This window comes from Microplitis mediator, chromosome 3, assembly GCF_029852145.1.
Source record: "Microplitis mediator isolate UGA2020A chromosome 3, iyMicMedi2.1, whole genome shotgun sequence".
NCBI classification, from domain to species: Eukaryota; Metazoa; Arthropoda; class Insecta; order Hymenoptera; family Braconidae; genus Microplitis; species Microplitis mediator.
In genome coordinates, this window is record NC_079971.1 from 17746747 (window position 1) to 17868642 (window position 121896).

Consider the following 121896-nt stretch of genomic DNA (forward strand, 5'->3'; position numbering starts at 1 on the left):
TTACCATTTCCGTCTTATTATAAGTCTATTTCGAAATTTTAAAAGAATAAAATTCTGTTAGTTCGTAAATTTTGTCTAACAAATTTAAAAAAAAATTTTGACAGTAACAATTCTGATGCTTGCTGTAGCAAACTTGACAGTTTCAGAAGTCTTGGTTATTCTTGGACTGTCTTCTGTCATAACTCCCCACTTTCTTTTTTTGACATAAGTAACGCCTAAGTGTACTTAATTCGTAATTGCTATAATTCCTCACACTCGACCTCAAGAATTGAACTGACCGTGGTTAATAATCTACTAAAAGTATTTAGATAATAGCGGAATCCACATCAAAAGACCAAAGTATTACACGTAAAAAAATATCAAAGAATTAATTTTTTTTGCCTAGGTAATTATCTGTAATTAATTGATAATATTTCAGCAAAACGCTGTACCTTGAATATTCAATTGAAAAAAAAAAGAAATATTCAAAATTTAAGAGATCTAAAAATAAAAAATTATTCCACTTGAATTCAAATGTATAAATTGAAATAGTTGCCGAAGTGAGGCGAAAAAATTTTTTCGATCATAAAGCGCACTCTGATGCTTCGCATCATGACTCGTGCAAAATTAAAAGAGATTGGTCCCCTAGTGGTAATATTGATCAATTCTGGAGCAAATCTTGAACAAGTCAAGGAGAATACAGCAAAATATTATATCTATATATTCTGTGGTTTCAAGATCTTGACTAAGATAGCTACTAGAGTCGTTGCATACATAATAATACAAATGACAAAGTTAAAAAAAAAAATTAGAAATTAATTTACACATCGGTCGACTTATTAAATATTTTCCTCTCAACGTCCCAACTACATTATTCACTCTAGTTGTAAATTAATTTTATTTTTTAAACTAATTGAACAAAAACTTATTAAGTTAATTTAACGCATCACAAAAATAAAAAAAATTAAGAAAGAAAGCATCTTTTTGTTTCTGATTGATCTCATCGACGACGATAAATTTCGATTTCGATAAAAGACTGAATGTTTGGAAAATTTTTACGATAATAAGAAACTGTAAAAATACACAAATTATATGTAAACATGCCACTGAAAAATTTCTAACAGATACACTGAGAAATTATTCTTGTTTGAAATACTATGGCGTCATAGTACAGCCGGACCATGTTGACCACCTACAGAAATTGAAATAAACCCATGCAAAAATTACTATCACCATAGTAGAAGTAACAATGATTATATCACAAATTGCTGTAACCATTGTAAATTTTACTATGGCCGTAGTAATTTTTGCATGTGGTTATTTCAATTTCCGTCAGATGGATACCGTAGTCCAGATTTGTTATGACATCATAGCATTTTAAACAAGAATAAATTCTCCATGTATAAAAAAGTGAAACTACTATTTTTATCCACGTAGGATGCATAGAAAAATTTTTAAAATATCTTCGGATGCTAAATACCAAAATCATATTACAGTTATAATGATAAATTAGAGAGGATGAACGTCGTAAAAATTTCACGCCTTCGTAGTAACACCTACGTCCAGCTAAGCAAATTCTCATTGATATTCTCGTTAATTTTCGAGTTCATGGAGAAGTTATATTTGAAGCATAGCTGACCCAGTTATTTAACACTATTTTAAAATGAAATAAAATCATTTCTTATTCAAACGAAGTCGAAACAAAAATGTATTTTTTATATAAAAGTAAGCAACCTTATAATCGATTAGGACATTGTACATGATCAATTTCAATATATCGGTACCTAGATTTTGAAAAGACGTAATCTACACTCATAAAATTTCATGAAAGGCTCTAAAAACTCGGTGATAAGAACTTATTGAAAGAAATTTTAATAATGTATTGTGTGACAAGAGGTGAAATAAGACCATTTTAGACCATTTAGAGTAAAGTTGGCTGCCCAAGCCGTGCACGGAAAAAAAAATTTTGTAGTAAGCGCGATACGATTTCCTGACCGTCACGATACTCGTTTGATTTTTGGAGGTTAGTTAGGTTAGCGATACGCATAGTGGTGGTAACGATCATATCGTGAAAAAAACTAGAATTGATCGTGACGGTAGCTCGACAGATCGTTACTAGAACTGCACGGATTGCTCCCTTCACGAAATGCGCATCACGATTCATTAGACACTTCCAATCACAAGAACTTTTTTCCGTGTAGGCGAGGGCTGACATCACTCACAGCTTGAAATCATGTTTGATCCTGTGTCACATATATTGTTCATAATTATCTTCATTGGAACTTCAAGTTTCAGTCACAGCAGCCAGGCACAAACAAGTTAATTTAAGACCAAAGGTGTGATCAAATATAAGCATAAGCGTAAATTGTGGTTTGCAATTTATGATTAAGCAGAAACAATAAATACTATTCGAAAATTTATGAGTCGGAAATCATTAATAAACAATCGTTTTGTAAATAAGTTTTGACTTAGATTGGAACGTTTATATATAAAATATCTGAAAAGCGTATTAAAAAAGGTGTTTTTTTGAATTTTTTGTTGATAATATAATTTGAACTGAAGAAATTACATTTCTTTATAAGATGATCGAAAGAGACCAATATATGATGATTTATCCTGAAAAAGTGACATAAAATGTTATTTTTCAAATATTGTGACGTCCATATCTTTTGAACTAATCAACCGATTTTGACGTTCGATGTGCCAATTGACGCGTTTTATTTAGTTCTAGAGCTGTCTAGATGTAGGAATTGTTCAGAAGAGTCACTTCAAAGATAATTAAAATAAAACGTTTTTTACCATTTCTTCCTCGAACGATATCTCTCGAACGAATTAACCGATTGAGACGGTTGAGGCAATCGACGTGTTATATTGACTTTTAGAGCTGACTAGATTTTGAAATCGATCGATCGAGCCGTTTTTTGAAAATTTCCAAAAAACTAAAAAAAAAAATGTTTTTTCCGTATTTCTTCTATACACTGAAAAAAAGATTTATTTGAGCCAACTAAGATTTATTTGAGCCAAAGATATCGTATATTTGGATATGGCCAAATAAATATTTAATTGTGAGAAAGATATAATATATTTGAGTAGTTTAATTGCGTGAAATAAGTTATTTATTTGTGGTAAAGAAATGATCCAATTGCTACAAATAAATAAGGGCTTCAAATATATGTATAGTATCGCCAAATTTTAGGTTATTTATCACAAATTTAATATCTTTACCACAAATATATCAATTACTTACCACAAATAAATTATATATTTCCGTCAAATTATAAAATTATTTGAATCAACTGTCATATTTTGTTGTACCAAATATATTTATTTGTCATTAAGAAATATTAAAAAAAAAGCCACAAATAAATTGATTTATTTGGGACAAATATTTCTTTTTTTCAGTGTATCTTAGAGTCTATTGAATTGATTGATCTGAAATTTTCAAGAAAGTTGACGGCCAACAAACTCTTTCGATTGCCGCAAAAACTATCTCAATCGGTTAATTTATTAAAAAGATACGGAGAGTTTACACCTATACACACACACACACACACTAACACACACACACACACACACACACACACACACACACACACACACACACACACACACACACACACACACACACACACACACACACACACACACACTAACACACACACATACACACATGCACGCGGGCACACACACACCCATACATACAGACACTCGGATATCATTCTGAAAGTAGAATAGCTTTCTATATTCTCAAGACGTCGCCATCTGATGAAAACCCGGTTTTCGAAAATCGGGATGGAAACAATAACTTCCCGAATTTTCGAAAATTTGCCATTCTCTTAGCGGGAAGTTAAAAATATGAGAATTTCCAAAAATCATTATTTCAATTAGTTTTTTTTTTGTTTGAAAGTAAAATAAATAACTTTTTCTATCGAAATTGTCATGTTGTTGTATTTTAAAGTTTTCAAAACCTATTATTTTTTTTGAACAGCATACAAAATTAAGCAAATTAAAAAAAAAAAATTTTTTTTTTATAATAATTCAAAAAAATTTTATCAATTTTTTAACTTCCCGCTAAGAAAATCGACGATTTTCGAAAAATTGGGCAGTTATTGTTTTCACCCCGATTTGCGAAAATCGAAATTTCATAAGATGTCGACGTTTTGAGGTCCTAGGAAGCTATTCTGACTATTTTCAGAATGATGTCCGAGTGTTTGTATGTATGTATGTGTGTGTGTGTGTGTGTGTGTGTGTGTGTGTGACCGGTCTCTAACTTTTTAAATAATGAACCGATTTGGATGGTTAAGGCGGCAATCGAAAGAGCTTGTTGGCCATCAACTTTTTTGAAAATTTCAGATCATTTGATCAAGTAGACTCGAAAATATTGGCGAATTACGGAAAAAAAATTTTTTTTCTTTAGTTTTTTATTGACTTCTTAGAAACGAGTTGAACGATCGACTTCAAAATCTTATCAGCTCTAGAACTCAATAAAACACGTCGATTGCCGCCTCAACCATCAAAATCGGTTGATTCGTTCGTGAGATATCGCGGGAGAAAGAAATGCCAAAAAACGGTTTTTTGCGAATATCTTCGAAACGACTCAACCAAACAATTTAAAAATTTGATCAGCTCTAGAACCCAATAAAACACGTCGATTGCCGCCTCAACCATCAAAATCGGTCAATTCGTTCGTGAGATATTGTGGGAGAAAGAAATGCTAAAATCGGTTTTTTTCGAAAACAATGGGATACAAAAGTATTTTCGAGCTCGAAAATGTATTCACAACAATGTTTTCGAGCTCAAGGAGCTCAAGGAGCTCGAAAACAGCGGGAAGTTTTGGGGCTGGCCCGCAGGGTCAACCGATAGACAGATTTTTTTTAAAGTATACCGAATAGAAAAACAATATTACAAATTAAATTTGTAAAACAATTGAACCGTTTATCGCAAAATATAAAATTTAATCCATCATTTTAAATATCAATTAAAATACCGTTAAATTCTCGTATTATAGCAAAAAATGCATGAAGAAGACGATCACAATAATCTTGAATTACTGATCTAAATGCCATTTCAGCTATATAGCCGGACATATTATCTTCTGACCGTCCATAACGAGGAATATCTGCTCTAGCCGTTCACCACAAACGTTCTATGTTTTGAGTGTGAGCCCCATTATCGGGATTAACAAAATTGAGAGAGTGATTAACAGTCAAATGCTTGAATCCTTAAACAATTAATTATGATTAAAAAAAATTCTGATAAAACGTTTTGACAATATCTGATACTGAAATTAACAGACATCTGACAATTTTGCAACATGTTTTTAAACAACTAAGTTCTAAAAATAAAACAAAAAATGACATGTTCATAATATTTCAAAAAAAATTTTTTTTTTCAATTAAATTGTTTAACACAGAAATATGAAAATTAAATAAAATAAAATCACCTTCATCTTCTAAACAGTCATATGCCCTCCAGCAGTCCAATATAGTGGTTCCAGGACATATTTTCTTTCTGATTATTGACAGTAATGTTTCTTTTTTTCTATCAGGATCTGCCTCGACAAAAAATCACCCAAAATCTCTATCGGTTCCTCCAAATAACCACTGTCCATCGATGATTCGTCCCCGATTATATTTTTTTTCTCCGAATTTAACTTCGTTTATTTCGACGATTTTACTTTGTCCCTCTATCTTATCAGAAGAGTTTTTAAATGCCCAGTATTCAAGATCTTCTTGAGTAAAATAACTCTAATCACAATATGTGACGGAAGATATTTCTAATTCTTGAATCATGAATTCCTGATAAGGAGGATTCAGGAGTAAATAATTAGCAATAAATTGATAGCCGGTTTCAAGTGTCAAATGGGCATTTGCAAACCACGAATCATCTCTCAAGGAATTTTAAAAATTACATCTTTTCCTCACTTTTTTTTTATTTTCGGTATAATAAAATTGTTTTTGACACCGCCATATTAATTTTTTTATGGTTAATTTACAAAAATTATTACATGATGTACAATTTCATTTCTTGTATTATACCTGCATGGTCCATTATATATTAGATAGAACTATCTCTACAACCGAATTTAATAATTGCATCAAGTAAATTAATACGACAATTTAAACAACTCATTGCTTCTAACCACTTGAAAAAAAAACAAAAAAAAACCAAAAAAAGGTTTCGTAATAAAATATGCCACACACATGATGCTTGAAAAAATACAAAAAATACTATTTTATGAAAAATAGTATTTTGCTTTTTTTTGACATATCATATGTGTGTGTCAACCCAAAAAGAAGAGTACGTAATAAAATATTTAACACACTTATGATGCTTGAAAAAAATTGAGCTTTATCTTTCTCTTGGGCAGTATTTTTTTCTTTGTTTTCTTCTTGTTCTTGTTCTTCCACTGCTTCAGCATTTTCATTTTCAGATTTTTCATCGTCCTCATGTTCAATGATACGATGAACGGCGACTAAGTATGCCTAGCATTACGATACGACTATTATCAAATATCATCTCAAACTCACAATTCTTATTAGTACTTGTGTTATCTTCTTCTTCACTGTCTTCTTCATTTTCGCTAATTGTATCAATTAAATCGGACAGCATTCGAAAATTTTTTGCCTTGCACCCGTTACACGCTTTCGTACACTTCATGCCAACTTTTCTGCACCCACATAACTTGTTGCAGTTAAATAATTGAGCAATTTATTTATTTATTTAACGCCAATTGACTTTATACTACAATAACATAACGATGTAAATTACATAATTATATAGCATTAAAAATTCAGAATAATAATAACATTATTTGAGTGAAATTGATATGTGAGAAAATACATAAAGAAAAAAGAAAAAAATGAATCTCCAGTTGCCTCAGCGAGCTTTCGACCGAGTTCTGTGCGATCCTTAGGGTATCCCACAAACAATCAAGAGCCCACCTTTTCTGCAGTTCTTAGCAACTCAACCCCTACGTTTCAAGACTCCTGATGAGTTCTTATGAGAGTGGAATCATATTCTACGATACTTGAAATATGAAATTCAATAATAATAATAATAATAATAATAATAATAATAATAATTTTTAATTGCCCTGCGCATAGTCCTCAAAACCTCCGCGCAGGGCTTACCCTCACCTGGGTTAAGCAGAACTGCCTCCGGACGTTGCCTCCTCCTCGGTCATCGCTCCTCCTTGGAAGCTGCCGCCACCGTATTGGGTGCTTATCTTGTGTTTTTGGCTACTTGCTTGCTGACCTTGGACGAGTCCTTTTTTTTCTTCTCTTCAACAACAATAGAACCATCGCCTGACTCTATTGGGGGCTTCTAAGGTGTCTTCTTAATGATTAAGGCAGCCTCTAGCTGCCCTTTGGCCATCTCGGCCTTAGCTTTCTTTCTCTTCTTCTTCTTTTTTTTTCTCCTCATCGGAGCCAGACGACGTTAGTTGCCGCTTCTTTCTCCGGAGCATCGATTTTCTTCGAAGAGGCAGCTACCGTGGCAAAAGTTTGTTTGACAGTTTGCGTGCTAACTTCAACTTTTGTACTGCCTCCTACTACTTTCGTCGCAGGTTTTTATCGGAGCAGAGCTACCATACCTGAGCCATCGTCCGGCTTAGACCCTCGATATGTAGAGATCCTGATTCGTTTATAGACAAAAAATTACTTTTACAGTCTGAACAAGACTTGGAGTAGAGAGATTTCGAAATGTTACAGAATAATTTTTCAGGTATGGATATATCTTCTTCAGCCAGATCATTTTCTTCTTCTATTTGAATTCCGTCAAAAATCAAATTCAATTGGGCATTTAAATTTTCATCAGTATTTCCAAGGTGTAAAACTGGCGTTTCGTCTGTTTCTATGTCAACATAATTTGCATCTGACGAATTGTGAAAATTTTTTGATGAGGTTATTGAATCGGCTGCAGTAAGTAAATCTTGAAGTTGGATGATTGTTGGCGACGTTTGATTCTCACTATTTGTTCCTCTAAGATTGCAATCGGAGAATATTGTTAAAATTGACGTTTTAAACGCACTGACAAAGTGAGTTGTCGTTAACTTATGATTACATCCCTGTAAATTTTTAACTAAGCCAAAAAAGTTCTCTAGTCCGTCTTGAGTTAAATGTCTTAAATTTATCTTAGCGAATCGTTTTTTAAATAGGAAATTATTAATAAAGTAGCGGGAGTTGGTGTAGATATTTGTAATCCGTCCGGACGAAAGAATTTCAACGACTTAATCATTTGTCTTGCCCTCGGCCAAAACTGCCAATGATAAGATGTTGGAGTTACATAAGTTCTTGTTGTTGACTCTTTTCTATCACCGCCATTCAACTTACAACCATTCAATGAGTCAATAACTCTATCTTAATATTGGATGATGCTGTTCGTTATTTCTGCAGTTTTACGTGTAATTCGATCAGCACATGCCCAAGCCTTTAACCGTGCAGCCGTTGTTTGGCTTAAGATCTGTGAGGCAAATCGTACAGCCATTTTTACTTTACTTGTTGGAAAAATATTCTCATCTTTCAAGTGGCATTGCGAATCTTCGAAGAAATAATTCACTAAATCTCCAATAGCCTCGTTTGCCGTCCATCTCGATAATATGTCCAGGATAATCTCGCTTACTTTTACGAGGGTTTTTAGAAATCCAAGTTTCAAAGCTGCCAGAAAAATTATTCTTCAAGGTTTTGATTAGATGTGCGATGTCAAATATTATAAAAATCTTTTGAGCATAGTTTTTAATTCAAAAATAATTCCTTTCGTCATTATTAGAGGTTTCATCACGAAGCAAATTAAATGCAGCTCTGTTTGTAGATCCCTGATCAGATATCGTATAACAGGGTATATCTCAACCTTGCCAAGTTTGGCCCCTTTATTAATTGATGTTAATAAGGGCGCCACTGGAAGATAAGACTCGGCCTTCCAGAACCGGAGATGTTATAATTTATAAATCAGGGTCGTTGAAAATATATAAGAGTGAGGAGATTGAGGGATTAAATTAATTTTTACACAATTTTAATTAATATAATTTTAGATTTTATTCACCAAATCACAATTATGCCCACCGGGCTTTTCATTTACTTATAACTATTTTTAACACTATTGCCCACCGGACTTTTATTCTTATTCTAACTAAATAAAATTTTGTCCACCGGACTTTTATCAATTTCACGAACGAGTCCCCTGGACTTTTACACGAAATGGCCACCGGCCTGATCCCCTGGATCTTTTATTAATTACGACGAACAAATGAGTCCCCTGGACTTTTATACGATATTGGCCACCGGCCTGATCCCCTGGATCTTAATTAAAATAGTCCCCTGGACTTTATACGAAAATGGCGACCGGCCTGATCCCCTGGATCTTAATAAAATTAGTCCCCTGGACTTTATACGAAAATGGCCACCGGCCTGATCCCCTGGATCAAATTAAAATAAAACAAATTGGCAACTTGCCATGATCCCCTGGATCTATTATTTTAAAACGTTTCCACAGGAAACTTAAATTTTCTCTTCACACACACACACGTTTTACATTCTAGTCCCCAGGACTGTATTACACTCACACACACGTTTACAATTTATTCTTTTCCCGATTATTTTACACGCACAATTTTATTTAATCTCGATTTTACTTATGTGTCCACTGGACTAAATTTCTATCCGTAATTTTTAATGATTTTACAATTTTATAACGACACTTTATCAACATGATAATTTTATATACCTTCAGTTTTTCGAATATCAAGTTGTTGAGTAAGAATTTACTGACACCGAAAAACTGCCGCCAACGACTGACGCTATCTCTCTTTTATCCATTTACAACTAGTCTTCACGTTAATAACAAATTTATACAACAAGAACTGATTTCCATTACTAATAAATTTAATTACTTATATCCTTATTCTTTTATCACTAATTTCACTACACTTTTAATTTTCCTTTAATTTTCAGTTTTGTAAATTTTGTATTTTTATATTTTTCTTATTAAATAAAATTGATTTATTTATTATTTATAATTTCTTAATGACTAGATTTATTATTTATAATTTCTTAATGACTAGATTTATTATTTATAATTTCTGGCCCTCCTGCCGAGAAATTGACTTTCTAATTTAATTTTAATTGTTAAGAAATTCTGGCCTTCTTGCCGAGAATTTATCAGACGGACCGCGTGTAAATTTATTTTGGATTCTGTTCTTCTTGCCGACAATTTGTATTTTAATATAATCAAATCGGAAATGGCGACTGCTCACGAATTAATTCAATTATTAATTTTCAATTAGTTAATTAATAATTTGTGGCCACTTGCCGACGATTTATTTACCTCTGTATAATTTTTCTTCCCAAAATGAACGTGGCGTCCTTTATTCCTTTCCAGCCTTCCTGCCGATTTCCATTGACCCGTTACTCGTTCTCCAACAAATTGATTCTCCTCAATAATTCCTGTGCGGTCACCCGTCCAACTGTTCTGCCGGTCCGTCCGACTGTGTCTGTTTTTCCTTCGTGCACTCCCTTATCAAATCTAAGTTCGCGATCATTCGGCCCTTATCGGAAAATCCACCACTCCAACTTATTTCCTTATTGGGTCTTGGGGACGAGCCCCTTAAATTAGCGCGCCCGGCGACAAGTCGATAAAATAGTAACGCATATGGGGTACTATGGGTAATTAATCAACCGCGGGAAATCAGGCTGATTTAAAGTTGTAATTTTAAATATTTACCCCGTTACAATCGCAGCAACTGGTATCATCCCTACAGCCACTACTGCCATTAAAATTTGCACAAGCATAGATTTTAAAACGTATGTATTCATTGGCTTGTGCGTGAAATGAAACGATAATGGCTGTTTCCCTGATTCGTTTATTTGCTGGAGCATAAAAACAGTCGCATGATCTGCAAGCTCTGGTTTTGAACACCATTACCATCATCATGGTAACCACTTACAGAATCACTACCGACTGTATAGGACAATCGTGGCTTAATACTAGTTTCGTCGAACACAATTGTACAATATCGATCTAAGGGATCGGACATCTGTTGGATAGCTTTCCTTAAAGCTTCAATGATAACGTCATTAATGCCCACGTTTAAGTTTATAGATAATTAATTAATGTAACGGGGCCGTTAAGCCCACCTCCGTTTGACGGGAGGCCGATACCTCGCCCTTTTGGGCATACTCGCGTTGCGAAATCCCTATTGTGTATACTGAATCCACCATATATTATAAAAGCGAAATATGAGCATAAGCTCACACTAACTTACCCTTTAGGCATGCACACGCATGTGGGTGTCTCACCAACAACCACCACGAGACCGACCTCATTTGGACCCAAACACTCCTCCCATCTCAGGAAATAGAGATACTCTGGTCGAAGTGGGGCTTGGAATGGATCCCCCATGGTACCAGACTTCCAGCTCTGGTCGACTGCTTGCCTAGGTGTAGTGGTGGGGGGCAAGCTCTTCCCCAACCCATAAGGGCTACCTCCACTTAGGAATATAATCACCAAGATTTCAGACATGCCATTATACACACTTGCCCTCATCCATCACCTAGTGATCTCTAATCTACGAGTTTTTTTATGGCCGCCATGATGTTTTAAGTTTATAGATAAGAAAGCACGTTTTAACGTACTTTCGCTGGGAAGCAACATATAATTCATCATAAACCGATAATACTTTGGAGAACGTTTGTATATGCCAATGGCAAATAAAATTTCTTCACGTGTATAGCGATCTCCTCGTGCTTTCCGGTTTATGTTCCTCTTTTCTAGACCTGCCAGTAGTGAAAGCCCTGGACGTTGGTTACTGTCTTCTCTACACCGGCAATTTTGTAATCTGGTATTCGGCAAATCATAATCCTTTGCCATTTTTAATATCACATTGTCTAAATTTTTCGTTTTAGTACGTTCTTCCGCTAAAAGGTTCAAAACTGCTGAAGTCTGGGGAGTAACTTCAGCCCCAAGTATTCCAGCTTCTTGATGATGTCTAAAATATTTTATGAGGCCTATTGCATCAGTACTGTGGTAGGATCATGTTTTATGATACTTGAAATATGAAATTCAATAATAATAATATTAATTTATTTAAAACCGTAAGATGGACGGAGGAGATTGAAGGGTTCATCTATCATGGGAAATTGCCGCTCTGGTCAGGATTTGGCAATCTTCCATGATGTCGCTTCTTCTGCGAGTTTCTTCTTCGTAGTATATCTAACGGCAACTAAAAATAATTTCAACAAATTATTATTAATTACAAACGTCAATTACATACGGTTTTGATAAGAAAAGATTGGAAAAGTGAAGCATTTAGAGCGAAAATTTTAAAAAGAAAAGTATAAGGGTAAGGGTATAATATAATTCTGACGTACTTACGAAACGTTACCATCCGAAATACTGCAAAGTTTCTAATTTTAAATAATTTTTTATTCAAAAGTATTATCTTTTATCAAGTTATTCTACATGTTACTAATGTATTAATAATTGGAGTTAACTATAGTCAATTTTTTTTTTATTAACTTACGAATGAGACTTAATTTAATTACATTAACATCATTATGTTTTAAAACGATAAAGTATATTATATATAATTCCAATACACATATTTTAGCTAATAATATACATAATTACTAATTTCTTAAAGTATTTTTTAAGTTTTTCTGTTTTTTATAATTATTTAATACTAGCTCTACTTTTATAATTAATTCCTGAGCTGATAAATAATCCATGGCATTCAAATTTTGCCATAATATCTTTATTATTGAATTGGGCTGCTTATTCCTTAATTTCTTTACATTACGTAAAAATTCACCCGTTGTCATATTGTTATTTCCTTAAACACTCCATCGATTTTGACTGCAACATCGATAGAAGCAATTCATTTCATGAAAGAAACAAATTTATTCCCATCATTTAAAAATTTGTATTCATTATGTCCAGTTTTAATTCCATTTCTAAAAAAATTTAAGATGATAAATAAATATCGATATGTACCGGATTTTCGTATCCTTTTTGCTGGAGGTTCTTCCAGTCTTGAGTCCAGGCTTGTGTTGAGGCTCGTTTCCAGGCTTATATTCAAGCCCGTATCCAGACTTGTTGATCTTTTTCTCTTCTCTGTTTGCACTGCGATGCTTTTTAATTTTCGGACAGGTAAAACAACAGCTGAAAATTAACAATTTCAATGATATTCCTATCATCAAAGATTTTTTAATAATAAAAAAGAAATAGATTGCAACTACGAGAGTATACTTACAAGTTGTGGGGACAATGATTTGCGACGAAAAAAATTGAGACATTAAATAAACTCGTAACGATGAACTATAATCGTCAATTGTAAAATGACAGCTACACACTTATTTTTTTTCATGAAGTATATTGCTATCTAGGTGTAGAAAATCTTCAACTCCGACCGCCTGGACCCATGCAGCACAACTAAAAAATATTTTACTATTAAATATTGTTATTATATTGTTTTATATCATACATTGCATAAATTATTTTATACAATGAATGTTTACATTTGTATTGCCTGACTCAATCAAAAAGTTTATTAACTTACATTTCTTGTTCACTCGGAAAGCGATGAAAACGACACGAAGAATTTTTATGATTTTGACCACAAGATATAATGCAACACGAAGACATTGTTTTATGTTTTATTTATTTATGACACGAATCGATATTGCATAAAATTTTATTTTTATATTTGACAGATTTACGACCACACATATATGCATATAAATAGCAACAACAACAATATGGCGCTAGTAAGTCATAGAGCTGCCAACTACACGATATTAATTTTGTAAAGTTTCACTTTGTCAAGTTGACGAACTAAACCTAACCGACTCTGACAAAATTGGGTATGGTGGGGGGTCAGAAGTGCTCACCGCCTGCTCCTGGATAAGGCTCACGGCAGATGGACGCCCGTTTAGCTTGTCGGCTCGACCGACTCTCCCTGTTTTAGCTACTGTCCTCTGGTTATATATTTTTGGCTCGATTATTTTCGGCAATTATCGGAAAATGGCCTTCCCACTTAATTAATTTTAGGACAGAAGTCCGAGCTTCTTCAATTAGCGCACCCGGCGACAAGTCGAAAAACTCAAACGGGTACTCATTAGAGGTTACGCCTTGGGTAACTGACCAGCCGCGGAAAATCACGATTTTCCTTGATGGTAATTAGATTTTACCCCGTTACAATTTTTTTTTCAATTTCTTCAGCCAATTCGAAAACTGTAGAGATACTCAGTACACCGCATAGGCATGTTTCGGAGTAAGACAACAAATACCTCCCACAATATCAACAGTATTTGTTAAAATAATCCAACACAAAAATATACAATATTATTTTGTGATTTTATTTTAATAAACTACAAAAAATATACTTAAAATATTTATTATATTTGTCAATTTCTACTTAGACTTTTTAATTTTGACAACTCAGCTGTCGAGGCGAGTAACCCGTGCGCACATTTGACGACTTGCAGAACACTTCGAGGCTATAAACCATAATTTTGAATTAATGTAACGGGACCGAAGTCCTCCTCCGGTTGACAGGAGACCGATACCTCGCCTATATCAGGCATACTCGCGCTGCGTAGCATCTCCATTTCTGACCCAGACGACACTCTCACTCGAAAAATATAATCAAGTAACGACTAAGGTGGACATTAACCGGAGGTATAATCAAAAATCCTCATTGCGCGTGGTATCTAACCACAGCCACCACGAGTTCTACCTCTCTCGGACCAAAGACTACTCCCATCTCAGGAAATAAAGAGACTCTGGTCGCAGTGGGCTTGGAAAGTGGCCCCCCGTGGTACCAGACTTCCAACTCTGTTCAACATGGTTGCGTAGGATTAGTGGTGAGGTGCAACTTCTTCCCATACCCTATGTAAAGGGCTTCCTTCACTTGTTTCTTTCGGGTTCCCAATAAGCTGTTATCCGCTTGTTCATCCCATGATAGATTTTCTACTTTCCCGAGCTGAGACATACTCCAATTATTCAAGCCAAATCAAAGTTTTGAGTAACTCAGGGAAGCTATAAACCATAGGCACAGAAATATTTTGTCCAATGCATCTGTTGTTTTCCAAGTTGGAACATTCTGCTCTTGCCAACGGAAAAGTATTTGGGCATCACCGACTTTTTCTCTCAATTGCCGTCCTGAAGTCCAGGTCAATGAAGTCTGTTCATTCTGATCCGTCTTTCCTGAGAAGACGCCCAGTTTTGTACACATTCATTCATCCATTCTTTAACACATTCTCTCACACACCTAACTTAAGACTGACATTCCGAATATGCAGAGTCCCCACAAAATGAGAGCTTACACACTCATACCCAGATGCTCTGGCGACACCTGGGTGGATGCCAGATGAACCGCGATCTAGTAGTCTTTTCCTTCTTCTTGTTGTTGGAATTGGCTGCTTAGTTTTTGGTGGAGACAATTTTTTCTGAAATCATTAAGGACTCTAAGGGAATTCGGGGATGAAGCAAGAACCCAACCGATTTGTGGCAACTCCGGGACTCACTCTTCTGTGTTCTTGAGCACCTCACGCTGAGGCTCGAAATCGATGCATTCTAGCAGTAAGTGCTGAACAGTATTCCTCCCTTTGTTGCATTTGGAGCATTTGCGACCATTCATGTATGATTCCCCGGATGTCGCAAGATAATTTGGGCTCTCCTTTTTTACTTTTAGAACCTCTAATCCATAGTTGTCTATAAAGTCTTCTAGTGTTTTCCTCTTCTCGTTTGTCTCTGGACTCCATCTAATAGACCTAACGTTTGCGTCCATAGCAAATAAAACCCTTTGCCCCCTCAGTGCTTGAACCACTTTTTCTGGTTGAGTGATGTGAATTTCAATGTTGTCACGACACTGGAAGTATGACGAGACCACATAGAGAGAAGTACCAGGACCCACTCTTTGAGTGGGTACGCAGTGCGAAGTGCTCAGTTGAGAAATTTGAATCATTTCACAGTTTGAATTCGTTAAGCAAATAACTGCAAATGGCCTTTCCCTTGTTATGACAGCAATTTGCACACCACCGCCAGAACCGGGTATAATGAAACCTTTGTCACTTGCTGCTGCGTATGGCTCCTGTGCAAGAAAGACATCAATATATTCCTCCTCCCACAAGGCATCTATCTCCAGTGTTCCGGCCCTATCGTTTCCCAAGATCGCCTGCAAGACTCGAAGACCATCCGCCTGAATACCTTTTTCACCTTCTTTACTTGTTGTCGGATTTGGTGGTGGTGGATTTTCGTTTTGCGACACGAGCCATCTACTGTGTTTTCTTCTGTTTCGAGCCCACCATGGGCAATTCTGCTCGACCCCGGGTACGTGCCTCGGCTTGTGCCCCGCGAACAAAATCTCACGTCTCATTAAGTTAATTCTGCACTCTCGCATGAGTGTCATTGTTTCTCGTTACGCATTTTCTGAGTCAATGGGCCGCGTGATTCTACGCGTGCGCGTCCGCGTTTCCCGATTCTCGTGCCGACGATTTGCGGGGGTACAAGAAGGTTCAATGACCTAGGCAACACGGTTGGCTACTCTGATATACCTTCGAATGAGTGTGATGTTTTTCGTCGTTGATGAAGTCCTTGCGTCCTCGGCGTTGACTACACCATGGCATTCCTCTTGCACGGGGACCAATCCCGCACAATCCGAACGTTGATCCAGTTTAGATGCGGAATTATTAAGGTACGAAAGAATAGCTATGTTTGTTTACTTTGTTAAGTCGCTAAACTCCTGGTTTTGGCTGTAGGGAGAAAAAAAACCTCACAGGAAGATTTACATCAACCCGTGTTGTGCCCGTGTAATGTTTTCTGCCCGCTGAAAAACAGTTGCACTCTTGATTTTCCTCTGACACTTGTCATTTGTTTATTAGTAATTTTAAATCACTAATTTTACTTATTTTAGTGACAGTTATAACTTTGTGATGAAGTTATATAAAAATGAGTGTAAATAATAAATAGTATTTTCTGTTTCTGCTTAATCATGAATTAGAATCAAAATTTACGGTCACGCTAATAGTTGATCGCATCATTGGTCTTAAATTAAGTAGTTTCTGCCTGGTTGCTGACACTGTAACTTGCGATTCCAATGCAGATAATCATAAAAAATATAGTATGTGACACAGAATGAAATACTATTTTAGACTGCGTATGATATCAACCCTCGTCTACGGTTTGAGCAGCGAACTTCACTCTAGTCCGAAATCGTCTTATTTCATCATTTGTCACACAATGTACTATTCTATTAAGTAACTTATCAATAGTATATTACATACCAAAGAAGGAAAGTAGGGCATTCCAACCCGCGTGTACAATTGCCTACCCGAGCCGAAGGTGAGGGTGGCAAACACGCGGACTGGGACTTCCTCCGTGGGGTGTATACGATTTTTCACCAGACCTGCACCAGAAAGTCTAAATTTTTGCCTCTGTCTGCGGGAAAAATGGGTCATGTGCTAATTTTTATCATTTGTTTTCTCATAATGGAAAAGAACGATTTTCTTCCCTCTAAACAAGGCAGGAACTTAAACTTTCGGCGCAGGTATGGTTAAATAATATTTCCTTATGGTTTTTACTGCACAAATTTGTTATAGCTGTTCTTACACAAATTCAAATTTTTATAATAAGTTTACTCTTATATATCTATTTTATCTCCAAGTAATAGATCAAATTTATTTGTTTACAGTATTTCTGAACCTGATCAAGAAGTGGTTTTAACGCTAATTGACACAGCTTCGACGGAGCTTCATCATATAGCTGAACCTCATCTTTCATCGAACCATGAGCAAGCATCAACAAACAATCTCTCTCAATCTATAATATCTCCGGATTTTGAAGGCAATATAAAATCGTCCTTACCTGAAAGTTCAGCAAAATTGAAAATATCAGAAGTTTCAACTACTAATTTAACTGTAGATATAAATATTACTGGTTTTGATGAATCTTTATCCACAGAACAATCTGCAGGATTACAAAATGATGAAGCCCTGTTGATAGTCAGAGCGGAACAGAAGCCTAAAGATTTTTTACAAACTCATGAAAATTCCCAAGTCGATAATCTTGACAAAGAATCTTCTATGTCTGGAGAGTTTGAAGAAAGAACAACACAAACTACTCTTGTTCCAGGAAGCTCTGATGAAACAGCTGGAGTTATATTAGATAGTTTCGTTGGATCAGGTAATTCTGAAAATCACGAAGATATTCCGTCATTTAGTGAGTGGGCTCAAAAGAGACTAGAAGAAGCTGAAAAAAAAAAAACTCATCCAAATGTGTCAATACAAAATCTTGGGATACCAAATCGTAGTGCCGGAAGTATGAAAGTTAGGTCTAAAAACTACGCGTCACCTGATTGTGGTGCTAAAATAACTTCTGTGAATCCTGAAGCACGAAGTGCTCGAAGTGTTTTAGTATCTACAAGAGACGAATATATGCTTAATCCTTGCACTTCAAAAGTTTGGTTTATAGTAGAACTTTGTGAAGCAATTCAAGCAAAAAAAATTGAACTTGCAAACTTTGAACTTTTTAGTTCATCGCCAAAAGATTTTTCGGTGTTTGTAAGCGATAGATTTCCTACCAGAGATTGGAGTCCTGTAGGACAATTTACTGCAAAAGATGAACGAGACATTCAGTCATTCTCTCTTCAGCCTCATCTCTTTGGAAAATTTATTAAAGTAGAACTTCATTCTCATTATGGTAGTGAACATTTTTGTCCAATTTCGTTGTTTCGGGCTTATGGAACTAGTGAATTTGAAGTACTAGAAACAGAAACCGAAGTACAAGAATCCTTGAAGGATAATAATGATGATGATGAAGATGCTGATGATGATGATGATGAAGAAGATGATGATGATAGTGAAGATGATGATAATATTAATAATAGTGATGATAGTGAAAGTGATAGTTTTCTTAGTGAAAATAATCATGATGGTAATGAATCCAAAAATCTTTTTGGAAGTGCTAGAGATGCAGTTATTAGTATTGTAAAAAAAGCTGCTGGAGTTTTAGTAAAAACAGAAGATTTAAGTTTAAATAATATTACTAAAATTAAAACAAACATTGTAAATAATATCAACAACGTATTTTTAAATTGCATGACACCAAGATACACAATTTTGTGTAACAATTGTACTGATAATTATTTTGCAAAAGTTTATGAACTTATTAGTTGTCAATTGCAATACCTTAATTCTATTCTTAAAATAACTTTTATTAATCGAACTATAGCGGAAAGTGAATTATGTGGATTTAATGGAGTGAATTTAAATTTAAATATAAATAATTCAATTGTAAAAAAGAAAACTAAAAATGTTAATATTGTCAAAAATCGTTCTATTTCATTTTTAATGTCTATTTTTAAACCTGAATATGTTGTTGCTCTTTGTAATATTTTTATGATGAAAGAGCAAAAACTTTCTTTGAACTCTAGTTTTGTTTTCTCAAGTAACTTATCAATGAATGATGTAACACCGGAAATAATTTCTTTATCATCTGAATCTAATGCAAAAGTGCATCAAATGTCAATGACATGTTCATCTGATTCTGTAAACTGTAAATCGTCAGTAAGTTATCTTAAAGAGTCTCAATGCCATTCACAAGAAACTTTTATAAAAGACCATATATTGAGGACAGAGCTTAAAAATTCAAAAATACTCAATCCATCGGAGTCTAAAGATATTAATGATAAGGGAACTTTACATATTACACCTACTAAGACTTTAGTTAAAGAAAATATAGAAAAAAAATCTGCTGCTTCAATCCTAGAACCAAGTAAAAGTCCTGTAGAAGAAACCATACAAGCAGAAGTTATAATTCCTATTCCATTAACAAATTCTGAGATCGGTACATTTAAAGTTTCTGAAGAACTCTCGTTAACGGATACACCAATAGAATTATCAACTCCGACATTAATTTCTCAAAGTATAAAACATGAAGAGAATACTTATAAGTCAAATACATTAAATAGTGATAAAGAAATGACGAAACTTGATTCTAAAATTGTAACCAGAGTGTTAGAAGAAAAAGATGAAAAGTCAAAAGAAAAAGATCAAGATGATATTAAATTAACTCCTCAAGATCAACTAAGTCTAGATACTCTACTTCTAGATTTAAAAGCTTTAGAAAATGATGCATCAATCCAGGGATCAACTGCATCAACCGTGAACCAACCAGCGACTAGCTCAACTCATCAACAAAAGGAATCTGTTTTCTTAAGATTATCAAATAGGATTAAGACTTTAGAACGAAATATGTCATTATCAGGCCAGTATTTAGAAGAATTGAGTCGTCGTTATAAGAAACAAGTCGAAGAAATGCAACGTTCACTCGAACGGGCTACTGCTACTATAGGCGAAGAATTAAAAAAAAGTGAAGAAAGAGAATCGAAACGTTTAGAAGAAATTACGGCACTTCGAGAAGAAATATCGAGTTTGACTGAATCAGTAGAAACACTTTTATATGATAAAAATAGTTGGAAAAATAAATTAACAACATTCGGTCAACATATAGTTTTAATTTTTGTTGAAATCACGATTCTTATAATAATTATTTCATTTTGCCGGAAACCAAACGATTTAGAAAATGTTACGGCAAAAAAAAATGTTTCAGATAAAGGAATTACACGAAGAAAAAGTGCTGAGTTAATAACAACAGGTTCCATTAACAAAAGATATAGAAGACCTAGTGAAATAGTTTCACGAATTAAAGGAACCTATAAAGAATTGATGATTGATGAAAGGTTAGATTCAAGAAAAGAGAGGAAAAAAAAACGAAAAAGAGATTCTTTGATAAGATTATCGTCAAATATCGAAGTAAATAAAAGCATTATACCAAAAACAACTTTTTTAAAACAATCTTCATCGATAGATTGTTCTACTTTTGAAAATTTAGATATTAGTCAAATTAAAAAAACTGATTTAACGTCAGATATTACTAGCTCTCCATTAAAAAATCAGTCATTGACTCATAACGACGATAATGCTGTAAATAATATATCAAAAAATCGGATAGCCATAGATGAAATCGATACCGCATCATTAGATATAATAGTAAATAAATCTATCAGTAATCAAGATTCACCAGATATTTATGATGATTTTGATAATGAAATTTCAAAAAGCTCTCCAAGGGGTTTTAAAATTTTAAAAAATGCTAAACTTCATTCTCCATCTTTTATGAAAACTGCATTTCGTTCTCGAAGTAAAAGGGAAAAGTCAGAACATAATAATTCGCAGCCTACTCAATTAATTTCTGATAATTGGGAAAGTTATTCTCGTACTTCTGGAAGTTCGAGATCAGGCCAAGATAGTCCATCAAGTTTAAATGCATTTTCAGATTTAACTTCTGTAAATATAAATGGAAATTCTACTAGAAATAATGGACATAATATTGCCAGTGATTATTCTGCTAACGGTCACATAACATCTACGTCTGAGATAAAAATAAAAAAGGAAGGAAGTCTGAGAAAAATGGTTAAGAAATTATTTTGATTGATTAATCTTCATACGTCAAATAAAATCATCTGGATTCTAAGTACGCCTAAAAAAATTGGCAATAAATTTGCAAATTTTTTATGTGTACTGATGATACTATTGAATCAAGCAGCAACTTTAGTAAATACTATCAGTATCTTCATGTAAAAAGATTACGGAACCTGTAACTGGGTAAGTTTAAAAAAATATGCTTCCGCATTTCTACTCATAAAATTAAAATATTCAGTGACAAAATAAAAATTGAAGCTGTATAAATTTTTGATTTCTAGTAGATATTTTATTACGAAAAAATAAAAGTAAATAAAAGTTTTTCCAATTGAAAGAAAAATTTTCCTACATCGGCTAGATTCTTTGTTAAATGAAAAAATTAAAGTTTCATTTATAAATAACAGGTTCTATGAATATTTACTTTTAATTTAGATACTTTTGTGAAATAATTATCGAGTTAAAAAAAAATGTTTTAATGTTTTATAATATATACATGTATAGTTTTTTTTATTGAATTATCAATTGTCATAAAAATTTTTACTAGTTATGTTTACATATTTAAAATATAAACATTCAAGTTACTCTAAAATTTGAAAAAAATTATAGAACAGATATTTATTCTTTGAGCTAATGAATTTCAGATTTCAGTACCAAAATTTCATTTTATGGAAAAATTTATTCAAATATTGTATTTGTTAAACGTTTTCAAGAACGTTATATTTTATTATTTATTATTTAAAAAATTAAATTGTCAAAAAAAATCTTAAACGTAAAAAAGAATTCATTTTTGAACTTCACATATATTATTTGACAAAAAATATAAAGCTCAAAGAATGTAGAAATGAATATCTAATATAAAATTGGCAAATAATGATTAATGTTGTAAATATTAAATATTTCAATCATTTGTATATAAGATTTAAAGTGAAAATTGATTTTATTTAGATCCACTACTTTTATTCAAAAAATTAAAACGGATAAGTCAATTTGAAATTTTTTTAAATCTCAAATTTTCGTTTATATAGGGTAGAAGTACCATTTGTGGCTACTGCTTCATTTTTGTTCATTTAATACTTTATACTAATTAATGAAAAAGTATCAAATAAAATTTCCTGTTAAATATTGAGATACACGGAGAGAAAAATATCGCCAGAATGACTATCCAATGCATCCTCAAATGGCGTATCGTCAGAATAACGATTCGTATACCTAATTTAGGAATGCTCTCATATTAATTTAATAATCTATAGTATCGTTAAAATAAAGATACGTATTTGGGTTAGGTTAAGTATTCGTTTATTTAATTTAACAATACGACGAATAGCCTTTATAACGATATGTAGTTTCGTTGATATAGGTATCTGTATCGCCAGCGTGAGGATCCGTATAGCTAAATTGGCTATACGTATCATCGTTCTCGGTTGCCGGATGCCTAAATACAGAGTTTGCGCAATAGTCATGTCAGCGATTCATAAAATGTCTAAAATAAGGATACGGATCGTCATTTTGACGATCCACTGTGAGGATACTCTGTATAGCTGAATTGGCTATACGGCGTATCGTTAAGTAAGATGACTATACAACGTATAGCCAGAATAGCGATACGTATACTTAATCTGGCGATATTTTTCTCTCCGTGTAAAAAGATTTTTAAATACAGTTTATAAATTAATTATGTTATTGCGTCTTCTACAAATTATTTGATTTAAATTTTCTAAGTGTCCAAAATGGGCCCTAAAGTGGCCAAAAACGGTACCTCTACCCCAGTTCCGGCTTTTCGAAACGATCTAATTTTAATCAAATTTCAAGTACAGTCGAATTCCATTAATTCGGACAATTTGTCTACAGAAGAGTGGAAATTTCCTAGAAATTCTGACTTATCGAAGGCCACTTCTCTTTTAAAGAGTGAACTGTACTAGTAAATTTTTTTTGCTGTAGGTTTTATAGTTAGAAAATTATTAAATATTTATTTTTAAGCAATGCCTAATGCTTAATACATAACTAAAAGTACCTAATACGTAAATAATATTTAAAATTATTATAATTTTTTTTTTTTTGTAATTTTTTATATAAAATAGTTTTCAGTTTTTTACTTTAAAATCCCTATTAAAAATGATCCTGAAGTTAACAGACAATTAGCAACTTTCGGATTTTTTTTCAACAAGTAAATTAAAAAAAAAAAAATGTGCGCATGTAGGAAATTAAAAAAGCTATAACAGGGGTTGGTACATCTCTCTCCATTACACTCAAGTCCACGAACGGTACTATCTTTGTTGCACTTGTGCAGTAAATGGAAAATTTGGCCGAGTTTTTCTCTTAAACAAACGAATATTGTCAAACAATTTAAGCGCACTTCGCTAGATTAGACAGTAGTGCATCAATGTGCGGTCTGTATTTGTATTTAGAGATTTTGTTTCCGAAAAAAACTCAGCCTAAAATATCTGATAAACCTTGTTGAGTGCAATTATTTAAAATATTTTTTTCTTTTATGGTTTATCGTTTTTAAAAAACTCAAAAAATCTTAAACGTCGGGTAAATTCATTATCATATTGAAAAATTCGAACTTTGTAATTTAATATTTTCAAAAATTTTATTTATGGAGAAAAAAATAAACTTAATAAAAATTTGTCATGTACATAACATACACAAAACTTGCGCTACCAATTAACATATTAGTATTTCATGATGCTTCTTCTTGCCTAATTTTTTAACAGGAAGCTATTGAAATTTTATTATAATTTTATCTATTGTTATGTTACGAAGGTCAATTAACACACCAAACAATTTTATAATAATTAGGTTCGATTTTTAACTTTTGAATTTAAAAAATCTTAAACGAAATTTATTCTATACTAAAAATTTTGCAACCCTCAATAAAAAAGGCATTAAATTTGAATTATTTTTATTGAGCTATGTAACTGCGAATGCATGAGTTGAATAGAAATGATTCAATTTTTATATTTTTTATTTATCAACTACCTATGGTTTAATTTTTATTCATAATGTTATCATACCAAATAGTCGACATATGTTCTTACACTCAATGATTTTGAATCTCTCAAGATAGTACTGCACGGAATCAAATCTTACTTTGTATCACTCAGAAAGATAATTTTTTTTTTTAATTATTTTAATTTTATGCCAGTATTGGGTTGTCAAATCACACATTTCTTACTTCTGAAAGAGTTAGAACATCTAATTTATTAATACAGCCAATCAAGAAAATTTTTTTTCAGATTGTTTTCAAAATAATTAATACTCCGAGAGGTAATCATAAGACCCGTATGCAACTCTAGGTCACGGTAAAATATAACTTTCTTGTTGTATTTTGAGTTACTGAATCCTAGCGTGTCAGTTAGAAATTTGAAAAATTAGATTTAGTTGAAACCATCAATGCAAACAAGAACTTTACCATTATGTCTCATATATAATAAGGGATATTTTTACGTACTATTTTACATAATTTTTTGCATCGAAGCTTCAAATTTTAATATCTACAGCCAGTATGGGTCTTGTGAAAAACTCTTGAATGACAAAATAAAATTTCGTTTTAAAATCGTACTTAGGAAATGCGGAAGCAGCAAATTTATGTACTTACTTTTTTTTATAATTATTAAAATTACTCTTTATGCATAGTAAAAAATCAAAAAATTTTATTTTTAGTTAAAAATTTAAAAAATAATGCAACAAAAATTTTATAGTATTCATGTCTTTAAAGATTAAAATTTATAACTTGAAAAGTAATGAATTTCCAATAGGTATTATTTTAAAATCTGAATAATTAAATCATTAATTCTTTTGAAGATTGTATAAATTTGCGACTCAGTTATTTGTGACATATTTATTTTTATTAATAACAATATCTATATAATAAAGAATTTTTTTTATAATAACAACAATTTTTAATATTTAATATTTTATAGATTAGATAGGAATAAATCGACATAATCTATTATAAATTAAATAATTGTAAAAAAAAAACCGATTACCAAAGAGAAAATTTTAATTGATGGAAATGTTATTAATTTAATTTACCTCTACATATAAAAATATATATACTGCAACTTTTTTTTTAATTTATTGGTCAATGATGAAAGTTGTTTTTTATCTTTATAATGTTATATAGAAATTTTTACTTATTTTTTTTTAACCAGCTCCGAAATAAAAACAAATTATTATTGTTTATAGTATTTAGAAAAAAATATTTCCAAAATTTATAGTCATAACAAAATTAGAAAAATAATAGTATATTATACATCTAGAGAGCAAAGTAGGACATTCCTATCCACAGGTATAATTGGCTAACACACGGATTGGGACGTCCTACCTTCCTCCATGGTGTGTATACAATTTTTTACCAGACTTGCACCTAAAAGTTTAAATTTTTGTCTTTGCTTGAAGGAAGAAAACACATGCGCTAATTTTTATCATTCGTTTTCTCATTGAAGAAATGAACGACTTTCTTTCCTCTACACAGGGCAGGAATTTGAACTTTCGGTGCTGGTATGGTAAAATAGTTATTTTCGATACGTATGCGGAACGGTAGGGATTCTGACGGCTTGAAGTGACGTCACGAGTTTGAGGCTATGGGCACTTTCTTATTAAGACCGGATATAGTACGTGGTCTTGATGAGAATATATCCATAAGCCTCAAACGCGTGCCTGCACTTCAAGTCTGTCAGGGTTCCTACCTTTGAGCATAAAGTATCGAATAAAATTTTTTGTCATATCAACGGCGGAAGTTGCATTTGAGAGAGAAACAGTCAAAAATGTTTCAAGTCGTGTAGGAATGTAGAGACAGATAGAGAGAGGGAAGTTACTTTTCGATACAAGTTCGAGGAAAGTTAACCAAACTATAGATTGCCAGAAATCGTATAGTTTGCGCCCTCTGCATGTTGCTTGAAAATTCAACTTTCGCGGTTGATATGACAAAAAATGTATTGTCTGCTACGCGTTTAGTAATAAAAATTTATTCATCAAATATTCTAATTTTAGATTATCGTTCAAACTAAAATGGATTTGATCTATTTTTTTTTAATATTCATTAAAAATAAATTTTAATTGTTTTAATAAGATGTCAAATTTTTTTATAATTTTTCAATTCAGATAGAATTATTTTAGTTATGATCCACATATTTATGAAAAAAAAAATGATTTTCATACGATTCACAATATATTTTTTTCTTTTTTGCAAAAGTATGACTACTAAAAAAATTTTTTGATCTCAAACATACCTATAAATCTTTCGATTTTTTAAAAAGCGAGTACTTTATAATTTCAATACGGATATCTCTAATTTCTATTACAATGATGTTCTAAAACTACAAATTTTTACTCTTATGAGAACAGAATATTCGCTCCGTGAATCACATGCGTATAAGGAATAAAATTAAAAGAATGAACATAACCCCAAGTTTAAGCTCAATCAATTACATTAAACTTTTCTTGTAACACATACTTGTTATGTATGACATTTAGTGTCTATAGCCGGCAGCTTAAAATATTAAATATAACACAGTGGATAATAACCAAACCTAATCATTTGAGGTGTGACGTCAGCGTGCGTAAAAATCTAGAAGTAAGTTATTGAGTCCATTGTTGAAAAATTTATCATCATATTTGTATGCTCGCTCAATAACCTACCGTCTATAGGTACTCATTTGTGTACTTTTCGAAAATTTTTTACAAAAGCAAATACATAAATCTAGTAGAATTACGTATAAGACGTTCATGTGTCGACAATATTGCCTCCAGCTCGAGTGTTAATCGTCACATATGCGTCCCACATAGTCGTCCCATCGATATCTTGGGATTTTTCTCCCACCACCATAATATTAGAAATAGGCGCATGTGCCAAAGCCACCAAAACCAACATTTGAAGAGTGGGGGAAGAAACCGTAGTGAGAAAAAAATCCCAAGCTTTCGTCGGAACGACTATGTATGATGATACTAAATGTATAAGCTGTTATTATGCCAGTCGCGAAGATACTACCTGTGCATAAAATAAATTAATTGTCAGTTACCGACTTCTCTGACGAATCCTAATGACGGTAATTTACCAAATTTTGCCATAATTTACCGTAAAATACGGCATTGTTGCGGCAAATTTACCGTAATCTGCAGCATTTTACCGTAAACGCCATATGCCTTTTTTATTTTTACAGTTTTTATAGTAGAATACTTCACTTTACGGTAAAATACCGCAGGCTTGCCGCAATTTTACGGTAAATTTACGTTCTCTTACTCTAAATTCACGGTAAAACCACCGTACTATCGCCGTGAAATACCGTATTTTATCTCAATGCCGTATCTTACGGTAAATTACTGGAGTTCACCGTAAAATACCATAACTCTTCCAAATACCGTAAATTACGGCAAATTATGGTTATCACCTAATTTACCTTAATTCGGATCCGCCAGGGTAATTACCATCTTATTAAACTTTCTATTAAACTGCCAAAGTTAGAGTTTGCTGAGAAACTCATACATAAGTAAAAAATTGATTACTAATTGATTGTTCTAAAACATCTTAGATTCCTTTTCAATTGATAAATACATTTTTGTTTTCTAAAATGATTTTTTATGAATATTTTTTAACACATTATCTAATTTTCAACATTGACAAATAAAATCAAATTAATTTTTTTAAATTATTCATAACATAGGGAATTAAAATATTTTATTTTGTAAAATCTCATTGAATGAAATTATGTAATAATATCCATATGAAATTCAATATAGATAAATGAAGAAAGAAAATAAATACTGTGATATATCGCCATACAATAAAATTTAAAAAAGCAGTGGAAAGATAATTCTATAGCTAAGGACTCATAGAAAAAAGGAAAATAATTACAAGAAAAATCAGTTGATCGAAAAGAAATTAAATGATAAGATATATATAAAATAAATAAGATATAATCTTTAAATAATCGTAATATCTTATAATTTACTTTGCATTTATAGAATAATCTGTAAGTGAATAATTTTAGTTATAAATAACTGATTAAGATAAAATAGTATAAGAGATTGAAAATAAGCAGAAGATTATTAATTTAATAAATTAGATAATTATTAAATTAATACTGATTTTTCATTTTGTTACTATTGTTAATCACTTGTTATGATATTTATATTCGTAGTTTTTGTATTGATTTTAATAAATTACTTACAAAACTTTATTAAAATTGATTAGTTTTCCATTCGTTTTAAAACATATTATTTGTAAAGATGTAAAATTGTGAGTAGCAGAGTTTATGAGTCAATTTTTAAAAAAGAATTTTTACATTTAATTACGAAAAATATGAAAAAACCTAATTAGATTACTTATAGAAATGCAGTAGAGAAATTATGAGTGATTCTGTATTTTACAGTTGATATTTGCTTCATAATCTTGCTATTAAATAATAAGATTCCATTTTTGTTTAAGATAAAAACAACTTTGTAAATATTAATATCTACGATTACGAAAGATTCTTAATAACTTAATGAGACAAAATAATATGAAGAATTGGATATAAAATATCCATATACTTGAATATTCATTATTTTCATAGGCTGTTATGTTATTTATTTGCGACTGAAAAAAAATTGTAAAATTAATAATGCAATGGTATTGTTAATTTACGTAAAATAAATTAATATAAAAAAGAATAAAGTAGTTGATAATTTTTTTATGTACCTATCAGAATTATCTTATTAATTTTATGGATCTATATATATATTTTTACAATAAACCTTTCCTAGAACTTTATCCCTAATACGCCAACTTTTCAGAGTATGTAAAAGATAACAATCTAACGTAAGATGGCTATCAAAATTTTTTACATTTTCTAAAATATTTACCGCATGAAAGACAACTATTTTCTTTAAATTATAAAATAGTATATAGTCATCCCGACGAAAGCTTGGGATTTTTTTCCCACCACGGTTTCTTCCCTCACCCTTTAAATGTTGATTTTGGTGGCTTTACACATGCGCATGTTCAACCGGCGCATGCGCTCAATCTAATATCAGGGTGATTGGGGAAAGAACTGGTAGGGTAAAAATCCCAAGCTTTCATCGGAACAACTATATTACAATCTCTCTCTCTCTCTCTCTCTCTCTCTCTCTCTCTCTCTCTCTCTCTCTCTGTAAGTACATAAGCACATTATTTTTCTGCTCTGCCGTTAGAACTTGATTCTGCTGTTTTTTGCCTCCGGGCATTTTTTGTTTCAGAACTATTGCAAGCACAAAATTGCAATCTACAAGCTGAGATATAAATTTTTATTATCCGTGCCTTGTGGATTGTTTAATGATTAAATTAAATATTATTAACATTGAAGAGGTTAGTTTTCAGTGTCTCGTGTAGAAGTGGATTGGTAACATAGAGATCATCGATCGATTTTACTAGTGACAGCATATGATAATCAGTAGACATCAGTTTGTTACTCACTTTGATGGTAAGGTAGCATCATTTAGAGTGTTACCTTAGTGGTATTATCATCCTTGTTAACATCAATTTGCTGTACTGTGCTGTAGTACAGCAACTTTTTGGCTAAGTTATCATCGAATTGTTTTGAACAAATTAAATTTTGAAGTCATTGGTTGTCATGATCAAATTGATTTCTTAGATAACCTTGCACGGCTTATTGACTTTGTAGTGATTGTGTTATGTCATTAGTGAGTGATATTTGTATTAAATGCAAGAGACCTGTCAAATCATCAGTAAACTGTAATACTTGTCGGCGAAGCTTTCATCCAGGTTGTGCACGGGACTACATTAAAAGTAGACCTATCTCAGATTGCTGTAGGAAGCAGTTTAATCATCTTTTGGAAAATTTAGATATAAATTCAACTACAAGTTTGAGAAGATTAAACTCTCAAAAATCTATTGGTTCAAGTACTTCTTCAGTCTCAAGCTTCAAGTCTGTGTGCTCTTCTCCGTTTGAGCGTACATCTACGTCTCGTGCGTCAACCTCTCAGAAGTCGTTCCCTGAGTTTCCAGTTACACCAAGTGCTCCGCTGACTCCCAGTGCTGATTCAGTTTTTTCATCACCTGTAAATTCACCAACAATGTCAAGCTTACCTGCAGATTGGTCTAAAAAATCATTGGATGATAAAATAACAGCACTTATGGAAAAATTTGTTAGTTCAGAGGTGAAAACAAATCAGAAACTTGAGGAATTGAGCAGTAAATTGAGTGATTTACAAGTTTCACAGGTGGCTACTGCTAATAAGTTGACGTCGTTAGCTGCCACTGTTCAGACTAACACGGAGTCTATCTCAAATCTCACTACGGATATTGCTCAGTTAAAGGATATGAGGAAAAATGACCTTAACTCAGTTTACGAAAGACTGTCAGACATTGAAAAAACAGCGACTATGTCATCTGCTTCTACTGAAATCTTATTAAACACTACTGAGTTAGTGATCTCAGGTGTTCCTGACTCAGTAGCAAACACATTATCACCTTCAGAAATTCCGTCTGCTGTTCTTAATGCCTTAGATTTACCGAATTTGGTCAGTGATGTTTTGAGTACTCGCAAATTTGAAAATAAAAATAAGCCTAGACAGGATAAGACTAGCAGTCATTCTTATCTTGTTGACTTGAAGTCATCTCGAGTACGTGATTTTATTATTACTTCGAAACGTAAGTCAAGAAATTTGCTGGCTAAAACTGTGTTTCCGGCTTGTGTTGATCATAATTTCAAAGGTGCTATCTACGTAAATGAGTTTTTGTTGCCGGAGGTACATAAGTTGCTACTTAAAACAAAAGAGAAGGCTAAACTAAAAAACTTTAAGTATGTTTGGGTGACAAGTGGTCAGATTTATGCGAAGAAGGATGATGGCTCTGAAAAGTTTAAGATAAATTGTTCTGCTGATCTTGCTAAACTCGATTAGCAATTAATTAATTCAATTAATAACTTAACTGGAAAAATTACTTTATCATTAAATGTACTTAGCTTAAATATAAATAGCCTTGTTGGTCATACTGCTCAATTACTTAATTTGATTTATGATACTAAACCCGACATTATTATTCTTGTTGAGACTTGGTTAAAACCTTCTCACGATAACAGTATTTTCTCACTAAATGGCTACAATTTTGTTCGAAGAGATCGAATTTTAAGAAATACAGATACTGGTCGTTACATCCAGGGAGGTGGAGTGGCCTGTCTTGTCCATGAGTCTCTAAAAGTCAAGGTTTTACATATTTCTACTTCTGATCATCTGAACCAGCCAGAGTATTTGATAGCTGATGTCACCCTTTTTTCTGGATCTCACCTTTTATTATCCTGCATTTATAGAAGACCCAAAGGACTATTCCTCAATGAATTTTTTGATATCTATTCAAAACTTGCTCCAAATTTTAATAATATCATTATAGCTGGTGATTTAAATTGTAATTTATTGGACGATAGCTGCACGGCTAGACACTTGAAATGCTTCATTTTAGAATCGTCATTGTTCTGTGTGCCTTATGGTGCTACTTTCCATAAAAATAATCATGATTCTTGGTTGGATGTCATTTTGCTGGACAGTGATAGTAAATTAGTCTCCTTTTCTAAATCAGATTCTCCGTTCATTGATGGCCATGATTATTTATTTTGCGAGTACAAGTTAAATTGCTCAAAACCAGCACCGAAGAAAATTACTTATAGAAATTTGAGACATTGCGATCATCAAGTCCTCTCAAGTACTTTGATAAATTCTCTAAAAATTGATAATACTGTTTTGGAAAATTCAGATCCAAATGAATTACTGACTTTCTTCAAATCTAATGTCCTATCTTCCCTGGATTTGTTTGCACCAGAAATTACTAAAAAGATTGTCCGACATAGAAATCCCTGGTTTACAAAGGAATTGAAAGTAAAGTGCAAAGAGCGTGACGAGATTTATAAGAAAGCTAGAAGATATCGGGATCCAAATCTGCTTGCTCTTTTTAGAATTAAAAGAAAAAATCTCAAAGCTGAGTTGAATTATGCTCGTGAAGAATACTTGAAAACTACTCTTGCGAATCTTTCATATGGTTCATCTATTTGGAGTAAGCTCAAACATCTTGGATTAATTAAGTCAAATCCTTCATCTCCGTTAAACTTCTTTGATGCTCTTGAACTGAATGAATATTACGCAAACATAGTGAGAAAACACCCACCTTGCAGTAAAAATTTTGTTGATTTGTTGCCCTTGAATTATTCAAGACAAGTTGAGTGTTCATTTAAGTGGATCAAGATTGACATCGTTGATGTCACTAAGGCATTGCATATTACTCTCTCAAAGTCTAAAGGGAAAAGTCCCGATGGACTGGATTTAAGATGGCTGCGAGATCACCTACCGCAAGTCTCATTATTTCTTACTGCCTTATTCAATAGATCTCTTGATACTGGGATTTTTCCTGACATTTGGAAAGTTATCTTCATAATCCCTCTGAACAAAATTTCACCGCCTAGATCTCCATCTGATACCCGTCCTGTAGCAAATTTATCACACCTCGCCAAAGTTTTCGAAAGAATCATTGCAAATCAAGTTATAACCTATCTGGAAGATAATGAACTACTGGATCCTTTTCAATCTGGGTTTAGGAAGCACTACAGCACACAGTCAGCATTATTGAGGCTTACTGATGATATTAGACAGGCAATGGACAAGAACAAACTTACTATAATAGTCTTATTTGATCTGAGTAAGGCTTTTGACTATGTTGATCCCAAAATCATATTGACTGCGTTATTCGAGCTTGGATTTTCAGTGGAAACAATTATCTGGTTTCTCTCCTACTTATCAAATCGTTCTCAGTCAATATTGAATGATCTCGGGACTCCAATTCAGCTCCTCATAACTTCATCTGGTGTTCCACAAGGTTCTGTTCTTGGTCCAATCCTATTTCTGATTGTCATGAATTCTGTAGTCAGATGGTTAGTGTTTTGCAATCATGGTCTATTTGCTGATGACAAATATATCTACCTACACTTTTTCTTATATCAGCTCCATGAGGCAGTCAGACAGGTCAATGTTGATGCACAATCAGTTGCAAATTGGGCCAAGAAGTATGGCTTGGAGATAAACTTGTCTAAGACCAAAGCTATGATTTTGGGATCGAATAGTAAATTGAAGCAACTGAGTGATTTTGATTTACCACCGATTATCATAGATGGTGTCATAATTCCTTATGTTGATACAACCAAGTGCTTGGGGTTGCATATTAGCAAGAACCTTAGTTGGAATCATCATGTCACTCAATTAGTCAGCAAAGTGAATTCAGCTCTGCACTGTCTTAAAGTTCGAAAGAACATTTTTTCAACTGACATAAGGAAATTATTAGTATTAGCAACCATCTTACCACTTGTTGATTATTGTTCCGTCGTACTGGTAGACTCAACATCTGAAAATGATTTGAAACTTCAGCGTGCAATAAATTGTTCAATTAGATTTATTTTTAATCTTAGAAAAGATGAGCATATAACACCTTATCGACGAAAATTGGGATGGCTCTCTGTGAAATATCGTAGAATGTATTTTATGAGTTGTTATTTCTATAAACTACTTCAAGTTGGTAAACCCAAGTACCTGCGAGACTTGTTTATTGAAGAGACTGAAGTCAGACGCTCAAACAGGTTAGCTGCCAAAAAACACTCTTTCTACAAATTTCCGCTTTTTGCTACGACCTTCATGGAGCGATCATTCCAAGTGAGTGTAATGCGTTTGTGGGAAGAATTACCTGAACAGATCGTCAACTCATCTAGTATTGAAGTGTTCAAGAATAAGATCTTTGAATATTTGTTAAATTTGGATCATTAATGATATTATTGTAAAAGTAGACAATATCTCTGAAAATTACCCTCTGACAATTACTATAGGATTCCAAGTGTTTAAAATCACAACTTTGATCTTTTATCAGCTGTTATTACTTGAATATTTTATTTAGTTCTTTGCTGTTATTAATTGAAAAATTAATTTTATTTAATTTAGTTTATTAGTTGAATTGAAGAATCGCAAATTTTTCTGATTTATGTATTAGTTTATGTACTTATAAATTTTATTGTACTTGAATTTGCCATTTGGCCTGTGCCTTGGCATAAATAAATCGATCAATCAATCAATCAATCAATCTCTCTCTCTCTCTCTCTCTATATATATATATATATATATGGAGAAAAAAAACAGGTAATTTTCGTATGTTGCATAGTAATATTTCCTATGTTCGTATAGGAATTTCAACTATGCTAACATAGGGAAATTTACTATGTTAACATAGGAATAATTCCTATGTTGTATAGGAATTATTTGTATGCTGACATAGTAACTTTTACTGCACAGTAAAAAATATTGTGTATTTGTGTCGAAAACGGTTTGTGTTAAAAATTGTAGTGTGTTAAACTAACACAAAGTTTGTGTCACTTTATTTTGTAACATTAAAAATGTGTTATACACTCTTTATTAATACATTTTGGGGGTTACTGTGGAATTCTTTGCGCCCTCTTGTGGCGATATTTCAACATAATCTTTGTGTTAAAAAGGGGTTACACAAAGTTTGTGTCGAAATTTCAACACAAATTTTGTGTCAACCGTTTTTAACACACAAACTGTGTTGATTTTACACAATATTTTTTACTGTGTGTGTATTATAGGAAAAGTTTCTATGTAACATAGGAAAATTTACTATGTATCATAGGGACATTTACTATGCAACATAGGAATAATTCCTATGTATATAAAATTTTAAAAAAGATAATTTACTTACTTCCTTACATATATATTACCTTGCTTACTATACAAAGAATCATGGGATTTATAACTGTACGTTTACTCCGTAAAAGCAATGTGACTTGTAGAAACGTAATTTTTTTCGGATAAACTTAATTTTAAACCTGAAAGTTAGCTACATGAAATTAATAATTGATAAAAAAAACGTCATTTACTAGATTAAAATGAATATTGACTTATAAATAAGTAGCGCAAGTCAAATCAACACTTATTTAAATTAACTAATCTAACCTCTTTAACCTTTAAATTGACCTCTGAAGGATTCATTAAAACTAAACCGGATTAATCAAAGGAATGGTTCATTTTAACGTGTTTCGATTGGTGAATGTCTTAGTCATATCAATTTTGTCTGAATTTGAATTTTTGAATTTTTAAAAAGAAAAAAAATCTCATCCTTTTATAATTTTTTAAACACACGAATTGTCCTTATGTTAACATAGTAATAATTCCTATACTACAGAGAAAAAATTACTCTGGTAACATAGGAATAATTCGTAACCTTACCATGTACAAACGTCGGAGTTCATGAGAATTTCTTTTACTTTTACAATCGCTCACTAGGTGTCATGAAAATCGGATAGACGTTAGCAGATGATTCATATAAACACCCCGATCCTTATTTTATTAAATTTGATTTTTAGTAATGAAAATTTTAAGATATTTTTTCTTTTAAATTTAACTTCCGCCGTTGATATTACAAAAAATTTTGTTCGATACGTCTCGCTGCGCTTACCCATATAACAACGACCTCGGTCTGTTGAGAATACGCCACAATATCAGACTCGTGACGCCACTACTAGCCTGTCGGAACCTCGACCTTTGCACATGAGTATCGAAAATAACTATTTACTCTGTACACTAATGGTAATTAGCCATTATTTTTAGATGGTTAACTTCAAAAGTTTTAGCTGGTTTATTCAAACATAAATGCTTCACTTTTGAATTAATTCAAGTACAATTATATTTAATCATTAAAATAAGTAGTTGAAAAATGCTCCGATTTATTTTTTGTAATAAGTTTAAATTTAATTTATTTGCATTTTATTAAAATAAAAAATGTTTACATATATACATACATATATATTATCAAATTCACTTTTTACAAACGAGAATATTCTTTTTAGTATTAAAAGAATGACAAGTGGGTAACTATTACAATTCAATAGTTAAATGTTGAAGAAATTCTGATGTTTCAGTATCATTTTTTATTGATAGCTTAGATTTTTCTAAAGTTTGCTTAAAAGTTTCCTTTGCATTGTTCCATATATTTTTCCACTCATCGGGATTTTTTTTTGATACAGTACAAAACAAAATTTCGTTAATAATATCTTTGATCTTTATTGACGTTATTGAAGAAAATGTTTTTTTTAAATCATTAAGAATTTCTGGTCGTAAATTTTTATCACGACATACTAAACTCAGTATAAAGAAACCATCTTTATTAAGACATTTTGATACTGAAGATAGAACTGAAGGTTTTAAAAACTCTATTGGCGGACAGCTTATTCCTAATAGTTTATCATTGGTGCTTACGTCAAAAAGTATAGCATCAAATTTTTTTCCATTTTTAGCGGCATCTTCTAAATATTTTATTCCATCACAGATTTCAACTTTAGATCTTTCATCTATGATAAAGTTGAAATATTCTTTGGCAATTTTCAATATTGTTTCATCTATTTCTATAGCAGTTATTTTAGACTAAAAGATCAAAAATAATAATATACAAAATTAATAATTATTAATTAAATAAAAATAAATAATTTGTAGGACTAGGGTGCTCTTTTTCGCACATTTTTTTTTTTTAAGCCTATATGAAATTTTTATTGTAAACGAAAAAAAATTTCCTGAAAATTTCGACCCTTAATTTTGATTTTTAAAGGTCGCAATCTGTTTTTAAATTTTTCCCATTTAAAAAGCATGGAAACGATAACACGTTTTTTTTTTAAATTCCTGCTCGGGAAGTTCTCGAGCAATCGACTCATTTTTGGGCTCGTTTTGGAGGGATTGAAGTTTTCTTTAAAAGTGCTCTGAGTAACAGAGATGCATTTTCATGAGTAATTAAATTTTAGTCTTACTGAGATTTTGGGCCGTCCAAAATTATCCGCGTTTCAATCGACAAGTAAAGTCGAAGAGCTACGTAAAAATTGATTAAGCTCGATTAATATAATACCAACAAAAAAAAAGGGACAAGTACGAAAGTTTGAATTGTCACGAAAATTAAATTTAAATAAAATAATTCTAAAATTCTTCAAAAGAGAAAAATAAAAATAAATAAACAATAGCGTTGAAAATATTGAATGATTTTAAATATTTCTTCTAAAGTATTTAACACACTACAAAATTTGTATGAATATTTTTTCTAGAAAGTTAAAAGCCTGGATAATAAAAGCCTACAATTATGATTTTTTTATGAAAATAATAAATTTTGAAGTTTTGAAGTCTCATAACTTTTGAATTGTTAAAAATGCATTTATGTCAATCATAGCAATTTTAAAGAGGACTTCAAGCCCTATTAAACGAGCCCAAAAACGAGTCGATTGCTCAAAAACTGCCTGAGTAGAAATTTAAAAAAAAATGTGATATCGTTTCCATGCTTTTTAAATGGGAAAACTTTAAAAATAGATCGCGACCTCTTAAAATTAAAGTCAAGAGCTTAAATCATCAGGAAATTCTTTTTTTTTTTTGTAGTCTACAAAAAAATTTTCATATTAGGCTAAGAAAAAAAAAAGTTCGAAAAAAAGCATCCTATTGTAGGATGCTGAGACAATGCATTATTTGATTTCTTACCTGAGGAAAACAACGATAAAGAAACATACAGAGGCCACCACCTCCTAACCCAATAACAAGAATTTCTTTAGACTGATTTCTTTTAGTATTACTTCCAATCATCGCTTGCACTCCAATTGACATAAATGCATGATGCTCACATGCTAAATATCCATGATCAATTATATCTTTTATTTTTCCTCGTCTAGTTTTTATCGATTTAACTTTAGCATCACTTTGTATAACAAATTGGTTTTTAAGAAATATTAGTCTTCGAAATTTTAAATCATGATTATCACTATAAACATCTTCAATAGCAATACGACCATTTACTTTACTTTCTTCTTCATGAAGAATTTCACATTTACCAACGTCGGCTCCAAGTGATAAATAAGCAATTGTTGAATTTGATGGAAGCCCAGAAGGTGCTAGATTTTTCACTGAGTAATTCAATTCCTCTTTTACTTCATCCCAATTTTTAAAAGTATGATTTCTACCCAGAATAACAATCGCTATTCGATCTTTTTCCATAAGCTCAGCAAACTCTTTTCTACCCTCTTTTGTACCAAACAGCCAGTCGCTATCTCTAATAAATTAATATGATATTTATTTTATTTGAATACTATTTTTATATTTAAATAATTATTATAATATTTTAAAAAATAATTACCTTCCTTGAGGAACTAAAAATACTGCATATGATTTCCCACTACTTCTTGGTCGATCAAGTACGTGAATAATATATCTCGGCTTATCATTTTCCGGTGAAAATAAATCAAGTGTAATTTCACCAACATCAGCAATACTTCTTTTTTGAAGTCTATTACAAACAATATTTGATTGCTGAACAGCCAGAATTGCATTTATAAGTTCTTCAGTATTTGAAACTTTTGATATGTGATCTCCTGTCAAAGCTAATTCCAAAACCTAAAAATTAAAAAGTTTTTAAAAACAGAATTCATGTAAATCAAGCATCTATTGTTGCAAAAAATTATTTTAAAACATAATTTCCACTGATTTCAAAATAAAGTATTCATAAACTGAGAATTAAAAAAATAAAAAAGACAAAGACCTCCCAGAAAGTAAGTCGCTGTCGATAATTGTCGGAAATTTAGGGTTTGTAATGTTAATGTGCAGTAACAGCGTGAGATTAGACTTGTTTTCTAATAGTGGGAGTAAAAATTGACGGCGACTTACTCTCTGAGAAGACTTCAAGTATAATTAGTTTAAAACTCAAAAATTGGTTTCTTGACTAATGATCGTTTTTAAATCTTTCAATAATTGTTAACGACCTTCTTTTAAAACACGGCAATATATTCGTAAATAAAAAAATCTAATAAAATGTAACAGTCAATTAAAACAAACTACAATATTTATTGAAGATCTAGACAGTCGAAGATCCGAAAGATTAGCCGCAAAGCGAAACCAGATTTCATTTAAGATCCCAAACTTAGCAACAATACATTATGAAAACTCATTTGTTGTCTCAGCTGTTCGTCTTTGGCAAGAACTACCACTAGAAATTATTCAATCCAATAGTATTGAGGTGTTCAGAAATAGAATTAAGGTAAATTTCATTTGAGCAAACTTGTAAAAGTGCTCTCCTCTAGTTAGTTTAAGTTGAATCTAAGTTAATCTAAATCTTAAGTTAGCTCTAGAATTTAGAATTTATGTAATGTAATGAATAAGGTAATAAATTTATGTAATGTAGTAGAATTAAGAATGTAACCCAAGGTTAAGTTAAAATTTGCATAGAACCTGTAGAACTTATGGAAATTGTATTATGAAATTGCCATATGGCCTGTGCCTTGGCATGATTAATAAAGAATAATAATAATCATAATATTTAAGGTCAGTCTTTCAATTCAAATTTTTTTCAAATCCAGGATTAAATTATTATTGCTAGTATATTTATGTGTTTATAATATATAGACATACTAGCAATAATAATGGAATACCAGTTTTAAAAAAACACCCGGATTTAAATACTGGTTCTTCGTTTTTGTTTCTATTACGCATGGCGTGTTCGGTTCTTTACTCTGGGCTGCTTGGAGTACATTTGTTTACTATGCATTTACGTATTTGTTTTCCTATTCTGAATTTTGCTCTAAAACAATTTAATACATGGAAATTTACGTACTGCGAGCGAGCCACCGAACACACCATTAATTATCCACTTTTATTCATTAAAACTTCAAATTAAAAATCGCACTAAAGAGATTTAAGCTATCAAATTAGAAAATATTTAAATAAAACCAAAATTATAGACAAACTTATAAATTTACCTGCTGAGATAATCCTGGAAATTTAGTTGCCATAACAATAAAAACAGGGAAAGAACTGCCGTCTTCTTCTTGTGCTTTAATTTCAGCATCTTGACATCTCGTTATGCGAAACATAAAATGTGAAGATGTAAAGTAAGATATTACTTTTCTTAAAATATGTTCTTGTAACAACGAAATACATATGTATCTTCCTCCTTTTCGTAAAACTCGAGAAATTTCCTACATAGAAACAAAAAAATATATATTGTGTCGTTCTAAAGTTAAAATATGATATTATATTTTTGAGCGTTTTAATTATAAAAAAAATATTCAATAAAGACTTATAAAAACAAAAAAATTTACATGATTTTGTTATTTTATGTAAACTAATAATTTTATGTAATAAGTATATTTTTATCAAAATTTAAATTCTGATAAGTAACACGGAACCAATTATTATTTTTGAGCATTGAACAAGTTCATAATTATTATAAATTTGATTTAAAAACATTTTTTATTGAAATGTCGGTGAATTAAAAATACTTACATTGAAATATTTATCAATTTTACTCAAAGTTTCTTCATCGTTATTTGACATTAAAGCGTCTAATGTTCCTTTGTCAATAATAACACTAAATGTGTCATCAGAATAAGTCATCTGTGTAGCATCCATTTTTTCAAAAATTAAATTTGGACGATCGACTTTATTTTGTTCTCTCATCTGGTCAATTACAATTTTCGAAATATCAATACTTTTAATGCTTCTGTAAAAATAAACATATGAAATCTTATTTAATTATTTTAGCTTATCTCTATTTAAAAATAAATATCCACTATGTGTCAAAAATAATAATTTATAAGAACATTGTATTTCAATTTTTTATTCTATACCATTCCATGGTGACCACAGATTTTTGAAACTGAAATTCCCTGACCATATGTAGTGATATTAAATCATTGGAAATATTTATTTAATTAAAAATAAAATGGTATGAGTCAGTTCAATAAATAATCAATCATTGTCGTTAAATAAAACTTTATTTTATTATTTGTCAATGCTCATAGATTTTTTTTATTTATTAAATTAATAATTTTTCATTTTTTATTTTAAATCTATTTTTATATAACTTACTCTGTAATAAAATAAAAATAAATTTTTCATTTTCACTAAAATAAATTTCATAAATAAGAACGTTTTATAGAATATTAATAATATATTAAACAAGTACACGTAAAAAAAAAATAGTAGTGGCTACTCTCTGAGATAGTACTGAGTACTTTCTGTAAAAAAAAAATTTCAGACAGTACTGTGTGCTATCTAGACTACATCCACTACTCTCTGGAAAGTACTGAGTACTATCCCGGACAGTAGTGGATATAGTCTAGACAGTAGTGGATACAGTCTAGATAGCTTACAGTACTGTCTAAAATTTTTTTTTAAAGAAAGTACTCAGTACTATCTCAGAGAGTAGCCACTACTATTTTTTTTTTTACGTGTACGCGAATAATAAATATAGTGAAACTTATTAGTTCACTACTTATGTATACTTTTAATGTTTTTGGTTTTTTGACTTGTCAATATGCATGTTAATAACTTAAAGATGCTGACGATTGGTTTCTACTAGGACTTTTTTTAACAGCCTTTTTAATTCTAACTACTAATTTTTTTTCAAGATGGTATTACAATCACATTCGCACCGTGCCACTTTTTGATAGAAAAAAAAAGTTATCGGATTTTTTCAGTCAAAAAAAAAAGAAAGTACATATTTTTCCAATATATTTATAATTCCCTGACATTTCCAGGTTGTCCAGAAACGTCGCCACCATGAATTCAAAAGGTATTAAAAGAATGTGAAAACAATCTATATCATTAAAAGAATAAGAAATACTTTCTGTGATAAAACCAATTAAACTGATTTAATTTGGTATCAGTAAAAAGGTATTGACTTGAATTTGTGATTTTTTACCGTTTAAATGCTTTTATAAGATAATTAGTTAAATATTTGAAGTCTTCTAAAGTTTTGAATAGTCAAAAGTAAATGTTAGTAAATCACTCCAGCTTTTGCGCTTGAAGTGTTCAGTATATTTTAATTAAGTGTTTGCTCCAGTAATATTGTTAATAGTTATCCTTTATAGTCAGCCAAATACATCAAATTGTCGTACAAAGAAACAAAAAAAAGCAAATTGTAGCTGAATAAATTTCCTAAACGAGCCATGAATTGATTTTTCTAAAAAAAATTTATCCGGCCCCGTAGACCCAAAGAACAAAACCAAAAAATTTAGAAAAATTTTGTTTCGAGCTAATGCTTATGATTCCTCAAAAACCGTGGCTCTAACAATTGTTTTGCTGGAAGATCATCAAACTAGAGATTTTAAGCTTCAATTTGCTTTTTTTTTTTTTCGATACGATCATTTTTCACGAAAATACAGCCTTCCAAAAATCACTAAAAAATTTATAAAATTTTCTTGTTCCTATAATTTTTTAGATAAGTGTATAATTACCTTTAATTTTGCAATAAATAAATTGGATATTTTATTCTATTCCAAAATCAATATCATGGCTTTTTATTAAAGTAGTGAGAAAAAATCGATTGTATGTCAACTTAATAAATTATAAATAAAAATTTTTGATCTTGTATAGTAGTCCCGGCGAAAAAGTCGTCCTAAAATGGATAGTGAAGGTATCCCTGATTCAGAAATCTAATTTGAAATAATTCAAACACGATCCGGAACAATTCAAAGTTGGCAAAATTGACTATATAGAGAAATATACTTTAGCATGGATTGAATTATTCCAAATTAAATTTCTGAATCAGGGATAGCAAATGCGTGATAACTAATGGTAGTGGGAGGACGACTTTTTCACCAGGACTACTATATTAGACGTTTTTGTCATAATTACCTATACCCAACATCATATAGATCCATGCTGAGTTTTGAATTACCACATCCAACAACTAATATCTCATCCTTTACTTTAACATACTTCGATAATTGTCCACAAAGCTGAGGATATTCTCCATACCTTTATAATTACAAAAAATAAAAATATTGAATGTGAAATAATCTAAAAACAATTGAAAAGATGATATATTTACCATTCAAAAGTTTTTTTCCCACGTTTTTTAAAAAATGTATTCCAATAATCTTCTTTACTAAATTCTTCATGACATTTCGGTAAAAGATTCATTTTTTATAAAATATTTAATATAAGTATGGCTGTAGAAATATTTTAATATTCCTTCAATTCGATTTAATTTTTGAGTGTCGTTCAGTTTATTTAAATAATATAGGAAAGTAAGGTTACAGAACAACGTGCGGCTTGTATTTGTAAACTTGTATGTCAATCAATATTAGGAATCCGGGGCGGTGAAAATTTTGTCAGCGAGTTGACTTTATCAGTACCAACTTTTAGCCATGAAATTTATAATTTCTAGATTTCTATAGTAATTTCGTTTTAGTATAGCAGTAAGATCAGCACTGACTTGATACTATTGGTGCTGCCTCTCAACTAAAGAATATAAAAGATAATAGCGCCAAAACTTTTGAATAGAAAAATAAATAAAATAATAATAAAAAAAAATTGCTTTATTAAAAATGATCAAATAACTAGTAACTTATTGTAAAAGTAAATAAACAATTTTAATTATAATTAAATTATAAAAAAATTATTTCGAGCCTACTCAGATGTAAAGCTTTATTTATACGTTTAGTATTGAAAGTATTGTATAATAATGTTCTCATCCAAAGTTTTTCAACCCTTTACTCACTCGTAAAACGCCTAATAAGGCAAACAATTGTTGCAATGGTTTTTTTTTTTGTTTTTAATTAAAATTTTTTTACCATAACTCATATATATTACAGATATTGTTATTAAGAAATATGACCGATTAGGTCTACTTATATCGATACGCAGCTCTGTTGGCTGGTTTCCACAGTTTGAAAAAAAGATTATAGATAATAAAAGAAACACCAAAATAAAATGATACTGAAGTTAGCCGACGTCTAATAATTTTTTGATAATTTTTCAAAATGATAAATTATAAAAAACAAATATTTGAAAAAATTGCGAATACAGTTTTTTGAATTTTCTAAACGTGCCAATTTTTAGTTCTTTTTTTTTGTAATTGATTTGTTGAAATATAAATCCACAAATTGTTGATTGTCTATCAATTTCAGGATCATAAAATGAAATACAAATTAAGCTACATTTTTATTTAATGTAAGTATTACAGTTGTGCACGTTTGGATTTTTCAACTTTTTTAAGAATATAATTTTATAAGTGACAACTTATAGCCCAGAACCATCAGCAATTAATTTTGATTATTTTGACCAATCAAACAATTTTTTAGGCAATCGCATATACGCCTCCCTTTTCACTACATCCAGTCGAGGTAAAATATATTCATCAAAATTTCTAGTTTTTACAAATGCTCAAATTGAGGGTATTATCAGACCGTGTTCCCCACTTTGTAAAAATTTTCAATGACTTTGAATTGTCATAAGCGTATCAAAATTTTATCAATTAATTAAAAAAAAATTAAAACCTTGATTGAAAAAAGGACAACGTAGTAGTAATTTCGCGGAGGTATAGATTTAAAAAAAATTACTTACAATTGATAACAATTGGGAGTAAAACGAAATTTGTTAAATAAATTTCAGTAGAATTTTCATGTCAATTTTATAATTCGAATTTTCAAATTTTATAGGCTGAAATTTATTCAACAAATTTTGTTAAACTCTTAATTGATAACAGCCGTAAGTAATTTTTTTAAAATTCTATATCTAGGTAAAATTGTAACTGTATTGTCCTTTTTTCAATTACGGTTTTAATTTTTTTTTTAATCAATTAATAAAACTTTAATACTCTTATGACAGTTCAAGGTCATGAAATATTTTTAAAAAGTGGGGGCACTGACCGAGAATTTAAATGTGAATGCATTGAGCCGTGTCGGCTTTTTGACAATAGAGCGCACTTGACGTTTACACGCTAAAGGCTGGAAGTGTGCAAAAATTATTTATATTTATTTAGATCAATTGACTCACTAATTAATTATTAGTTTTGTATTTAAAATATAAATGTTGATACGAGTGTAAACAGACAAAAACAGAATAACGCCACTTGTCATTTTTCTCGTATGGTTATACTATATATTTAAATCAGCTGATTCTCCCATTTCTCCTATCATACAGTCTCACTCATTGTATTGACTTCGTCATTGAAATGAATGGACTTGTCACAAAGTCGATTGGAGTCGATTACCAGTCTGTGTCTGTATTTAGAAAATAGATAAGACAGTATGTTATGATGTATAGCGTATCAGTTATAAAACATTTTATTGTGCATAATTGAGTTTATGTATTTAACAATAAGTGAAAATATAATTACTATAATATATGTTTACCATTATCTGAACCAATGGCAGACAATGAATTAATAGAAGCTAATCCTCGAAGGTCAGTTGTATTTTTAATTTTTATAATTTAATATTAATGGTATTCATTAATTTTATTTTATATTTTGTAAATTGGTTTAATTATTTTGTATATTTATTACATCAATTATATTGTTCTCATTGGATTATAATATTCAATGCACTTTAATTCCTTCTCTTTTTCAATGTTACTATTTTTGAGTTTACCAGTTGACGTATAACAAGGAAATGTTGCACCATTTGACGTAATTTAAATAACAGTCATTTTTTTTTTAGACTACTTACTTTATATCATCTTTTTTTTTTAATACTCAGTAAATAATTGTAAGTAATATATTTATGCAAATTTATTCTAGTAATAGATTCAATTGCGTTCGTTTTTTTTTATCATCTTAAGATTAAATAACAAGATTAAATGTCAAAAAAAATTTCATAGTTCTTGATATGACACAAAGCTATTCAGAGCTTTAGATGATTTTAAATTACAACAATGATATCGTAGATGCAAAGCCTTTGTTTTTCTCACTAAACAATTTTTTAATTATGTGCTGATACGTTTTCCTTTTTTTATTATTATTATTTTCTTAATAAAGATGTGCAATTTGCTTTATCAAACTTTATTACGTAGTGTGTTAATTTTAAGTTAACTTTCATATATTATTCCTTAGCTTATAATACTGTTTAGTACTTTTATTTGAGATTTATCTATCATACTTAACCATCATATATTACTATAAATATAATATAAGTATTTCTTAACACTTCGCAGCCCTTATCCTTATTATTTTTTTGCACTGTCGTTACTCCTTCACTCGCCCTTGTTTTTCTTACATTTTCCTCTATTTTCCTTATTAAGCAGTATGGAGATCCTTTCACAGGGGGGTTTCGTAGGAGCTGTCTGCAGCAGAGATCGAGATTAGCTTCAAACTTTCCGCCGATTATTTCTTTTGGTACCGTGTTGATTTTGTCATTACACAGTCTATGTGCTTCCTGATATACTAGCAAATGACCCATGGTTTCTGGTTCTCCATAACAGAGTTCACAATTCCATGATGACCACAGATTTTTGAAATTGAAATTCCCGGACTTTTCCAAGTATTCCAGTCAAATAATTAAAAAATTCCCTGACCATATGTAGTAATATTAAATCATTAAAAACATTTATTTAATTAAAAATAAAATAGTATAAGTCAGTGCAATAAATAATCAATTATTGTCATAGGTTTTTTTTATTTATTAAATGAATAATTTTTCATTTTTTATTTTAAATCTGTTTTTATATAACTTACTCTGTAATAAAATATAAATAAATGTTTTATTTTCGCTAAAATAAATTTCATAGATAAGAACGTTTTATAGAATATTAATAAAATAATAATAAATGTAATGAAACTTATTAGTTCAATATTTATGTATACTTTTAATGTTTTTGGTTTTTTAACTTGTCAATATGCATGTTAATAACTTAAAGATGCTGACGATTGGTTTCTACTAGGACTTTTTTTTAACAGCCTTTTTAATTCTAACTGCTTCATTTTATCGCTATTGGAATCAATTTCTACTCATTTTTTTTCAAGACGGTATTGCAATCGCATTCGCGCCGCGCAACTTTTCGAACAGTTTTGACAGAAAAAAAAATTTATCAGATTTTTTCAGAAAAAAAAAAAAGAAAGCAAAAATTTTTTTAGCTTTGTGACGAAATTCCCTAACTTTTCCTTGATTTTTCCAGCATATTTATAATTCTCTAACATTTCCAGGTTTTCCAGAAATCCACCATGAATTCATCATCCTATTGCTGTATCCATTTTTCTTGTGTTTTCCAATATTTTCACGTCTGAGCCTGAACCAAGTTTCCTTCATCTAAGTTTCAGTTCTTTAATTCCAGAATAACTCACATTGGTTGGTCGTTATGACGAATTAGTTTATCTGACTATAATATGACTTCCTTATTTCTCGTTTTTCTGAAGCTCCTGTCCATTGCTGAGGTGTATCAGAACTTGTTTTAGTCGTTCTACTATTTGCTCGGATTCTTTTTCCTTCCATATTAACTCTGGCATATCCTTGCAGTTAATCGTCTCTAGAGTTGTCATAAATTAAAAACCGTTTATTCAAAATAAAACTGTAACATACTGATCCAACTATAGTTATAAGTGAATCTTATTGTTCTATCAGTTTTGTTCTGAGCTTACTGAAAGAACCATGAATTAATCACACTTTTTACTTCATTTTAAATTATTTTATTGATATTTATGATTATCATAAACGTATTTTTAGTTGGATCTGGAATTGGTTCAGCTGGTCAGGAAATTCTACAGCAATGCTGAGAGCAGCTGAAAAGAAAATACTTTCACGTAAGTAAATTAGATTTAATATGACACTAAAATTTACAGTGAATTGTATAACGAGAATGCAAGCTTATACCATATATATATATTGCAGTGAGATTTTAAGACAAAATAAGTACAACACAATATATTTAATTATTAAGTTAGTAAATCATTTCGTTATGAATAATTCGAAAAAAATGTTAAAAAAAAATAGTTACTTTTCAAAAATTTGCACACTTTCTCGCGGATGATTTATCCAATAATAATATTAACCCGTCAACACCCCCGTTATAAGCATTTTGCTCACAGGACACTATTCAACTTATAGGATGTCGCTGTCGCGCAAGCGAGACATTAAAAATCACGGGAGTGCTGGCGGGTTAATAATAATTTATCGGTTAATACCGATTAAAATGATTCTTGTGGCAATCAATGTGATTTGTTAAGGTTTTAAGTTTATTCGATTTTAGGATTAATCGGCTAAATAGTTTTCAAGTCGTAAAAAAAGTATCTTATGTAAAAAAATTTTTCTAGATTAAATACATTTTTTTTTATCGATTTCTTTAGAAGTTATAGATTTTTAAACTTTATTTTTTGTAATATTGTTAACATTTAGTTGAGGTACAGTTATTATCAGTCGACAATCCTGTAAATCGTCATAATTCGCACGCTGACATTTATATAATATTCAATCAAGTAAACTTTCAAAGACAAATATATTTTTAGGATCAAAATTTTTTAAATAATTTGTTCAATGACTCAACTTTTTGCACGTACTTTTGGACTATACTTTTTGTCATGAATGTTACAAATTAATTATCTTAAATCTAATCAATTTTTCAGATTTAAAAAGTGCTTATCGGGGATTGTACGTCGATATAGGAGCTTGTGTTGGTACATCAGATAAAATTTGGACGATTTCATTGAATGAAAAATCTCCTAAAACACCTATTGTACTTCTCCATGGATTAGGAGCTGGAGTAGCATTATGGTGCCTTAATCTTGATAGTCTGTCTCAAGAAAGACCAGTTTATGCAATAGATCTCTTAGGTACATTTACAATTACTATCTACGATGCTTGCAACCACTTAAACATATAAAAATTATGATAAAAACGAATGTTTTTTTAATCTTTTAATTGTATAAATAAACAAAGAATTTTTAATCTTGAATTCTAGGATTCGGCAGAAGTAGCAGACCAAATTTTAGTAACGATGCTCAAAAATCTGAAGCTCAGCTTGTACGTTCCGTTGAAGAATGGAGAAGAGAAATGGAGTTAGACAAATTTGTTTTATTAGGACATTCTATGGGAGGTTTTCTTGCGGCCTCATACGCAATACAATACCCCAATCGAGTACAGCACCTTATTCTTGCCGATCCCTGGGGATTCCCAGAAAAACCAGCAGATGCAAATACGAGATATAATATACCTTTGTGGGTGAAAGCTATTGCGTTTATGGTACAACCACTTAATCCTCTTTGGGCAGTACGGGTTGCTGGTCCTTTTGGTGAAAATTTGTAATTTTATTTATTATCTTTTTATCATTATTAATATTTAATAAATTTTTTCACTGAAATTAAAGGTCAGTGGCTTATAGAAACTACGCGACCGGATATTGTAAAGAAATATGTACCAGTTCTTAAAGATGACGCGAATATAATTTTCCAGTATCTCCATCAATGTAATACGCAAACACCCTCGTAAGCTAATTTTGATTCAAAATCGAATATACACTGTAAAAAATTTGTGGAGATAATGCAGATTAAATCCGGAGTGAATGCGGACCGGATGACTGTTTATTTATTTAATCCCTTCGAAGTGAAATTTACTCCGAAGGGGAATTTATTTTAATATTAAAAATCCGAATCAGAGTGAATGCGGATTTAAATAAAATCCGTAATCACTCCGAAGTCACTCCCGATTTGTTACAGTGTAGGAAAATTCAAAATTTATTTATTTAATTAAATTAAATTTATGACTTAAAGTGGAGAAAGTGCGTTTCATGCCATGATGGAAGGTTTTGGCTGGGCAAAAAATCCCATGATTAATCGAATCGATCAGATAGATGATGAAGTACCAATTACAATGATTTACGGCAGTCGGTCGTGGGTCGATAACTCTGCAGGAGAAGCAATTAAGCAAAAACGAGCAAATTCTTATGTTAATATTCAGGTAAAAAATCATAATTAACGACCAAGTTATCTAACTATTTTAGGGCATTCTCAGAAGGTGCCCCTCCCCCTCCCTTCCACTTTTAAAAAAAATATGCAACGATTTCCAACTGTCATAAACGTATTAAAATTTTATTAATTAATTTGAAAAAAAATTAAAGCATTAATTTAAAAAAGGACAATACAGTTACAATTTCACCGAGATATAGAATTTACAAAAAATTATACTTACAGCTGTTATCAATTAAGAGTTTAAAAAAATTTGTTGAGTAAATTTCAGCCTACAAAATTTGAAAATTCGAATTATAAAATTGATATAAAGATTTTACTGAAATTTATTTAACAAATTTCGTTTAACTCCCAATTGATGTCAATTGTAAATAATTTTTTTAAAATCTATACCTCGGCGAAATTACTACTACGTTGTCTTTTTTTCAATCAAGGTTTTAATTTTTATTTAATCAATTTATAAAATTTTGATACGCTTATGACAATTAAAAGTCATTGAAAATTTTTAAAAAGTGGGGGCACTGTCCGAGAATGGCCTTAAAAAAGAAAATGTAAAGTTTTAGTTAACTGTTTTACATTTTGCTTGGAAATAAATAATTGAAAAGTTCATTTTTTTTTAACGCATAAGGTAAGGGGCCCAGTTTCTGACCTTTTTAGAGTGCCGTTTGGGGTTATACTATAAAAATTAATGTAAGATTTAATTTAATGAGAAAAATAATAATTCTATCGACTAGTTTATGATTTGTCGAATAAAGTCATGCGCGTAAAATAATTATATGAATTGAATTAATAATTTAAATTGACGTTTTAAAAATTGACATTCAGAGACTTAGTTTCTGACCCTCAGAATTTTTCAGGTCGCAGTTTCTAACCCTCACAGTGGCCTAGTTTCTGACATTCTGACCCTCAAATTACACAAACTATTATTAGGTTATGAAGTATTTACCAAGTTTCAATAAACTAAAACTATTATTTAGATAAATAAATTAAATATTTATTATAACAAAACATAATTTTTTAATATATATAAAAATTTAAATAATTAAAGTCACTTTAGCTAGCGCCTGTTCTCATTATTTTTTATCGTAGCTCGTTGTTTTTTTTTTTAAACTCTTGAATAAAAAAAACAATAAAAAAATTAACTTTGTCATAATAAAAATATTATTCAATTAAAAGAGTCATAACAATTTAAATACTATCGAAATTGACATTATTTTTACAATAATTTTATCACTCCAAGAATATGTACTTTCAAGATCTAATTATGATCTTTTTCTTTAAAAAATTAATATTAAATGTTGATTTATCACTGTATTATAAATAATAGTAGAAAATAATTCAAAAAAATTAGAAATATTTCTACTGTTACATTTTATAGACATGTAATTAAACAAATAACCTCGCTCGCAGTAAGTTCCCTGTGGAAAAGCTCTCATAAATTCTGATAAGATATTGAATATTTTTTATGAGAATCTATGAGCTTCGAAAATATCTATGAGATTTAAAAAAATTCTCATATGAATTTTTATGAGAATCTATGAGTCAAAGCTTTTGATGTTTTTCTATCATGATTTCCGTACTAGATTTTTAAAAGAATGAGTAAGATTTTTTAATTTATGAGATTTTATGACTCGAATTCCGCCAACGATTATGAGATTGAATAAGTACTTTCACTTATATAAGATTCTTACAGTTTATTCTAATGTATTTTCAATAAGAATTGATCAGGCGAATTCCGATGTTATAAGACTTACAAAATCTCAATAAGATTATTTTTTCATACGAAATTTTCAGAATCTATAAGTTTTAGTAAGAGTTATCCTAGGAGATAATATCTTATTGAATATCATAAAATATTTGTCATATTTTATGAGAAAATATTTAACATGTATTTCTTCGAAATTTTATGAGACTGAATCAGGAATCACATGGACAAATGCAGACCTTTTTCTCATAAAAATTTTATGAGAATTAGTAAGAAAATCTATAATCGAATTAACTTGTAAAAACTTGAAAGATTTAATTTCAATTTAAAAGCTATGTGATTTATGAGTTTTTGTAAGTTTTATTTAGAAGGCTATTACTTATAAAATATTATGGAGTACTTATGAGATTTTATAAATAATTTCCATTCACATCAAATATTAATTTTATCAGATTCATTTAAAAATAATTGCTTAACTTCATTTTTTTTTACAAGAATTTACATCAGAAATACTAATATTATCACTTTTTCTTGTACTTTGAATATTTTAACTGTTCGGAGATGAGTGAAAATATAAGTTTTTATGTGATTTTTTACAAACCCAGTAATGTATCTTGCCCCATTTTTTTTTTTGGTGCAAGATACATTATTTTTTTGTAGCAATATTGCATTTTTTTGGTTAAACAGAATAAAATTTCTCGGAACAAGTACTATTCTTTTTCCGCAAGTATTTTTGTATTCTCCGACCAAAATAACAAAAGTTGCTTAAGCTAAGAGAAAAAATTTTTTGGGAGAAAAGATCGATATGGAGAAGGGGAAAGTCACCGGTGCTAGGCAGAAGCAGCAGGAGTAGTTCGGTGCTCGCCACGAGATCGCGCCTACGACATGTAGTGTCCCTGGTAAGACATTTATTTCAGAAGTGTTATATTCCAAATTTCAATACGATTTTATTCGAGTAATCCTCTGTCATTTGACAGAACAACAAGTACCTTATAGTATATCCCATAATACATCATGACTTTAATATTTAATATTACTTGAGTAATTTTTGATGAATAAATAAACTGACTCAATTTCATAGATTTTTCGTGAATAGATTGCTAAGGATTTTCGGCATAAATACTCATAAAAATATTCTTGAGTATACATAACAAATACTTTTTGAATTCATGCTAAAAAATTCAATAAGTAAGCATATAAACCTTAATCAATCTCATAAATTTTTTCGTTACTATATGGAAAATTACTGTAATCACATTGATTAATCAGTATCAAATCTTGTGTGATTACTTCAGAAATCGTCTCATACAATCTTATTCATTTCCAAAATCTACTCAATTGTAAACTTTACATTTTTCGAAAACTTATAAATACTTATAATCACAATATTACAGCTTCTGTTTCTTATAGATTCTGATGATTTATATGAGAATTTTAAGAAAATTTTTTTTTTGATGCACCATGTATGAGAAAATAATTGTATAAGAATTTTTGAGATTTTTCGTGGACAAATACTGATCGTTTTCTCATAGCCAATTTTTTTTATGAGATTTTATAAGACCTTTTCCACAGGGTTATAATTTTAAGGTCAACAACTCCACCATACCTTTAAAATTGAGCCTAGTTATTGACCTCCAAATTTTAACAACAAAACTCATTTTAATATGTTTTATAAATGTATTAAAATAAATTTTAATTAAATATCGATCTATCCATCTATTTTTAGTTAAATTTTTTTACTTAAATGATAATTAGTGCACAAATTCAATCGTCGTACCTCCTAACGTTAACTGTTTAGACTCTACTTAAAAAATGGCTTCCTCAGTCGCTTATGGCTAAAATATTTGTTTTTATTCAGTTAATGTTTTCTATGTTTTTTAAATTGCCATAAATTAGGCCCGGAATAAATTAAGAAAAAATTGATTTTCTTTTTAAAGTTATAGTTTTTTAAGTAAGTAAGAAAAAAGTTGAAAAGGTCAGAAACTGGGTCAGGGTCAATAACTGGGTCTTTTACCTTAAAGTGTAAACATTACTTTGATTACACAGTACTGTCCAAATAACTTTAAATATACACAAATTTTCTTAGCAATAAATTTAAATCTTGTTAAATGTTACAATAATTTTATTTAAAAACTAAATAAAGTGTTTATTTACAGGTCATATCGGGAGCTGGTCATCACGTTTATGCCGATAAAAGTGAAATTTTTAACAAACATGTTCTTGAAGCTTGTGCTTTGAGTGATAGTTTTCCAAAACTCACTTCAAAACACGTCAAACAAACTTCCAGAATTATACCTCGTAAACTTCCTCCATTACCAATTGACTCAACAGATTCAAAATCCGAAAACGAAGATGATAGTCAGGAAGAAACATTCCCCAATGAAACGCCAACTAATCTGGAACCTAAGACATTGCAATCGAAATCAACTTGATTTGAAAAATTTTTAATAGAATAAAATTATTTAAATCAATTAATAATAAACGTGGTGAGATTTTGAGGGGAATAATTATTTTGTGTTAATTGTGTGTCATTGTTTTATTTTATTTCCTAACAAAAATTAAATGTCAACATTATTGTGAGACATACAACGTAATTAATTTTATTAAATAATGAATGGAATGAAAGTTATGTGTTGACGAATCAATTTTTATAAGTACTGTTTAAAAATTAAACGCAAGTTAATATTTATAGGACTCAATGGAATTTCGGAACAACGAAATTCACTCCGGAGGAGTTTATTTTAATATTAAACTCTGGATCAAAGTAGATGCAGATTGAAATAAAATACACATTACTCTAAAATCACTCCGTGGAAAAAAACTCCCTATTCATTTCTTAAGTGAAGTAATTTTTTTTAAATTCCTGATTTCCGAGAAGCGGAGTGAATTCGGATTGAAATAAGTATCAAATTCACTCCCGATTTTACACAGTGTATAAAGTCTTCTCTTTTTTTTTTCTTTGTCATTAATTTAGATTATTTAACAAATGAATTTAATCGTATATTTTAGTAACCGTAAGCTGTTATTTATTTCTGTTATGTTTTTTTTATAAATTAAGAAATTTTTTTCTTGAGAAATAAAAATTTTAAAAAAATGAATGAAACCAAACAAAAATACAAAATATTTAATTTCTAGTTTTTATAATAATTTTTTCTTAATTTTAAAAATTCATTTTCGAATAATAACGCTTGTAGCCAAATATTTTGGAAAATGTGATAAAATTACTAAGTATAAATATATCATAATTGCTTTTTATTTATATCAATTCAACAAATTAATAATACGTGGTAATAAATAAAGATATGTTTTATAATGTCTAAAAAAATTTGTTTAGTTAAGAAATAGCTTTACTGATTTAATTTCACATTGACTTGATTAAGGAATTGAATTCTGTTTGTTTTAGCGCAGCTTCTAGTCCAAGTCAGATACAATAACATAGTTACACTCCATCTTTAGCATGTAGAGCTGCGAAGTTATCTATTCAAATATACCCGTCTTAACCCTTAAGAGACACACATAAAAAAGTTGTGTAAAATACACACACGGATAGTTTATACCCGACAACGCTTTCAAAGTATAAATTTCGTGGTCGAATTGATCAAATTCAATTAATTTTTTGTTTTCAATCGATAGAAAATTTTCTCAAGAATATACGTCCCGAAATGGCGCACATTTGATAAAAGGACCAGGCTGATTTTAACCCAGTGTATCTGTTATGAGTTAATTTTTAATTTTATTTCCGATATGTATCCTGAGTATCCTGAGTCGTCAAATATAATTTGTTTTTTTCTTTATAATGAAGAAAAAAACAAATAAAAATCGAAAATCACTTCGGGCCCTATTTTTCAAATTATTAAATGCAATAGCGAATATATCATGACAGATTTTTGTAAAGAATGCAATGCTTTGTAGATATGTATGATGAATAAGGCTGCAAGAAATTCTTTGTGAATTATAACAATGAACGACAAAAACTAATTTTTATATATTAAATAATAAATTTTATAAAATTCTGATCAGCCTCTTAAAATTTAAATTGAGAACCATAAATCAGAGGAATACTGTTGCAAAATTGCAATTTAATGTATGAATATATATATTAGAGTGGTCCAAAAAAAAACGTTTTTTTTTTTTTTTTCAAGTGCTATTGTCTCAAAAGCTTTTCTTAACTATAACAAAAAATTCCCTCCGAAGCGCAGCTTGATATCTCAATTCTTCAAGAAGCTCAATAAATTTATATTTTCCCATTTAAATAACGTGAAAAAATTTTTTTTACGTTTTCATTCGGTAAAACTACGAAAATAATTTTTCTCTGAATTTTCCATTAATTATTCTTATAGGAAATTCAATTCTCTACAAAAAAAGTATTGAATTAGTTTTTTCGTAATCCTAACGGGTAAGAAGTTATTGAGCTTTAAGTATTCGCAACAAAAGAAATTTTAATCAGATATGAAGAAAATTAAATTCAGTATCCATCCGCAAGTACTAGCTTTAATTGAAAAATATTATGAGTTTGGGACAAAAGATGAAGAATAGAAACAATATCTGTTACAAATAGTTGCTGATCATCGGAAAAAATATCCAAAGTTTGATTAATTTCGAAATAAATACATGTAGTCACCAAAAAAGTTTTCAAAAAGTTGAAAATTATTTCAAATCTATAAAAATTAAATCAACTATCTAGTAATGGTGTCAATTCCATTAAAGAGTTGCTCTAAAACTATCTTCCTTCAAATTTACTTAGTAACGAGTACTTAAAGCTCAATAACTTTTTAACCGTTAGGATTACGAAAAAACTATTTCAATACTTTTTTGTAGAGAATTAAATTTCCTATAAGAATGATTGATGGAAAATACAGAAAAAGAAATTTTCTGTAGTTTTACCGGATGAAAACGTAAAAAAAATTTTGTTACGTTTTATGTAAACGGCAAAATACAACTTTATTGAGCTTCGTGGAGAATTGAGATATAAAGCTGTGCTTTAGAGGAAATGTTTTATATACCTTAGAGAAGCTTTTGGTTGATAGCCAAGAGACTTTTTTTTTTGGACCACTAATATATATGTATATAATATTATAACTTAAAAAGTAAACACTTACATAATTACTTTAGATCTCTTTCATTAATGTCATTAAATTGATCAAAATCAAATTCTTCATCATAATCATCTAGCTCGTCTTCAACTTTCTCTTGAATATCCAAATTGTCTTCGTAAAAATTTTGCATTTCGTATTTTCTTTGACGTTTTGCTTCAATTTGTCTTTTTAATAAGAAATCATCGAAGGCTTGATTTTCTTCTTCTGTTCGTAGTGCATTGATACTTGACGGATCAAACGTTTTTAATGTTTGAGATGTTTCAATTGATACATTGTCTAGCCTATTTTGCAATGCTTCTTTACTTTTATAAAGCGATTGTTTTATCTAAACATATAAAGAAAAAAAATATTACCCACAATTAAGATTCAATAGAATAAAATTCTTTACTACTTCAATTACAATTTATCTAACAATATTGTTCAAGATGATGGCATAGCTATGGAATTTAAATCGAACATAAACAAAAACTTTTTTAAGATCTTTACTTTTAATTATTTATTAATTAATAAAAGATACTTTCTGTCATGCCAAAATATATTTTATAAATTTTCAATGATTTAATGATAAAATGATCAAAACTATTGGAAAAAAATTCGAAATGATAAGCCAGATTTACTATTTTATAATTCACTCATGAGTTAATCTGAATGTTTGTTTTTTTAGACTGGCTTCCCATGTGCCTGATGATCGGAAGCGGAGTACATCTTTTGTGTGGAAGATTCCGTTTCACCTCCGCTTTTCTATCAACGTGAGACGCCACCCTTAGATAATGACGTTCAAATTCAAATATGACTTTAATAAAAAAAACCACCCTACTAAACATCTTTAAACCTATACTTTAATTTTAATTTAACACAGGAAATAAATCGTTTGAAATATTTATTCGCGCCAAAAACATGTTTTTTTAAGGAAGTTACGACGTTAGAGAAACATAGTGTCAACTATTAGATATTAATATATAATTTTCATTTAAATGAATAGAGTCAGTATGCGAAATTTGAAATCGACTAGAAAACCTGTTTCAGAGATGATACTGAAGTTAGCCGACGTCTAATAACTTTTGGATTTTTCTCAAAACGATAAATTATAAGAAAAATAATATTTATAAAAATTGCACTTATAGTTTTTAAAATTCTCTACATGTGTATTTTTTTTTTTTTTTTTTTTTTTTTTTTTTGTAATTGATTTTGTAGAAAAAAAAAAAAGTTTAAAAACTGTTAATTGTCTGCAAACTTCAGGGTCATGTTTCAGAGACTTATAGTGAGTCTCAAATCAATCTCAAATTTTACATACCAACTCTACTCGCATTGATGAATATTGTGTATTAATATCTGATAATTGACATTATTAATATCTCATAATTCACATAAGTCACTCTGACACTCCAACATCTTTAAACATTACAAATAAAAAAAGTTTTCTTCACTTTTAAAATACATATCACGTTATGACCCTGAAGTTAACAGATAATTAACAATTTTAGGATTTTATTTTCAACAAATCAATTGCAAAAAATAAAAATATGCACGTGTAGAAAATTAAAAAAAAACTATTAGTGCAATTTTCTACAATATTTTGTTTCAGACTTTAGCGTTTTAAAAAAAATCAAAAAATTATTAGACGTCAGCTAACTTCAGTATCAAAACACGTTCATATTAAATTTCAGCGCATACTTTTTTTTACAAACAATGAACAAAGGTGTAATTTGAATTGATAAAAATTCGTCTAAAAGAGTCTTTTGAAACATTCACATTTTTAGAATTCACCAGTTTTTTTTTTTTTTTTTTTTTTTTTTTAATAGAAAAAATTGAATTTCAAATACTTACTTGGGTCATTATCAATTCTCGATTTAAACCTAATACATCTTGTCTCATAGGTGGTAATTTTACATTGTATATTTCTCCATCATCAATTTCATCAGTTTCATCAATATTATCATTATCATCTTCAACAGTTATAATATTAGAAGAATCATTTAATTTAATTTGATCGCGAACCTCCTGAGGTAATCTTGTAAACAAACACAGCTCAGGTTTAGGAGGTATACGCACAGTTGGTACATAATCTTCTCCATAATCGGCAGTTTCAAATGTTTTTTCAAGATTAGCTAAACTTGCCGATTGTTTATCTTTTACAAATATTATTGGAGGAACGACACCAATAATTTTCAATTGAGACAATTCATGTCGTAATTTAAAGGCAGTTTGATGAAGTATATCAGAGATGTGATCTAAATTTTTGGTATTGGAAGAAAACCACATCACTCTTACTAGTTTGAAATCATTGGATAGCTTGACTCGAGAAATTTCAATTCCAAGTCCTACTACATCAGCTGCTACTTCACCAGTTGTCATTATGTCTGTTACGTATTTCATAAAAAGTTTGTTCAATACTGTAACTCTACGAGTTACATGTGGGCTTACTAGTTTTTGAGGAGTAGATGGAAGTGACGGAGAAATTTTTTCGTCTCGATCGGGATACCATTTCCTAAAAGTTTATAAATAATTAATAAAATTTTATATAACTTGAGTTAACAACCCCAATCTTTTTTTCAACGCCGGACATGAAAGATCAAAAACCCGGAAAATTTTTTTAAAAACTCGGACTAGTGAAAATGTTACTAATCGTAGTAAAATGGATAAATTTGTATAAATTTCTTTCTAATTATTATTAAAATAAATTACACTTTTTTATGGAAACGAAGGACATTTTTCGTTTTTATTAAAATCAATTAATTTTTAATAATTATGAGTAACTTTTGGTTAATTAAATGAGTGAATTAAAAATCGATTCATGTTAATAGAAAAGTTCAGCTGTTAAAAAATTTTTTTATGATTTCGTATTTAAAAGCTGATCGTTAAAAAACCTGGACACCGAAAAAAGGTGGATATATCTGGAAAATCCAGGACGGGTGGCATGATGATGAACTTAAATATTTATGAGTGTGAATGTAACTGATAAGTGGCAATTTTTAAATTTCGGAATAAATAAATAAAATGTAAATATGATAAAAATTTAAAAAAAGAGGCAAACTGAATTTTTCGATCGTAAAGCACACTCTAATGCTTCGCATTAAGAGTCGTGCGATACGTATTTAGATCAACGAAAAAACAATACGCGCATTTTTTTCAATATCACTATCTATATTATTAAGAGAATAAGGAAAATTTTGTTCCCACCATATCTATATGATAGAGTTCGTTAATGTTATTGAAATTAGTATCATTAGATAGGTCTTGACTTGAATTTGTGCCTTTTCATACTTTAAACTCTTTTTAATTGCCAAGTATTGAGATAAATAGATTTATCTATATCATTCGAATTACATTTAAATTACGCGAGAAAAAAGACGATTGTATTTATTTTCTTTATATAAATTGATACTTTAATTATTCTGTCACTAAATATGACTGAATGCCACTGAAAATATAGCTATACTATTTATATCGCGTTACTTATTCCAAAATGACAGATTTTTACTTTCTTTTGGTATTAGAAAGCTTCTCAAAGCCAAAAAAGTGTGCATAAAAAAAAAAAGGTTTCATTGACACAGAAAATCTTTACTCGCCTAAAGAAAATTTTTACTTACCCCAAGAAATTTATTGCATTGTGAATTGGAAACAAAAATTTATTTAGAACTAGAAAAAATTACTTGGTTCAAGGAATTATTTTTTGACCAAAAAAATCTTTTCTCGCCCCAAGACAATTTTTGATTTAATTCATAATGCATAAAATTTCTTGGTGCAAATTAAAATTTTTTAATTTAAGATATTCGGGCAGCCACGTAGTGACAGCAGGTTGCTCGTCTATATTACTAAGAGAATAAGGAAAATTTTATTCCAGCCATATCTATATGAAAGAATAACTCAATGTTATTAAACTTGGTATCGTTAGAAAGGTCTTCACTTAAATTTATGCCTTTTCATGGTTTAAAATCTTTTTTATTGCCAATATTGAGATAAATAATTTTATCTATGTCATTCGAATTACATTTAAATTACGCGGGAAAAAAAGACGATCGTGTTTATTTTCTTTAAATAAATTAATATTTTAATTATTCTGTCGCTGAATATATATAACTGTTGTTTATATAATTAAGAGAAAATAAGAAAAATTTAATCTATGCCATGTCTTCTATGATAATAAAAATTAAACAGATTTAATTGGGTATCTGTGAAAAAAAAATATATTAGACGATTACTAAAAAAAAAGTTTGACTGTTTCGATTTTTTTCAAGAATTCCATGATTCGCAATTATTGAAATCAATAAGTTTGCGAATTAATGATTAGATTTGTCATTAAATTTCAATGATAATAAAAACAAACAAAAGATTCTAAAGCTAATTTTATAGTATAGATTTAATAAACAGTTAAATTTATATCTTTTTTTATAAATTTAGAATAGTAATATTCGGGCAGTCACGTAGTGACAGTGGGTTGCTCGTTTTAATTTATTTAAAATTTATAAATTGTCTTATGTCTGCAACCTGTAACATTCACACTCATAAATATTAAAATTTTCTTTTGAAATTGATAAGTATATGTTATATTATTTAACTTACTTTTTTGGTAATTCAGTATACATTATTTTATTCATAAATTTACCTTGTCTGCGAAAGGCAAAGTTTGTTTTCTTATTATTATTTACAGGAGTTGAACAAATGTATCGATTAACACAATAACTCATTCGAGTAATATTTCTATATATTAATGGCATTTTTAATAACAATGACAATACTTTCAACTTTAAATAAATATTTTTAAATATTAAAAAAACAAAATATTTAATTAAAATAATATAAAACAAAAACAAATATATTTAAATCTCTCCCAGTTTTTTATTATGAAATATTTTAAAGGTTAAGGTAATGTTACTTTAGGTTATTGAAAACTGAAGAGTGAAGATTTTTATTAAATCAAAATCTTATTCAATTTAAATTTATTTATAATTCAATACTTAAATCGTCTGTAATATTCACTATCATATCTTTGAAATCAAACATTTGATTAAAATATAAAACCGCACCATGAAATTAAAATGATTATTTTTATAACATGAAAATAAATCTTAATTTTTGGCGCGGATAAGACATCTTGCGGGATATTTCGATACTACAGTTTCGGATGAGTGTGAATGTAACAGACATCAGAAAAATTTAAAATTATAAATAAACAGAGTAAATAATTAATGAAATTAAATTTTAAAAAAATTCGAATTTAAAAAATTTTAAAATTAATAAGTGCATTTTTTAAAAATTATTTGCTCTATTTATTTATAATTTTAAATTTTTCTGATGTCTGCTACATTCACACTCATCAGTTTCGGGCTCATTCGCGAGACAAAAATTTCAATAGCATTTAAACTAGGGGTGGGGACACTTATAAATTAATGACAACAACTCGTTGTCAACGGGCGTATCATATGTCATAGAATGACAATAAAAAATACAACATTCTATAAATACTCAGAAAATAAAAAAACTATAACTCATTTTATATTGTTACTGTACAGTAGTTAAGGTACTAAGATTTAAGATTGAGTATTTATTTAACTCTACATAATAATTGAACTAAAACATGGGTGCGAGTAAAAGTCAATTTTCTGAAGAAGAATTACAAGATTATCAGGTAAGTTTAATTATAATTTAAATATCAAAACTCATTAATAAAATATGTGGTGTTGATTGACTTAATTTCGTCTACTTTCCCATGGCCTTAAATTATTTTAAAAAAATATGAATATCAAAAATTTTATTTTTAATTATATTCCCTAATTAACAAAAATGATTTGGAATGGTTTAAAACAATTTGAATCGAATAATATATAGATATACACTTAACATGGAGCAAATCATTTCTCTTAATCAGGATTTTATAGAAGTACTAAAATTTAGAAAATCAAACAATACATTCTCCAAGTGCGCATAGAGTAATTAAAATAATAATTCGAATTTACAAAAAAATTACAATGATCATTTTTTTTATTTTTATTCAATTCAATTGCACACGTGGAATCAGTTATTTATAAGTACTCAGTACATTGGAACAAGAGCTGCTGACATTTAACTTTTGAATTATAAAATAATAATAACATACAGAGGCTGATAAGACATGAATCATAATTACTGATAGACAATGATTCATATATCAATAAAGAACTGAAACTTATCGCAATCATTAGAAGAGTTTTATATTGGTTCTCCGTTGAATTGACTTTCGCATAAAAATATCATTATTGTTGAAAAAATGATATATTTCATTAAAATTGCTATTGATAAGAAAAGTATCATCGAATCATAGCAACAATGAGAAGGTCGATTTATTATTTTATCATTAAAATTAAATTCTAAATCAATCTAAAATTACAAGAATTACCATCTGGCCATAGAACTTTAATTTTTTAAAAATTATAACGGCGCTTTCAAAAAATATTTAAAAAAACAAGAAATATTTTTTAAAAAAGCTGGAACGGAGTAAGTCGACCCTTAATAAATTTTACAATATTATGTTTACATACCCTAGTATCACGTGTTTGAACAAAATTCTGGAGTGAATATCTTGAGCAAGATTCCTAGCAGCTAGTGTCTTTTTCTATGTATGTGTTTTTCGCAAGATCGTTTAGCGAAAAACCTATGTCAAGATTTGTGTATGTCTTGCTTATGGTATTGTACGCAAGAATATTAAAGATATCTTGAACACATGGAATGAAACAGTGTCTGACGCATTTTTTGCACCATTATAGCTTACAGTAGGTACTTACGCATGGCTTATTGCTCAAGATCTGCTCAAGACTGAAGGTCAATTTTGAGCCTTGTGCAGGTCTTTAGCAAGCCATGCGCAACTATTGTCAACTATAGTCTTCCTCCAGAATTGACTTATAATCTGGCAGGAATTTCTTGTGTAAGGCTTGCAATTTAAATCTGGACACAAGTATCTGCAGCAAGACACATACGTAGAAAAAGACACTAGCACCTATCGATCTTGAGAATAGACTTGCTCAAGAATTGAAAAAGATTGTTATATGGGTATAAGTTCATGAGTAATTAAAAAAAAATATAAAAATATTGTAACAAATAGTAGAATAGGGAAATAAAAACGGAAAAACTGAGAAAAAAATAATATTTCCGGTAAATGGATGAAATGTCCCAGTTTAAACAATCCGATAAATTTTTCAAAAAGTTTTTTAATCAGCATTAATCAGAAATTCGGTATTTCTTAAAGGAATTGATAAGATACTTTCAGAGAAGTTGATCAAAATATTGTTTATCCAATTATTGGGCGAGTTTCCCTATAGTATAAATTCAATCTCATTATATAAGCGACAATTTATAAAATTTGATTATGATGTATCATTCGAAAGTCATTACAAGAGGAAACCGCATTTTTAGTAGATTTCATAGAAATCTAACTAGTGTATTGGTCCTCGTGACGGACCTTTTCAAAAATTTTATCATTTTATCATTTATTTATTGAAATTTTTTAAATTAAGCTATTGCATAAGTTCTCCTAATTTTTAGTAAATTCATGAAACTTTTCGAATTCATACACAGAAAAGAAGGATTTTTTGGGACAAGAAAAAATTTCCATTATGAAATGAAAACGAAAATTTTCTTCGGACTAGAAATTTTTTCTCGCCCCAAAAAAATTTTCGTTTTCAATTCATAATGCGAAAAATTTCTTAGGACAAGTAAAAATTTTCTTGACGTGAGTAAAAATTTTTTGCGCCGAGAAATCCTTTTTTTTCTGTGTATTATTGCTGTGTAACACTCAAAATCAAAACATTTTAATTCAAGCAGTTATATCCAATTTTGTTTAATTGAGAGTATAAAAATAATATGATATATCAATAACAAGAATAATAATAAAGCACTCTTTACTGCTTCGCATTATGAGTCGTGCAATATTAATCTATATTATTAAGAAAATAAGGGAAATTTTGTTCCCGTCATATCTATATGATAGAATCAGTCAATGTTATCAAATTTGGTATCGTTAGAAAGGTCTTGACTTGAATTTGTGCCTTTTCATAGTTTGAACTATTTTTTATTGCCAAATTTCTAGATAAAATTTTTTTAGTGCAAATTAAAATTTTTTGCGACAAAAAATCCTTTTTTCTGCATATTTTATAAATTTAGTAGTAATATTTGGGCAGTCACGTAGTGACTGCAAGTTGCTCGTTATGATAATAATATGATAGTAATGATAATATTATTCTCTATAATATATTTTTTTATCGTACGTTGTCAAGATTTCTCGGTATGTTCATTTGAAAGGTTGAAATAACTAAATAATGAAAAATCTACATCCATTTCGGCTGCCGAATGGCCTTTTTTTTTAGTTTTCTAAACAAAAAGTTAGAAAAATTATTATTTTTTATCTAATTAAAATGTATAAAATATTAGAATTAAATATGAAAAAATTTGTTCAATTAAATTTAAAAATGTTCTTAAGAAATAAAATGAACAACTCATGTCAGAATTTACTCGAAGAAATCTTATGATCATTTCGTCACTGGCTATTTAAAAAAACATTTTTTTTTGTTTTAGGATCTCACATATTTTACGAAAAAGGAAGTTTTATAGTAAGTATTACATCAACTTGTCTCCAAACATTTTTATAATAATTCAAATAACCCTTTCTTAGTGCACATCAAAAATTTAAAGCCCTTGCACCTGAAAAAGTTGGTCACAATAGAAATGCTAAACTTCCCATGTCGAAAATTCTACGATATTCCGAGTTACGAGTCAACCCATTTGGAGACAGGATTTGCAAAGTTTTTAGTTCGAGCCAAGATGGTGATTGCACTTTCGAAGATTTTTTAGATATGATGTCAGTGTTTAGTGATGCTGCTCCAAAAGCAGTCAAAGCAGAGCACGCCTTTCGTATTTTTGGTAAGTATAATAAATTCCATGATAATTTTGTTTCGCTGATACTGTCATTGTTAAATTTTATTTAAGACTTTGATGGAGATGATATGCTAGGAATAGGTGACTTGCGACAAGTAATCGACAGATTAACATCCCCACAAAGACTTAGCGAAAATGATATGCAGCGCTTACTGCAATATCTTTTAGAAGAAGCTGATCTTGATGATGATGGCGCTTTAAGTTTTGCTGAATTTGAACACATCATTGAAAAAAGCAGTGATTTTTCAAAGTATATTTCATCAATAATCAGTAATCACTTTACACCTACAATGCAAAATTATTTTTTATAATAATAATTTTTTGTTTTTTCAGAACTTTTCGAATCAATCTATAAGATGGAAACTTATAAATATACTTTAAGTATAATAGAAGATCGATAATTGTACATAAAATTGTAGATAATAGTTCATAATACACGATCATTTTAAGTTATTTTTTGTTCGAAAACATACTATTATTGTACATGATACACAAATGTAAGACTGACAACCTGTCAATGTTATTTATTTTTTATTTTTTAGAAATCGCTCCTTTTTATTGTTAAAATTACTCTTTTCTTTATTCAAAGACAAATCAATATAGATAACTATGATTGCACAACTCAAGTGTAAAGTATTTAGTGTATTTTATTGTTCTTTAGTAATTGTATATTGATATAATAGTAATTGCACTCGGAGAAATTATTTTTGTTTGAAATATTATCGTGTCAGTAAAGCCGGACCGTGGTGGCCACCTGACGAAAACTAAAATAAAAACATGGAAAAATTACTAATAATAATAATAATAATAATTTATTTTATTTGTATTACAAATTGTGTTTTACAAAACTTTACAATATATATCATCCATCTTTACATTTCCACATTTTATACTTTACATTTTTTAACTTCCCGCTAAGAAAATTATAAATTTTCAAAAATTCGGGAAGTTATTGTTTTCACTCCGATTTTCAAAAATCGAGTTTTCATCAGATGTCGACGTTTGAAGGTGCTAAGATGCTATTCTAAAAATTTTAGAGCGATGTCTGTATGTCTGTATGTATGTATGTATGTATGTATATGTGTGTGTGTGTGTGTGTGTGTGTGTGTGTGTGTGTGTGTGTGTGTGTGTGTGTGTGTGTGTGTGTGTGTGTGTGTGTGTGTGTGTGTGTGTGTGTGTGTGTGTGTGTGTGTGTGTGTGTGTGTGTGTGTGTGTAAACTCTTTGTAACTTTTTAACTAATGAACCGATTTGGATGGTTAAGGTGGTAATCGAAAGAGCTTATTAGCCATCAACTTTCCTGAAAATTTCAGATCATTTGATCAAGTAGACTCGAAAATATTGGCGAATTACAAAAAAAAAAAATTTTTTTTTTTTTTAGTTTTTTCGTGATTTCTCAGAAACGACTTGAGCGATCTACTTCAAAATCTAAACAGCTGTAGTATTAAATATGTATTTGAACTCTGAAACTCAGAAATTACAAAAAACTATAATAAATTTAAACATTTTAATTAGTCGTATAACAGTCAACAATAAAACAATATTTGAAATTAATTTCCCAAAAAAGCGCGAATTTTAATGAATAAAAAAAAAATTTTTTCTGTAAAACTAAAACTGCATGTTCATTTGAGTCATTGACTTATGGGGTTTCTCAATCAAATGAAATTGCTGTCACCCCTTTAATTTTTTTTTTAACGCTGATTTGATGCATATTTTGATTAATTTCTATGGAGGGACATCCAAAGAACCCAAAAATGCAAAAAACCCAATTTCGTAAAAAACATGACTTAGGGGGTTTCTCAAATAAACAATTCATATATCTCACCGGCCTTTTCTTGATTATTATCTCTACCTCTTCGTTATTTATTTCTCTTTTCTTATTATGTAGTCTGGTGTGTTCATGGAAAAATTAATATTACCATGGTCAAATTTGCAACAGTGACAGTAATTTGTGATATAATTGTTGTCAATTATCAGGGAATTGAATGTAACCTGGAAATATCATGGAAATGTCAACGAGTTTGACAATGAAAATCCAATAAAAACTTTAAATATCTTAATGATATGAATAAAATTTCTGAATCAGGGAAAGATGTGAAAAACTTTACTGAAAAACCGGGAAGTATCAGAGAATTTTGAAATCATTTCTTTGTGGCCACCCTGTTATTTCAGTTTCTGCAGGTGGCCAACATATGGTCCAGCTTTACCATAACACCATAGCATTTCAAACGACAATAATTTCTCCGTGAGCACTGATATAATCCCGTTAAATTATAATTACAGTTCATATACTCTACTTAAATTGTATTAGAAGCATATTATGAAGAGAAAAAAAACAGTATTGATAGATTATTTACAATATAAAACTACTTCTGATATAATCTTTTCTACTCTTATATATACTTTATTATTAAGCTTCATTGTTACTGGTGTAAGAACAGTTCTCAATTATTGTTTTAATAAAAATTAAATTAGAACAATTTTGTGAATTTTTTGTTTTTTAACAATTTATATCTTACCTACAAAATAAACAAAATATAGCTGACATTATGATACTTTTTTTATTCAGAATTAATGGCGAAAGATAAAATAATATTTATTTATTTTTTTTTTTTTTATTAAGAACCACAATTGTAATAGAGCTACGTTTAAAATGCATAATTAAAAACTAAATACAGAGAGAAGCTTCAAAACATTTTTAAAAAGATATTGGAAAAATTCCATCATATAACTAGAATGGAAGGTAAATTTTTTAAAAAAAGTTTTAAAAATCTAGAATGCATATAAATTATTGCAAGTTTAATACAAATTTGTCAACCCAAGTCACACACTTGGCTTTGTGACATCTATAAGATAGAAATTTCGAAGTTGTTTTTTAACTTATCGATGAGGTACCAAAATGTTGACAAAGCGTTCAGAAATTTATATCATTGAAAAAATATTTGCTTAAAAGACTTGACACAATTGACGACAAAAAACAAATTACAAATAAAATTGAACGATTTTCGAATTGAAATTACTTTTTTAGGACGGAAAAAGAACACAAATTTCATATGACTTCTAGAACCAAAATCTGTACTACTACCCAAGTAGCACAGAGACAACTTTTAACATGTCTTTTAAAAGGGCAAGACAAATTAAAGCCACCTTTTTTTTATATAAATAAGACAAACAGATGTTGGTTCTAGGAGTAATCGGAAATCTGTGTTCTTGTTTCGTCCTAAAAAAGTAATTTCAATTAAAAAATCGTTTAGATGACTTATATGATGATAATTTATAATTTACTTTTTGTCGTCACTTGTGTCAAGTCTTTTAAGCAAATATTTTTTCGGTGATATAAATTTCTGATCAACATTTTGGTGCCTTATCGATAAGTCAAAAAACAGCCTCGAAACTTCTATCTTATGTAGATGTCAAAATCCAAGTGTGTTACTTGGAAAGGACTTAGTTCGGCTGAACATACCCAATGTTAAAATTTAAAATTCACATATTCACTCAACCATATTACGTGAGCACCAGTGAATTTACTATACAAATGCTGTAAACACATCTCACGAAGTAAGAATATCGACCTGCAGATAATCTTAAGCCATTCTGTAGCAAATCTGACCTAATGCGTCTTACGCAAGTATTTCGGTCAAATATTACAATAGATTTACTTAAGATATCATGGAGTATCTTACCTCAGACTTCCTCAAGACTGATGATGCAGAACTGCTCAAGACTTAAGATACAGATTTACATAACATTTTCCTTATTAGGATGCTACAGGGGAAATTTTCTATCAGTTTGTAAACTAATGAACCGGTTAAAATGATTATTGCGATAATCAAAAATCTTGCAAAGGTGAAGATATATTATTTTTTAAAAATTTGGATTATTATTAGGCTGGGCCAAAAAAAAACTAATTTTTTTTTTTTTTCTTAAGGATGTAGTCTAGTTCGTGGGTTAAAAAATTAGTCTATTTTTGGGAATTTTTTGCGAGCTCGCTATGAAAGATAAGTATACAAACACTGTTAGAGATGATAAATAAAGTCTTGAATAATATAAAAAAAAACAAAATTTTATTCATTTTTATAAGTATGTTCATACAAAAGGTGTACTCTAACGGAGCGCCATAATTTAAAGGTCGGTTGGCTCAATCACGATATTTCAGCAACCCTGACGGTTTTGAATCGCCCTGGAAACACGGTGGATCCACGGCGGTTACACGGTGGGTTTTTGTCATTTTATCACCGTGATTCCATGGTATACCCACCGTGATTCCACGTACACCGCGTAATCACCGTGGATATACCGTGGAATCTCGATGAATACACCGTGAAATCACGGTGGGTACACCATGTAACCACCGTGTAATCACCCTGGATCCATCGTGATTCCACCGTGTTTCCACTCCCAGGGTGATTCAAAACTGCCAGGGAACGGCTTATCTGAAGCAAAAAAATCGTAGTGTTTTAAATTCGGTATGACAGTGGCTACAAGATAGACTAGCGATATTAATTTTGGACCATTTTTACTAATTTTAACTAACGAAAATTTAAAAAGATGAAAAAAATGTTTTTTTTTTCGCTGTTATTTGTAAAAAAAAATCTGTCTATCGGTTGACCCTGCGGGCCAGCCCTAAAACTTCCCGCTGTTTTCGAGCTCCTTGATCTTTAAAACATTGTTGTGAATACATTTTTGAGTTCTTCGAACTCGAAGATACCTTTGTTTCCCTTTGTTATGAGCTTTTCAAGCTCAACGGGGTTACGTTTAATGTTAAAGTTTAAAAATTTAGAATCTAAAATAATAAATGAATGAGCATTTTTTATATTTGTTCACAATTATGTTCAATAATTAGCTCAAAAATAAGCATTTACGTGATACGTTGTATCTATATTGTGTAAATATATCCTGATACGAGCGAACATGACGATTTTTAGGCAGTCACTTCCAATGACTTATATAAAGAAGAACATATTAGTTTTGAGTAATTTTGTTCAGTAATTATGATGTTATTCAATGAAAAAAGCAGATATAGATTTAACATTTATTATTCCGTTGACGATATCTCTCGAACGGATTATCTGATTGGGACGTTCTTGGCAGCAATCGAATGATTTTATCGAGTGCTGGAGCTGAATAGATTTTTTAATTGATCGATCCAACAGTTTTCACAATATCCAACAAAAACGAAAAAAAAAAATTTTTTTTTTTTCGTATTTTTTAAATATCTCAGAGTCTATTTGACTAAATGGTCTAAAATTTTTCGATAGTCTAAGTTTAGAAGATATCTTTCGAATGCCGCAAGAGCCATCTAAATCGGTTCATTCATCAAAAAGATATGAGAGGTTCACACTTTGTAAATCGGGAAATTGACTTACGTTATAGTTGTATTACTGGCAATTTTCTTGCGATATACTTTACTGTCCAAGTTTACTGATTATTATAAACAGAGTTAGTTCAATTAAATATTACTGTACGTTACCGGCGATATACTCGCGATATAAAATTATACTGTGCCACGAATCTGTCTACATTATATCCAGCGCTTGCATTTTCTTGTAAGTAATTTTGATTATTATAATTGGCAATAAACTTGCAAAGTATTCTGATTAATTCCTTTTATTCCATCTATCACTGTTCATCCTACTTATTTCCTATTTTACTGGTAAGATTATTAAATAGTCTGATAAAATAAATATTAATTAAGTTACAAATAGTAATTTGACCATCAATAAGAATATTCTATAATTTTATAAGCCGTGAGGTAGGTTGATAAGTTTTCTCATACGTTGCCGAGTTTGAATAAGTGCGGGTCTTTGCTTTGCAAGAACCCCAGCCCACTGCTCTGTCCAAGTAAAATAAAATTTGTTAGAGGCCAGCCTAAGCCAGGGTTCAACCCGCGAATTCTGGTGGCTGCTGGTAATAATCGCGAAGACGAAAAGCGATTTGTCTCAATATATACATACAGACATCGCTCTGAAAATGTCAGAATAGCTTCTTAGGACCTCGAAACGTCGACATATGATAAAAACCCGATTTTTGAAAATCGGGGTGAAACCAATAACTTCCGAATTTTTTGAAAATCGTCGATTTTCTCAGCGGGAAGTTAAAAATTGGTTAATATCAAAATTTTTATATGATTTTAGTTTATCCTGTAAGTACTTATGTGTAGAATACGTGGTTAAAATTTCAGAAGGATACGCGTTCAAAGTTTTTTTAAATAAAAAAAAAAATCTTACCAAAATATAATCTGCGATACCTGTACCATACAAAGTGCCTTTTTCTTGTTCAAAACTTTCGTTTGCTTCTAATTTGGCCTTCTTTTTTTCCGTTCTGCTCTCTCTAGATGTGTCCAAGCTGTGGCAGTTCACATATTCGATACGCGTAAAATCGTGTTTGTCGACCTTTAGGTTCAGAAAAATACACTTACACTGCTCGGATCTCATCACAGTGAAAATGACGTTCAAGATAATGAAAAAAAAATTCTGGTAAAATTTGAACTCTTAACTCAACAAAGAAACGCATCGGAACTTCCTAATAATATGGAGTCATCTTCTCAACGATAAAAAGTACTTAAAAAAATTCGTCGATATCATTATAGCTCTGATATTACCGATCTGGATTGTGGGTAGAAATTACGACATCTGTTTTCTGTAACTTGTAATATGAGTTTTTTTTTCTATCATTTGGTTTCCGTCGCCAAGGACTAAGCATTTTGAACGACGTTGAATAAATAATTTAAAAAACAAATAGGAAATGGATCATAAAATAATTAAATCATGATAAATTGCATGGTCACGGTATTTATTAACTGGTCATTGGCAGATTCATATATTGAATCAGTTTACATTTTACTTTTCATACTCTCGCACAGTAACATCATTTTTGATACAGTATTTCAAAATTCACACTTATTGCACACGCTTCCGCTTTATTTTGTTTTTCAAATTCATAATATAAAACCTGCCCAATGTTATCACTCAACTTTTCTTATTCCGTCATTCTTTTATCAAAACAATAAAAAACTACTATAAAATCAAAATTAAAGTTTAAAATTTTTATGTTTTCTTAAACAATTTTGATCTTCATATTTTTTACAATGTAAAAAATCAATACTGAAAAAATATAAATTCATTAACAAATAAAATTTAAAAAATCTCAAACGTGACACCTAGGATCTTAGTTTTTTCTTTTCATTTTTTGCAAATAAATATTGTAAAACTTGATGTTTTGCTTATCTTAACATTACTGATCTTTAATTATAAAAAGTTTCATTAATTTTTTTTTTCTAAAATTACATGAACAGATAAAATACCATAGAAATATAAAATTACAACCGCGATGAAGATAGTTTTTTTTCTTTAATTTGAATTGAAATTTTTAGAAATTCTTTTTTTTTATCCAGTATAGTTCAAAAATATAAAACAAAGTCTACAATAAATATACATTACATTACATTTTTTTTTTTTTTTTTTTTTTTTTCTAGTAAATACACGTGATTAAAAAATATAATTTTAAAAACATCTACTCAGCAACTTCAACTTCCGATACTTGTTTAGCCAGCGGAAACGAGTGAATTTCAGACTGATGCCATGATAATCTGTGACGTATATTTAAGTTGCTAATTCAATAAATTTCGGTTTCAGCCCGCAAAAGCTGATTCATATTCATTTCAATTTTTTGGGATGTCGTTTGTTACAAATTTTAGACTTTTCGATAATATTTCAATGTTAAAATAATTAACATCTTTTGTTAATAAGTAAATAAAATTTATCTTGATGGTAATTCGTGACTTAAACATACGCTAATAGTTTCCCACACCACGGCTACCCAATTTCAAAACACAATAAAGGGCAAATTTTTCAAAATCGATTTTTCAGTATTTCTAGTTCCAGTGGAGTCTTGCGGACAAGATTCAATACATATTTCAAAAATTTTATTTTTGTCACTTACAGTGTTTTGAAATAGGTAGCTGACCAATTACCCAAAGCTAATTAGTTATAACTGACCTCAAATATTGAAACTTAAGTTTCGAGTAGATGTTATGAAAAATATGAGTGACACAGGATGAAACATGCAGACATGGATGATTTCAGCCATTGTCCAGCTAAGGTCGACAATTTCACCCTGACCTGCATTCATATTGTTTCATCCTTTGTCCCTCTATATACTATATTTGTTTTAAACCAATGTTTTTTATCAACTGAAAAGGGATTACTTTTTTTATAAATAAATTAATAAAAAGTAAAATAGTCTTAGTTCAACTTTCGGACTAGGGTTCAAAAATTAAAATTACATGTCATCGTTTTTATTAGCAAATCGCCTGACTTCATTTTTGTAAATTTTATAGGAGAGCTAAAACATTAAAAATGTAATGTTTCAACTTAAGGGGATACGCTACCGGACCTCTTTCTCACACTCAGAAAAATAAACGGGACTATCTTTGTTGCACTCGTTGAGTAAATGAGAATTTTAAAACAATTTTTCTCAGAGACGAATTAGAATTTTTGAAAATACGAAATTTCTAGCGCTCTGTTAAGGGTTTAAAAAACGCTGAAGACTCTCTATTTTAGGTTTCTAGTGTTTGTCCGTAAATTAAATTGAATTGAAAATCGGTTACCGTTACCCCTTAAGGAGTCTAAATTTTTTTCTCTATCACGCTCATATCGGCGAGCGGTAGTATCCTTGCTGCACTTGCGCAGTAAAATAAAACCCTACGTTTTTATCTTAAAAAATGAACATTTTTGAAAAATTAAAACGTAGATTGCTAGATTATAGAGTAACACATCGAGCCTTGTTCTTAGTTTTGCGTTTAGAGGTATTGTTTGAAAGAAAAGCTTGGACAAAAATTACTATAGACCCTCCTTAAAAAAAAAAAATTTAATATGCGCAGTATGTAAATATTTTTATTTCAATGTTCGCTTTTATAATGCGCATAAAAAATTGTTTTTGTCTTATCTTTCTTTTCGGTTAAGTTCTGGTTTTTTCAGATTTTTTTGTTAAAAATACAGGATTTTTGTCCAACTTTTATAGCTTAAAATTTGACATGTATCAAGTATAAGAGATAATATGTACTATGACGATTATTAACAGGAATGCAAAAAATTAATTTTCTCAAAAATGTGGAGTTGGACGATTTGCTACTGAAAACGACGATATTATATTGGTTATCAGTCAAAATATTCCCAATTAAAAAATACAAACCAAGCCTTCACTAAATGAATTTTTTTCTCAAATATTTTATAAGCTACGTTATATATGATAGTATGATATATGATATAAAATACTTACTATTTATGTCAGTAATGTTTGTTAAGCATTTATTTTTATCATGAATTGTTGCACGGCTATAATGAATTAGAATATTTTGACTAGTTACCACAATATCACGTTATTTTAATTTTTAAATGAATGATTATATTTGAATTACTGTTTGTAACTCAAAAATATTATAGTGTTATGTTTAGTTTTCTTTTATTTATCTATGGAGTGTTAAAATATCCTTGGCAGATCCGAATTACCGTAATTTACGATATTCGGGAGAATTGTGGCAAATTACGGTAAGTTACGGTATTTTACGATGAAGGTATGGTTAATTCACCGCAAATTTGCGGTGACATTGCGATAATTCATCGTAAACGTGCAGATTTACGGCATCTTACCGTAAACGATTTCACTGTGCGATAAATTGCATTATTCTACCACGAATTACCAGCTTTTTACCGCAAATTACCGTAAAATGCGACAAATTTGTAGTAACATACGGTAATTTACCGTAATTCGAATCCTCTAGGGATAGCATAGCGATATGAATCGTATAAATTAAATTTTTTATCACGTTTGAGTAAAATGAAAAACTTTTAATGTCATAAAAAATTTTTAATTATTTGAATTGCCGTCAAAATACATTAATGATAAGAATCGTTAAAATTTTTTTTCTATATCAAAATTTGTTTAACTAGCTTGCATCAATAGATTACTTAAATAATATAAATACTTAACGATTATAAAAAAAGAAGATTTAACATTAAAATTTCTTTTTTTACAATCATAAGTACTATTATAGTTAAATATTATCTAATATCGATAGAATCACTAGGAAATTGCTAAAAATATTTTAATTTTTCTGGAAATTGATATTAATGAAGAAACTATAGTGGTTTTACCATTTTTTTTTTTTTTTTTGCTGTGATTAAACCTTTTTTTTCATTTTGAGAAGATATTTAAAAATATTTTTAGCAATTTTCATTCGCATTTTTTAAGTCTCTCTACTTAATAATAGTCGAAAAAATAATTCAATTAAGGAATGACTAAATTTCAGCTTTAAACTGTTTATTTATTTTCATGATTCTAATTGCACAAAAGTACACATAACGAGAAACGACCGGGAATTTTCAACGATTTAAATTTTATTTGGCACCAAAATACATTTATATCGTTGCATTATTTTTAGTATTTAATTTTAAAAAAATAATAATTTGTTTCAAGTATCTATCGTTTAAAATAAATTCAATTTAATTATTACATAATTTTATTTTTTTATAGAATTCATTTAATTTTTCAAACTTTTATTCTTCCCGTTCATTTCTTTGCTTCGAAACTTTTGTTTTTTTTTTTATTTTCGTGCATTTTTTTTTTTTTTTATGCGAGATTCAATTAATTGTTTCACCATTTTTCGTCTCTACCTTTTTCTCACGTACCATTATCGCAATTTATGTGGGAAAATCGTCAAAAAAAAAAAATAATAACAAACATTCCACATTTTTTTTTTTTTTTTTTTTTTATAATTGCTTATTATAATTATTTTTTTTCCTTGCTTTTTTTATAAATCAAAGTATGTTTGTCTTAAATGACTTTCTTATAGCCACTGAATAATTACATGCATTTTTGTGAACTTTAAAATTAAATAATTGATTCTTGTAGGCAAATAAATTTATTATTATTTTATGTCACGGTTCATTGTATTTATTTATAAGACTAATAAATACTCAAATTTTCTTAGAAAATAAAAGTCATAAAGATTTTTCTAGCAAGAATTATAAGTCTGTTATTTATCAATTAATTTTATTGTTTTTAAATAAATAAAATAAAAAAAAAATTGTAAACATTGTAAAATATTTGCCTGACTATATGTTTGAAAATAATATCGCCAGTTAGATTTAGCATGGAGTAATTTATCGTCACATATCTGTTATGTTATTAATTTATTATTCATTCATTACTTTATTTTTATGGCCTATCCGTTGACCATTTAAAAGCAACCTTATAGTTTACCAAAAAGTATAACCACCTTCCGTTCCACCGCCTAAAAATGAACCTTTCTTTTGTGATAGAGCGACACTATGCCCCGCCATAGCTGCCAATTGAGCTGCATTTGCAGCAACTCCTGGTGGTGGTGGTGGTAAAACTTGTTGTGAAATACCATCAAATCGCCCGCCATCAAAGCCATTCTATATATTACACAAAGTAATTATCATTGTTGATATTTATATAAATTTAAAAAAAATAAAATTTAAAAATAAAAATCTACTTACAGGAACTAACATAGTTGGCCTAACTGGTGCTGGTTGCATTGCAGCAGCTGGATAATAAGCAGCTGCAGCTGCCAATGGTGGATAATACTGGAGAGGTCCATAAGCTGTTGGATAACCTGCCAAATATCCTCCCGGATATCCTTGTCCATACATTGGTTGATACATCTTTTAAATAAAATAATATTATTTACTGTTTTTTTACCTCGATATACTAAAAAAAACGTAAATTGTAAAATTGTTATAAAAATAAATTATTTAAATAAAATGATATTTACCATTGGATGCGTCAACGTTTGATCATACGTCGGGGGCGGCGGCCCTTGTGTCGCATAGAGCTGTGGTTGATTTGGAAAGACACCGTACGGTGAAGTTCCTGCAACTATATCACAAGTACATTAAAATATAAATTTAAAAAATAGATCAATAAAGCACCCTCAGCGCTTGAGGTGTGCAAATATTGTTTTATTATTTGGTGACCCCTCTTTACATCTCAGTCAAAATATATCAGGTGAAATATCTCAGTCACTACTATCTCAATATAAATTCTATCAAAAAAATCCTTGTAGGATTGCATGGGAACCCATAGGAATCCATATAGAAAAGTATGGACTTATGTAAAAATCTATATAGGAAACCATGGGTTTTTGGATTCCCATGCAGGAAATCTATGTAGGAAACTATGGGTACCTGGATTCCCATATAGGAACTTGTATATATAGATTACTTTGTGGAAAACTGATAGAGGAATCTGGGTTTCTATATAAGTGATTTCTATAGAACCTGGGGTATCTGGATTTCTATGTCTATCATCTTATTTATATGCATATATGAGTAAAAGAACAGATTAATATTCCTATAGGAAACCATATGGGAACCCACATTGGAATTCAGGCTGGATTTCCATATTGTTTTTTTTTTTTTTTTTCTTTTTTTGATAGGGAAAATATCAACTTATGCCACTAGCAAATATATAATTGAGATATTAGTGAATGTGGTATTTCACCTGATGTATTTTGACTGAGATAAAATGAGAGGGAGCCTTGTTATTCATAAATTACCTCCATAAGTAGCAGCTTGTGCTGGTGCGGGAACAAATCCAGTTGGTGGATGAGGAGCCACGGGATATGCTATAACATAATAATTAAGACAATGTAATTTCTTATTAAAATGAAGTTTCGCCGAGCTTCGGCCTAAGCCACAGGTACACAGTACCACCATTTATATATGATAATACGTTTTCTGAATCTTAAAAATAAATTTATTTCTTTATTTTTTATTATTTGTTTTGGAGTTCAATTATAATTTAGTTTTTGTAAAATTTTTTAATCAAATAATATTTTTAAGAAACAGAATGCGCTTTATCTACATGTCGTATTTTTTCAGTCGATTAAATATTTCTTAATTAAATACAAAAAAAAAAAAAATTATTTATATTTCAAAGAAAATTTTTAATTATCGACGAAAAAAAACGACAGCAAAAGAGGTACTCCCAAACCCACGTATATCTTACACATGACATACACCGTTTTTGATCAAGATACTAATTAAAGCTCAAACAATGTTAGTCACTAAATGATTGTGGGAAAAAAATTGGTATTAACCGAAAAAACCATACCTTACTCTTTTGTCACCGCTCGAGTTTATAATAACTACAATAATAAACTTTTCTTAGCAAACAAAAAAAAAAGTTTGAATATTTATAAATAAATATTTATTTTATTAAAATAATTTTTTCCATTTTAAGTAAACAGAGCGGATGCAAAAGGAAGTAATTAGAGATAGTAATGTTTACATGCCTTTAGAAATCTATAATAACTATTTAACATTTAATAATATTGATTTTAATATTAATAATCAGTATTCCAAAGACAAATAAACATAATTTTGGTGCGAGTTAAACTAGAGAATAGTGTTTCGAGCAATCTAAATGCTAAAATTGATGCTTATTATAACAAAACAATAAAAAATTGTTAAAATAATTTTTTAAAAGTGAATTTTTTGGTGATATATAGAAAATGGGATTGTATTGCTGAATATTGAAAAACAATAATGACAAAGACATTATTATTGTCTTAATAAAAAAGCTCATATTACTCTATTCCCAGTTGATAAAACTCACATAAGAAACCTACCTTCCAAAATTATTTCTAAAACTAATATAATAAAATACGAAACCAATGTTTAAAGCAAATAGCGTTATGCAATCAAGTTACTAGCCAAAATACATTCGTCTAATTCTATCGGATCCAAGAGTCGAAAGTAACGATAATTTTGTACTGAGAAATACAATTAATAATAACAATAAAATTCTAATATCACAAATAAAATTCATTTTTTTTTATTAAAAATTTTTAAACTTTAAAAAAAAAAATTTTCTAACTCAAGGACCCGATACGAGTTAAAAATTTCAGAAAAAAAGATACAAAAAGAGTTAAATAAAGGCCATAAATTAGAAAATAATTTAATTTTTGTCCGTTGAAGAAGAATGATGTCAAAAAAAATTATAAATAGAGCTCATATGTTGATGTTTTTTTTTCCAAGTTCATCAGGCTTTATTGAGTTAATCACAAGAAATAAGATTAATTATCAAAATGTATTTTTATTTTGTTTTAAACTACTATTGAGTAACTAAAAAAATATAAAGTCAATATTTTGAAACTAATGTTTGCCATTGAATTTTAAATTAACATTTTTTATGATTGAAAAAACACTAAAAATATTGTGAACAATTTTTGTTCAATCACTCTATCGTAAAAGATATAATAAATACTTTAGTAATGAATATATTTCTTATAAATATATGAAAATATTTCCAATAAAAGCTTTACAAACTATGGAAAAAAAACTTTAGTTTTTGAGCTTCGATAATTAAATGCGATTTTAATTAAAATAATTTAAAATTTATTGATAAAACACGAAAATCTAAAGTTGGAGACGAGCTCACAAAATAGTTAATTAGAAATCATTATTTTTTCATCGTTCTTCATTTTTATCCTTATAAAAAATTAACCGATGAATCGTGTTCGAGCGGTGAAAAATGTGTAATTTATACAATGAGTACGAGTAGTACAGCAAATACATACATATATATGAATATATATATATATTTGAAATTCCATACATTCAAAAAGTTATTACAAGATTCAGCAAACCACAAATTTCTGCAAATATTTAATGAATAATAGTCAAACATCGAAAAGTTATAATTTTTTCTTTTTGATAATTGCATAGTATAATATTAGATTAAGTTGGACTATTTTGTACTTATCGATTTAAAAAGAATAACTGCTCGACTAAATTTACATAACTTGATAAATTGCGCATCTCGAACGCGAAGCGCGGAGTGCTCTTTTGTCACCGAATTTTTTAAGTAAAAATGTTATTTATTTTTTATCAATTGATACAAAACGTCCAACATTGAACTATTTTCAATAAGTCTAAATTACATACCTAGCCTTAGCACTAAAAAACTACAAACAATAATCACAACTTATTTTTAAAAATTTTCATCATTTATTGATTTGTAAATTAATAATTATATCAATCAAGAATTTAATCCAAGTAATTTAGTTACTAAGGCTTGGCAGAAATGGATGGACATGTATTCTAACATAGATGTCAGCCCACACCAAATTGCCCATATAATTGAGTGTCGTTCCGCATTTCAGAATCAAAATAATTATTTAAACTAAAATTATAACTTTGGAAATAATTTATAACTCAATTTAAGTATTTATTTGTATTTTTCTCCATGTATAGTAACTTTATTGTCTGATTCTGAGATTAAAATTAACACCCATTGCATAAATTCATGTGTCAGTGCCACGGTGCAAACAACCATTTAAATTATTTATTTATTTATACTAGTATCAATGAGTGATAAAAAATTTTTCGCTTTTAAAGATCTTGTTCCTTTCATTTTTTTATTTATTATTTATTACTGTTAAGAAAAAGTTTTAAAACTTTATAAAATCCTGATGATATCTTCCATTCCATAAATCAAAAAAATATTTTTGAATTATCATTTATTTTTAATTTATTTATTTAAATATTTTTATATCGCAGTAAGACGATTCTCGAATGTGAAATTTAATTGGCAATAATTTAGAGTAACAATGAAAAGAATTTGCGAGTATCTTTGGTTTTATTTAGGACAAAAAATTTTATAATTAAGTGAAGCAAAAGTTTTGTTCAATTAAACTTAATTGTAGATAAAATAAAAATCATGCCACCTATTTTTATTTATCAAACACTTTTGGTTACCATATTAGATTATGAATATCATCGAGATTTTAAAAAGCAATGAAAGTTTTCCTTAAAAATTAAATTTTATTAGTTATTGTGACCATAAAATATTTGTCTTGCTATACCGCTTATGAAAAAAAAATAAAAATCAATTATATAATGAGCTGAAAATACTGCTCGTCCATACATTTTTGTTTATTATAAATTTTTTCCCTAAACGCTTTTCAGCGATGACGACAGTTTTTTTTCTAAATCTTCAGGACCCAAAAATAATAGAATACTCAAAGTTTCTGATTAAAGCGATACATCATTATTTTCATTAAAAAATACAGTAGAAAAAATTTTGTAATATCTATTAAACAAATATTAATAATAATCACCATTATTATTTTTGAATGACTGAAGATAATAAAAAAAATTCTGTCTCAATTATTAAAAACTCCAAATATTTTTATTTAATTTTTTAATATACATTATTATATATTTCAAATAAGCTCACTATTAACAGTATACAATCTTTAATTACAATTTTACATGCGCATGCGTTAAATATTTCATGAAGAATTCTCACGTTTTTTTTACGAATCATTAATGCAATTTCCAATGTCTAAATAAATTTCGCGCGAAATATGAATTTTGATTATCATAAATATTCAAATCAGCGATAAGAATTTGTAAATTTATCTAACTGTAGCGACAGTAATGATTTCAAAATACCAACGCGAATTTAGCTTTAAAAATGTTGAAAGATCAAACATTGTAATGTTATTTGTTACTAAATTAAACAAAGTGTTGCTGATCACCACTTGCGGAACCAACATGAATTTATAGTTTCTCATACTACTCATCTTAAATTAGCCCATTTTTATATAAACTCCAAGTCGTTAAAACGTGAAGCCATGATATATAACAAGTAATTAAATGACAAATATAGTTCGAGAGGCTGCTGGTGTCACACTTATTTGAAATCGTCTTCTCTCATCCTTTGCCACACAATAAACTATTTTTCGTTATTTCGTACTATATATTTTCTAATGAACTATTCAGAATTCACTAAAAATAATTATCCATTTTACGGTAATTACGGATAGTTAACTTGTTAATATTTGGTGCCTTTCATTTTTTTTTTAATTAATAATAATCCATAAAGATCAGTAACTTTAATACTTCACTAGATTTCAAAACTTATTTTGGAAATGTTTATTGTTTATGAATTTTTTCAATATCAGATTTTTAGTTCGTAATCTAAATTGCGCTACTTACCTTCCCACGGAAATAAGGATAAATTTTCGATCTTTATTTGCAACCGATTAAATAAGAAATTCTATGTTGATTAAAAATCAAGTAAGATTTTTTTTTTTATTATGCATTAATTTATCCTGTTGTTTTATTTTCTAACTCATCTCGTTCAAAATTTGTGTCAAAAATTTTACTAAGAATATTTAATGCTCTAAAAACTAAGAATTTTACGAATATTTTTTAGACAACTTACTGAGGATGGCTAGTTTTATACTTTTAAACAATTTATGCTCGATAAATTGTTTTTAGCGATTAAAAGTTAACATTAATTGTTACTATGTGAGTAACGGAGAATTCTCTTTATAATATCGTAACAATTTTCAGGTAACATGCAAATGGAGTGTCGTATACGATATGATCTTTTTTTTTTTCATCAATTAACGGATGAATTTCTATAGAATTTTGTAACCACAAACTTCGCTATTTGTTTCGAATTTATAAAAAAAATTCATAAGTATTATTTGAAATTGATTTGTTTTAAAGAAAAGATCAGTTCGTGTAATTATCCAGATAAAAATAAAACTAGAAAATTAAAATGAATGTAAAATATACAATATCTCATGCAATATTGTAAAATAGGAGATTTGAATATTCACAAATAGAGTACGTATATTGTACAAAAAACTTATGTAGTACGCAAAATTGTAAAACTTCTATTTAATTTGTAAATAATAATTAATCGTCGACGATTTCAAGAGCGGATATTAATAAACATTTTATTGATGTAACCGTTTTTATAAGCATCTTGAGCGACTAAACACAACCAACAAAGTTTTAGTTCAGAGTGATCTAAAGTTATTACAAAAAAATAAAGTCGAATAATCATCATACTGAATTTGGCTGACGTCTAATAATTTTTGGATTTTTTAAAAAACAACAACGAATTATAAAAAAAAAATATTCCAAATAATTGCACTTATAGGTGCTTTAATTTTCTACGTGTGCATATTTTTAGACTTTTTTTTTGTAATTAATTAGTTGAAAAAAAAAATTCGAAAATTGTTAATTATCTGCTAACTTCAAGATCATGATTTATCGCACTAAAAAAATTTAGCTATGCCAACTAGAGTTTGATGGATTTAATTAAGAGGCCATGTAGTAATTAGCGGCAAATATGTGGATAAGAAGTGAAATGTTTTGAGCAAATCAAACCAAAACGCATTTACGTTTTCAGTTATTTACGTACATGTGAATATACTAATAGACAATACCTTAATTAAAAATTAAACTTGGCTTTTGTACATATTTTTGAGTAAATCGATCTACAAATATAATAGCTTTATTCTTTAGAATATATTTTATTTATGAAATTGTACTTTTAATAATAATCAAAAACAAAAAACTCGCATCTATAATTACAAGTCGAAATTTAAAAACACCCAATAACAATAATTTTTTTTTTTTTTTTTTTTTTTTTTTACAATTTTTGATCATGAAATAACAACTATTTCATGTATTCCATAACGAATTATAAAATTATTTAAAGCAATCAAAAGAGAATTGAAGTTTTTTAAATTCGAGTTTTTATATTTCTCTAATTAAAAAACGGACAGAAAAAAATTAAAAAAAATTCCATCAAGAGTAGACTCAGAACCAATCGAATTAGTCAATCATCAATGATAATAATAATATTGATAAAAATATTTATGAGGAAAGTAAATAATTAAGTAAAATTGATATTTCAACTCAAGATAAAATGATTTCATACAATTTTTGAACAGAAAAGTTCGAATTAAACATCATTAAATAGATTATATAAATAGGTTTAATAAAAAGTATATTGATAAGAATTGAAACATATTCATAAATAAAAAAGAAGGATAAGTTCAGATGAATACGTACAAATTGGCAAATTACACAAAATCAAAATGTAAAAACTTCAAGAACCTCAAGTACAAAATATCAAAGAAATCAAATATATTGTTATCATCAGAATAATTGAAGTCTTTTTTAATTATTGGGATGATCGAATTATTTTTAAAATAGTGTAAAGCACGCGTATTACGCATACGGAGTATACAATATCTACTAAAATTGATCTATAATTTTTGATAACAGATTAAAATCACTGTAAATCGAAGTGTTTTAATTCAAAAAACTCAAGTATTTGAATGACAATAAAACACTTAGGTGGTTTAAATTAAAACACTTCGATTAACCATGATGTAAACGGTGTTTATACACGGAGAAGTTATTCTCGTTTGAAATGCTATGGTGGCATAATAAAGCCGGATCACGTTGGCCACCTGTAGAAATTGAAATAAACACATGGAAAAATCACTATGGACATAGCGAAATTGACAACGATTATATCATAAATTACTGTAATCATTGTAAATTTTAATGTGGCCATACTAATTTTTCCATGTATTCATTTTAATTTCCGTTAGAGGGCCAACATGGTCCGGCTTTTCTATGACACCATAGCGTTTCAGACAAGAATAATTTCTTTGTGTAGTTTTAACAGGAAGTAGTTCAAGTAATTTATTTATAGGTGTTACTCTCTTAAAATAAATCAGTAAAAAGTACTGACAATCAGTAAATATTCACTGAGAAATAGTCCCAAGTGTACCGCTGTTTGAATCACTTGGGATTATTTGTCCAGCAAATATGTGCTGATTTATTTTAAAACAGTAGTTATGAAGATGAACATGAGCCCATCCTTCTCCTTAAAAATCGGTAATAAACCTCCTTATTTAAAAAAATATTACACATATCCCTCATTTTGTATCACTCTGTTAATCACAGTTAAAATTTATTTATTCATATACGGCAACATCGAATAAATAATTATTTAAAGCATCAATTAAAATCTGAATATTTGTGAATTTTCAAAATCTCTCAAAATTATTATACTAAACATGCAAACTAAAATAACTATTAAAAAACAATTTATTACTATGTAATATAAAATTTACGAATACAAAAAAAAGTAATTTTATGAGTTATCTAACATCAACTTAATAAAAATTTTTTTTTATCCTTTAAAAATTCAGAAAACGAGTCATAAAAGTACATTTTTTTGTTTTCTTAATTAAATAATAACTTAATAATTACTGAATATAATAGAATAAAATTAGATCTTATAATCTATAAAATCATGCATTAAGATTTCAGAAAAACTCATTTTTAAACATGTCTACTGTTTTATCTGAAAATAGCATTTTGTAGATATATAAGTAAAAATTATTCTCTACCAAATGAAAAATGGCCAAAAGTTTAATCTATATATGCAATATATATATTAAACATCTTAAATAATTGTCACTAATAAGAGCAATTTTGACTCGTATAGAGATAAGTTAAAATTACGGATAAACTAATGGCCAAATAAAGCAGCATGCACTATTGTTAAAAGTGAGCTAACAAGTTACTATTAAGTAGAAAAATTATAAATATGCCGAGCTTTAGATACAGCATTCGTGATCGACCCGTTAAATTGTCATGTTCTTTCGTATATTTAGTACAACTTTTAAAAGTACTTGAAAATATTGAACTATTATCTTTACTATTTTAATTATCTATTTTTAACTCATCGAAGTATAAAATACTATCAGAAATTTATTACGAAAATTATAAAAAAAAAAATCTTCAATCTTTTATTTATATTAGTTCGCGATTTTACTAAAAGTTGACACCAAATCTTTAAATGTAATTCCACTATACCTATAATTGATATAAAAATGTATTGAATTTACTGCAAAGAAGATTCGCACGCATGCGCGTTGCTGATACTAGTATAAGTATAATGAGAAAATATAAAACATGAGACTGCATCTCTGAATACTATCATTATCCTAGAATTATTATGAAAATTCAGCTGAAAAATTTACGAAAAATCGGACTTTATTTTTTATTGAGTCTCTGCAAATTATGAACTCTTCGATTAATTCGATTTTTTGCTCTATAAGCTCCTCTAGGCAACCTCGACCAAAAAGTCGAACGTGCCATGGTAATAATTACGGGCGTGCGCACTTGTCATTTTGATTCAGTATTTATTGGAGTTTCACTTTTTAAAATTTTTTCTAAAAATAATTTAAAACGTTTATCAAGTTCACTTATTTAATAAATATCCCAAGAGAAAATTATCTATAAAAATCTATTTTAAGAAACAAGTATCGTGAAAGCCATTTAATGTATCAGTGAAATGATCGCAGACATTTGATAAAATCCTAAGCGCGATAGTAAACTTGCGCCATTGCCTGTAATAATTTAAATGATAATTTTAGTGAATTTTATTATAGGGCCTCATATTTTTGAAAATATAGTATATAAATTTGACAATTTTATTCGTCATTAGTGAATTTCATTAGATAATATAATAGGATGCCAAAAAATTCAAACTATTCGATTGATTTTCATCAATACACGTTCTAACAGAAACCATTTTGCGAAGACTTAAAAAAAAAAGAAAAGAAAATTTAATCTATCATTTCAATAGTTCAAAAATTATAATGATCAATAAAAATATTTTAAAATATATTATTTACGTGACAAAGAAAACTTTTCAAAAAATTTTATATTTTAAATCGAGAATATTTTTAATTTATTTGTTTTTAAAAGATTCATAAACGTATTTAACGATTCTAAAAATAAATCTTGCGAGAACAGGGTTGGTTATCTCAAATTTTATGATAACATTTTATTCTTTATATGAAATGTTTTTATGCATTTTCAAATAAAAAAATCAAAATTTATTAGCGACCTAAATTTATCTTATTTGAGCTAAATAATACTGAATTTGCGTTTCTTTGCCAAATGATTGCACCGAGTTCTATTATGAAAAAATTTCTGACATAAAATATAAATATATGAACTAGTTATTAAAAGAATTTTGTGAAAAATTGAGAAAATGCATTTCAATAAACAAAACACCAAAAAATATTTAAGAGCTAAATTTAAAACAGACGAAATAATAGAAGTTATGGACTTCAGAGAGTTAAAATCACTTACATACTAATATATTTATATACCCAAGAACATGACAGTCAATAAAATATAAAAATAAAAAAAAAAAAACGAATAAAAGCAATCAGCCAATACCACGTTTTTAGTACGAAATGTCATTAGACCCATATCAATATCTTACGTTCATATTGATTTGGACATATAACAGGTGACGTCTCCAATTCAAAAAGTATTTAATATTTGTTTCATTGTCATCTACACAATAATTACAATTCAAAAAACTGTCAAGCTTCTCTTTCATAATGAAATCTCTGAAATCAAAAAATCAAGAAAACACGAAACGAACTTAGCGCTAAAATTTAAATTTAGCATTATTGATTTTCATCAAATTTTGGACTTTTTGAATCAAAGATCATCTCTTATATATATATATCTATGTATATATGTATACATATATATAAATATACATATATATACGTATATACTTTTTTTCAATATATGTAATATATAAATGGTATGAATATAAACACGTAGTGAATAAGGTAATATATAGAAGAACGTGAGTAGATACGTGGCTTGAGCTGCGCGATCGCCGATCTCCAAGGCTCCACCTATGGACTTGGATCAAATCATCGTCTTTGTAATGGTCCACTGGAATCATATTGACAGCCGCATCTATAGCTGTTTTATTCCTTTCCATTATCTTCAATTATTTATTGATTTGTTTTGGAAAGTTAACGAACAATCCTTTCTCATTCACCTTTGGTATCTGATTTTTATTACATTCAACATGTGAAATTTCTTAACGGCTAAGTCAATACATATTTTTTTTTTAATTCAAAATGTACTTCTAATTTTTTTTTAGGTTTTTCAAAATTTTAATTTGTCATTTCCGTTTCAGTCTTTCTTTTTTATTGTTTTTAATACTTATAGCCAAACGAAATTTATAAATATCATGCATATTTATAAAATTACTATTCTTCTTTTTTTTTGAAAATTAATAATTGCAATATAATCAGAATCTAAATATATTTTAAATGAACAGTATTATTGAATGAAAACATAATTATAAATGTATATACATGTATATATGCATATATGTATATATATTTTATAACTTCAATTATTTAATTAGTGAAATGTTTGAATTTTTTTTTTACCATCGTAAGTTTATGACTAAATAAATTGGAGCAGTTTTTAAAATCAATTTTTAAATTTCAGTTTGATAAAAATGATTCCAGTTGTAATAACCGATAAATTTTGAATTCATGCATTAAATTTATCAAAAATATAATTTTTGAATAATGAATAAGTCGGTGTGGAGCTATAAGTATAGTCTGAAAATTGCGAATAATACAAAGGAAAATATATTGTGGAACCTAAAAGTCGGGAAGCCATTTTGTATTTCCCACACGGAAGGGAGTATTGATTAATCTGTCACTGGTCTACTTAATTTGAATGTTTTTACTTTCAATTGACTTAAATTGAAAAAAAAACATGTTATTAATTTTGAACTAATTATTATCGCCAGAATAAAAATTTATTTCTGTAACAAGCATTAGAGAATTTATTTAATCTTATGTCAAATGACTAACACACGGTTTATTAAAATTACTTTATTCTTCAATTTTTTTAAAATTAAGCATTTAATTTTGGCCTTTAACAATAAATAATTTTTATTGATATTTAATATATTTTTCTTTTTTCTTTATTTTAAAATATTACCATCGTTCCCGTCTATAGTTACCTTTTTTGTCGGTCATTATTGCTTAAAGTTTTTGAAATACTCTATGAAATTATTAAATTCGAAGGTCAGGGATTTTTTTTTATGAATTTAAACTTTTTTTTATCATTTACTTTAAATGTATTAATTCACAGAATATCTCAAATAAGGGATTATTAATGTTTACGCACTGTAAATTTCACACACACACACACACAAACTATTAATTTATCTATTAAAACCGAAAATACTTTTAAAATAGTATTTTCGCTATCAAAGATGCACCAGTTTACTTTGATATATAGATGCTAGCACTGTGCAGTATTATTTTTTTGCTTTTTTTTCCAAACTAGAGACACTGATGGCGCATTATCGAATGAGTTGAAATGAGTGTTCTTGCTTTCTTCTTCGTCTTCACTTCTAACCTTATGCTATTATTTTATTGGCTCAATTCGACCAATCGTTGACGTTTATTTCAAATAAACTATAGCTTACTTGTGTGTATACTCAGTTTACCATGAAAACTGCCGTAATTTAAGTTCTATACTCATATAACAAGTACACAGTAAGTCAATTTAAAGCTTGACTCGTTTACATTTAAAGTAATTTAAATATATAACAAAATATTTAAATTAGTTTTTAACTAAGTTTTTAATTTCAATGAGAAAAATCTAGAGCTAATATTTTAAATTTTTGAAAAAATTCTACGTTCTTTTAATGACAACGAATTTTTATAGCGATGTCAGAACTGGTAACTTAAAATTAAATCAATTATGAGATGAATGGACGTATAAAAATTAATATTATTAGTGTTAACATTAATCGATGTCATTAATCTGTTTTTTAGACTTGAAGAAATAGGCAGGAAACGAAGCATGTTCTCTATGATTTTTTTTTATATTTTCGAAACCGTTGCCAACTTCTAAGAACTAAATTTTTTATTTTCAAAATAAAATTCTTTTAATGAAAAACAATTATTTGGATTATTGATGTATTTAATTATTCTGGCCAAGCTTAAGTTTAAAAAAAGGAAATTATGTTATCCCAAGAAAAAAAAAAGAAATTTGATGAAATATGGACATAATTGGTCAGATAAATTTATATGTGGTGAGATTTAGCATATATAGACGATAGACATTTAAATGTCTATATATTTGGAGAAATCTAATTATTTTTTCATGCACGGAAAAAAATTTACTGTTGCAGCAACAGGAAAACATCCTGTTTTAGCAACAGGATTTTCCTGCAACTGCAACAGGAGGCAGCCATGTTGAAGCAACAGGATTTTCCTGCAGCTGCAACAAGGGACAGCCATGTTGCAGCAACAGGATTAATACTGTTGTTGCGACTTAATAGTAAAATATAGTTACACAGTAAAAAATTTTGTGTCATTGTGTCAAAAAACTTATTGCTAAAAATTTTTGGGTTAAATATTTAACACATTTTTGTGTTGATTTAACAGAATAAATGTTAAGTGTACACATAAAAGTGTCAAATATTTAACACAAAAATTTTTAGCAATAAGTTTTTTGACGCAATGACACAAAATTTTTCACTGTGTAACTATATTTTACTATTAAGTCGCAACAACAGTATTAATCCTGTTGCTACAACATGGCTGTCCCTTGTTGCAGCTGCAGGAAAATCCTGTTGCTGCAACAGGATTTTTTCCTGTTGCTGCAACATAAATGCCTCCTGTTGCAGCAACAGTAAATTTTTTTCCGTGTGATATATATTTTTTTTTCCTTACAATTGTTCGGATATTTTGAGATCTACGCAAAAACCATTAGATTTATAAGAAATGTTCACGAAAAGTTGATTAAATGTTTGTATATCTGATCATAATTCTGTGCACGAATATGACCAACATTATTAGACTCAGTATTTTCAGATTATTCGAATACTCTATAAAAATAAATGAATTAGAATTGTTTAATCAATCAAATATTAATTTTTCCTGCATAGACAATAAATTTTAATATTTATCCTATAATTATTCACGTTTTTTTTACAGATGAAAGAATTACTATTTAGTATGATAGCATTTACTGATCACTTGATCATCATTATGTTATTTGTCGTTTTTCGATTGATATAGATCATTTTTTTCCGTGCATGGATTGATTCCAAAATCGAATCAGCTCTACCCAGGTAGGAATCGCCAAGGCTGACCATAGGCCGAGCCTTGACCCTGTTGTCACTTGCCAAGCTTCGGCAGCTGACCATTGGCCCAAGCCTCGGCCAGGGCTTGGCCCAATGGTTTGATTACGTTAAGCCAAGTCTTGGCAGCTAACCATTGGCCCAAGTCTAGGCCGAGGCTTGGTCCAATGGTTTCGTTTAATTAAGCCGAGCCTTGGGTGGTGACCATTAGCCCGAGCCTCGGCCAGGGCCAGGCCCTATGTTTTGATTTTGGTTAAATCGAGCCTTGGCCGCTGACCATTGGCCCAAGGATCGGCCGAGGCTGGGTCCGATAGTTTAATTTTTGTCAAGCCGAGCCTTGGCAGCTGACCATTGGTCAATGCCTCAGCATGGGTTAAATTTTTATTTAATATTAAAATTATCAACTTTACATGTATCTATATATATATGTATATAGAGAAGACCAGGGCATAACGGTCTACCGAGTATACGATTAATATCAAGAGTTGAAATTTTCAAAAAAGTAAAATTGTTTGATATACAATAATTTTCATTTAATTAGTTATTGCTATGTACAAAACTTTAGTTAACATGAAATTTTTATTTTCGGCGAGCGAAATGGGGTATCCTTTAAAAAAGTTGAAAAAAAAAATTTCTGAAAGTTGATCAAATTTCATTAAATTCAAATTTTTTATATGTAATATACATAAAGAAAAATTACATTTCACATCATTGGTGGATACAAAGGCAAAAAAAAATTTTTTTTGTGGGGCAGAGAGGCCCCCCTCCAATAAATGATAATTTTTTTTTTTATTAAATTGTTTTCATCATTAAGAATGTATTTCTTTCTCTTGACAATTATTTTTGGTTTTACAATACTCTAAAAAAATTTTTTTAGGTGTAATAAATCGTTTCCCCTCGATTAGCTTAATTACTAATTGTTATGTAATAAAAAAAAACAATTCTATATTTTTTATTTGTCATTATTGTGAACCCAAAAAACGTGTTTTTTGATTTTTTAGACTACAGATTATTTTGCATTATTTCAAAAATTTTATCAATAAAAAAATAAAATATTATTTTCGAATATTTTTAGTGGCCGAATTTGCCACAGCTATAGAGAATCAGCCGAAAAATGAATTAATATATTAAATTTTTTTTAATTTGACGATAAAAATATGAAAGAATCATTTATTCAGAATTTTTGGATGGTCCATTTTGCCCCAAGTGTCATGCGTAGTGCTAAAAATGCGCAAATATATCGGATTTATAGCAATTAGACTAAAAAAAACATTTTTTTTTTTTTAATATTTTGGGGGTACTCCGTTTTGCCTACCCTACCCCCTTTTGCCCCACCCTTCCCCTTCCCTAGTAGTGCTAATAAAAATATGTCATTACTCATCAGACAATTTTGTTCATTAAATAAAACTACAGTTCACCTCATCTTTACGATTTAATATTTTTGAATTAAATTGTATTTAAATAATTAACAAGCAAAAAAATCATGATTATTTGGACATCAGATTTAGCACAGTGGATAGCGTCCCGGCCTAGTAATCAGAAGGATCTCAGTTCGAACCCCGTTAGCCCCCAAATAATTTTATTCGTTATTTCCCATTAATTCAGTAATTAGTTAATTACACTCCATTGTAATGTCGATAAAAGTGTGATCAAACTTTTTTTTAATTATATTTATTAATTTAAATAATAATATTTTAGATCGAGCATTGGGTGAGCCTTAGATTTTTTGCTTCCCGAGGTTTGGCCGAGGCTTGATTTTTTGTTTCCCAAGCCTTGGCCAAGACTCAATTTTTTGTTTCCCAAGACTCGGCCGAGGCTTGATATTTCGTTCCCCAAGGCTGGGGACATGGCTATCATCCAAGGATTGGATCAATCCTTGGCCCAATGCTCAGCCAAGGAACGTGCCAAGCCTTGCATAATCCTAGTGACGCTTGGCCAAGGCTTGGTCCAAACCTTGCCCAGTTGTTCTTTCCTACCTGGGTAAAAGCATATAAGCCGCGTTGAGTGCCACCTCAACTATCAAAATTGAATCATTTGTTCAAGAGATATCATTAACGGAAACATTTCAAAAAAGTGTTTTTTTTCGAATGAAATCAAAAACGTTCAAATGATTATGTCCAAAAAATTTTCAGCTTTAGAGATTAACAAACTGCGTCGAATGTCATCTCAAACGTCAAAGTCGGTCTATTAGTTCAAAAGATATTGGTGATGAAATATTAAAAACATAACAATTGTCCTCATTTTTCCAGGATAACTCACTAAGTATATCATTAAATGTACCTAAAATTAAAGCGAGTCTACCATTTTGTAGCCTCATTCGATCACTACACTTTTCTCGGATATTTTATATATTAACGCTCTGGTCAGATTCAAAACTCATTAAACTTTTTATTTAAATCGCATTCATTGATTTTTGTCCGAATTCATTGATTTCATTAAGCAAAATCATGAACAAAATTTTAAAAATCTTGTTGAAGCTCGAAGAGCTCAAAAATACGAATATGTTAAAAGATATTGCCAAGTTCGTCGAGCTCAAAAAGGTATTTGGACGAAAGTGTTTTCGAGCTCTTTGAGCGGGAAGTTTCTGGATTGGCCTGTAGGCCCATACGAAAAAAATATATATCCGGGCAAATCTGGAATATGTCGCATATACGCAACATATATATAAATATATGTCTCATAGATGCAGATTAGCCCGGATATATCCGGATATATATTTTTTTCGTATGGGGCGTCAGCCAGTTTTCAGATTTTTTTTCCGTGTAGGGATGGAAAAAACATGTTTCTATTTAAGAAAAACGACTATACAATATATTTTCAGGTAAGAGTAGATTAAGATCTTGTTTTGAATAATTACATTCGATTTAGATTTAGATCATTAACATTATCATGTTTTATAAATGAGGTCTTTGTTATACTTTTCGGTTAGAGACATTATCCAGCGAAGTATCTCTTGACAATCGATTGATGAATAATCATGATGAGATCTCATTCTTTCTACCATCGCTACTATATACTATCCATATGTAATAAAATTCCACACTCTTTAAATTCGATTTCTAGAAAATTTCAAACTCCTGAAAATTGATTTTAAAGAATTAAATTTTACTGCAAAACCTTTCAGGTTACTGTCAGGTATACCAATTATATAAACTTCATTAACATATAGTTTACCAATAACTGGGGCTTTTAGCTGAATAAATGATTTAATATAAGATCAATTTTTATAACTTATTTTATTTGATAAAATAGTCGATTGCTCTAAAAAATAACGGCAAACCATTTTTGATTCAATTTAATTTACGGATAAAGATTGAAATCTTCAAAAGAAGAGCGTTGTCTGTCGTCTTGACAAAAGATCATCAACTTTGTATTTTTAACAATTCTGATTTGTCTCCGTAAACCATTCTTTTTAAATTCTCATTATTATTGTATAAGTGCATCAAAGATAGTTATATTCATTGCTTTAAGCATGAGCAAAGGGATGATTATGAGATCAGTGTACTAAAATATATTCAACTAACATTGGAAAGACAATGACTCAACGTAAAACTCATAGAATTCATTTATTCTCATAGAGATTTGTGAGAATGAATGAGTTCTATAAGAAAGTGCTATTATAAAATAGCATAGGTCTTATAAATACACAAAAAAAAAGGAATTTCTTGGCGTAAGAAGTATTTAGGATTATGAATTGAAAACAAAAATTTTCTTAGAAAAAATTTCTTGCGCAAAGAAATTTCTCGCCCTAAGAACATTATTGTTTTCACTCAATTCATGTGCAAAAAATTTTTAGGCAAGTAAAATTTTTGTGCACCAAGAAATCCTTTTTTTCTGTATACAGCTATGAGAACATATCGTTTTTTTTTTAAGCCGGCTAGATCGCATTATGAATCGACGAAGACAAAAAGTTTTTCTAATATTTTACAAAATGATTAATCTTCTTATTTTGTAAAATTAAAAAAAATATTTTTTCAAGTCAGGAAATATTATCGACACACGTCTTTGAGCTTCAAAAATATCGAAAGAGCGTGGGGCTGTTCTACTGTTAGTCTATTATCTAGTTTTTTTTTTTAATTTTTAAAACAGTATTTTAAAATTTTGCGCAATACAAGGATATTGATTCATATACTTTAAGAAAATGCTCTTTTTGTTATAATAGAATAAAAGTCGAAAATGAGAGAGAAAGAAATTCGATTTTCCCATGTGTTACTTTTTTTTTTATTCTTTGTTTCTTTAGTCATAAAAAAAGAGCTCTGTACGATTTGTTTATATTATTGACGATGTATATCTCGGATAATCAGAATCAATAATAATGAACACATATGTCAGAGTGCATTGAAATATATTACTGGGTAATATCTGATATGTAATGATTAATGAAATCTTTTTTATTATTTATGTGTAGAAAAAAGAAGACGTTGATCCAGTAAGTTTCTGAACACACCCTAGATGTAATGAATTCGGGAACATTCGGGAAGGTTGTGAAATACGAGAATAACCGAAATATGACGAATACAGTTCGGGAAGCCGCTCCTCAATGAAATGACAATAGGGAGGAACAGTTGCTAAGCAACCGACAACAGTGAAGGTTTCGATGCATACAGTTGAGACGGAGTTATATGCCGGTATTAAATTTTAAAGCAGTAAGAGTAGAAGCGAGAATACAGTGTCGCTAAAAAAATCTAAAGGCTTATAAAACGCCGGTATACTATTTTGTATAGAGTGTAAAAAATATTTTCATTTTTAATAAATAGTTTGATTAGTTAGCAACTATTAGTGGTATATATTTCTTTGATAAATTCAAATTAATATAAATTTTAAACTTTGCACATATATACGTATAAAATATATATAAAATGGCTGAAGAAAAAACAGAAAATAGCCCATCTGCTGAAGGAGAGAAAAAAATTGAAGAGACGAGCTCTCCAACAAAAAATGAACAAAGCGACGTCCAAGATACCCAAGTTGAGGATAAAAAAGTTGAAGAAAATAGTGAGTCAGAAAAGCCTAACGAAAATGATGACAGCAAACAGGCATCAGAACCAAAGCATATGCGTGCTATTGTTCTTAATAGCTTTGGTAGTCTAAAAAATGTCAAAGTTCTTAAGAAACCAGAGCCAACTCCAAATCAGGGCGAAGTTCTTATTAAAGTCAAAGTATGGTGAGTAATTTATCATTTTTTATTTCATTTTTGTTTTGTTGAAACACTTTTATTGCACAAACAAATCATTGTTAAAAAACTGAATTTAAAATTTTAATAAAATTACTCGTTAAATTACCGACCAAGTATCAGACGCTTCTCATTCGATTTACAGGAAGGACGAATTAATTCCACTTCAAAAAAGTTATAAATCGATAAGTTTTTATGTACAATCGGATAAATTAGCTTTCATATTGATAAAGTTTTAAAACTGAATATGTAAAAAAAAAAATATTTAGTGGCTGAAACGAAAACACTTAAAATGTTTTATATCGGGATATTTTATTCACAGATAAATATGTTATCCAGCGGATATTTTGTGTTTAGATATTGAAGCGTTGACTATTTATAAACTTTATATTATAAGATAATATTAATTGAAAGTTTTATGATACTTATTTTAATTCAATTAATTTTTTATGTTTAAATAAATAGTATCGATTTATTTTTCTTGCGTCGTAATTAAAAAAATATTCGTATGTAAATCGTAAGATTCCAAGGATTTTTTATACATTAAAATTTTCCACGCATCACTAAAACTTTATTTGGCAGTTTTGAATATTTAAAATAGTGCCGAATTAATACTGCGACATATTGGATGAGAAAATGTATTTGTAACTGACAGTTATTTTTTAAAATTAATAATTATTCGTGATTGATGTTTTTTTTAAATTAAAAAAAAAGAATTAATTGATTTCAGTTCGATTTACATCGGATATCGACGTTTCGAGGTCTTAGTAATCATTTCTGGTTATTTTTGAGATGTCGTCTGAGTGTGTGGGTGTGGATGTATGTACGTATGCATGTAAATAATCGATATCTCCCGAGCGAATAAAGTGATTTGATAATTCTTATGACTCAAAAGATTTTTAAAATTTAATATTTTATGAAATATTAGTAGCAGCCGTAAAGTAAATTCGAAGTTATTCAAAAAATATAATCAGGGTTTTGGATACCTCGAAAAATCAACTTTATTTTAGATGGTCATTCAAAAATACTATTCAGCTTGCAAATTATTGAAATTTTTTTCCAGTATAATGTAAAATCTCTTAACAGAATGTACTGAGGAAAAAAAATGTGGGTTCAAGTAAAGCATTTATTGAATTGATTCAGAGATTTTAATAAACTCTTTAATTTAAATATTTTTTATCTATTTTTAGAGATCGTTTTTTTATATAAATATATTTTTTTATTTTTTAAGTTCTTTAGCCATTCAATTATGATGTACCTGAAATTGTAATCTGATGCAATTGATTAAAATATCCGGTATTTGATATTGAAAAATTATTTCAAGGCGGGTCGGTTATTATATTTTTGTTCGTTTTCTCTCAAACAAATACTTTACTTTAAACGGAAAATAAAGAAGGAGCCTCGATGTATCACTTTATATTTCAGCAATCTAAGTTTTCATTTTTCGAAAATTTTCATTTATTCAAGAAAAAAACGTGGAAATTTTTTCCATTTACTGGGCAGGCGCAACAAAGATAGTACGATTTATCCACTTGAGAGTGATAAAGAAAAAAGACCCGGCCCCTCTTAATAGAAGTAAACCTTTTAAACCAAGTTCATACATTTTAAAACAACGTATTATAGTTATGTATAAAAAGTCATTAAAGCTTTCAGTGATAGTATTTTTATAGAGTTATTCAAATAATTCTTTACATCAAATAAAATATGGCAGTGACATCAGCAAGCAACTGACAATTTTTTTATTTTACAAAATTTCAATTTTGTTTTTACTTCAACTTTAACCTTGAATAACTTTTGAAGGAGTGAATTTAGCCAAAATTGTTAAGAGGCTTTTTTTGTAGAGCATTTAATTTCCTTTAAGATTTATTCATTGGCTTTTTTCCAGATACTGATTTTTACATGAATTACAAAATTTCAGTTGAAAAACCAAATTATAAAATCATACCAATGTTCAAGGCATGATTACAAGGAAACGGTTCACCTGACAAAAAATTTAAATCAGACCTTTTTTGTAGAGCATTTAATTTGCTTCAAGAAATATATTTTAGTCAATTTCGTTTATCTCGATGGCTTGGGAGTTATAAGACAAAAACCTGCTCAGTAAAAAAAAATCAAAAATTTTGATGATCGACCTCTTAATATTGATATTAAAAGCTCAAACTTTCACAATAATTTTTTTTGTCATCCTAAATAATATTTTCGATATACTTTTAAAAAAAAATATAGTAGATTTTTTTGGCCCAGTCTAATATAGTCTATGCCGTGAGAAAAAAGAGGACACAAACAAAATAGGGTTTTATGTTGTGGAATTGTAGGTTTTCAATTTTTATTATTTATAACTAAACAATCAAGCTTAGACAGTGAATTTCAATTGCGTTCTACCTATTAACAAATTAAAGGTATTTAAATAAAAACCGTGTTAATTAATGGTGTTTTTCAAAAATTATTGGGTTTACAAAGTTTCATACAAGATAATTGACGTAAAAGATTTTTTGGAATGAAATATTTATTTTCAAATAAATTTACTGATGAATCGACTTGAAACTAAGACATAATGAAAGTTTAATAAATGATCTATATGATGGTATATGATTTATCTTACTTTTACGTACTGATGGGAGTGTAACAGAAATTTAAAGTGAGTGAATCGGACGAACACTTTGTAGCGGTTATACGCCTAATGCAGCGTGTAGTGAGGCGTGAAAAAGTTACTTTTAACGCTGAAATTTCATTAAATACTCTTCAACTTTCTGTGAAAAAAAAATAGACAAATTGGGAAAAATTAATCATTCAAAAACCTCTGGCTGTGGTGAATATTGAAAAAGTAAAAAAAAATTTTCGTACAATAATTTAAGATGAACACGTAAATTATATCCAAGTCGGGGGACGTGGTAAAATTAAATTTTGATATATTTTGCGTGTTCATCTTGAATTATTGTTGAACGAAAATTATTTTTTACTCTTAAATATTCACCCCAGCCAGGGGTTTTTAAATTAGTTATTTGTCTCAATTCGTCTATAGTTTTTTTTATTCCAGACTTTCCATACTCGTTTATGTTATTTATGAATGTGTATTTCTTTATTTATTATTTTAATTTTATGTATATTCTGTATACATTAATAATATTGAGCGGGTACTTATTGATATTGGATCGTAGTTAGATTAAATTTTTATTTATGATGATATTCATCAATACTTTAATATACCCGCGTGATTATTTGATCTGCGCCACCTATATTATGCCATCATGATAAAATACGAAAAAGTAGTCGTATTTTGTTTTAGCACTGGATTTTTCCATCGATTGTATTTTTAAAAATAAAAAAAATGTAGTCTATAACCATCAGCACTAAATTCTGATTATTTTGAATGGCCAAACAATTTTTTAGTTGAATTAGATTTCGAGAAAAATGGAATATAACAAAAAAAAGTTCCTAGAACTCTTTGAACAAATGCATATACTCCTCCCTTTTCATTATATGCAGTCGGGGGTAAAAAATGCATATACCTCACCCTTTTCTCGACGTGCAGTCGAGGGTAAAAATACACATACCCCTCCCTTTTCTCTACGTGAAGTCGAGGGTACAAAAATTAAAATCGCTCAGTAATAAATACGATATAACAACACCTTTCTATACTATGGCTTAACAAGTCAATACATAAAGTGTTTTCCTGGAAGCTCGAGAGCCAGTGTTCGAAATCTAGGAATTACAAAAAAATTCAATAAATCTGAAAGATTTGTCTATAAAAATGATCAATTATTCCGTTTTTCAATGCAATCTTCAATATCATAAATGTCCGAGTCATAGAGAGGTACTACAATTGTAACAAAAATAAATTTTTTTTCCGTAATCACTAATTATTTTCTGTAATTTACTTATGAAAATTTGCAACATATGTTGTTTCATTATGTACTTTAAGGCATACGCTAAATTAAATCATAGAAAAAAATAATCAACTAATTAATAAGGCAGATGTTAAAAACGCGACTCGGTAAAGTCGCAATTATAACATTACCAAAAGGTAGTATAAATTATTTTAATTTACTTTTCAATTATAAACAATAATACATAATAAATAATATATTTATAACGTATTAAAAAATGAAAATTGTTTTTAACTTCATATTTTTTCATTGAGTAGTACAATTTCAGCATCTCTCCTACACGGGAAAATTATTCTTGTTTGAAATGGTGTGGTGTCAGTAAAATAAAAATTATTGGCCGAAGCCTCGGACCAAACCAAATCAACTGGTCGGTATGCTAAAACCAAGTTTGGAAACTGAGCATTGGGCTATAGACTTGGGGCCAATGTTTCGATGTGCTGAAGCCGAGCCTCCAGAACCAAGCACAGTCCCAAAACTTCCGGTAATTCCCGAGATTAGAGAGCTCGAAATTTATTGTTGTCTATAAATTTAACAAAACAAAATTCAAGAAATTAAATCAACTCATAAATGAGCAATTCTTAAATTTCCGATTAAAGTTATTGAAGTAAATGGATGCAGACATTAATTAAAGAAAGTTATTTATGAAGAGTTTAATAAGTTTTTATTAAAATCTAGACATCAAGTAATAATTAATACTTTTTATTTGATGGCATTTCTTAAACTAAAGAACCCATCGAAATTATTCTTGCAGTGATGAAAAAAAGGCTTCAAATACGAAGATCCCTCATCAATTTTGAGTCGTCGAGACTTGTATCTTATGTGTTATTCGGGAACAAAGTTATTTTTCAAATTTTTAGACAAGATTTTTGACCAGAAAATCTGGCTATCAGGGATGGCAGAGTAGAATTATTATTCTTAGTGATACTGACTGAGCTACTAAAATAAATTTTACGTAAAATGTGTTAATTAGTGCCCCCTCACTAAATTAAATATACATAAAAATTAAACTTGACCCTCCTTCCGTAAAGAATGCATGCATGATTCGTTAATAGCCCCATACACTCATTCTCTCACTTTATAAAGAATTTTTTATTTTTTATTGTTTTAATTCCCGCTAAAAAATTGGAAATTAAAAAAAAAAAAAGGAAGATGGGTTTCGGTCCGATTTTCGAAAACCGAGTTTTCGACAGATCTCGATGTTTTGAGGTCCTAGGAATCTATTACACTGAGAGAAAAAAGTGTATATTTCCAAGTAAAATTTCTTGATTTAAGTATTATTTTACTTAAATAGTGCCAAGTAAATATTTTCTTAATTTTAGTAAATATTTTCTTAATTTTAGTAAAAATGCATTGTCTGTAGAAATTTATGAGTAGATTCAAACAATTGTTATAGAGATAAGAAATATTATACTTCGATGTAGTAAATTTTTTCCTCTTTTCAGTATTATGAGTTAAGTAAACATGGTTACTTGAATTTAATTTTTTTTTCTCTCAGTGTATATTTTCAAGATGATATCCAAGTGTATGTATGTGTGTGTATACGTGCGTTTGTATGTAAATATTCCATAACTTTTGAACGGATGAACCAATTTAGATCTTTAAGTTTAAATATCTAAATTTTTACCATACACATTGTAAAATATACTACTCAATAGCATGTAGATGAAGTGCGATTTCTACTTACAACATAGGAAAAGTTTAGTTACTGGCTAGATGTCCTTACAGTACCAAACTTTATGGGTAATTTTTACTCAAAAATTATTTGCGTGTAGTATTCTTAATACTACTTTACTCTGATTAGATAAATATACTATCAATTAAAACAAACGCTTATCGATAGTATGGTTCATTTGTCATTAATACAAACAGACATTAATAAAATTTAATTTCTTTCAGTGGTTTGAATTTCCAAGATTTGATGGTGAGACGAGGAACATTTGATTTACCATGTAAACCTCCTTTTATCATGGGATCAGAATGTACAGGTGAAATTGAAATGATCGGTGAAGGTGTAACTAATTTCAAAGTAAGACAATTTTTTTTACATAGTTAATAAGATATTCCAATGCTGTTAATATATGTACGAATAAAAAAAAAGTTATGTAATTTTTTTATTCCAATTTAAAAATTATAAAATTTTATGATGACATTGTTGAGCCCTTAATTTTTGAATAACTATTGGAACTAGAAAAGCAGAAAGCGCGCTTGCTTGGAACCAAAAAAAAATCCATTCAATAAATCTATGCAAATATTTTAGGTCGGTGATCGAGTTGTTGCTATGCCAGATTACAAAGGATGGGCTGAACTTGTTACTGTCCCAGAGACTGCGGTTTTTAAATTACCTGAAAATATGAGTTACACCGATGCAGCAGCAATAACTATGAATTATGTGGTTGCTTATATTATTCTTTTCGATTTATCCTGTCTGACTCCTGGAAAAAGTCTTCTTGTTCATAGTGCTGGAGGAGGCGTGGTAAGTGATTTTACTTATTATATTTCTATCTCCTCCCCTCCCGATCTCTCTTCGCACATATACACATACGAATATATACGAGACATTCTACCCCAAATCATACTGAGGTCGTGACACTGACTATTTTAGATTTGTTGAACTTTTAAACATGTTTTCAGTAGCTCTTATGTAATACTTCAGGGTGATATTCTGAAGCACACAAGTTGAAAACCACTCATTATTCAAGATCTTTAATATTTCAAATATCATTTTTCTTAAAAAAGAATAACTTTTCAAAAACTAAACACATGATTTGTTAAAATTAAGTTTTTTCTGAATTATGACTTTTAGACTTAACATCATTATGTGCCGATAATTTTCATCCATTCAATGAAGTAGCCCGTAACTGAAAAAAATCAGGAAGAATCGTCTGTATAAAATAAAATATGACTTAAAAATTTTAGATTAGAGGGTTCCAACTTTTGTAAATGAATCAGTTTTTTTCTAATTTTTTGCTTCAAATGATAAAAAATTCATGAAAAAAGTCTTGAATATTTAGAGGTGCCATAAGGGCGTATCCCAATACATCATTAATAGTTGTAAAGGCATAAAAGTTTTTTTCTTAATCAGTTTACTTTTCATCGACAAATACAAGAATTAAAACATACAAATTTCACTTATTTTGAATTTTTTTTTATACGCCCTTATAATTTCCAGGGTAGAGTACCGGGAGCCATGAGGGCGTATAATTAAATTTTGTTTTTTTTTAATCATTTTATTTGACACCTAGTATAATCAAAATAAAATAAAAAGTTTATTCGGAGATTTTTTCATTATTAAAGAAAACTTGGAATTTTGTTTTTTTTTTTTTTCTAAATCAATGGGTTTCCATTAAGACGTATAAAAATCGCGTGCCAAAAGGTAAAAGGGCGCACTGCTACAGATTAGTAGAGATCCATGCTAAAAGGGCGCACAAAAAATTTTTTTTGCTATTTGTTTTAAAGTCTTTCGAAACGTAGAGATCTGTAAAAAAAAAATTTGGGTATCTTTAAGCTAAAAAGTCGTGTCTGAAAACATGTGGCCTTTTAGCTTTTAGAAAAGTAGTGCCTTAAGTTGAAACGGCGCACAAAAAAAATTCAAGTTTTAATACAAAATACTGACAAATAGTTTCACAAGACAAGTTAGATGAAAAAAACAGTCTTCTACATTTTTTTTTCTCTAAATTTATTAAAAATTAAATTTAAAAAAAAAAAATAAAATTTTTAATGAAAGAAAAAATTTTCATAAAGATTATAAAAAATAATAAATTCTAAATTTACGGATTTTTTCATTATTGTTTTGGATTATAGATCCGCCGTAAATCAGTATTATTTAAAAAAAGAAAAATCATTTTTCGATTTAAAAAAATAAAAAACATCAATACAATCATGCGTGTTTTGTGATTTTTCTAGACATATTTTTAATTTCAATATTAAAAGAACGTTTTAGTTAGAATACACCTTTTTGACTGCAGCATTTTTTTTTCATTTTTAGGCTTAGGCAAAGCTTTTTAATAAATTCCTTAAAAAAAAAATTTATAAGCTCTTCTAGCTTTAGATCATAAAATTATTTAATGCATGATGATTTTTTTCGCAAAATGTAGATTTTGAGCAGAATTTATGTATTCTATATATTATATATTCTATATATATATAGTGTCTTATGTTCTATTAAAATCAATCGTAATGAACAAATTATCTTATTATTTTTTCTATGTGTGACAAAAAAAATATTGTGACCTTTTCTTATTTTTTATTTAAAACTACAATTTTTTCTAGTAATCATGTTTTGAAATAAACTCTTAAATTATATTTTTATTTTATTAACAGGGACAAGCCATTATTCAACTGGCAAAAACCGTAAAAGATGTAAAAATATTTGGAGCATGCAGTAAATCTAAGCACGAAGAACTCAAAGCCGAAAATAATATAGATCATTTACTTGAACGTGGAACAGATTATTGCAGTGAAGTTCGAAAGTAAAAAAATTGGTGTTAAAAAAAAATAAATGAGTCAATTAACTCCATTCTAAACATATATATATTTATACATTTCAGAATATTACCTGAAGGTGTGGATATTGTACTGGATTGTATGTATGGTGAAGAATATAACAAATGTTACTCTCTTTTGAAACCAATGGGCAAATACATTCTCTATGGATCAAATAACCTTTTCACTGGTGAAACTAAAAGTTTCTTTTCCGTTGCCAGATCTGTAAGTTGATTGGACTCAAATTAGTAAACATTTTTCGTTTTAGACTTATAAAATTGGCCAATTTGCTGGGTAATCGACCTGAGACGAAAATTTTAAGAATTTTAAATTTTAATCATAGCTAATTTATTTTAATTGCGATGACAAGTTTTTTAATAAACTGATCTAAAACCCAATAAATTTATTAGACTATAATTTATTGCTGGTCTATCATAATTTCTAATGCCATACCAGCTGGAAAATTTTTAAAGCCGAAAACGATAATTAGAAAAATAAATAAATAATTATAATCTTCTTTTTTAGTGGTGGCAAGTGGATAAAATCTCGCCCATTAAACTCTTAGATGATAATAAAACAATTTCCGGTTTTAACCTACGTCATTTAATGCATCAGCAAGGAGGACATGTTTTTATTAAAAACGCCGTAGAGAAAGTGTTTAATTTATGGAACAGTGGTTGTATTAAACCGAAAATTGATTCGACATGGGCTCTTGAGAATGTTACTGACGCCATGCAGAAAATGCATGAACATAAGAACATTGGTAAAATTTTGCTTGATTTAAGTCTTGAACCAAAAGTTAAACCTGCCCCTGTTACTAAGGGTAAAGTGAAGGATAAAAAGAATGTTAACCCAGACGAAAAACAAGAATCTCATGGAGAGCCAGAAGAAAATGAGAAGAAATCGGAAACAGAATTGAAAAATGACCAAAATGAAGATGCGTCTGACAATGGTAAATAAATTACAACAATTCACTTATTTTTATTACTACACTGTAAAAAATTTGCGGAGTGAACGCGGAGTGGATGACTTTTTATTTTAAATTCACTCCGAAGGAGAGTTTCGGAAAATATGAATTATAAAAAAAAAAATCACTAATACATAGTGAGTTGGGTCTTTGATATTTTTACATTTAAATTATGGAAACAATTACGAGCTCCCTGTCTATGTATTCACGGGAAATGATTTTTAAAAATTATAAGCAGCTGATAATAAAACTTGCATAAATATAATTCCACTGAGTTACAAACTGTCGTATGACTTGCATCAACCATACTACGAGATAAAATTTCATATTGTACCGAAAGATCAAATATTCCCATAAAAACTATGTCACTATAGCTATTCGATAATTTTATATTTTCACTATGTATTATATATGCGAAATTATAATTTAGTGAGTTACTGAAACATTTTATAAATTAAAAACATAATATTTTAAGTTTAATTATTAATATCTATATGAATTATTTATTGAAATAATTATGTTTCTAATCAACAGCTGTTTCTATTAAATATAAATTTATTTCAGTATTAAAACTCCGGACTAGAGTGAATGCGGATTGAAATAAAATCCGCATCACTCCGCCCATAGAAAAATCCCTTTTCGCTCCCGATTTTTTGCAGTGTATTATTATTGACTAATGTACAGTTATTTAAATTTTATTATGAAAATTTTCAGCTGTAAAAGAGACTGAGTCGAGCTGAATCTATAAAGCAGTTTACAAATCATCATTTCAACATCATTTGAAATTGAACAAGTTCACAAAAATACTTGTTTATGCATTATTTATATAAAAAAAAGCTTATTATACTCTTATCTACAGTGAACTGCATATACTAAAATAGTAAATGAAAAATGATCGATAATAATAATAAAATTTGAACAAATGATCTCATAAACATGAAATGAAATTATATTTTCATTAAAACTATCAATATTTTTTCATTTCATTACAAGTTATTGTAATTCATCTCTGGTAAGAATATTTAATAAAGTTTGAAAGCTGTAATATTATATTATTGATTGCATAAATATTTAATGAGTAATGAAAATTTATTAAAAGTTATAAGATTTACTAAATTAATTATTTCTTTTGGGTGTCTAATAGTGTTTTTTATTTTATAATCAATTTTTTCACTGATCATTCATAACTTGCACAGTTTTTTTCAATCTTCATTACTCGCATGCTGAGCGCTAGTTTATCGTGTTAATGCCAAATGCGGAAGCATCTCATTCTGAAATGCGAATGTGAACATTAAGTAAAAACACGACTTAACAATATTGTGATACGGTCATTTACCACACTCACTTGCACCATATAGTGTAATGTCGTTTTTAAAATTACATGCTGTTAAATTACGTATTAATTAATTAATTAAAGTATTTTGATTTAAAAAATTTGTATTCGTTATCAAAATAGCATGGAGAGCGCTAAAGTGTGAAAGCCGCGAGCGAGTCACTACGGGTTAACTTTATGTTGTAGTTAATGTTCATATGAATAAATAATCACATTAATAATTGACAATTAGATACCAAAAAAAAAAAAACATAAGTTTAAAAATAAAAGGAGTATTGGAATAGATTCATTTGATTTTTTAATTTAAATTCACAAAAAAATGATACTAAAGTTAGCCGACGTCTAATAATTTTTAGATTTTTTTTAAAACGACAAATTACTAGAAAAAAAAATTGCATCTAAAGTTTTTTAAATTTTCTACACGTGCATATTTTTTTTTTTTTTTTTAGTTCACTTGTTGAAAAAAAAAAATCCGAAAATTGCTAATTGTCTGTTAACTTCAGGATCATAAAAAAAAACTCATTTCTAATGTCTGATAAAATTCAATAATTTATTTAAGTATCGATGCATTTCTACAATTTTTTGATACTGCCGAAAACCCTAATATAAAGCTCGTTCTTTGAGCATTAAATTGCCTAAAATATTGATTACACTAGTAATTATTTAAGATCAGATAATTTGAAACAAAAGGTATGAAATGCGATTAAATAAGTTTCATGTAAAAGACAAGAGGAAATAATAATCACTAAGTAAAATCTATAAAACTTTTGATAAATTTGATTTTTATTTCATACATATCTTATAACATTTTCGTAGATTTGTGATTGAAGTTTTTACCAGAGATTGCATATGAAAATTTTCTGATATTTAATTAACATTAAATGAGAAGAGAGATAATTCGATGATTGATTGAACAAACAAATTAAATTTTTTATATTTGTAATTTTATATTTAGTTCAAACTAAGCAAAAAATATAAAAAAAAAAATTTTTTTTATTTTTCTCATTTATATCTTATTTATCTCGAGTTATTGATATTTAAAGTGCAGTGTAAAGCTAGCCTGGACTTCAGTTGCCTAAGCTTATACCCTAAACGTCCAATAGTTAAGGGTCTGAAGACTAAATCAAGTAAAAGTTATGAGCTGAAAGCAATAGTGAATAATAAATGTCATTCAGCAGTATTTTAAAGGTTAAAGTAGAACTCAATCATTAAATATTAAATGAAAACATATAATAACTGATATCAAAATGAATAAACTGATTATCTTAATATCCAAACTTATGTAATATATAATTAAAAAATAATATTTTTGTAAAATTTTATTATACTCAGTGAAAAATTAATGGGAGATATCATTATGATACTTTAGGTAGTTGACATAAATCTATATATATTTTCACAACTCAATTAAATCTGAATAAACAGCTATATTTTATAAACTGTAAATTACATTGAATCAAAATCAGCTATAATTTCTTTTTGGAGAATCATTAATATAATCGTAATAAATATTTCTGGATTTTAATATGAAACATAATATAAAATATTTAAGAAAAATTATTTTTTAATTACGACATGGGAACGAAACTATAATAGGGAGATTTTTGCAAAAGATAGTTAGTGATAACGCTATATTAAATAGTATGGAAATATAGTCGTTAAATATTTGCTTTTGGCTTATAACTTTTATTGGGTTAAAGCTCTGAAGGAGGAGAAAATATATTATCTAATTTTATCCTGTTTTATTTGAGCTAGCCAAATTGTTCTTTAATTGTAAACTATAAAATTATACTATTTTATTGAATATCATACGGCTTTATAATTAAAGAAAAAGAAAAACCATAGATGGAAAAATCTATTTCTACTTGCTATTTATACTAAATGCTTATTATTGATGAATAAATTATAATTGAGTAATGCTACTATGTGTTTTAAATCCTAATCACCTTTTAATTTACTATAATTAAATTATTTCAATGCGTGTAAATGAAGGGAAACCGAATACAAAGATGATCTCCAATTAAAAATCGAATATAAAAAACTTCGTGCGAAAGCTAGAAGAAATTTAAAAGCCTCCAGAAGAACGTCTTGGCAAAACTTCGTCTTATCAATCTAACCCCAGCAGATCAGATTTGGAAAAAAATAAAAAAAACTAATGGAAATAACTCGCCATCCATGTCCTCTATCTTATTCAATCACAACAATCAACCAACCATCTCTTCAAGAGGAAAAGCTGGATTGCTTGCCGATACATTCGCATTTAACTCTAGTGCCAATAACTATTTGTAGTCGTTCCTCCAATTCAAAAAACAAGCTGAAGATCTTCTGCCATGTCACCTATGCCCGAGTCCAACACTTGACAACCAGACAAATAATCATGAGAATTTACCATTGATAATGGACGAACTAAAAAAAGTTATAAGAAGCAATAGAAATTCCAGCCCTGGTCCCGATGGAGTCCCGGTAATTTTAATGAAGAATATTAGTGTAAGTATCAGGAACTTGGACAGGAAAAAATTCAGTGCTAGATTTGTAAATGTTGCTGTTGATATTTACTAAGTTTCTCAGTATGATGGTTGTCAGGTGTCTGACTTTATTTATATCTTTTAAAACGATGAAATCTTTCGGAGTCAACTTTGACACACAACAGTGTTAATTTTATTTTTATTTTATTTTCAATGTTTTTTAAGTTATATTTTTGTTAATTTGATCATATTGTTGAATAACATTTTATTTTCATTTGTACAGTTTGCCTGATGAAGTTGTAAAATACAACGAAACGTTGCAACATTTAAAAATCTAGCACTGAATTTTTTCCTGTCCAAGTTCCTGATACCTATATTATTATATTTAACATCATGGATGAGAACTTAAATCTTAATTATTGAAGAATATATCAGATGATAGTTTAAAATATCTACTGAAACTATACAATTACATATGGCCCAACAATTTCTTTCTCAATTCTTGGAGATTAGCCACAGTATTTCTAGTTCTAAAAACTATTATGAAATAGATTTTGAAATAATAATATATGAAAAACGAGTTACTCAATTAATCTGCTCGAGAATGTATGTATGAATGTAATTATTATATGACTTTTGAACGGATCAATTGATTTAGATCGTTGAGGTGGCATTCGAACTGGTTTTATTAATTCCTACAATCTGTGAAGAATTAAGTTTAATCAGTACAGTGTGTTCAGAGTCATCTGAAAAATCAAATTTTTGAAAAAATATTTTTTTCAAATAAGTTCTAATTTACTCTGGATTGATTCCAAAGTCTAACCAGCTTTGAAACTATAAGCCGCGTCGAATGCCACCTCAACCATTAAAATTGAATCATTTGTTCGAGAGATATCGTTTACGAAAAAATTTCAAAAGTATTATATTCGAATAAAATTAAAAACGTTTAATTGATTATTTCCAAAATATTGTCAGCGTTAGAGACCAACAAACTGCGTCTAATGCCATCTCAAACGTCAAAATCGGTCGATTAATTCAAAAGATATCGGCAATGAAATATTTAAAAAATAACAATCGTCCTCTTTTTTTTTGTTTTTTATCACTTGAATTTTCGCAATGGAATGTACAGTATTATTCCTTGAGCTCGAATTTTCTTAATCTGGAATAAATCCAAACCAATTCAATTTAATCTGATTTCTCAATTTTTTTTTTCCGGATTGAAAAGAATTCAAAACATTTAACGGATTCAATACGATTAACGCGGATTCAAAATTATCCCTGATTAAACAACTGAATTCGACCGAATTAAAAATTTTAATGCTGCTCAATTCTGACGAATTCTGCAAAACAGCATTTAACAATTGAAAATTTCAATTTTGTTATATTCTGTTAAATTCGGTAAGACAGAATTTAAAAGAATTCAAGGATTATTTTAGAACTAAACGGAATAAAGCCGATTTAAAATTTTTGAATTGGTTTTAATTCGGAGTCAGAATCAGAAATTCGAGAATTATTTTCGAATTAAACCGAATAGAATTATTTAAATTCGTTTCAATTTGGATAGATTCTGGTTTTCCTGCCGAATTAGACAAAATTTTTCTTTATGTCAGATACCGAATTAACAGAATTTATCTGAATTATATAGAATTAAAAATTAAATTCTGTTTTAATAATTTTATTATTCAAAAAATTATTTTTATTTTCAAACAACGAATTCTTATATTTTACACGAATTAAAAAATTATTCCTTTTCATTAAATGTTTACGTCTTATGCAATATCGTGAATTAATATAATCTTATAATAGTAAGTTAAAAAAACTTGGAAATTACAAATAAAAAATAGTTTGTATTATTAATATGTTTTATTTTGCGTAATATTTACTTTAAAATAAATGCTATGTTTCAATAGATAAATAGGTATCAGCATCAAAATTAAATTGTATTAATGAAATTCCAAAATTTCTTCTAGATATCTTATAAAAAATTAAGATTCGACAAAAATAATTAAAATGTTGTACAAACTTAATTCATGCTCATAGAAAATAATGATCGAATTAAATCGGATTGCTTCAGATAGAAAATTATAAAACTCAATTCGAATAAACGTGTTAACGCGGACAGAAAATAATTATTGTATTCACTCGGATTGGTTTGGATAGAAAATTAAAATGTTTTACCTGAAACAACGTACTGATACGAATAGGTACGTCGTCGAATATGATCGGATTGAAGTCTCCTAATCTGAATTCAAAACAAAGAATTGAGACGAATTAAAAAAAATGATCGGATTGGATCGGAAAAAACGCATTAGAAAATTTATACTCCAATCCGAAATCGTGTAATTTTGAATTTAAACCTTGTAACTCTCAACCCTGATTAAAAATACTCATTGAAAAGTATTGAAAACGATGAGAATTGAATACTTTCGAATAAATCTTATTCCACAAGGTTTTCATCTGGACAAAAAATTAATACTTATATTGAATCTAAAAATAATGTAAGAATTTCTAAACTTCCAAAGAATTAAAAAATATTCGAATAAATTGATATTTTTAATCTTTCTGAATCCTCGTCGATAACAAAAAAAATTCGAATTTTCGGGTTACGACTAGCATTGAAAAAAATTCGAATAAATTGACAGTTTTCAATCTTTCTAAATCTTCCTCAATACCAAAATAGTTCCATGTTTTTGATCGAGTGTAGGATTGAAAAGAATTGAAAGAAATTGAGAATTTTCAATTTTTCTGAATCTTTCTCAACACTAAAATAGTTCCATATTTCGAGTTATAATTTGAGTTGAATTAAATTAAAATGAATTCACATTTTCGAATTTTTCGGAATCTTTTTCAATAGCAAAATAGATTCACGTTTCAGGTCACGTGTAGGATAGAAAAAAATTGAAAGAAATTGAGAATCTTTATTTTTTCTGAATCCTTCCTAATACTAAAATAATTCCATATTTTATATCACGAAAGATTGAATTTTTTTCAATACTTTTGAATTCCATTATAGAATTAGAAAGTATTCTAATGATCGAAATTTCAATTCCATTTAATATTTTTCAAAATCTCCGTATGGATTGAAAAGAATTTAAATAATTTTAAATACTTTTCAATGAGTACTTTTAATCAGTTAACTGAATGGCTTAACTGTCACAGGTTTCAATAAGCGTTCATAAAAGCGAATACATGAGCGCCACAGTTCATTTTGAAATTTTTAAGAACAACATTACAGAGTTATACCAACAGTCTTCTTGTCTCGTGCACGAGTTGCCGGTATAGCAAGAAATTTATTTGTATTGTTGTAAAAATTATTTTTACTTTTGTATATTAATTTATAAAAATGGTTGAGGCACAGCGAAGACGCGTAGAAGAAAAAATGTCTCTTATCATCGAATCGATGGATAAATTTTATTTAAGAAAAATGCAGGTAAATCTTAAATTTTTATAATTTAGAGGTTAAGAATCAACTTTTTTATGGTTCTGCATGAACTTTATCCATTAAGATTTTAAATATCTAATTTAATAAAATTTTTTGTTTTATTGACTGTTATTTGGCTATTATCTATAATTATTCACCTTTAATTTCCTATGTTTTCGAAAAATCTCACGTAATTAGTTATTTTAAATTTCATCATTTTTAGAATTCTGTATATAAATCAAAATTAATTAATTAAAAATAACTTATGTTCCCGCGCAATGAGTAAAATTTTAAATTTATAGATTATACGAGTTTTCGATTATGAATTAATTTACCTTAGATTAGTATAAAATGTTTGAAGATACGATGCAAAAATGAATCAAAAATTTTTATTTCTCATTAAAAATATTATAAACTTCATTTTTCATGTCTCAAAATTTTTAAATATTGAAAAATTATATTTTTTTAATACATACTTCAACCCCAGTGACACACTTGGCTTTCGTCATCTATAAGATAGAAGTTACGAGTCTGTTTTTTGACTTATCGATAAGGCACCAAAATGTTGACACAACAATCAGAAATTTACGTCATCGAAAAAATATTTGCTTAAAAGACTTGACACAAATGACAAAATCTGTACGTTTTATTTACGTCGAATTTGTCAATTGAAAAAGAAAAACCTGTACCTGCAACATGACTATTTTCGTAGCAGTTACAAGTTTTTTTTTTGTGTAACTCGTATTTAAATATACATTTATCGACTATTTTCTATGCAGTGTTTGAAGTAAAATTTATAAAAAAAAAATTAGGGTGAAAAAAGTCTCATATTTATATAGGAGTTGGCTCTGTTTTGAATAATCAACTATCCAGTATCGTACATTTCACTTTTAAGAAAATTTCATCAGCAAATATGTAACGGTAAATCGATAATACTTTATGTGTTTGTAGATAAAAACTGTATCATGTAAGACGTAGAAATGATTTTACATCTGAATTTTTATGTTTAATATTTTTATACTGATTTTGTTGAATTATTAATCGATATCAAAGTTTTGAATTGTCAACATGCACAATATTATTTTGTGATATTAATTCAGAATGAATCATTTCTTAAATCAAAACTTTAATTATATGTACAAAGTGATAGAAAAGGTGATAAAAAATTAAATTATTTTTTAATTTACACGAGAAAAATCAAAACAATATAATAAATTTCATATAATTAAGACCCATATCAATTATTCGAAATTAATTTCTTAGACTTTTAACACACTACCGTCCTTCTTACGGAAATAAATAAATTATATTATTGTAATGGAATAGTATATTGTGTGACAAGGGATGAAACATGACAATTTCAGACTAGGGTGAGACATGACATCACCCGCAGTTTGAAATCGTGTTTTATCCTGAGTCACACACTATATTTTTCATGATTGCCTGCATCGGAACTTGGAGATTCAGTGTCAGCAGCCAGTAAGAAACAAGTAAATTTCAAGCCGATGATAAGGAGAACTGTTAGAAAATGAGAAATATGTGATTTACAGTCACTTGTTAAATAGTAAATAAGAAAAAAATTTTATTTTACTCATTTTTTAGTAATTTCATTTAGTAAATTAAAACTGTTACTTAAAAAATGAAATGAGTAAACTGAAGTGACAAGTAAACAAATGAAAGCAATAAGGCTGCAAATGAACATTAAATATAACTGACACCGGGCAGAAACAATTGTGTTTCTGCCCGCTGTATGAAGGTATCTTTGAATTACGAATTCGCTAGCAGTTGTTTGCAGCATCGGCTTGAAATTACCTTGTTTCGACGGGCTGTAAAGACACTGAAACTTCAAATTTCGATGCTGGTATCATGAAAAATGAATTAATTATATAAAATTGAAAACATGATAAGCTCCTGGCACTATTGTTCAACCAGTAACAATACAAAGTTTAAGCTATTAGTTGTCGTTGTGATTTTATAGCCCTCATTTTTTTCAATCCCGTGTAAAAACGCACGGATTGAGTGAATTCAGTTATGGCCGATGGTTTTTAACATTTGTAAACTTTAAAACTTGTAACAAAAATAAAGCCTTTCATGAAGTTTAAATTACTAATAGGTCCACGTTCTATTTTGAGATAATAATTCATTTAGTTTTTAAACATTTTTCAAGTTTTAAATTATCAAGAGTTAATTTATAGGAGAAAGAAAAAAAAATTACCAAATATCTCAAATTCATAAATTTTTCATTTTCGAGATAGAAACAAAATACACACAGAAAAGAAAGATTTCTTGGTGCTAGAAATTTTTCGTACTATAAATTGAAAACCAAACATTTCTTGGAGCAAGAATAAATTTTCTTAGACCAAGAGAAAATCTTTTGAATCAAAATTGTTTTCAATTTATAATACAAAAAATTTCTTGCGCCAAGAAATTCTTTTTTTCTATGCAGGTTTAAAATAAAAAAATACTTCAATAAATATGCTTATATTTTTTAGGGTGATATGCATCGATGTGCAGCTTCGTGTTGCGACAATGATACATATTCTCTTCAAAAAGTTCAAAGTTGTGTACAAAACTGTGGCGAACCGCTCAGTAAAGCTCAACAATATGTTCAATCAGAATTTGAACGAACACAGGTAATAAGCGAAAGAAATGTTTTTTTTCTTATTTTAATTGAAATATATTAACCAAATGATATTATTTATTAGAATCGATTACAAAGGTGTATCATGGAATGTAATGACAGAATAATAGATAAAGCTGGACCTAATCCAACTCAAGATAAAGTTAATCAATTAAATGATGATTTTGAAAAATGTGCAACAAAATGTGTTGACAGTTACTGCGATCTTCTTCCAGCCTTAGAAAAAAGTATGAAACAAATTCTTGCAAGTGGACAATTTAATTAATACAGTATAATATGACCATATTTAAATGTTAAATTCTATAAATAAACAGATTTTATCATTAATACATCAAACAATTTATTTCATTTATGTTTAAGAGAATTTCGTATTTGTTTGAACCTCGCGTAGAGTATGCAGTTAACTGATCAAACACTTCGATTGAAAAATTCTAATCGGATTTAATCAGAAATTTCCTTGACTTTCAATCGAAAAAAATTGTTATTTTCTGATTAAATCCGATTGAAATCCAATCAGATAATTGGAACGCTCCCGAGCAGTTCTGATTGATTGTTTGAATCCGACTAAATCTGATAGAAAATCGATTGAGTTTTTCATCAGTTATTTAATTGATCCCACCCATCATATCCGAAGACAAGCAATCCTTTAAAATATACTAATATACACTAACAAAATGATAAGTACAAATAAATGATATCCCGATCTGTGAAATCATTTGACATGGAACCCGCAGATAAACGAAAAATTTGTTGTTGTTTAGAGGGTAGATGAGAATTTTAAATGGAACATTTTTAGAACTAAATTGAAATTTAAAATAAAATAGGGTTTCATTCGATAAAAATTGACTCCATACATCTAATGACGCATTTTATTATATAATTTGAGTCCTATCTGTGAAAACAGTTGAATTAAAAATTGTTGTATTATCTTAAGATTATATTGTTGAACAAATGTATCAATTTTATAACGAAACGAAGAAATTAAATTTTTAAATCATGAAGTAAGTGAAAATTTTAAAGTTATTATCCTCTTAGAAAACAGGAGGTAAATTTTTATTAGCCGATAAAGTCAGAGAATTTACAAATTAGATGAATAAATAAATTTTGTTTTGTTAATTTGTTATTAATAAATAGTTCTGTGAATAAAATTTAAAACAGTAATTTCTGGAAAGATCGAATTTCCCATGATATTGTTTTAACTTTGTAATGGAACACATCTGTGTGTAGTCAAGTATGTGTCACATGGTGACATTTTGACCAGGGCGTGAAAAAATGATCAAAAGTTTTCAAACATTTCTTTGAATTAATTCTGTACTATATTACGTATCTTTACGAATAAGTCTCAACTTTGATTGTATATTATTTTTATTAAAAAATTTTTAAAAAAACCGTAAAAAAATTTGGAAATGGTTTGGGGTCAAAATAACACTCGGTGTTACTTGAGGATTAAATAAATTTTTGATAAGCAATAAAAAAACATTGATTCAATAGAAATTGTAGATAATCATACTCTTAAAACTTAAAAATATTCTTCATAAAACTTGCAGTATGAATAATAGTCCATAAGCATTATAGAGTATAGGAAATTAAAATTTGGCATAAAATAACTTTTCTACCGTTTTGTAGATGATATCTCTTAAGTGAATTGACCGATTAAAATTCGTCTGTACTCACAATAAAAAAATTAAAAAAATTTTTATAAAATTTCAAGTTATTTGAAAAAAATTTCTAAAATCAAATTTTTCTCTTTATTTTTTTATTAGTATTTGAATAGGTTTTTTTTTAAAAACTGAACTAAAAACTTAATGTATTAGAATCGATTAATTCGTTTAAGAAATATTCTAAGGTAAGAGACCCAGTATCCGATCACTCATGTATTTGTATATCTATATTTACTAAATTTTACTAAATATAAATATACGAATACATGGAGTGATTGAGTACTAGTTCCTTAATCGAGTACTGAGTCTTTTACCTTAAAAAAAAATTTATCGTATGTTAAAAACGATTTCTCAAATTTCAGTAAGTGGATTTTTATTAATAAAACAATTCTCAAAATTTAATAACTACTTTTTTTATTAATATTTTCAATGTTTACACTGTAAAAAATTTACAGAGTGAATGCAGATTAAATCCGAAGTGAATGCAAATTGAAAAAAAATCCAGATCACTCCAAAATCACTCCTTTGAATAATCACTCCCTATACGGAGTGACTTTTTTTTTAAGCTCTGGATCTCCGAATGAATTCAGAGTTAAATAGAATCCGTAATCACTCCGAATTCTCTCACAATTTTTTACAGTGTACTTATATAAAAACTTTGTAAGTTTTTATAGTAAATCTTATAATTTATTAATAAATTACAAATTTTTAAAAGTATTAAATTCTTAAAATTTTATACTATTTATATACTATCATGACATATTCATATTTTAGCAATAATTTATCAATCATCGCAGCTGTGATTATCTAAATATAAATGGAAATCCTATGATCATAATTTTCTTAATATTGATACTAAAAAATTATAAAAATCAACTGTAGAGTAGAAAGTTTTTAATAAAAATATATAACTTTGTATTAATAAAGAGCATCTTTCTGACAGATACCTACGTAAAGTATATGGGAAGAATTTGAAAAAATTTTATTCATAAAATGTTAAACTATGATAAAAAATTACTTATATTTATAGTGAATTAATTAATCTTTTTTCTTTAGTCATCAATATCGATGAATATATGTAAAATCTCACCAAAGTCGTTGATAATCGTTCACGGAATTCTTGAAGACAATTAATTGTCTTCACATTTACCACTAGAAGTATCCGCTATAAAAATAAATAAATTAATTAAAATTTTTTAAATAAATGAAAGAAAATATTCGGAATATATTTTCTAAATACTTACGGAAGTTTCATACGCATAAAAATCCAGCAAGTGATAAAAGATACAATAATGCAAATAAAACCAACGCTCATTAGAAGAATTCGATTTAGTTTTGGAGTTGACGGTGAGTGTGTTTGATCTAGTATTATGAAACCAAGTCCTCCAAGAGTAAATAAAAAACTAGAAGCTAAACCTTCCATAATATATTGACCATTCACGCGATACGGCATAAATGCAACCTAAAAATAATTTAAAAAATTCAATTTCTTGAACTTTTCTTTTACTTTATCATTTTCACAATAAAAACAACAATCAAGGTGGCCATAAAAAAATGATTTAAAAATATCCTGATATTTCCCGGTTTTCCAGTAATGTTTTTCACATCTTTCCCTGATTCAGAATTTTTATTCGTATCATTAAGATATTTAAAGTTTTTATTGGATTTTCATTGTCAATAATTAAATTTGATGATTAATCATGCGAGAAAGCAAAAAAAAAGTCAATAAAATAAACTAATATGGCCTACTTTTTATTATTCGGTGTTAAAAATATGTAAGTTAAAATATTTAATAAGAAATTATATGATTAAAATGAATTTAAAATACACTAGTCACAAAAATTAAGGGATATTTAAAAGATTTCAAATTTTTAAGTGATTTTTAACAGGTTGTAACTCGAAGGAAAATTGCCGTACAACAAAAAAAAAAAAAGTAAAATGTTACTTCATCTAGTTTTCTGATCTGGTCTTAAAATTTTTTTATTTTGCACGGTTCCGGAGTAATTAAAAATCAATTATAATTATCGACAAAAATTTATTGAAGCCCTTAGGCCGTTTTTAAGATTTTTTTTACTAAAAAAATTCAAGACCAGATCAGAAAACTAGACACTTGAAGCTACAATTTGATTTTTCTTTTTTTATTGTACGACCATTTTCCTTCGAGTTACAGCCTGTTAAAAATTTGAAATTTTTTTAATATCCTTAAATTTTTGTAACTAGTATATTATTGAAAAATTTTTAAATTCTTAACTGTGGCAATTAAAATTCCAGATACTTTTCGAAATTTCCGAACATTTCCATGATATTTCCCGGTTGCATTAAATTCCCGATATTCCCGGTTTGTGGCCACTCTGACATAAAGTAAAAATTACTCACTGGTCGTGTATGTCCATGTTCATCAGTCGTTGATCCTACACTAGGTGGTTCCACAATTACATCATAAATAATACCTAAAAAATTTTAGCATAAAATACAGTAATTAAATTATTAATTATTTAAAAATAACTGTTGAGATTAATTATTGGTTTAAAAATATTCATATAAATCCTCGAAATTAATTAAATATTTACAATTTTAAATTTAACTAGTTTTGCGAAAAGGATCATTTATTAATTTTTAATAAGAAATAAAAAAAAATTTTAAAAAAGCCGGTACGCAGATGACAGTAAGAAATATTTGTGTACGTGGATACTATGCGGTACTAACCTCCAGTAACCATAAAATATGATAAAAGAATAATGGAAAAAACAACCATCGCACTTGGCTTAACAAACCATGATGGTTTTTTTAATTTTAAATTTGGTACCTCAAGAACCAAAAATGGTACTCTGTATACTAAATCCATTTTTAAAAACTTTTAACTATTTTTCGCTTTAATTTTTTTTAAAAAAACATTTGTTGTATCGTCATTAGCGATCAGCCAACATATGCATGTCCTGCGCAGGAATTTCCGTAGCCACCGTACTACAGTGTCGCACTCTAAAGTACTGTGCGCAATGGCAATTAGAACACTTGGATTTTTTAAATCAACATTTCGGCTGTCCAATTTTAAAACACAGTAACTGACAAAAATAAAATTTTCGAAATATGCATCGAATCATGTTCACAAGACTCCACTGGAACTTAAAATACTAAAAAATCGATTTCGAAAAATTTGTCACTTACTGTGTTTTGAAATTGGGCAGCCGATTTGAGTACATTAAAACTAGACCGAACTCAACAAATTCTCGAATTTTGTTAATTTATTAATTGACTATTATTACATAAACAGTTATTGAATTTTTTTTATAATCAGTGTATTGAAATAATTATTTATTTTCGCCTCCTAAGTGTGTTTAAACAACGCTGAAAAAAATTAGTCGAAAATTCTTGTAAATCATTTACTTTATGAACAATTTTTTAAATAAAGAAAATATCTGTTGGATCAAATGCATATTTTTATTATATTTTATATTTCACAGGAATTTAACTTTTGTATTTGTCCTCATGGTGGATTTTTCAAAAAATTTTTCCACAGTCCATCTTAACTCGTTGAGTAAGTTTCAAAAATATCATTCGTTCAAAAGTTTATATATATGGAATTAACGCACGTCACTCAGATGCTAGATACGATTTTCAACGGATTTCGATTTCCCGGTGATAAAATATGGTTTATGTATTATCAAAAATTGAATTTGACTTAAAATACAAAATAAATTATTTCATTATTTTGAATATTTATGATAAAATAAATTTACCAGATTATGGGGAAATCCAAAAAATTTTCATCGATGATTATAATTTAATGATAGTGAGTAAAGTATGGTGTAAACTTTGCTATGATTCGAGTTTGTGTGCATAAGAAATTGTTGAAAGTAAAGAATCTAGTTATCAAATTGTTAATTTAATTTCTTTGGAACGTGCTTTATGTTATAAAAAACATCAGAGTTACGATGAAAATAATAATTGTATCGTTCCTAAACATTTAATAATATAAATATTGAAATGTAATATAATTTATGAATAATGTAATATGCAATTGGTAATTTAACAATAATTTAATAATATTTAATACTGTATCTAATAGTCCAATTAGTTGAATATTTTTTTTTTTTATTTTATACTTGTTATTATAAATAATATTTTTTA

General features: G+C 28.8%; 10 protein-coding genes across 15 annotated transcripts in view; 5 read left to right on the forward strand and 5 right to left on the reverse strand.

Moving 5' to 3' along the window:
• The window catches only part of LOC130664629 (uncharacterized), a 1528-nt gene extending 1340 nt beyond the window's left edge, over positions 1-188 (reverse strand). Inside the window, exon 1 of the mRNA XM_057464628.1 lies at positions 1-188. This exon is cut by the window's left edge and continues 5 nt beyond it. The gene's annotated coding sequence lies outside the window, so the exon portion shown is untranslated.
• Positions 1-29115, forward strand: part of LOC130664628 (SUN domain-containing ossification factor) — a 38337-nt gene extending 9222 nt beyond the window's left edge. Inside the window, exons 4-5 of one of the 2 annotated variants that reach the window (XR_008989434.1) lie at positions 17666-21638; positions 28197-29115. Coding sequence is in view for 1 of the 2 variants with exons in the window: in XM_057464627.1 (XP_057320610.1) it covers positions 17666-21464 (3799 nt within the window). In the remaining variant the exon portion in view is untranslated. Of the gene's footprint in view, positions 1-17665; positions 21883-28196 lie in introns of those variants that run through there. The other variant, XM_057464627.1, reaches the window with a different exon arrangement.
• Positions 29116-36220: 7105 nt separating this feature from the next.
• LOC130665547 (eEF1A lysine and N-terminal methyltransferase homolog) lies at positions 36221-43714 on the reverse strand. Its single transcript, XM_057465992.1, has 7 exons — positions 43330-43714; positions 43134-43256; positions 40779-40995; positions 40253-40471; positions 38638-38894; positions 37989-38553; positions 36221-36899 (listed from the first exon to the last, which is right to left on the reverse strand). Exons 1-7 carry the CDS (start codon positions 43419-43421, stop codon positions 36354-36356), a joined length of 2019 nt encoding a protein of 672 aa, XP_057321975.1. The 5' UTR covers positions 43422-43714; the 3' UTR covers positions 36221-36353.
• A 1528-nt stretch (positions 43715-45242) lies between these two features.
• LOC130665548 ((Lyso)-N-acylphosphatidylethanolamine lipase) lies at positions 45243-57771 on the forward strand. Of its 4 annotated transcripts, XR_008989551.1 has the most exons (8): positions 45255-45689; positions 47942-48018; positions 48838-49044; positions 49173-49502; positions 49578-49695; positions 49981-50167; positions 54037-54366; positions 57641-57771. XR_008989551.1 is itself a non-coding variant. In XM_057465995.1 (7 exons), exons 1-7 carry the CDS (start codon positions 45652-45654, stop codon positions 52731-52733), a joined length of 1011 nt encoding a protein of 336 aa, XP_057321978.1. In that variant the 5' UTR covers positions 45243-45651; the 3' UTR covers positions 52734-52748. The 4 variants fall into 4 exon arrangements, 3 of the variants coding, with proteins under 3 accessions (XP_057321978.1, XP_057321976.1, XP_057321977.1); XM_057465995.1 differs by lacking the exons at positions 54037-54366; positions 57641-57771 and adding an exon at positions 52680-52748 and having other exon boundaries at positions 45243-45689; XM_057465993.1 differs by lacking the exon at positions 57641-57771 and having other exon boundaries at positions 45257-45689; positions 54037-55011.
• Positions 53982-62057, reverse strand: LOC130665549 (uncharacterized). Of its 2 annotated transcripts, none has more exons than XM_057465997.1 (4): positions 61583-62057; positions 58804-59464; positions 56980-57301; positions 53982-54283 (listed from the first exon to the last, which is right to left on the reverse strand). In XM_057465997.1, exons 2-3 carry the CDS (start codon positions 59350-59352, stop codon positions 56984-56986), a joined length of 867 nt encoding a protein of 288 aa, XP_057321980.1. In that variant the 5' UTR covers positions 59353-59464; positions 61583-62057; the 3' UTR covers positions 53982-54283; positions 56980-56983. The 2 variants fall into 2 exon arrangements, with proteins under 2 accessions (XP_057321980.1, XP_057321979.1); XM_057465996.1 differs by having other exon boundaries at positions 61540-61978.
• Positions 62058-62331: 274 nt separating this feature from the next.
• On the forward strand, positions 62332-68333 carry LOC130665551 (calcium and integrin-binding protein 1-like). The gene is made up of 5 exons (XM_057465998.1): positions 62332-62605; positions 65524-65558; positions 65621-65868; positions 65935-66133; positions 66217-68333. The coding sequence occupies exons 1-5, from the start codon at positions 62555-62557 to the stop codon at positions 66236-66238; spliced, it is 555 nt and encodes a 184-aa protein (XP_057321981.1). The 5' UTR covers positions 62332-62554; the 3' UTR covers positions 66239-68333.
• A 4323-nt stretch (positions 68334-72656) lies between these two features.
• On the reverse strand, positions 72657-89977 carry LOC130665552 (DAZ-associated protein 2-like). Its single transcript, XM_057465999.1, has 5 exons — positions 89603-89977; positions 78462-78530; positions 77679-77782; positions 77404-77568; positions 72657-77319 (listed from the first exon to the last, which is right to left on the reverse strand). The coding sequence occupies exons 1-5, from the start codon at positions 89616-89618 to the stop codon at positions 77140-77142; spliced, it is 534 nt and encodes a 177-aa protein (XP_057321982.1). The 5' UTR covers positions 89619-89977; the 3' UTR covers positions 72657-77139.
• Positions 89978-96278: 6301 nt separating this feature from the next.
• On the forward strand, positions 96279-109502 carry LOC130664982 (synaptic vesicle membrane protein VAT-1 homolog-like). Its single transcript, XM_057465205.1, has 7 exons — positions 96279-96902; positions 102695-102824; positions 103056-103271; positions 105119-105267; positions 105346-105505; positions 105806-106232; positions 106962-109502. The coding sequence occupies exons 1-7, from the start codon at positions 96598-96600 to the stop codon at positions 106985-106987; spliced, it is 1413 nt and encodes a 470-aa protein (XP_057321188.1). The 5' UTR covers positions 96279-96597; the 3' UTR covers positions 106988-109502.
• Positions 109503-113277: 3775 nt separating this feature from the next.
• LOC130664598 (protein FAM136A-like) lies at positions 113278-117119 on the forward strand. Its single transcript, XM_057464584.1, has 3 exons — positions 113278-113475; positions 115959-116099; positions 116172-117119. The coding sequence occupies exons 1-3, from the start codon at positions 113389-113391 to the stop codon at positions 116370-116372; spliced, it is 429 nt and encodes a 142-aa protein (XP_057320567.1). The 5' UTR covers positions 113278-113388; the 3' UTR covers positions 116373-117119.
• Positions 117120-118165: 1046 nt separating this feature from the next.
• On the reverse strand, positions 118166-120717 carry LOC130664597 (oligosaccharyltransferase complex subunit OSTC). The gene is made up of 4 exons (XM_057464583.1): positions 120475-120717; positions 120145-120218; positions 119013-119230; positions 118166-118933 (listed from the first exon to the last, which is right to left on the reverse strand). The coding sequence occupies exons 1-4, from the start codon at positions 120611-120613 to the stop codon at positions 118921-118923; spliced, it is 444 nt and encodes a 147-aa protein (XP_057320566.1). The 5' UTR covers positions 120614-120717; the 3' UTR covers positions 118166-118920.
• Positions 120718-121896: the final 1179 nt, after the last annotated feature.

Bases quoted from the DNA above. Each gene is read 5' to 3' on its own strand.
- LOC130665547 (XM_057465992.1), bottom strand. From the start codon at position 43,421: ATGAATCTTTTACCGAAATGTCATGAAGAATTTAGTAAAGAAGATTAT. The intron at 43,257-43,329 runs GTAAATATATCA...GTAATTATAAAG, and splicing joins GGGAAAAAAACTTTTGAATG to GTATGGAGAATATCCTCAGC. The intron at 40,472-40,778 runs GTAAGTATTTTT...GTTTCTATGTAG, and splicing joins AAATTGATAAATATTTCAAT to GAAATTTCTCGAGTTTTACG.
- LOC130665548 (XM_057465993.1), top strand. From the start codon at position 45,652: ATGGCAGACAATGAATTAATAGAAGCTAATCCTCGAAG. The intron at 48,019-48,837 runs GTAAGTAAATTA...TCAATTTTTCAG, and splicing joins TGAAAAGAAAATACTTTCAC to ATTTAAAAAGTGCTTATCGG. The intron at 49,503-49,577 runs GTGAAAATTTGT...CTGAAATTAAAG, and splicing joins ACGGGTTGCTGGTCCTTTTG to GTCAGTGGCTTATAGAAACT.
- LOC130665549 (XM_057465996.1), bottom strand. From the start codon at position 61,694: ATGCCATTAATATATAGAAATATTACTCGAATGAGTTATTGTGTTAAT. The intron at 59,465-61,539 runs GTAAGTTAAATA...ATAAACTTTTAG, and splicing joins TATACTGAATTACCAAAAAA to GAAATGGTATCCCGATCGAG. The intron at 57,302-58,803 runs GTAAGTATTTGA...TTATATGTTTAG, and splicing joins GAGAATTGATAATGACCCAA to ATAAAACAATCGCTTTATAA.
- LOC130665551 (XM_057465998.1), top strand. From the start codon at position 62,555: ATGGGTGCGAGTAAAAGTCAATTTTCTGAAGAAGAATTACAAGATTAT. The intron at 62,606-65,523 runs GTAAGTTTAATT...TTTTTGTTTTAG, and splicing joins AAGAATTACAAGATTATCAG to GATCTCACATATTTTACGAA. The intron at 65,869-65,934 runs GTAAGTATAATA...ATTTTATTTAAG, and splicing joins GCACGCCTTTCGTATTTTTG to ACTTTGATGGAGATGATATG.
- LOC130665552 (XM_057465999.1), bottom strand. The intron at 77,783-78,461 runs GTAATTTATGAA...CTTGTGATATAG, and splicing joins ACAAGCTGCTACTTATGGAG to TTGCAGGAACTTCACCGTAC. The intron at 77,569-77,678 runs GTAAATATCATT...TTTATTTAAAAG, and splicing joins AAACGTTGACGCATCCAATG to ATGTATCAACCAATGTATGG.
- LOC130664982 (XM_057465205.1), top strand. From the start codon at position 96,598: ATGGCTGAAGAAAAAACAGAAAATAGCCCATCTGCTGAAGGAGAGAAA. The intron at 102,825-103,055 runs GTAAGACAATTT...CAAATATTTTAG, and splicing joins AAGGTGTAACTAATTTCAAA to GTCGGTGATCGAGTTGTTGC. The intron at 103,272-105,118 runs GTAAGTGATTTT...TTTTATTAACAG, and splicing joins ATAGTGCTGGAGGAGGCGTG to GGACAAGCCATTATTCAACT.
- LOC130664598 (XM_057464584.1), top strand. From the start codon at position 113,389: ATGGTTGAGGCACAGCGAAGACGCGTAGAAGAAAAAATGTCTCTTATC. The intron at 113,476-115,958 runs GTAAATCTTAAA...TATATTTTTTAG, and splicing joins TTTATTTAAGAAAAATGCAG to GGTGATATGCATCGATGTGC. The intron at 116,100-116,171 runs GTAATAAGCGAA...ATTATTTATTAG, and splicing joins CAGAATTTGAACGAACACAG to AATCGATTACAAAGGTGTAT.
- LOC130664597 (XM_057464583.1), bottom strand. From the start codon at position 120,613: ATGGATTTAGTATACAGAGTACCATTTTTGGTTCTTGAGGTACCAAAT. The intron at 120,219-120,474 runs GTTAGTACCGCA...AAAATTTTTTAG, and splicing joins ATATTTTATGGTTACTGGAG to GTATTATTTATGATGTAATT. The intron at 119,231-120,144 runs GTGAGTAATTTT...AATTATTTTTAG, and splicing joins AACATGGACATACACGACCA to GTTGCATTTATGCCGTATCG.